This window comes from Notothenia rossii (assembly GCF_949606895.1).
Source record: "Notothenia rossii genome assembly, chromosome: 10".
In the NCBI taxonomy this organism is placed as follows: domain Eukaryota; kingdom Metazoa; phylum Chordata; class Actinopteri; order Perciformes; family Nototheniidae; genus Notothenia; species Notothenia rossii.
The window spans coordinates 41,986,239-42,106,238 of record NC_136908.1 but is presented as its reverse complement, the minus strand read 5'-3'; the positions used below and the strand labels follow the sequence as shown (position 1 = coordinate 42,106,238).

General features: G+C 41.4%; 1 protein-coding gene and 4 long non-coding RNA genes across 12 annotated transcripts; 2 read left to right on the top strand and 3 right to left on the bottom strand.

Annotated features, from left to right (window-relative positions):
* Positions 1-39,469: 39,469 nt before the first annotated feature.
* LOC307022249 lies at positions 39,470-41,910 on the bottom strand. Of its 3 annotated transcripts, none has more exons than XR_013803338.1 (3): positions 41,180-41,910; positions 40,733-40,793; positions 39,470-40,650 (listed from the first exon to the last, which is right to left on the bottom strand). It is a non-coding gene; the product is annotated as an uncharacterized lncRNA (long non-coding RNA). The 3 variants fall into 3 exon arrangements; XR_013803339.1 differs by having other exon boundaries at positions 39,470-40,632; XR_013803337.1 differs by having other exon boundaries at positions 39,470-40,793.
* On the top strand, positions 41,326-80,221 carry LOC307022250. The gene is made up of 5 exons (XR_013803340.1): positions 41,326-41,390; positions 42,128-42,164; positions 42,780-42,839; positions 78,013-78,698; positions 78,867-80,221. It is a non-coding gene; the product is annotated as an uncharacterized lncRNA (long non-coding RNA).
* An 11-nt stretch (positions 80,222-80,232) lies between these two features.
* On the top strand, positions 80,233-85,833 carry LOC307022248 (uncharacterized protein). 5 transcript variants are annotated; one of them, XM_079654947.1, is made up of 14 exons: positions 80,233-80,645; positions 80,833-80,937; positions 81,046-81,278; positions 81,358-81,533; positions 82,123-82,216; positions 82,298-82,533; positions 82,751-82,865; positions 83,267-83,384; positions 83,465-83,556; positions 83,989-84,106; positions 84,204-84,305; positions 84,404-84,577; positions 85,044-85,220; positions 85,446-85,833. In XM_079654947.1, exons 4-14 carry the CDS (start codon positions 81,478-81,480, stop codon positions 85,730-85,732), a joined length of 1,569 nt encoding a protein of 522 aa, XP_079511073.1. In that variant the 5' UTR covers positions 80,233-80,645; positions 80,833-80,937; positions 81,046-81,278; positions 81,358-81,477; the 3' UTR covers positions 85,733-85,833. The 5 variants fall into 5 exon arrangements, with proteins under 5 accessions (XP_079511073.1, XP_079511071.1, XP_079511070.1 ...); XM_079654945.1 differs by having other exon boundaries at positions 80,833-81,278; XM_079654944.1 differs by having other exon boundaries at positions 80,233-80,937.
* A 5,012-nt stretch (positions 85,834-90,845) lies between these two features.
* On the bottom strand, positions 90,846-92,861 carry LOC307022980. Its single transcript, XR_013803539.1, has 4 exons — positions 92,717-92,861; positions 92,388-92,455; positions 91,843-91,886; positions 90,846-90,955 (listed from the first exon to the last, which is right to left on the bottom strand). It is a non-coding gene; the product is annotated as an uncharacterized lncRNA (long non-coding RNA).
* Positions 92,862-93,200: 339 nt separating this feature from the next.
* On the bottom strand, positions 93,201-97,939 carry LOC307022882. 2 transcript variants are annotated; one of them, XR_013803503.1, is made up of 4 exons: positions 97,523-97,939; positions 95,807-96,001; positions 94,283-94,443; positions 93,201-93,875 (listed from the first exon to the last, which is right to left on the bottom strand). It is a non-coding gene; the product is annotated as an uncharacterized lncRNA (long non-coding RNA). The 2 variants fall into 2 exon arrangements; XR_013803504.1 differs by having other exon boundaries at positions 93,209-93,457.
* Positions 97,940-120,000: the final 22,061 nt, after the last annotated feature.

Below are 120,000 nucleotides of genomic sequence, written 5' to 3'. Positions count from 1 at the left end.
TTTGCATGCAATCAGCCCTTCTATCTGAAATTCAAAACTTTCGCCTATTTTAGTATTGTTGTTAGTCCGGCTAGCTCAGTCGGTAGAGCATGAGACTCTTAATCTCAGTGTCGTAGGTTCGAGCCCCACGTTGGGCTGTAGTGTTTTAGGCTGTCTTCATCCTAGATCATTCAGACCTGTTGTTTCGATAACTTGAACCTTTCACCTCCAGGTTTGGTTCATTGAGTAAATGTGAACACGGCAGAACTAGGGCAAAATGAGAAAGCCTAGAGAAGGGTGTTTTGGATTGCCCTTCAATCAAACTCTATGGCCCTTCATTCAACCTCTGTACCCCTTTTTTGCATGCAATAAGCCCTTCTATCTGAAATTCAAAACTTTCGCCTATTTTAGTATTGTTGTTAGTCCGGCTGGCTCAGTCGGTAGAGCATGAGACTCTTAATCTCAGGGTCGTGGGTTCAATCTCCATCTTGGGCTGTAGTGTTTTGGGGTGTCTTAATCCTAGATCATTCAGACCAGTTGTTTCGATACCTTGAACCTTTCACCTCCAGGTTTGGTTCATTGAGTAAATGTGAACACGGCAGAACTAGGGCAAAACGAGAAATCCTAGAGAAGGATTTTTTGGATTGCCCTTCATTCAAACTCTGTACCCCTTTTTTTTCATGCAATCGTCCCTAATATCTGAAATTCCAAACTTTGGCCTATTTTAGCATTGTTGTTAGCCCAGCTAGCTCAGTCGGTAGAGCATGAGACTTTTAATCTCAGGGTCGTGGGTTCGAGCCCAACGTTGGGCTTTACTGTTTTAGGGTGTTTTAAGAGCATGAGACTCTTAATCTCAGGGTCGTGTAATGTAGTGTTTTAGGGTGTCTTAATCCTAGATCGTTCAGAACAGTTGTTTCGATACTTTGAACCTTTCACCTCCAGGTTTGGTTCATAGAGTAAATGTGAACACGGCAGAACTAGTGCAAAACGAGAAAGCCTAGAGAAGGGTGTTTTGGATTGCCCTTCATTCAAACTCTGTACCCCTTTTGTTTCATGAAACTAGCCCTTTTATCTGAAATTCCAAACTTTGGCCTATTTTAGCATTATTGTTAGCTCGGCTAGCTCAGTCGGTAGAGCATGAGACTCTTAATCTCAGGGTTGTGGGTTCGAGCCCCACGTTGGGCTGTAGTGTTTTAGGCTGTCTTCATTCAGACCAGTTGTTTCGATAACTTGAACCTTTCACCTCCAGGTTTGGTTCATTGAGCAAATGTGAACACGGCAGAACTAGGGCAAAACGAGAAATCCTAGAGAAGGGTGTTTTGGATTGCCCTTCAATCAAACTCTATGGCCTTTCATTCAAACTCTGTACCCCTTTTTTGCATGCGATAAGCCCTTCTATCTGAAAATCAAAACTTTCGCCTATTTTAGCATTGTTGTTAGCCCGGCTAGCTCAGTCGGTAGAGCATGAGACTCTTAATCTCAGGGTTGTGGGTTCGAGCCCCACGTTGGGCTGTAGTGTTTTAGGGTGTCTTCATCCTAGATCATTCAGACCAGTTGTTTCGATACCTTGAACCTTTCACCTCCAGGTTTGGTTCATTGAGTAAATGTGAACACAGCAGAACTAGGGCAAAACGAGAAATCCTAGAGAAGGGTGTTTTGGATTGCCCTTCATTCAAACTCTGTACCCCTTTGTTTTTATGCAATCAGCCCTTCTATCTGAAATTCCAAACTTTGCCCTATTTTAGCATTATTGTTAGCCCGGTTAGCTCAGTCAGTAGAGCATGAGACTCTTAATCTCAGGGTTGTGTAGTGTAGTGTTTTAGGGTGTCTTAATCCTAGATCATTCAGAACAGTTGTTTCGATACCTTTAACCTTTAACCTCCATGTTTGGTTCATTGAGTAAATGTGAACACGGCAGAACTAGGGCAAAACGAGAAAGCCTAGAGAAGGGTGTTTTGGATTGCCCTTCATTCAAACTCTGTACCCCTTTTTTTTCATGCAATCGTCCCTAATATCTGAAATTCCAAACTTTGGCCTATTTTAGCATTATTGTTAGCTGGGCTAGCTCAGTCGGTAGAGCATGAGACTCTTAATCTCAGGGTCGTTCAATGTAGTGTTTTAGGGTGTCTTAATCCTAGATCATTCAGACCAGTTGTTTCGATACCTTGAACCTTTCACCTCCAGGTTTGGTTCATTGAGTAAATGTGAACACTGCAGAACTAGGGCAAAACGAGACAGCCTAGAGAAGGGTGTTTTGGATTCCCCTTCATTCAAACTCTGTACCCCTTTTTGTCATGCAATCGTCCCTTCTATCTGAAATTCAAAACTTTGGCATATTTTAGCGTTGTTGTTTGCCCGGCTTACTCAGTCGATAGAGCATGAGCCTCTTAATCTCACGGTCGTGTAGTGTAGTGTTTCAGGGTGCCTTAATCCTAGATCATTCAGAACAGTTGTTTCGATACCTTGAACCTTTCACCTCCAGGTTTGGTTCATTGAGTAAATGTGAACACTGCAGAACTAGGGCAAAACGACAAAGCCTAGAGAAGAGTGTTTTGGATTGCCCTTCAATCAGACTGTAGCGCCCTTCATCCAAACTCTGTTCCCCTTTTTTGCATCCAATCGGCCCTTCTATCTGAAATTCAAAAGTTTGGCCTATTTTAGCATTGTTGTTAGCCCGGCTAGCTCAGTCAGTAGAGCATGAGACTTTTAATCTCAGGGTCGTGGGTTCGAACCCCATGTTGGGCTTTACTGTTTTAGGGTGTTTTAAGAGCATGAAACTCTTAATCTCAGGGTTGTGTAGTGTAGTGTTTTAGGGTGTCTTAATCCTAGATCATTCAGACCAGTTCTTTCGATACCTTGAACCTTTCACCTCCAGGTTTGGTTCATTGAGTAAATGTGAACACGGCAGAACTAGGGCAAAACGAGAAAGCCTAGAGAAGGGTGTTTTGGATTCCCCTTCATTCAAACTCTGTACCCCTTTTTTTTCATGCAATCGTCCCTAATATCTGAAATTCCAAACTTTGGCCTATTTTAGCATTATTGTTAGCTCGGCTAGCTCAGTCGTTAGAGCATGAGACTCTTAATCTCAGGGTCGTGTAGTGTAGTGCTTTAGGGTGTCTTAATCCTAGATCATTCAGACCAGTTCTTTCGATACCTTGAACCTTTCACCTCGAGGTTTGGTTCATAGAGTAAATGTGAACACGGCAGAACTAGGGTAAAACGAGAAAGCCTAGAGAAGGGTTTTTTGGATTGCCCTTCATTCAAACTCTGTACGCCTTTTTTTGCATGCAATCGGCCCTTCTATCTGAAATTCAAAATCTTTGGCCTATTTTAGCATTGTTGTTAGCCCGGCTAGCTCAGTCGGTAGAGCATGAGACTTTTAATCTCAGGGTCGTGGGTTCGAGTCCCACGTTGGGCTTTACTGTTTTAGGGTGTCTTAAGAGCATGAGACTCTTAATATCAGGGTCGTGTAATGTAGTGTTTTAGGGTGTCTTAATCCTAGATCATTCAGAACAGTTGTGTCGATACCTTGAACCTTTCACCTCCAGGTTTGGTTCATTGAATAAATGTGAACACGGCAGAACTAGGGCAAAACGAGAAAGCCTAGAGAAGGGTGTTTTGGATTGCCTTTCATTCAAACTCTGTACCCCTTTGTTTCATGCAATCAGCCCTTCTATCTGCAATTCCAAACTTTGGCCTATTTTAGCATTATTGTTAGCTCGGCTAGCTCAGTCGGTAGAGCATGAGACTCTTAATCTCAGGCGCGTGGGTTCGAGCCCCACGTTGTGCTGTAGTGTTTTAGGGTGTCTTAATCCTAGATCATTCAGACCAGTTGTTTGGATACCTTGAACCTTTCACCTCCAGGTTTGGTTCAATGAGTAAATGTGAACACGGCAGAACGAGGGCAAAACAAGAAAGCCTAGAGAAGGGTCTTTTGGATTCCCCTTCATTCAAACTCTGTACCCCTTTTTTTGCATGCAATCGGCCCTTCTATCTGAAATTAAAAATGTTGGCCTATTTTAGCATTGTTGTTAGCCCGGCTAGCTCAGTCGATAGAGCATGAGGCTCTTAATCTCAGGGTCGTGTAGTGTAATGTTTTAGGGTGTCTTAATCGTAGATCATTCAGAACAGTTGTTTCGATACCTTGAACCTTTCACCTCCAGGTTTGGGTCATTGAGTAAATGTGAACACTGCAGAACTAGGGCAAAACGAGAAAGCCTAGAGAAGAGTGTTTTGGATTGCCCTTCAATCAAACTATAGCGCCCTTCATCCTAACTCTGTTCCCCTTTTTTGCATCCAATCGGCCCTTCTATCTGAAATTCAAACCTTTTGCCTATTTTAGCATTGTTGTTAGCCCGGCTAGCTCAGTTGGTAGAGCATGAGACTTTTTATCACAGGGTCGTGGGTTCGAGCCCCACGTTGGGCTTTACTGTTTTAGGGTGTCTTAAGAGCATGAGACTCTTAATCTCAGGGTCGTGTAATGTAGTGTTTTAGGGTGTCTTAATCCTAGATCATTCAGACCAGTTGGTTCGAAACCTTGAACCTTTCACCTCCAGGTTTGGTTTAATGAGTAAATGTGAACACGGCAGAACGAGGGCAAAACAAGAAAGCCTAGAGAAGGTAGTTTTGCATTGCCCTTAATTCAAACTCTGTAACGCTTTTTTTGTATGCAATCGGCCCTTCAATCTGAAATTGAAAACGTTGGCCTATCTTAGCATTGTTGTTATACTGGCTAGCTCAGTCGATAGAGCATGAGACTCTTAATCTCAGGGTCGTGTAGTGTAGTGTTTTAGGGTGTCTTAATCCTAGATCATTCAGACCAGTTCTTTCGATACCTTGAACCTTTCACCTCCAGGTTTGGTTCATAGAGTAAATGTGAACACGGCAGAACTAGGGCAAAACGAGAAAGCCTAGAGAAGCATTTTTTGGATTGCCCTTCATTCAAACTCTGTACCCCTTTTTTTTCATGCAATCGTCCCTAATATCTGAAATTCCAAACTTTGGCCTATTTTAGCATTGTTGTTAGCCCGGCTAGCTCAGTCGGTAGAGCATGAGACTCTTTATTTTAGGGTCCTGGGTTCGAGCCCCACGTTGGGTTGTAGTGTTTTAGGGTCTCTTAATCCTAGATCATTCAGACCAGTTGTTTCGATACCTTGAACCTTTCACCTCCAGGTTTGGTTCATTGAGTAAATTTGAACATGGCAGAACTAGGGCAAAACGAGAAAGCCTAGAGAAGGGTTTTTTGGATTGCCCTTCATTCAAACTCTGTACCCCTTTTTTTGCATGCAATCGGCCCTTCTATCTGAAATTAAAAACTTTGGCCTATTTTAGCATTGTTGTTAGTCCGGCTAGCTCAGTCGATAGAGCATGAGACTCTTAATCTCAGGGTCGTGTAGTGTAGTGTTTTAGGGTGTCTTAATCCTAGATCATTCAGAACAGTTGTTTCGATACCTTGAACCTTTCACCTCCAGGTTTGGTTCATTGAGTAAATGTGAACACTGCAGAACTAGGGCAAAACGAGAAAGCCTAGAGAAGAGTGTTTTGGATTGCCCTTCAATCAGACTGTAGCGCCCTTCATCCAAACTCTGTTCCCCTTTTTTTGCATCCAATCGGCCCTTCTATCTGAAATTCAAAAATTTGGCCTATTTTAGCATTGTTGTTAGCCCGGCTAGCTCAGTCGGTAGAGCATGAGACTTTTAATCTCAGGGTCGTGGGTTCGAGCCCCACGTTGGGCTTTACTGTTTTAGGGTGTTTTAAGAGCATGAGACTCTTAATCTCAGGGTCGTGTAATGTAGTGTTTTAGGGTGTCTTAATCCTAGATCATTCAGAACAGTTGTTTCGATACTTTGAACCTTTCACCTCCAGGTTTGGTTCATAGAGTAAATGTGAACACGGCAGAACTATTGCAAAACGAGAAAGCCTAGAGAAGGGTGTTTTGGATTGCCCTTCATTCAAACTCTGTACCCCTTTGTTTCATGAAACTAGCCCTTTTATCTGAAATTCCAAACTTTGGCCTATTTTAGCATTATTGTTAGCTCGGCTAGCTCAGTCGTTAGAGCATGAGACTCTTAATCTCAGGGTCGTGTAGTGTAGTGTTTTAGGTTGTCTTAATCCTAGATCATTCAGACCAGTTGTTTCGATACCTTGAACCTTTCACCTCCAGGTTTGGTTCATTGAGTAAATGTGAACACTGCAGAACTAGGGCAAAACGAGACAGCATAGAGAAGGGTGTTTTGGATTCCCCTTCATTCAAACTCTGTACCCCTTTTTTTCATGCAATCATCCCTTCTATCTGAAATTCAAAACTTTGGCATATTTTAGCATTGTTGTTAGCCCGGCTAGCTCAGTCGGTAGAGCATGATACTTTTTATCTCAGGGTCGTGGGTTCGAGCCCCACGTTGGGCTTTACTGTTTTAGGGTGTTTTAAGAGCATGAGACTCTTAATCTCAGGGTCGTGTAATGTAGTGTTTTAGGGTGTCTTAATCCTAGATCATTCAGAACAGTTGTTTCGATACTTTGAACCTTTCACCTCCAGGTTTGGTTCATAGAGTAAATGTGAACACGGCAGAACTAGTGCAAAACGAGAAAGCCTAGAGAAGGGTGTTTTGGATTGCCCTTCATTCAAACTCTGTACCCCTTTGTTTCATGAAACTAGCCCTTTTATCTGAAATTCCAAACTTTGGCCTATTTTAGCATTATTGTTAGCCCGGCTAGCTCAGTCGGTAGAGCATGAGACTTTTAATCTCAGGGTCGTGGGTTCGAGCCCCACGTTGTGCTGTAGTGTTTTAGGGTGTCTTAATCCTAGATCATTCAGACCAGTTGTTTGGATACCTTGAACCTTTCACCTCCAGGTTTGGTTCAATGAGTAAATGTGAACACGGCAGAACGAGGGCAAAACAAGAAAGCCTAGAGAAGGGTCTTTTGGATTCCCCTTCATTCAAACTCTGTACCCCTTTTTTTGTATGCAATCGGCCCTTCAATCTGAAATTGAAAACGTTGGCCTATTTTAGCATTGTTGTTATACCGGCTAGCTCAGTCGATAGAGCATGAGACTCTTAATCTCAGGGTCGTGTAGTGTAGTGTTTTATGGTGTCTTAATCCTAGATCATTCAGACCAGTTGTTTCGATACCTTGAACCTTTCACCTCCAGGTTTGGTTCATTGAATAAATGTGAACACGGCAGAACTAGGGCAAAACGAGAAAGCCTAGAAAAGGGTGTTTTGGATTGCCTTTCATTCAAACTCTGTACCCCTTTGTTTCATGCAATCAGCCCTTCTATCTGAAATTCCAAACTTTGGCCTATTTTAGCATTATTGTTAGCTCGGCTAGCTCAGTCGGTAGAGCATGAGACTCTTAATCTCAGGGTCATGTAGTGGAGTGTTTTAGGGTGTCTTAATCCTAGATCATTCAGACCAGTTGTTTCGATACCTTGAACCTTTCACTTCCAGGTTTGGTTCATTGAGTAAATGTGAACACTGCAGAACTAGGGCAAAACGAGACAGCCTAGAGAAGGGTGTTTTGGATTCCCCTTCATTCAAACTCTGTACCCCTTTGTTTCATGCAATCAGCCCTTCTATCTGAAATTCCAAACTTTGGCCTATTTTAGCATTATTGTTAGCCCGGCTAGCTCAGTCGGTAGAGCATGAGACATTTAATCTCAGGGTCGTGGGTTCGAGCCCCACGTTGTGCTGTAGTGTTTTAGGGTGTCTTAATCCTAGATCATTCAGACCAGTTGTTTGGATACCTTGATCCTTTCACCTCCAGGTTTGGTTCAATGAGTAAATGTGAACACGGCAGAACGAGGGCAAAACAAGAAAGCCTATAGAAGGCTCTTTTGGATTCCCCTTCATTCAAACTCTGTACCCCTTTTTTTGTATGCAATCGGCCCTTCAATCTGAAATTTAAAACGTTGGCCTATTTTAGCATTGTTGTGATACCGGCTAGCTCAGTCGATAGAGCATGAGACTCTTAATCTCAGGGTCGTGTAGTGTAGTGTTTTAGGGTGTCTTAATCCTAGATCATTCAGACCAGTTGTTTCGATACCTTGAACCTTTCACCTCCAGGTTTGGTTCATTGAATAAATGTGAACACGGCAGAACTAGGGCAAAACGAGAAAGCCTAGAAAAGGGTGTTTTGGATTGCCTTTCATTCAAACTCTGTACCCCTTTGTTTCATGCAATCAGCCCTTCTATCTGAAATTCCAAACTTTGGCCTATTTTAGCATTATTGTTAGCTCGGCTAGCTCAGTCGGTAGAGCATGAGACTCTTAATCTCAGGGTCGTGGGTTCGAGCCCCACGTTGTGCTGTAGTGTTTTAGGGTGTCTTAATCCTAGATCATTCAGACAAGTTGTTTGGATACCTTGAACCTTTCACCTCCAGGTTTGGTTCAATGAGTAAATGTGAACACGGCAGAACGAGGGCAAAACAAGAAAGCCTAGAGAAGGGTCTTTTGGATTCCCCTTCATTCAAACTCTGTACCCCTTTTTTTGTATGCAATCGGCCCTTAAATCTGAAATTGAAAACGTTGGCCTATCTTAGCATTGTTGTTAGCCCGGCTAGCTCAGTCGATAGAGCATGAGACTCTTAATCTCAGGGTCGTGTATTGTAGTTTTTTAGGGTGTCTTAATCCTAGATCATTCAGAACAGTTGTTTTGATACCTTGAACCTTTCACCTCAAGGTTTGGTTCATTGAGTAAATGTGAACACGGCAGAACTAGGGCAAAACGAGAGAGCCTAGAGAAGGGTGTTTTGGATTCCCCTTCATTCAAACTCTGTACCCCTTTTTTGCATGCAATCGGCCCTTCTATCTAAAATTAAAAACTTTGGCCTATTTTAGCATTGTTGTTAGCCCGGCTAGCTCAGTCGATAGAGCATGAGACTCTTAATCTCAGGGTCGTGTAGTGTAGTGTTTTAGGGTGTCTTAATCCTAGATCATTCAGAACAGTTGTTTCGATACCTTGAACCTTTCACCTCCAGGTTTGGTTCATTGAGTAAATGTGAACACTGCAGAACTAGGGCAAAACGAGAAAGCCTAGAGAAGAGTGTTTTGGATTGCCCTTCAATCATACTGTAGCGCCCTTAATCCAAACTCTGTTCCCCTTTTTTGCATCCAATCGGCCCTTCTATCTGAAATTCAAAAGTTTGGCCTATTTTAGCATTGTTGTTAGCCCAGCTAGCTCAGTCGGTAGAGCATGAGACTTTTAATCTCAGGGTCGTGGGTTCGAGCCCCACGTTGGGCTTTACTGTTTTAGGGTGTTTTAAGAGCATGAGACTCTTAATCTCAGGGTCGTGTAGTGTAGTGTTTTAGGGTGTCTTAATCCTAGATCATTCAGACCAGTTGTTCCGATACCTTGAACCTTTCACCTCCAGGTTTGGTTCATAGAGTAAATGTGAACACGGCAGAACTAGGGCAAAACGAGAAAGCCTAGAGAAGGGTGTTTTGGATTCCCCTTCATTCAAACTCTGTACCCCTTTTTTTTCATGCAATCGTCCCTAATATCTGAAATTCCAAACTTTGGCCTATTTTAGCATTATTGTTAGCTCGGCTAGCTCAGTCGGTAGAGCATGAGACTCTTAATCTCATGGTCGTGTAATGTAGTTTTTTAGGGTGTCTTAATCCTAGATCATTCAGACCAGTTGTTTCGATACCTTGAACCTTTCACCTCCAGGTTTGGTTCATTGAGTAAATGTGAACACTGCAGAACTAGGGCAAAACGAGACAGCCTAGAGAAGGGTGTTTTGGATTCCCCTTCATTCAAACTCTTTACCCCTTTTTGTCATGCAATCGTCCCTTCTATCTGAAATTCAAAACTTTGGCATATTTTAGCATTGTTGTTAGCCCGGCTAACTCAGTCGATAGAGCATGAGACTCTTAATCTCACGGTCGTGTAGTGTAGTGTTTCAGGGTGCCTTAATCCTAGATCATTCAGAACAGTTGTTTTGATACCTTGAACCTTTCACCTCAAGGTTTGGTTCATTGAGTAAATGTGAACACGGCAGAACAAGGGCAAAACGAGACAGCCTAGAGAAGGGTGTTTTGGATTGCCATTAATTCAAACTCTGTACTGCTTTTTTTGCATGCAATCGGCCCTTCAATCTGAAATTGAAAACTTTGGCCTATCTTAGCATTATTATTATCCCGGCTAGCTCAGTCGATAGAGCATGAGACTCTTAATCTCAGGGTTGTGTAATTTAGTGTTTTAGGGTGTCTTAATCCTAGATCATTCAGAACAGTTGTTTCGATACCTTGAACCTTTAACCTCCAGGTTTGGTTCATTGAATAAATGTGAACACGGCAGAACTAGGGCAACACGAGAAAGCCTGAAGAAGGGTGTTTTGGATTGCCCTTCGTTCAAACTCTGTACCCCTTTGTTTCATGCAATCAGCCCTTCTATCTGAAATTCCAATCTTTGGCCTATTTTAGCATTATTGTTAGCTCGGCTAGCTCAGTCGGTAGAGCATGAGACTCTTAATCTCAGGGTCGTGTAGTGTAGTGCTTTAGGGTGTCTTAATCCTAGATCATTCAGACCAGTTCTTTCGATACCTTGAACCTTTCACCTCCAGGTTTGGTTCATAGAGTAAATGTGAACACGGCAGAACTAGGGCAAAACGAGAAAGCCTAGAGAAGGATTTTTTGGATTGCCCTTCATTCAAACTCTGTACCCCTTTTTTTTCATGCAATCGTCCCTAATATCTGAAATTCCAAACTTTGGCCTATTTTAGCATTGTTGTTAGCCCGGCTAGCTCAGTCGGTAGAGCATGAGACTTTTTAATTTAGGGTCCTGGGTTCGAGCCCCACGTTGGGTTGTAGTGTTTTAGGGTCTCTTAATCCTAGATCATTCAGACCAGTTGTTTCGATACCTTGAACCTTTCACCTCCAGGTTTGGTTCATTGAGTAAATTTGAACATGGCAGAACTAGGGCAAAACGAGAAAGCCTAGAGAAGGGTTTTTTGGATTGCCCTTCATTCATACTCTGTACCCCTTTTTTTGCATGCAATCGGCCCTTCTATCTGAAATTAAAAACTTTGGCCTATTTTAGCATTGTTGTTAGCCCGGCTAGCTCAGTCGAGAGAGCATGAGACTCTTAATCTCAGGGTCGTGTAGTGTAGTGTTTTAGGGTGTCTTAATCCTAGATCATTCAGAACAGTTGTTTCGATACCTTGAACCTTTCACCTCCAGGTTTGGTTCATAGAGTAAATGTGAACACGGCAGAACTAGGGCAAAACGAGAAAGCCTAGAGAAGGGTTTTTTGGATTGCCCTTCATTCAAACTCTGTACCCCTTTTTTTGCATGCAATCGGCCCTTCTATCTGAAATTCAAAATCTTTGGCCTATTTTAGCATTGTTGTTAGCCCGGCTAGCTCAGTCGGTAGAGCATGAGACTTTTAATCTCAGGGTCGTGGGTTCGAGCCCCACGTTGGGCTTTACTGTTTTAGGGTGTCTTAAGAGCATGAGACTCTTAAAGTCCTTATCTTGCGTAATTTACTGTAGCTGAAAGATCATAGAACTGTTTCAAAATGCATTAACTTGTTGGGTCTTATTCCAGTAACACGTGATATAGATCGAATATCGTTTCCTATTTGCTGTAAATCACTTGTTAATATCGGGAAAATGGGTCAAATTCAGAGGTATCCAGAAAAGTCTGGATTCAAACTTGCCGCTGCTTGGTGCTGTGTCGTGACGTCACGTGTGGTTCCGCGAATCCTGGTGAGTTCAGCCCGTCCCAGCATCACACAGTGTAGCATTGCTGGTATAGCCGCATGTCAACTTTGTGTATCAGTGTTTATCTCCGAGTTTGTCTTGTTTTTTCCGGATCATGGTGAAGAGGTGTGTCGTTGGCGGGTGTAGCAACACCAATCGGGATGGTTTTACCGTTCATTTGTTCCCGAAAGAGAAGGTTTTACGGGAGAAATGGGAGCGATTTGTGCGGAACACAAGAAAAAATTGGCAGTGCGCCAGTGAAACCAGCGTTATTTGTGGGGCCCATTTTGTTGTCCCTGATGATTTTGAAGGCTACCAACAATGGAAGATGGGTTTCAAAAAACAGTTGGACATAAGAAAGGGTGCAATTCCATCAATTAGGACAGGTGATTCAACCCCAATGACTTCCTCGCGTTCCGAGGCTGAGCCCCAGGCATCGTCGATATTTCGCGGCCAACGGGAGACAACGCTGTCCGATAGTAAACAGGGTGAAACACAAGTGATGTCAGACTCCTTGGCGGAACCCCTACAAAAGAAACACAGGTCCGATAAAGCTGTGAAAAAACTAACACTGTCCAGGGTGAGTCCAGTCTGTCGCTGTCCAGTTTCTCGCTGGCTGCGCGCATTGGCTGTCGATCCGGACGGCAGCAGGGAGCCAGACAGCGGCAGCCGGGAACCACACGTGGCGTCACGAAATGGCCTGCTTCCAGAAGCAAAGTTTTTTTATTGGACCTAATATTTTTCCTTTTTTTACATATTATTCAGTATGAAATAAAGAAACATACATTGACTATCTGTTGCATACACCCCCCAGAAATCAACTGCCAAAAAAAGTTTTTAATGTAAGATAAGGACTTTAATATCAGGGTCGTGTAATGTAGTGTTTTAGGGTGTCTTAATCCTAGATCATTCAGAACAGTTGTTTCGATACCTTGAACCTTTCACCTCCAGGTTTGGTTCATTGAATAAATGTGAACACGGCAGAACTAGGGCAAAACGAGAAAGCCTAGAGAAGGGTGTTTTGGATTGCCTTTCATTCAAACTCTGTACCCCTTTGTTTCATGCAATCAGCCCTTCTATCTGCAATTCCAAACTTTGGCCTATTTTAGCATTATTGTTAGCTCGGCTAGCTCAGTCGGTAGAGCATGAGACTCTTAATCTCAGGGTCGTGGGTTCGAGCCCCACGTTGTGCTGTAGTGTTTTAGGGTGTCTTAATCCTAGATCATTCAGACCAGTTGTTTGGATACCTTGAACCTTTCACCTCCAGGTTTGGTTCATAGAGTAAATGTGAACACGGCAGAACTAGGGCAAAACGAGAACGCCTAGAGAAGGGTTTTTTGGATTGCCCTTCATTCAAACTCTGTACCCCTTTTTTTGCATGCAATCGGCCCTTCTATCTGAAATTAAAAATGTTGGCCTATTTTAGCATTGTTGTTAGCCCGGCTAGCTCAGTCGATAGAGCATGAGACTCTTAATCTCAGGGTCGTGTAGTGTAGTGTTTTAGGGTGTCTTAATCGTAGATCATTCAGAACAGTTGTTTCGATACCTTGAACCTTTCACCTCCAGGTTTGGGTCATTGAGTAAATGTGAACACTGCAGAACTAGGGCAAAACGAGAAAGCCTAGAGAAGAGTGTTTTGGATTGCCCTTCAATCAAACTATAGCGCCCTTCATCCAAACTCTGTTCCCCTTTTTTGCATCCAATCGGCCCTTCTATCTGAAATTCAAAACTTTGGCCTATTTTAGCATTGTTGTTAGCCCGGCTAGCTCAGTCGGTAGAGCATGAGACTTTTTATCACAGGGTCGTGGGTTCGAGCCCCACGTTGGGCTTTACTGTTTTAGGGTGTCTTAAGAGCATGAGACTCTTAATCTCAGGGTCGTGTAATGTAGTGTTTTAGGGTGTCTTAATCCTAGATCATTCAGACCAGTTGTTTCGAAACCTTGAACCTTTCACCTCCAGGTTTGGTTTAATGAGTAAATGTGAACACGGCAGAACGAGGGCAAAACAAGAAAGCCTAGAGAAGGTAGTTTTGCATTGCCCTTAATTCAAACTCTGTAACGCTTTTTTTGTATGCAATCGGCCCTTCAATCTGAAATTGAAAACGTTGGCCTATCTTAGCATTGTTGTTATACTGGCTAGCTCAGTCGATAGAGCATGAGATTCTTAATCTCAGGGTCGTGTAGTGTAGTGTTTTAGGGTGTCTTAATCCTAGATCATTCAGACCAGTTCTTTCGATACCTTGAACCTTTCACCTCCAGGTTTGGTTCATAGAGTAAATGTGAACACGGCAGAACTAGGGCAAAACGAGAAAGCCTAGAGAAGGATTTTTTGGATTGCCCTTCATTCAAACTCTGTACCCCTTTTTTTTCATGCAATCGTCCCTAATATCTGAAATTCCAAACTTTGGCCTATTTTAGCATTGTTGTTAGCCCGGCTAGCTCAGTCGGTAGAGCATGAGACTCTTTAATTTAGGGTCCTGGGTTCGAGCCCCACGTTGGGTTGTAGTGTTTTAGGGTCTCTTAATCCTAGATCATTCAGACCAGTTGTTTCGATACCTTGAACCTTTCACCTCCAGGTTTGGTTCATTGAGTAAATTTGAACATGGCAGAACTAGGGCAAAACGAGAAAGCCTAGAGAAGGGTTTTTTGGATTGCCCTTCATTCATACTCTGTACCCCTTTTTTTGCATGCAATCGGCCCTTCTATCTGAAATTAAAAACTTTGGCCTATTTTAGCATTGTTGTTAGCCCGGCTAGCTCAGTCGAGAGAGCATGAGACTCTTAATCTCAGGGTCGTGTAGTGTAGTGTTTTAGGGTGTCTTAATCCTAGATCATTCAGAACAGTTGTTTCGATACCTTGAACCTTTCACCTCCAGGTTTGGTTCATAGAGTAAATGTGAACACGGCAGAACTAGGGCAAAACGAGAAAGCCTAGAGAAGGATTTTTTGGATTGCCCTTCATTCAAACTCTGTACCCCTTTTTTTTCATGCAATCGTCCCTAATATCTGAAATTCCAAACTTTGGCCTATTTTAGCATTGTTGTTAGCCCGGCTAGCTCAGTCGGTAGAGCATGAGACTCTTTAATTTAGGGTCCTGGGTTCGAGCCCCACGTTGGGTTGTAGTGTTTTAGGGTCTCTTAATCCTAGATCATTCAGACCAGTTGTTTCGATACCTTGAACCTTTCACCTCCAGGTTTGGTTCATTGAGTAAATTTGAACATGGCAGAACTAGGGCAAAACGAGAAAGCCTAGAGAAGGGTTTTTTGGATTGCCCTTCATTCATACTCTGTACCCCTTTTTTGCATGCAATCGGCCCTTCTATCTGAAATTAAAAACTTTGGCCTATTTTAGCATTGTTGTTAGCCCGGCTAGCTCAGTCGAGAGAGCATGAGACTCTTAATCTCAGGGTCGTGTAGTGTAGTGTTTTAGGGTGTCTTAATCCTAGATCATTCAGAACAGTTGTTTCGATACCTTGAACCTTTCACCTCCAGGTTTGGTTCATTGAGTAAATGTGAACACTGCAGAACTAGGGCAAAACGAGACAGCCTAGAGAAGGGTGTTTTGGATTCCCCTTCATTCAAACTCTTTACCCCTTTTTGTCATGCAATCGTCCCTTCTATCTGAAATTCAAAACTTTGTCATATTTTAGCATTGTTGTTAGCCCGGCTAACTCAGTCGATAGAGCATGAGACTCTTAATCTCACGGTCGTGTAGTGTAGTGTTTCAGGGTGCCTTAATCCTAGATCATTCAGAACAGTTGTTTTGATACCTTGAACCTTTCACCTCAAGGTTTGGTTCATTGAGTAAATGTGAACACGGCAGAACAAGGGCAAAACGAGAGAGCCTAGAGAAGGGTGTTTTGGATTGCCCTTAATTCAAACTCTGTACTGCTTTTTTTGCATGCAATCGGCCCTTCAATCTGAAATTGAAAACTTTGGCCTATCTTAGCATTGTTATTATCCCGGCTAGCTCAGTCGATAGAGCATGAGACTCTTAATCTCAGGGTTGTGTAATTTAGAGTTTTAGGGTGTCTTAATCCTAGATCATTCAGAACAGTTGTTTCGATACCTTGAACCTTTAACCTCCAGGTTTGGTTCATTGAATAAATGTGAACACGGCAGAACTAGGGCAAAACGAGAAAGCCTGAAGAAGGGTGTTTTGGATTGCCCTTCGTTCAAACTCTGTACCCCTTTGTTTCATGCAATCAGCCCTTCTATCTGAAATTCCAATCTTTGGCCTATTTTAGCATTATTGTTAGCTCGGCTAGCTCAGTCGGTAGAGCATGAGACTCTTAATCTCAGGGTCGTGTAGTGTAGTGCTTTAGGGTGTCTTAATCCTAGATCATTCAGACCAGTTCTTTCGATACCTTGAACCTTTCACCTCCAGGTTTGGTTCATAGAGTAAATGTGAACACGGCAGAACTAGGACAAAACGAGAAAGCCTAGAGAAGTTTTTTTTGGATTGCCCTTCATTCAAACTCTGTACCCCTTTTTTTGCATGCAATCGGCCCTTCTATCTGAAATTCAAAATCTTTGGCCTATTTTAGCATTGTTGTTAGCCCGGCTAGCTCAGTCGGTAGAGCATGAGACTTTTAATCTCAGGGTCGTGGGTTCGAGCCCCACGTTGGGCTTTACTGTTTTAGGGTGTTTTAAGAGCATGAGACTCTTAATCTCAGGGTCGTGTAATGTAGTGTTTTAGGGTGTCTTAATCCTAGATCATTCAGAACAGTTGTTTCGATACCTTGAACCTTTCACCTCCAGGTTTGGTTCATTGAATAAATAGGAACACGGCAGAACTAGGGCAAAACGAGAAAGCCTAGAGAAGGGTGTTTTGGATTGCCTTTCATTCAAACTCTGTACCCCTTTGTTTCATGCAATCAGCCCTTCTATCTGAAATTCCAAACTTTGGCCGATGTTAGCATTATTGTTAGCTCGGCTAGCTCAGTCGGTAGAGTATGAGACTCTCAGAGTCGTTGGTTGGAGCCCCACGTTGGGCTGTAGATGTTTTAGGGTGTCTTAATCCTAGATCATTCAGACCAGTTGTTTCGATACCTTGAACCTTTCACCTCTAGGTTTGGTTCATTGAGTAAATGTGAACACGGCAGAACTAGGGCAAAACGAGAAAGCCTAGAGAAGGGTGTTTTGGATTGCCCTTCATTCAAACTCTGTACCCCTTTTGTTGCATGCAATAGGCCCTTCTATCTGAAATTCAACACTTTGGCATATTTTAGCATTGTTGTTAGCCCGGCTAGCTCAGTCGATAGAGCATCAGTCTCTTAATCTCAGGCTCCTGTAGTGTAGTTTTTTAGGGTGTCTTAATCCTAGATCATTCAGAACAGTTGTTTCGATACCTTGAACCTTTCACCTCCAGGTTTGGTTCATTGAGTAAATGTGAACACGGCAGAACTAGGGCAAAACGAGAAAGCCTAGAGAAGGGTGTTTTGGATTGCCCTTCATTCAAACTCTGTACTACTTTTTTCCATGCAATCGGCCCTTCTATCTGAAATTCAAAACTTTGGTCTATTTTAGCATTGTGGTTAGAGCATGAGACTCTTAATCTCAGGGTTGTGGGTTCCAGCCCCACGTTGGGCTGTAGTGTTGTAGTGTGTCTTAATCCTAGATCATTCAGACCAGTTGTTTTGATACCTTGAACCTTTCACCTCCATGTTTGGTTCATTGACTAAATGTGAACACGGCAGAACTAGGGCAAAACGAGAAAGCCGAGAGAAGGGTGTTTTGGATTGCCCTGCAATCAAACTCTCGGGCCCTTCATTCAAACTCTGTACCCCTTTTTTGCATGCAATCAGCCCTTCTATGTGAAATTCAGAATGTAGTCCTATTTTAGCTCAGTCGGTAGAGGATGAGACTCTTAACACTAGAACCGCCAGAGGTCGCTGTATACCTAAAACCGCCAACGGGTCAAGTTTACCCGCTATTGATTTCCAAGGTACAATGTAGGCCTACCATACACAACAGTGAGTTTTGATCATACAGGGATGATATGTATACCAATATAATCTGTGGACTTTCAGCTTTTCATATTATATAGTTTGTTCAGATAGCATGAAGTATAAAATATCGCTACAGTGCTGATTTAAATGCTTGGTGTTAGACTTGTGTTTTGTTTAGGTATATATCTCTATCTCTCTCTCTATCTATCTATAACTATCTATCTGTCTATATTTCTATCTATATATCTATATATATATATCTATCCATCTATCTCCCTCTCTCTCTATCTATAGGAACAGCAGTAGACAAAAGGCGTTGCTATAGCAACACGTCATGTTTATGTTTACGCGCGAAATCAACAGCGCGAGGATCGCTGCATATTCTATGGTAGAAATATTACCCACTCTCGCTAATAAACGCTTGATGTTAGGCTTCTGTTTCGTAAAGGTAAAAATGCTTCATATCTTCTGATAGCCTTCTACTCATAAAAAAACAACAACATGACAATAATATAAATTAATATAATAATGTATTTGTTATATAATTGAACAACAGATAAGACAGAACGTATACAAATAACAAAAAATATCAGAGAAGAAGAACAATAAGAACGAACACATCGATCACAACGCTTCACAAACACTCAAACACAATTGTTGCAAACACTGAGCACCTTGGCTCTGCATTTGCCACACACAGCATCCCCACACTCAAGCCCGCCTTAACCTGCCATCAGGCCCTGGGGCTGATAGTTTTTGTAGGCCCCCTATTTAAACATCAAATCAAAGTCATTTATAGCCTCGGCAGGCTCTGTGATCGCACTTCTCCACTCTGCTCTACACGCGCCTGGTCCTCTCCTCCATATGAGTGACGTATCGGGCCTCCCTCATGTATTTGTCCGGTTGCCGTTGGCTCCCCTCCACGTAGCAAGTCCTCGTCGTCCTCTCCATCTCCTCCAACAGATAATGTCCCTCCTCTCTGTTTTTCCTCTCCCGCTACTCCATCGCTATCAGAACCAGACGGCCTACTTGTCTCCGAGGCCCCGCGGCCGGCACCGCTACCGCTCGGTACAGAACTCATCTGTCCTTCCTCCTCATCCTGGCCTACAGGTTTAAAATAACCTGTAAGCTTCGGCATTTTTTGTAACAGCTGCTTGTCTCGAAACTCCTTTTCCCTCAACAATTTTCTTTTCCGAGCACCACTCAAACTTTTTCTTCACTCAATCACTCGCAATTTGAATAAGTCACATGTGAAACATATTCTCATTCTGACGTGTGTGTGTGTGTGTGTGTGTGTGTGTGTATATACGAGTGTGTGTGTGTTTGTGTATATTTGCGTTTGTGTGTATTGTGTTTGTTTCCCGGGGAAAACACTCACGAGAAACACCGGCTGTTGTTATGCCTGCTGTGACGTCAAGTTACTCCGTTCTCCGCCTGTAATTATGCCGTTACACGCTTCAAAGTTATATTTATCATCTGAATTTGCCGAAACAAGTTTAATATTCTGAAAGCCAAGACTTTGTTTTTTTAAAATCAGATGAAGACAAACTGTAACGTACCTTGCCGTGTTATCTATCATTACTCTACGTCTTACAATAATAATTTCAGTGGAGGGAGGGGGGGCGGCGCTGTGGAACAGCAGAGTGGCGAGGGAGAGCTGTCGTCTTCCCTTTACAAGATTCAAAAATGTATTTATCGTGTGATTTTGGAAATGAAAGTTTCCTATTCTGAAAGCCAAGAATTTGTTTATTTAAAAAAAAAAAAAAAACACCCGAAATAAAAAATAAAAAAATAGAAATTTTTTTTTTCTTTTTTAATTGGCTCATGATAGGCCCCCGATCTCCGTAGGCCCCTGGGCTTCAGCCCAGGTCAGCCCGTGCATTAAGGCGGCCCTGCCCACACTTGACACATTTGCAGAACGTTTTATTCTGCATGCAGTGCGCCTTCACCATGCAGGTCATTCTCCTGCGCTCTTCTGCACCAGCACCGGTGAAGGGCAGGTCCGCAAGTGGTGGCGCTTTTGATGCCATCCATTCAGCGCGCAGCTCGTGAGCCAGCTGGAGCATGAAGTCCCTTCTCGGTATGTTCTCCTGGCTCATGCAGCTCCTCTACAGCACCCAGGCATTGATGGCAGCGAGATCCAGCAAATTATAAAATACAGCAACGGGCCATCTACGCGTGCCACCTGAGGGAAACATAGGATTTAGTCAAAACGATTGACCAATGCAGTGTTTTCTATAGGCCTAAAATAATAATAATAATAATAATAATAATAATAATAATAATAATAATAATAATAATAATAATAATAATAACAATAATAACCTACCTTTCACCAAATATTGGCGAGCCATTTGATCGAGCACGTCAACCCCCACTTTTGAGTGGTTGTAGTATTCCACAGTCTCTGGCTTTTTCTTTCTTTCTGTGGAGATGGCCACATGCTGGTGTTGCGTGCTGAGTATTGTCACGTTTCTCCTCGGCTTGCACTGGTAGACTGAGAGCACCATTTTATCTCCCTTGCACAGAGGGTGGGAGCTCCCGCTTGTTGCGCTTGATGGTTCCCACTAGGCTGGTATTTTTCGCGAGAAGCGCTTTGGCGAGAGGGAGGGAGGTAAAGAAATTGCCTGTGGTTATATTTCTTCCCTTACCAACAAAGGGCTCCACCAGCCTCAGCACCACGTTCTCTCCTAGCCGTTGTGTTGCTGGCCTGCTGGCATCTTTTCCCAGGTAAGGGAAGCCATTCAGCATGTATTTGCTGTCAACGTCAGCTGCCAATCAAAACTTGATGCCAAATTTGTCCGGCTTGTTGGGCATGTACTGTGTGAATGGACATCTTGATTTGGTTGGGAATAGCTGTTCATCCACAGTGATGTCGGACCCTGGCCTGTAGGACGCGATTGAATTTTCGACAAAACGATCCCACACCTTCCTCACGTGCGTAAACTTGTCGGTGGTCAACCGGCACCGGTCTCCTTTTTATCAAAGCGCAGGTAGCGCATGATTTCCCGAAACCTGTTCCTCGACAGTGTTGCGTTGAAGAACGCGTTGCCCCACTGTTCGGACCAGAAACTCTCCATCTCAATGTTCTTCCCACAATATGCACCTCTCACATAGAGAAGCGAAATAAAGGCCTTCAGCTCCATAATAGAGACATCCCAGATGGCTCTGTCTCTCCGCGCTTCAGCAATTGTGCAATCACGGATTTCCTCCAACATTACATTATCACACAGACACATAAATGCTGTGAGTTTGTCAGTAATGTTGTGACGTGCGTGTGGTGTGGGGCCAGCAGACTCCGTGAGGATGTTCTGTATCTGCCGTCTCCCTGCGCCTCCGCAAGGCTCCATGACTGTCCACACTGTGCCATCTTTCCCGATCTCTTGGGCTGGTGACGGCTCAGTGGCACACACTAAATAGGAGGGAGGAAAACACTACTTTAGACTAAAGTATATTTCATAAATGTTTATTTGATAATATTACATCCTCGAAAAGGCAATGAAAAGATCATTTGTAAAAAGAAAAGGCATTATCTATATGCCTTGATATCTTATAGCCTACGATTTGTAGAAAAGTAGGAAATAAAAAACAAGAATCATCATACCTTCTGCATGGGCTGGTACAGTAGGCCCATCTGCAAGCGGGGGATCAGGATGGGACGGCCTCACGTTCCGCGGAGGCTCAGGATCGCTGTCAGATGACCCATCAGAGGCAGAACAAACCCAGGACACATCACTTAGTCCTGATACTTCCCCACCATCAGACTCTGCTTCGCTCAGACGGTTTAGCAACGCTAGTGCCTCCTATACGTTCATGAGTCTCTTTCTTTTGTCCATTTTGGAACCGGCTCTCTCTATCTATCTATCTCTCTCTATCTATCTATCTATCTATCTATCTATTAATCTATATATCTATCTATCTCTCTATCTCTCCATCAATATATCTATCTATCTCTCTCTCAATCTATCTATCTCTCAATCTCTCTCTCTATCTACAGCAGTAGACAAAAGGCGTTGCTATAGCAACACGTCATGTTTATGTTTACGCGCGAAATCAATAGCGCAAGGACGCTGCATTTCTATGAGGTAAATATTACCCGCTGAAGGAAATAGGTATAAATAGCCAATTTTTGGACGATTTTTTCAATCTGACCTCATATTGACAATTTTTAACAACACAGGGTGTTACACAACACACTTTCAGGAAAAGTCACGGACTGGGAGACGTTAATATTTTATTGAAAAAAAGTTACATAACAAGTAGTTCGTACAGAATAGGAAAGACAACAGCATTCACCAAACTCAAGACCCATCCCAGCGAGCTCAAAGATCTAGCCCATTTTGGACTCTCTGCCAGCTTGGAAGTCTTTGCCAGTCGCAAGAGAATTGGCGCTTCTGCTATATGGAAAAAAGGAAATTGGACTGATGTGCACAAACCTGGATGAACTGAGGTTCATAATTGCATCCACAACAGATGCAGCCTCAGAAAATCTGCCGCCAACCGAGAATGCATTTCAACAACATGTACAAAGAGCAATGTTTCAGACAGCGATGGTGTCACAGCCTGAACCCAAACCCTTGTTATGGAGTCCTGTTGGCAAGGGGTGGATTGTCAGAGATGGGGTCATTCAACCAGGGGACACATTGACAGAATGTCAAAATGTTTCCCCTAACGTTTCTGAGGTACCTGACCTTTAACATTATATTCTAGTATCTATATACTTGACCTCTCACTGAATTATTTGATGAATTGTATACTGTACTTTGAATTAAGGTTCCAGTTTCAATAACACCTGTACTATTTACACCTATGTTTTAGAGGCTTGCAATTTAGAACTAATACACTTTATTGTATTGGGTTACCCTTATTCTGACTATTTGGTGATGTAGTTAAGCCACCTGTTATTTCCCTCTCCAAATATAATGACCATCAGAGTGAGCATTCTTAATTTATAGGCTATTATGCCACTTATCCCCCAATCGGAATTTGACTGTATCAGAGAAGAGGTAGGCCTATGTCTAAAGAAATCTCATTTGCAAGAGACCTGTACCAGATATTTCCATACAACTACTGGTTAGTGTTCAATAGCACCCTAGACAATTCAGTAATGGTATATGTTTTAGGGATTTCTGTTTTTCTGATAAATGAGAGAAAAGTGATTGAGTCCTATGTTCCTATCACCAAAAAGTACAATTTCCGTCTAAGCTAAAGCTAAGTTTACAGGACTATAATTCAGTATTTATTTTATTAAATAATTGTCTGACTATTTGGTGATATAGGACAGCCACCTGGTTCATACCTCAGCATATCTGAAGAGGAAAAGAGTTGTCATTCTCAAGTTATGGGCTTTCTTATCACCTTTCCCATATTCGGCCTGGTCTAATTTGGCTCTTTTTCAGTGATTGGGGTAGTTCTAAAGAACAACCCAAAAAACAATTTTCCCCCAAAATAAAATTTGAAAACAATCAATTTCATTAATGGGAGACCCTAAAGATAAGAAAAATCATTGTTGTCATTTGTTCTACCTCGGGTAGGGGTATCTCAAAATCTGAGGGCCCTTCCTGCTGGACTATTAATCCTAGATCCTAGAGAAGGGTGTTTTGGATTGCCCATCATTCAAACTCTGTACCCCTTTGTTTTCATGCAATCGGCCCTGCTATCTGAAATTCAGAACTTTGGCCTATTTTAGCATTGTTGTTAGCCTGGCTAGCTCAGTTGGTAGAGCATGAGACTCTTAATCTCAGGGTCGTGGGTTCGGGCCCCACGTTGGGCTGTAGTGTTTTAGGGTGTCTTAATCCTAGATCATTCAGACCAGTTGTTTCGATACATTGAACCTTTCACCTCCAGGTTTGGTTCATTGAGTAAATGTGAACACGGCAGAACTAGGCATAGGAGCCTGCCTGCAGACCTCCACTCTCAGGACAGTTCCGGTGCAGGCTGCACTCTCAGGACACCTCCACTGTCAGTACAGGAAGTGACGATTCTGACGAACACGTTTTTTTCCCGCCCACCGAAGGACTCGTTTGATGGAATTTTTTTAATCACAATGGAGACTCATCACGGAGGTGATGAGTCCGCCCAACGTGCACTTTGGGTCGGCCTTGGTCAAGCCCTTTTGACCCCCCCAGCCTGGTTCTCGTAAAGGTTTTTCGCTGAAATGACACCATGGAGGAATGTAACGGGAGTTGACAGGGGACTCTGCCCGCCTCACGAGTGCCTATTTTCGGACACTTTTTTTCACTTTCCCCCCTATTTTCCCCGGTTGTATTATTATTATTATTATTTTTAGCTATTTCACCCGGTTTCTACCGGGGACATTGCCCGGTCTCGGGTGTCCCCCCCACGGCCTGTGTCCTCTCTGCCATATAACCCACATTTCCTTATTTATCTTTGAATAATAACATAGAAATAAAGACGATATACTACATATGATACTACATATGATTAACCGACAGCTGTGGGTATTTGATATAACAAGAGGATTTGTCTACTTGTATGATACATATTTTAACTATGTCAGCATGACACCACTTAAGAGGGCAGTAGAAGTTAGTTAAAACCATAATTATTTTTCTTAAAATTATTAGCCTCTTATTTATGTCATAAGCCTGAAAATGTTATGTATAAATATGTTACTTACAGCTCTATAGTCTAATTACTGTTTGCTATTACAATAAACTTTTACTTCACTCCTACATACTTTATTTATCCCTTTACTGCACTATGGGATTAAGAATCCGCATATTAAACAATTTGCTATAAATTACATCCATTGTGTATTAAAATTTCAATTATTTTCATATTTGGTAGTTATTTTTTCTGCTAGATCCCCTTGATGGACTCCTAAATTGCCCTTGTGGTGTGATGCGGGAGACAATAAAAGGCTTATCTTAAAGTAAACCAACATTTCTCTGTGGTGTTCATGGTATAATCAAGGTGAATTATCAAATGCTTCATTGAAAAACAAAACAAAGCAAAACACACAAAAACTGACAAAGTGTTCCAACTTCCTGTTGCCCTTTATTCAAACAACAGAAATGCATTCGCAGAATGCCAGATACCCTCTTTTGTCTCTGATCTCGTTTAAGAAGGTCCACATCTCTTCCATATGTTCAAACGTAAACTTGAATGGCTCCAAGATTGCCTCCATCTCATCCTCGTCACATTCGTCAGGTTTTTCCTCCCAAAGCTTGACAGCCTCCGTTAGTTGTTCTTCCCCCATGCTCACTGCATCGGGCAAATGCACCCTGGTGCACAAATGTTTGTGTGCCACCACCCATTCCGCTGCCTTCTTGCAGTCCTGCACAATCTTAGATGTTGGCTACGGAAAAGAGAGAGAAAATATATCATACCCACTGATACACATTAAGCATTAAGTAGCTTTTTGGCAGACTAACCCAAGGAAAGGGCGTCCTCCTTCGATACGATGCATAGAACTAGTAAACAAGCCTACCGCTTCCATTGTTTTCTCCACATCTTTTCCAACTGAGACATCAGCTGGATGAGGCTGAAGTTCTCCTCTTTCTAAAAAAACAAAAAAACTTTGAATGTTCAAAATACAAGGGACTATTGCCAGGAACCACCATACTTTTAGTAAAGTATGCTATTTTCAACATATTCTTTAGTTTAAGGACTGTTCTCCAAGATCGTCCTAAATACTGATACCACGAGGAAGAATAAATGCAGTAAATATTGACAAAATACATATATTTGTAAAGACAGAGTGGTGAAACAAATAATGAAATTGAAGCTTTAGTGTGAGAGTAGATACAAACACAACTTAAATGAAATAGATTGCAATGCAAATCTGTCCTCAGTGATGTCATCCAACTTCCTCTTCCTCACTCTGAACACTGGAGGCACCTCACCTCGCAGGAGGGCTTTAGATTTCTCCGTCAAGTGGGCAAACATTTTGCCATGACTCAAATAAAAAGGGTTAAACAAAGAAACAAATAAAGGTACTGTAGGTATAACATTGTGTTTTTTAACCATTTCAAAGTTAATCTAACGTCAACATTTTAGTGGTCTCACCTTCCGAGGTCGAAATTCTCCATTAGCATGACATACCACCATTTTCGCAAAGCTGGCATGTCAGTCTAAAAAAGGGAAAAAAATATATTATCACTGTATGTCATTAAATGTCATAATGGGATCTTGAGTTGACTTTAAATGACCAGATCAACCTACAATAGTGAAATCATAGGGTGCATCTAGTATGGTGTAAAGGGCATACTACAGATGTAGCACTCCAGATAGGACTCACATGGATGTGTCCCAGTCAAAAGCCCAGCGGATCCCAGTGGCTGGGGGTGTTGCCAAATTGCTAGAGGGCGTTGCCAAATTTCCCCATTTGTTAAATTACAGGATTTAACCATGAGATGGCGCTTCATTCACACATACACAAAGACAACTGGGTGTTGTAGAACTTATTCTGTTTGCAATGTTTGCAGCTCTGGAGTTGTGTTTGCTGAATACTGTAGCATTTAATCACTTATTTGTTATGGTTTTCACAGGCTACTATAATGAAAAAACATCAATATTTTAGATCAAATAAAGTATATAGTTTGCTTTATGCAGTATATTTTATTTTATTTTATTGTTGGGGTGTTTTTACACAGTACAGTAGATTGAAGTAAATCAATTTATACATTAAGATAAGATAAGATGGACCTTTATTAATCCCCGTGGGGAAATTCAGTAGTTCAAACAGCAACAGGGTAAGAGTGAAAAACAGGATAGCACAGATTCACACAGATTAGTCAAATCAAAAATAAGATGAGCGATAAAAATAATAATTATGAGAAACTATGAAATAAGAAATTAATAAAACTAAAATATAATTATCATATATTATAATGTATTGTATTATTAAGTAATATCATACATTAACCCCATCATAGCAGATGCCACATTGAATGGATGAACACATTTATGCATCAATATTTACAACAGAGTATTTCTAAATACAAGATGTAAAAATACAATATGTATTTAATATGAATAACATAATGATTAATTTCAGATGATAATACTTTTCAGGGTTAGGTCCGGTCTGATAGCGCTTAGCTCTCTGCTGAAGATCACTGCTGCTCTAGACAAAGTCAAAAATCCAACCAAACACGGACAAAGTTTGTTGTCATGCGTAGAAATTGTGAATTACTGAGCTTAGGCAAGTTAATAACGTTTTAATGAAGTTGACTACAGTATATTCATATTTGTCAGTGCTTTCATGTCAATTCGGGGAACATAAACATAAATGATCGTGGTGAAGATGATGATTACATTAGGATTAATAATCGGTAGTGAGAGCTGCTGAATTTCCTCCCGTAGGATGTGATATAAAAACAAATCGATTATTTTTATAGTTGTAAACTCAAGTGGATGAAACTACATTTATTAGTGCTTTCATGTCAATTCAGCGAACATATGATACATTAAATGATCGTGAGGAAGATGATTTAAAAATCGTTTGTTTGAGCTGGTCTGCATTTCCTGATCAGAAAACAAACCGATGCTTTTTGTAGTTGTAGTACACCAACATGGATTAAACGTGTGTTTTTTTTACCACAATGTTGGGGAAATTAATGGATAAAATGCATGGATTATTATTATTATTATTATTATTATTCCCACTCCGGTCGGGACACTAGGTCCACCGTTCCCCCAGCAGCGAGGCTCCCCCCGTTGACAGTTTATGTGGGCTGGGCTGGGTGCAGTGGCGGACTGGCCATCTTGTCTGTCAAAATGCATCTTACATTTCTAACTTGCAATATCATTATTTCCGCTCTCTTCACTCCAGAAGAGCGATCTCCCTGTGTCTCTCTGTGTGCGGGGGGCGGGGCCTAACAGACATGCTGCAGCGAACCGTACCTACAGACTGGGGGTTGGGAGATCACAGGAGGAGGGGGGGGGGGGGGGGAGCTGTGGAATGTGAGCATCCCCCTTGGGAGACTTACTCCACACATTCCGATGGCCAATTAGCTTTAAACAAAGAGTTTGCAACATGGGGGGTGGGGGCTTCTCAAAAGAGAAAATGCAGGTATAATTCACTCTCTCGCCTCGCTGGCATCTCGAGCTGAGCGCTCATTGGTGGTTTGTACCCGCTGCTGATGAAACTCTCCATTGGCTCAGTATATTTTATACTATACTACATGCCAACCCTACTGATTTGGGCGGTAGTCTACCGCTTTTGACATGTTTCTACCACCTACCGACTTAGCTGGCTTTCCCTACCGATTTTCAATCTTCCCAAACTATAACAAACAAAAGTGACACTCCATAGAAACTGGACTCGACTTTTGGTGGACATCGTTTGCAGCGTGATCGCATCATACAAACAGTAGTCCTCTGTGTTTCTGAAAGAAAAACAACGTGCAGACCGGGGGTAACGCTGCGTCAAAGGCAGCGTTACCCCCGACGAGGCATTTGAGTCCTGCAGGATTTCCGTGTTAATATCAGTGTCTCGAAAACAGATGTTGGCGACTGAAAGACATCCAGTGTTTGGTCTTTTCCGGAAGCATCCTAGTGTCTCAACTGAAAGAGGATCACAAACACACACAAAATATAATGCAATTTTGAGATTTGGGGATATTTATCTCCCATTCTTTCACTTTTTCTGACATTTTCAACACCAAACATGTCGTTAATGTGTTTGGTGAACTACAGCAATCTGAAAGCCTGTACATTATTTATATCACACTTTATCAGTATAAAAATGCAGGAAATTACTTTTTTAATGCAGTATTTTCTGATTTATGGCGCAACACAAAGATATTTCGCTCTGTGCAAACATTTAACTCTAATATGTGAAGTATTATTTGAATTATTTGAAGTATTAAAGTAACGTGTTATGGCAGGAAAGTTCAATCTGGTATATTCGTTTTAATGTCACCTTACATATATTCATGTGTGTTAAATTTGAAGGGACAAAGTATATTTTTCCTCCCCAATATATTGAGGTGAAGTCTTTGTGTTTAGAGAGGGATGTGAGCAGGGGACATCCTTATTTGGGGATAGCTCCAAATCTATGGAATGTTTCCCTCATAAAAGAAGAGGGTGCGTTACACATGCTTAGGGCAAATGTATGTGTTTTCATTGCAGTAAATATATGTGCTGCGTGATTACTGTTCAACTATACCTCTGTTTTTATTATTTCATGTGTGGGTACTAAATGGCTACAAACATTGTGGAGAAATTAGCTTAAACATGTTTTATTACTCTATATGAAATGGAAGCAGCTTTTATGACAGGGATGAGAGAGCTGGGGGAGGGGACATTCTTCTTAAGATTTTCAGTATGTCAATTATCAGGGAAATCTACTTGTTTTCAATAGATGTGTGTGGTTAATTACTTTGTATTAATAATAACAGTATGTGTAAAGGAAGCTGGAAATATGCAATGTGAAACCTTTTATTTGAAGTAAAGATGTGAACAATAGCTCAAATGGCTGGAAAGGCTGCAGGACAAATGAGTGTGTTCTCTATATTGGGCCTGTGTGAAGTTTGACTATTTGAAAAGCATCTCTAATACTGCTTAAGAGCATAGGTAATGTGTTCCTCGTTATTATTGATATGAAAGTCATTTACATGTATTACTTATATTTAGCCAAATATAACAACTATATCTTAAAACATACTTTTAACTTGTGTGTGGTAACCTGAGGGGGGGAAGATGGCCACAGAGACAAAGAGCCATAAAGGGGATGTGTGTGTGCTGGCTACAAGATGTGAAATAAGATAAGGAAACTTGTTGTTTAGAGCAGGTTCGTTCCAGACACCAAAAGGTATCTGGTTTTCGTCAAACTGAAAGACTTTTTGTTTCCGGGTTTCTTCTGCTGTGTCGCGCTGATTGGGTACGACAGGCCATGTGTTGGTCTCTCCCAATAAGATGACCTCTGGGGGAAACATCCACACACCTCCTCCTGTGTTTTTAGTATGAAAGCCTGTGTTTTCCTTTGGTTCGCTCTTCTTTTCTTCATGCTGGCCAAGGTTGTAAGACCTCTCCCAGCGAGAGGACCAGAGCAGGGGCACCCGAAGGGGGGCCCCTTTTGAATTGTTTTGTGATGTATTGTATGTTCCACCATTAAAGCAGATTATTGTTTAACCCTTATCCTGGCTGCTTTGACTTTTCCTTCTTTTAAAACCAACTCATAGAGGAACGGCGCGAGGCAGAGATTCTGCCCCAACATATGTCAACAACATGAAACAAGAATATGAACCTGGCTTTATCCAATGTTCACACAAGAGTTCTACATACTGACACATCCTTCATCTACACTGTCTCAACGGAAAAAGGACCAGAAACACATTCAAAATATAATAAAATGTGGAGACTTTGGGATATTTATCTCCCATTCTTTTACTTTGCTGGCATTTTACAGACCAGACATGTCGTTGATTTCACTGTTTACCAAACTACCACTTTTTCAGAAAAATGCATAAAATTATGCAATATATTTTAAATACATGGTTTATATATGTGATTACTGGGGTTCCATTTCTTCTGATTACCTAATTTGGGCGTGCACATTTGCCACGCGCAAACCTACCTCTTTTGGATTTGGAAAGGTTGGCATGTATGCTATACTTGCACTGCTTACCGTTTTCATACTTTATATATCTTAGCATATTCATACACACTGTTAATACTGCTCACAGGCTGCTGTGTATATCTTGTGTATTCATACCCCTCACTGTTTATTCATCATTCAATTCATTCTATATTTTATTCTGTAGATTGTGTACATTACTTTTCACTTTACTGCTTGTTGCACCGTTAGAAGCTAAACTGCATTTCGTTGTCTCAGTACCTGTAATCTGTGGAATAACAATAAAGCAGGCATCTTTATTGTGGCCTCAACAATCAAGTTCTAAGTAGTGTAATATGAAATAAAAACAACTACACTCTTTTGGCAGTGTTGTGGTGCCGAGAGATGGGAGTCTGAGGCGGGGTATCAAAGGTACAAGCTAGACTTTTATTTAGCATCTTGAAATGATTGGCATGATCTGTCTCTGATTGGCTTACCCTGAAATGTTACCCCGCGTTAACCAATCATCACTCCTCTCTGGTCACTTTCACTTTTCCATGGTACTGTGAGAGGACATCGCTGTATTCGCCTGTAAATTACATCCGCAGGGAGATTCGGTTCAGTTCGATCACAGTAACTGTAACGGCGTTACTGAATGGGAATAGTTAACTAGTAACGTTATTAGTTACCGCAAAAGGTAGTTGTGTGCGTTAGTTTGTAACACGTTAGTCCCAACACTGGTAAACACACACCTGATCACCTGAGAGCTGCCGTTTCATTCAGACTGTTTAAAAAAAAACAACGGTCTGATTTTAAGAACTCAATGTGTGATTGTTATAGCAGTAATATTAGGCACTAATAATACAGTAAACTATTAACACTGTACATATTATTGTTTGCCCGTGGGATTAGGATTATCGGTAGTGAGAGCCGTGCTGCATTTTCCTCCGGTCGGATGTGATATAAAAACAAAGCGATTATTTTTGTTGTCGTAAACTCACGTGGATTAAACTACATGTATTAGTGCATTCATTTCAATTCGCAAACATATGATACATTAAATGATCATGAGGATGATGATTGAAAATCGTTTGTTTGAGCCGGGCTGCATTTCCTGATGAAAAAACATAGAGATGGTTTTGTACTTACACCTACGTGAATTAAACAACATTATTTTGTTAAATAAAAACATGGTGATGTTTTGTAAATGATTACATGTCTCTTATTTAGCACAGAATATGATTTTATCCGTGACATATGGATCTTAACAAATATCCGCTATATCAGACACCTGTAGATCTATCAGCTGTTTATTTCACATGAGTTCCAGTGTGGCAGCTTTTCACGGCTCCCCCTGGTGGATCCATGATCCATTGCAGCTGGTTTCATTAAAATTACATTTATTTATCAAGGGGGCGTATCAAGTCCTGCGGGGGGGGGGGGTTTCCTTTTCAGCAGGGGCCCACCCCGTGCAGATCATGGACCCACACAGGTAGGCGTCTGAAATGAAACGCTACATCTGTATGAAAGAAAACATATTATTTAATGTTATTATCTTAAAAACAACAGATAATTAAATTAGACCAATAATGTAGCCTACCATCAACATGAAGATGCCACAGTCATTCTCATACAGTTGCCTGGGGAAACCCTAGCATGTCAGAAAGCATTTAGTTGTTTTGTAATGGTTTGACATTTCTGTTGAATATAGGCTAAATGATACAAATTGTCTACTAATACCTCTATTTCCAAACCAGTGGTCTCTTTCCACGGTCCAGGATGTATTGACTGTGAAAGGTTTCTAGAATGAAAAACACAGCTGTATGAAGATCTAAACAGGTAGCTATCAAAATGATCCATAGTCCTCTTTCATGCACAACACACCCATCAGAGGTGGCAAAAGTACACACTCTTTACTTAAGTAGAAGTACAGACACAACATTTTACTTAAAAAAGTACTGGCTTTGTAATCACACTACAATGTAACTTTAAATGCCTATTTTTTGTGGTTTGCATGTATGGTGCAAGATGTGCACACCAAGGGCTCGTCTTTGTGTGTTATTGTCACATTATCTAATTAAGTACAGTAACACAAGTATTTGTACTTCGTTAGTTCCCACCTCTGCACACTCTCTTGAACATTTCCATGCAGTCAAACCTTCGATTTAAGCAGGCTTCTTATGGTGCAGGTTTATTAATGTAATTGCTGGTTTGAAATAGTGTTATGGTCATCATATTAACTTTAAGATTGAAATACATTGATGTTTGTTTCCCTTGCACCATAAAAAGGCAAAACACAGATCTAAACTTGATCTGGTGAAAAAAAACTAAACCTCTCACAAGGGCATAGGAACATGAACAACAATGAGAACCAAATTGTTGAACAAAAGTGGTTGTTAGTGACCTCAACTGCTCTCTCAATTCCTGATCACCAAATCCAAATTGTGCATGTGCACATTTGGAATCCAGAAAGACTATGTCTCTCTGTGTTGTCTTCAAAACCTACAATTGCAGTTAATCACATTTCAATCAGCATTGCATGACAGCATCACTTCACAACACAACGAAAGACGATCACAGTACAGTGTAATGTAAAATACAATTACTTTTTAAAAGCATTAGATTTATTAGTTCTCCCTTGTAAAAGACATCGTTGATCTCAATGGGATTTTTACCTGGAATAAAGGCTACAAACAAATTAGTAATTTAGAATGTTCCTCGTGAAATCCACGTCACAGTTAGTATCAGTACTTACAGCCAACAGGAATTGCCCAGGTTTCCACACAGGAATACAGATGGCGTCTCTGATGGAAGCATCATAAAAAAGGAAAAGTTTAAAACAAAAGAAACCGAAAAAGGGTTGATTTTGTTAGCCTTAACTGCATGAGTAATTAGCTGTCAACAAAATAACAAACTGTTAACTTACGGTTGATTCCATTTCATTTGTTAAGCCAAGGGTCCAAAAGTCACCACGTGTCAGGCCACTATTTTCTGTTCTGACAATCAACTCTGCCTCTGGCCTTTCGATATCCAAGACTAGGTGAGCTTATATTTTTTAAAGAAATAAAAAATAATCAAAATTATTTAAACATTCATAAATAACAGTATACTTTCCCAAGGCACTTCATGGGTGGCTGGGTTTCAAGATGAGAAACACAAACCTCTCAAGAATATCAGAGCTACATTTTGCCTTCAAGAGACGTACTACGTACCAGCTGCTCTTGGGCAGGATGAGTTTGCAGTTTCCATGATGCTTGGCATGGTCCTACTTTGTCACATTTGGTGATGTCTTCACAATGTGTTCCACATGAGACATCATCTATCAAGGAGAAATAAAGTGAGCAAAAGCATAGCCAAAGCAATGTTATGTTGATTTGACAACCTAATACCTACCTTTGTTTGTATGAAGCCCTTGTTGCTGCACAGAGGTTCCAACTGCTGATAGTTTGAACTGTACAACCTTTTCAGTTTGTGGGTGTCCTGAAGATTTAGGAAATCATGATTATTACTCACAAGCAATATATTTCCAATTACAGCTATAAAACCTATCACTTCTCTTCATATTTACCAAATACTGCTTGTCCAAAGTTGTCCAGAGTGACATCCTGCAAACAATGTGACTTATGCCCTCTCTGCAGCTGCTGTTCCAAAAGTGTTGCGTTTGTGTTGTTGTTTCTGTGATGTATGATGTTTGTCATCAGAAAGATATGTGTTGAAGGTGCCATATTATTAAGGAAGTAGTTGTTTTTGCACATACTTGAAAAAAGCTGCTCTGCAAACTGGCTATTTAACCAACCCTGAAATTCTGGGACTAGGTTGATCCTCCATAGCACTTCCTGTGGAACTTTGGTGTTGCCCTCATGGAATTTATCATACAACACATAGTGGTTTGAGGAACCAGTGAGTGGATGTCCATCCTCATCAGGAGTTTTCAACATCTGAGTTATCCATGGTAGAGAGACCTTTAGTTTGTTGTTCTGAGCAGCTGTGATGTTATCATGGGTTGATGCTGCCAGTCTTCCTTCATGTGGCTTGAAAGGTAGTGATGCTGGGAAACGGAGGTTTGCATTAGTTGCCAAACCTCGAGCAAAATCATAAATACTGGCATTTGGCAGATGTTTCCATGACAAAAGAAGATCTGTAAAATCTCTTGGAGACTCTGCCCTGAGGTTGTACTTTAAACTGTAGACCACACCATGAGGGCACAGAATCACTGACCACCCACCTTTGAAGGGAATGTGAAAAACAAAGTTATATAGTAAATATGCAAATATCAAATCTCTAATTGTTTTTATGAACAATGTGTGACCCTTACCAGACGCTCCCCAGATTTTCTGGAATATCTTGTCATATCCATGTCTTGTCTTCATCTCCTCCCTTAGTCTATTGACAAGATCATCCCTTGATCCCTTTGAATCTAAATTGCAGGCCATGCACAGCTTGCGCACAGTCGAAACCTTTTGAAATACAGACAAGAGAATAGGTAGGACAACATGGCATTACACAACTCAAACAAACATACATAAAACAGTTGTACCTTCTGCTTCCTTAACTCATCCACAAGACGATCCTCTGACACAAATGCTGAGTTCCGCTACAGGGGAGGACTTTGAAGAGGATACTTTTTTGAACTCTGTGTTCAACACTGTGTCGGATTTGCATGTGTTCTTCCCAATCCATGGGCCCCACTGCTCAAAACTAGGATTTACAGCAAAGCTGTTTTTTGGACGACCTGGGTAAAAACAAACAATACATTCATAATATGGTAAGGTGCATGAAAGGGGTATATAAAAAGGGAAATACTAATTAGGACAAATGCAAATGCATGTTAATACTTTGGAAAAAGCCACGAGCAATCATCAAATGATGAACAGAATCCCAGAACTCTTCAATGTTAACTTCACCAATATAGTTCTCAGAGGCCTCTTTCAGATCACTCACTGAAATAAAAAAACAAACATTTACTTAATCTTATATTTGTAACTAACACAAGATGATCATTAACATAAACATGAGACATTGGGACTTACCAGGCAAGTTGAACACTCCTTTTTTGTGCAGGTCCATCACAACTACTGGAGGATAGTAGCCAAAGCAAACACAAGAGTATGAATAATCATTTGTCGTCAATGCCTCAAAGTGCATTTACCCATGGAGGATAGTGTCTCTGGCAGGAAATGTTACTTTCCTCACAACTTCCAGGGAACACCTTGGACACGGAAACATTGTTCTAAAAGAGAGAGGGGCAACATTTGAAAATAAATGTAGTTGTGTATATTTCGGATAAACAAAAAGGTTCTAAGCAACACAGAAAAAAGACAGAAAAAAAATTCCTGACCACAAACACCATTGCCCTTACCTGTAAGCTGGCTCTCAAATAAACGCATAGTTCAAGGTTCAATATGACATGGTCATCAAAGTTGTGAAGACTGTCCTGCCATTCCTGGTATAATATGTTGATACGTCTGATGATAATAAAACACAACTAAATAAGGAACACTGTTTTATTTTTAAACATTTAAAAATGTGATAATATGAGGTGAACCATTAATAACTTACTTTCAATTACACCATTCATGGTGATTATCCTGGCATTTCTGGTGATTCTTGCCGACTTCTCCAGAAGAACAGACCATGGACAGACAGTGCAAAGGGTCTCTGTTGGATGCAACTCTGTGATGTATTCTGTTGATGCCTTTGGTATAACAAGATCATCTGGTAGGTCAGCTGGAAGCTTTTTATTACTAAATATGTACTCCACAAGTCGCTTCAAGTCTTCAGCCAATGGTGGATAGACAGTGTCTTGATGCTGTTGAGGTGCACTTGAGCAGCCAGTCTCTGTTCTAAATATCTCCCGGTTTGTTTGAAATAAATGCTATTTGCATATTTTTTTGTACTCACATGACATTCTTGGTTTGGAACAGGGACAATGGCATGTTTTGGCTGGTAAATTGTATGTCACCATGTCCCAAGGCGACTATATTGTTTCAAAGTCGGCTTGTGGATTGAAAAACAATATTGCCTGTGGGTCTCTTCAAATGCCACTTCGACACAGAGAGGGGTGTGGGCTGTCTGGGCATTTTTTTGCCTTTTCACACAGATTGCCATTTTAGCCTCACCAAAGAATTTCAACTCCACCATTTCAGATAAGATTTCTTCTTTTAGAAATTCTTCGGTAGCTGTTTCACTGCAGTACTCCAGTGACCGGATGTGTTCACAATGGCTAAATATGAATCCACTTCTCAGAGCCATTAAGTGATACTGCCTGCAAACTTCCAACGCGCACTGAATGTTATGAACATGACCCTAGGTTTTTCTTTGGATATGTATTGGCAAAGAAAAGCCGTGACTTGCTTTTTGGACTGCAGATATCCCCAATGTTGCATCTACAAAGACACTCTTTAAATGACTTATTTCCGTTATGTCCTTAGATTTTTTTTGTGTGTTTCCTCTTGATGTGTTTGCCCAGGTTTCTTTGGTAGCAAATTCAGAGTTGATTTAGTTGTTAATTTAGTAAATTGGAGACCAGAAGATGATACTAGTGGGGAGGAAGATCCAGGTTTCGAAGTTTCAATGTCAGCCACTTTTGCAATCAAGCCGGGACACTGTTGTTTTTGGAAGCAGGAGAGAGAGCACAGCTGATGTTTTGTGTTGCGGTGAGGAAGAGGATGGACCAGGGCAATGTTCAGAAGGTGATGTGGATGGCAACTTGTGGCAAGCCTCCAGGTGTACCTCCATATCTCCTCTTCTTACAATGGTTTTTGCACATTGAGGGCAATGGAAGTGAGCCAAGTCTCTGCAGGTTAAATTGCACTTGTAGATTGCCATATCTAAGAGAAAGTCAAGAAAAATAAGTTTGCCAATGACAGACAGGAAACAAGAACAAAAACAAGCACAAACACGTATCAGTATGTGTGTGTTACCTTTAAACATTATGCAATTTTTTGAGTGCACTTCCAAGTGCTTCTCGAGTCGAGATGGTGCGCAGGGTTTGAATTTCGGGCACAAAGGACAGTGGAACAGTTTGCAACATGTTGTGCAGCGTTTCACTGCAGGCTTTGCAGTGCCACAGAGGATTGAAAGATCCATCTACAAAAAACAGGACCAAATGTTACAAAATGTATAGTACGAAAAATTCAATTAAAACAATAATTCATACCATGGGCATTGCAGCCATTATATGAGGGTGGGACAAGTCCCCCCCACTTTTTCAAATGATTAGTTTAGACCCCCCCACTTCTACCATGTGGAAAGTCCGTGAATCGGTCTATCCACTCGCCGCACTTTGTAGAGCGCTGTGTCAGTGCTTCACTATCAAATCCATTCCACTTGCTTATCGAGAGAATGCCCAAGTCAATGAAACTCCGTACCATGTTTTCACTGCTACTTTTGTACTAAGGCAGATTCTCACATAGCGCACATGTTCAAGGAGTATTGTCATAGTTGGACAGCTCAGATATGTTGTATGAAGCAGTGTTGCCAACTTGGCGACTTTGTCGTTAAATGTTGCGGCTTTCCAAACCCTCCGGCTACTTATTTTTGTCAAAAGCCACTAACGACTGATCTAACGACTTGTAATGGTGTTATTAGGGACTTTTCTGGTGTTTGGAGACTCACGTATTGTTCAGCAGTTAACGAGATGCGGGTGCTGCCGTGAGCCCCTCTGCCCCTGCTCTGCCCTCCCATAGTACTCACAGGCGCTATTTGCCTCCCGCAGCAGCTCAGCTGCAGTCAGAGCAGAGAGGAGACAGCCGCACCCTCCCGCGTCGAGACTGTAAATGAATTGCGCATGTGCCAAGCTGTCCTGGTTTTGAGCGGGATTTAAATGTAAAATGTAAATGTTTCTTCACTGTCACACTATAATAAATAACTACCTTTGCTTTGCATTGACTCACACAGCCTCAGTCACTTAATCACTTCGTCCACTGTGTGTGTGCCTCTCTGTGACAAGCTAAACATTCATGTAGGTCATCATGTCACAGTCTAAACTGTAATCACAAAAGTACAGAAAGGAGTGGGAATCAAACCGAGTTTAAAGGATGGTTGAAGCCATTTATTGGAGATGACACACGGGCATACAGCCTTTATTGTAAGGGAGATTTCTACTAAAAACTATTAAAACTACTTTCTATTTTTTCTAATAGAGACATTTCTGATCTACTGTCGTCCGGATTTACTCTGGTTTCAAGCTTTGATCCTCCTTGAAGGGGGTTGAACGTTTTTTTACCGCCATTACATGATATGCAAATTAGGCAATGACGTCATTTAGGGACTTCTGGCGACTTTTCGGACAGCCAATAGCTACTTTCCTTACTATGGAGTTGGCCAGCGCCGTATAGATAGAAGAGTTACGACAGCGGAAGTCCAAAAACGGTTATCGTCACGTGGTTCATGCAGACGAGAATCATTCCTCGGAAGTTCATGGCGGGCAATGTGAATGCATTGATAACAGGAGATAGAACTTCGACTTTTGGTAATTATTAGTGAATAAAGGTTTTGATTTGCAATATTTATACAACAAATCGATATGTGTATGTATTTACATCAATATGTTTTAAAAAATAAAATAGAATTTGCTAATATTAAGTGGTAATATTAGGATTAGTGTGAACAACTAGTTTACATGTTAGGCTAACAGTGCCTTGGTTAAAGAGCCTGTTGCTGTTTATTTATAGCTTTGAATTATTTCAAACCAATATTATCTTCTTAAACTTGTATAGTAGTCAGGAGCATCACTTTCTAATGTTTATTGATATATTTAGAGGGAGGGGATCTAAAGGAATGCTTCAAAATTCAGATTAGATTAATTTCTACCATTTTCTTAAATTCATGGTAGTTTCAGTAATCCCATGGTAATTGAGGACACAAGTTATCGAAATGACTAATGTCATCTTTATGGCTTTCAGAAAGGACAGGAGACCGACAGGTGACTATCAAAGGACTAGCAGCAGCAGCAGCAGCATGATGATGTTAAATGTGTTGTTTTAGGAACATCCATTGCAAATACATGGAATTCAATAAACATTGAATAGCATATCATGCAGTTTGTCTGTGCCTTTTCCTCCGTGTTGTCCTGGTTTGCTGTGCTGCCTCCTAGTCGCCACCATGGTTTGCTGTGCTACCTGGGGATGCTCAAATCGCTCCGAGAAAGGAGTACGAATGTACGGCTTCCCCACTGACCCAGAGCGGAGGAAAAAAATGACTCGCTCAAGTCAGCAGGAGCAATTTCACGACCAACAGCAAAAAAGTATGTGAGGTAATTATATACAAACACTGCATTTGCACTTTTTCACAAAACGAAAACCACACCATTGGGAAAGCTTAGTGTTTTGTTTAATACAAAAAAACAGGGAAAGGCTTGAAAAACACAGAGTTGAGACTCAGGTGGCAGGGTGAGGGTCTCAGTGCAGGTATTCAGGCTCCATTGAATCCCCCTCTGGTTCTTGTGCTGAAAGAGGGAGTAACAGACAGGAGAAAGGGTTATACACACCTATATAGCACACCTATTGGATGGGAAATTGCCTTGGGGAGATAAGGTGTGGTCTTTGTTCCCAACTGAAGTTATGGAACTTTATTATTTGTTAGTTTAACAAAGTATGACAAATGGCATCAGTAACAGATGTGATATTAATTTCTATAAAGTTGTCTCACATTCTTGGTCATATTTTATATACAGTATGTAATGAGTATAACATGTCCAGTAAGTATAAAGTGTTTCCTAATACCGTGTATTCAACCACTATGGAATATGTATGTGGGCAGACAAAACTGAGTTGTTCTGTGTGTGAAGTAACCTCAAGTCACTCCGCAGGCACATTTTGATGCAGACCAGTTTGTCAAGACAAAAAAGGGCAAGACTAGGCTAGAAATAACTAGAAATGACAGAAAAAATAAAAAAAATTAAAAGATGGCCGTTTTGGAAGCAAGAGCCAATCCAAAAAGGTGAAAAGGAACAACAGCAGCCAAGCTACCACATCCAGCAACCCCCAAACAGATCCACAGCTGCAATCATTTCCATTAGTCGTTGCAATGGAAATATTTGGACTAAACATTGCTCTTCCACCTGTCAGCACCCAGCTAACATCACTGCCCCTCCACCCGTAACATCAATGCCCCTCCACCCGTAATATCACTGCCCCTCCACCTGCCAACATCACTGCCCTCCACCTGCCAGCACCCAGCCAGAGGAGCGCAAACAACAAAAACAAGCAAGGTGTCCCGTCATGTACCTGGAAGTTTGGGTTGGCAAAATGGAGTGAGAGAGGGACTTGAAAAACCTTGGTGGCTCTCTACTCATGTTGTTACAGTTGTCTTGGTTGCAGCTCTCAAGTTTTTTTTGTGCCATTTCTACATCTTTAGAAAATATGAAATAAAAAATTGAAGTGAAATCAACCTCTTCTCTGGAGAACAAACTTTGATTTCTCTGTCTTGTGAGTTTGCAGTCTTGCTCCTCCACCTGTAACATCACTGCCCCTCCACCTGCCATACAGTAGGTTACTAAAAAGATGACTTATATAATACAGTGATAGAATACATGTTTAGTATGCTTACTTATATAAAACAGTAGTATTAAACTTACCTTGTGTTTTCACTCTCACTTAAGTCCCTCTCCCTTTGACATCAATCCAAAATCAGCTGAGCTGCAACATAATACAGACAGGTAATAATCAACATAATCGCAAGGACACAATATGGCTCTGCTAAAAACACTCACTCTTACACGCACCAAACTTTATATGTATCTAATATTTAACTCCCTCCACCCCCGCATACAATCCCGTTTATAAGCCCCTCTTCTCTAATTCAACAATGTTGGACAAAATGACATTAAGAGAACGGAATTTACAATTAAAAGGCTGTTCAACGTGTGCTGCTAACTTGATCCGGTAGCTTTATCTGTTATCTGTAAACGTTCCCTAAATCTACTAATTTAGGGATAACCCACTGACATCCTTTAATACACATGTTAATTTGAATCAGATGTACTGATAATATCCGCAATATAAATCTTTAAACTTCTTCTTACCTTTCAAAAGTCCGTCACGAACGGTCTATTATGCTGCAACTCTACTGCGCTGCTAGCCTTGGCGCTAACTTCCGGGGAACGATTGAGAGGCTCCACGATCCGCCATTGCTGTAAAAAAGTGGTCCATTGGAGTGAACGGAGATGACATAACTCTCAGTCTATACGGCGCTGGAGTTGGCAACACTGGTATGAAGTGATGCCGTTAGCGGAGGTAAGGCACACACACCAAGGCCCATTCCAAAACCGCCCCCTACACCCTACCCCTCCGTTTGCGCGTTCACGCGGAGGGTCCGCCATATTGAGGGCTGTTCCAAACCAACAAGTGTGGAGCGTTGTGGAGGGGGAGCGGGCTATCAAGCCCTCAAACAGCGAGTCTGCAGCGGTGCTGACTTGAGACCGGTCTCTACCTGACCGGAGTCACGCTGTGTATGTCCGTCAGGAAGCAAGCTGTTAACAAGTAGTTCCAGTAAAACATCCACTGATAAACTACGATGTTAACAACCTCATGATAACTGATATGTTTTAACTTAGGATCATACCTGTGTTTAGTCTAGAAAAAGGTAAATGTGTGCATTTTATTATAAAGTTCTGTATATTTACAGACTGTTGCAAAAACTAAGAAGCTTATAAACATCAGGTTTAAAACTAAAAGAGCTTTACAAAAAAGTAACACAATGAAATATGTTTGGAGTTTTATTTGAGTTATTAATTTACATTTTTTGTCCAAGAGATGCTGATTTCAAACCGTTGTTACATACAGTTTGCTGCTGTATTTACTCCCGCCATCTGACAGGAGGGAGCCTCGTTGAGCTGCGAGTGTGGCTACTCCGTCACGGAGGGGTAGGGTCGAGGGAGTGGTTTGAGATTGGGCCCAAATGTTCAGGAAATGGTTAATACAGCGAAAATCAAAGCTGACGATCTCTTGGTTTGATATGTTTTCTCCCCCAGACAACATGGACATAAGAACATTTCAAAGAAGAGGAAAGTAAGTAATCAGCTGGTAGCAGTTAATCAGTTAACAGTGTTGGCGGCGGCGGCGTCTCACTTCTGGAGAGGAGTTTCGTCTTTATGTCATGATAGAGAGATACAAATACTGAAAAGTTTAGATAAGAAAAGGCATCAAAATGCCAGGTTATTTATCATGTAAACAGGGAACATGAATAACCCGATCTCTCTGTGCTCATGTAAACACCATGATGTGCATGTAGAGATGCAGTCAGTGTGTTTTACTGGAGCCTCAGTTCGATAAGAGATTATTTTCTGAGTTCTTTAACTTTGGTACTCTCTCTCAAAATGGTAATGTGCATTATGTTTTAATTATACTTCTTATCATTCAGAAGCTTTTTGTGTGTGTTTATGTTTTACTGAGTGCTTATAGGCAATTTCCATCCCAGCATTCAGTTAACTATTTATTTTCTGTCATTAGACTAGCTAATATTCTACCTACTGCTTGGGACTTTGAGTATTCAAAATGTCCAATGTCACAGACTGGGAATTACTTTAGAGTCAGTTACATTCAGTATGACTTGTTTTGATTCAATGTGAAAGAGTATACTGCTCAATAAATAATTATCACTTCACCACCTCTCTTGACATCTAGGCACTTGAGAGTGAGTCAGAGGCAGAACACAGGGACAGTGGAAAGAGGTCCATTGCTGAGGTGAGTGATGAAAGGGAAATTACGGTTTAGACTAATTTGTGATGTGGACTCTCATCCCAGAATTTTAAGGAAATCAGTGGGGGTATTGAACAGGAAACATTTCAGTCAAGGGGCATCATATGACCAATATAGACAGAAGAGCAACATTTATTTGGACATTTAAGTCAATGATACCATTCCAAGGTGAACCTAACATCTGTATGGAGTCGGATCAGTCTCAATATTAATAAATGCTCACAGAAGGATTCACAAATGTATTTTGCGATTTATATATAAATGACTCTCCACAACAATATCTCTCAATGCACTCACAAATATTTATTATTGTATATAAATGTACAAAAAATGGGCATTTAAACTGCTTTTTATTCATTCAAAAACGGCTCTGAATTAATAATCAAATATGTTTCCTTTCTTTACTACTGGATGAAATTACAAAATGTACCCATCATTTTCCTCATGCTAGTATAGCCACATAAAAGTATCAAACCACCTGTTAAAATGCAACAGAATACAGGAAACTATTTTTTTTTTCGTGGGGGGGATCCCCAAACCCCCGGTTAAAAATGTCCCCCCCACATTCAGGATGCTTCCTACGCCCATGATTCATACGGCCAGTCTTTGCACGTTATTTAAGTGTGAGAACAGCTTATTTCACTATACATTACATTCTACAACGATCGGCCAGAAACGATAGAAACACTTTTAATCTGCATTATCTCTTCTTTTAAAAGACACCAGTGTCATTGCCAACAACAACAAATGTATTCCTACCCTTGCTAACCTCTTTACACAAACGTTTAATAAAGCCGAACTGACAAACACTTAGCTAACAACGTAAAAAGACTATATAAATATATATTTTTCACATTACACAGCATTCGATTATTATTGGTTTTAGTAATAATGTAATTAATAACTAGCTGTGAAAGCAGAAATCTATGAAAAATAATTGTAAGCAGAGATTCAAGTTTGCAACTATTGCACAATTTATTAAAGAAATTAGTTCAGTAACAAAAACACATGCTTGTACATCGGCATACACACACACAAACACACACACACACACACACACACACACACACACACACACACACACACAAACACACACAAGGTTACTTAAGGTTTCTCACGCAATGCCACTGCCTCGTAGCAAATAAGACATACCGGCTTGTCTCCATTTATCACAAACTTGTGCTCAGTTTCCCATGTCTCGGTAAATGAGTGCATTAAATTGCCTTCCATCTGCATCGAGTTTTTTTTTATTACCGCTGATGATATTGAGATGCATCAAAGAATAGCGGCATAGGTGGCCTATGATAAGCAAATGATATGCTCTGCAAGTATATATACTGTATATTATATCGATAAATGTTGTTTTGTCTGCGAAACAATACATTTAGACTGCATTCATTGTTTTGGATAGTGAAAACAGATCACGCACCTTACCTTATTGATTTGCAAAAACCATCAGACGAGTCCTTCGGTGGGCGGGGAAAAAAGCGTGTTCGGCAGAATCGTCACTTCCTGTACTGACAGTGGAGGTGTCCTGAGAGTGGAGGTCTGCACCGAAATTGTCCTGAGAGTGGAGGTCTGCAGGCAGACCCCTCTCGAACTAGGGCAAAACGAGAAAGCCTTGAGAAGGGTGTTTTGGATTGCCCTTCATTCAAACTCTGTACCCCTTTTTTTGCATGCAATCGGCCATTCCATCTGAAATTCAAAACTTTGGCCTATTTTAGTATTGGTGTTTGCCCGGCTAGCTCAGTCGGTGGAGAGTGAGACTCTTAATCTCAGGGTCGTGGGTTCGAGCCCCACGTTGGGCTGTTGTGTTTTAGGGTGTCTTAATCCTAGATAATTCAGACCAGTTGTTTCGATATCTTGAACCTTTCACCTCCAGCTTTGGTTCATTGAGTAAATGTGAACACGGCAGGCCTAGGGCAAAACGAGAATGCCTGGAGAAGATTGTTTTGGATTGCCCTTCAATCAAACTCTAGGGCCCTTCATTCAAACTCTGTACGCCTTTTTTTGCATGCAATTGGCACTTCTATTTGAAATTCAAAACTTTGGCCTATTTTAGCATTGTGGTTTGAGCATGAGACTCTTAATCTCAGGGTTGTGGGTTTGAGCCCCACGTTGGGCTGTAGTGTTTTAGGGTGTCTTAATCCTAGATCATTCAGACCAGTTGTTTCAATACCTTGAACCTTTCACCTCCAGGTTTGGTTCATTGAGTAAATGTGAACAGGGCAGAACTAGGGCAAAACGAGAAAGCCTAGAGAAGGGTGTTTTGGATTGCCCTTCATTCAAACTCTGTACCCCTTTTTTGCATGCAATCGGCCCTTCCATCTGAAATTCAAAAGGTTGGCCTATTTTAGCAATGTTGTTAGCCCGGCCAGCTCAGTTGGTAGAGCATGAGAATCTTAATCTCAGGGTCGTGGGTTCGAGCCCCACCTTGGGCTGTAGTGTTTTAGGGTGTCTTAATAACAATAAAGCGTCGAAAAATTGAAATTGGTTCACCCAGGGCGAGGCTCGGCCATTGCGGCCTATGCTGACCGCTGCAAATTCCCCAAATGTGGGAATCTCTACTGCTTAATTTGTGGAAGTGGGGGACTGCGTTCGCGCTCTCCCCTGATTATAGTGTTGAAGAAAAGGTCAAAGACAACCTGGCTACATCTTGCATGTGTGGCAGCTTCTTTGCTCCAGGAAAGACTTTCTGGTGCCAATGTCCTCCCCAGAGCGTGTCCTTCCTTTGGGCTCGAAATATCTCTGTCCCTTGCAGTGAGCCTCCCTCTGCCTGCCACGCTCCAGAGCCAAGGCAAGTTCAATTTGTCACCTTTAGCTTCTTTGGCATTGAGTCCAAAAAAAGATCCGCTGCTGATGTGCTGCAGTTTCTGCCCTCAATTGAAACCATCTGTTTTTGTTTTGAGATGCGTCTGTGTTTGTTTTTCCACAAGGCAGGAGATGGGTGCACCATTCCCAGAGGCGCTGCAATACCGGGTCGATGCGTGGAGTGAACGGGGCAAGCCCCTCTTTCAGCTCCCAGTGCTAAAAATCCATGTAATATATAGTCCCCGTATAGGGGACGTATCAGATATTAAACTGATAAGACTTTGTGCTGCACTTTGTGCCCCCGATTGGAACCTATCTCTTTAGTAATACGCTTGATTTGTGTGGCATGTTATACGTGCTGACTCCGCAGCATTAGAAAACACTAGTTTGATGCTAAACATCAAATCCATTTCAGGGAGGAACACTAGAATGTCTTTAAGGATATAGAGCTTATAATGAAATATCGAAGCGTGGTTGCTTGAAAAACAGTCTTTGTTGGCTGAGCTTTTCGCCTCAACTGCCGTATGGTGGCCTGGCTTTATAATTCAGCATTGGTGGTTCAGTGGTAGAATTCTCACCTGCCACGTGGGATACCCGGGTCCAATTCCCAGCCAATGCAACAGACAGTTCTTTGTTGTCTGAAAATAAAGTATAATGCCTAAATCACTTGGACTCTGCTACAGCAAACACACTCAATCAATCAATCAATGTTTATTTATATAGCCCAATATCACAAATGTTACATTTGTCTCAGTGGACTTCACAGTTTGTACAGAATATCAGTATGACAATACGACACCCTCTGTCCTTAGACCCTCACATCGTACAAGGAAAAACTTTCAGAGAAAACCCACAGTTGAAAGGGAAAAATGGGAGAAACCTCAGGGAGAGCAACAGAGGAGGGATCCCTCTCCCAGGACGGACAGACGTGCAATAGATGCCGTGTGTAAATTGGAAAGATAATACATTTGCAACATAGGTAGTCCAAATGTTTGGAAATGCATGTGTGTATAATAGAAAGATGAATCCATGAGGATATCCATCCAGGACTTATGATCCAGGACCACAGCCACGACTCAAGATCCAGGACTCGCGATCCATGACACAGGACCGCAGGATCATCCATGACTCCGGATCCCGGCGTATATAGACACCAAAAAGAAAGAAATTTGGGGAAGCTGGGTTAATCGGAACATGAGAGTACACAGGTATAGACAGAGCCTATATCAGCAAAACTACAGGCTCAATCTAATCAGACCTAACTATAAGCTTTATCAAAAAGGAAGGTCTTAAGCGCACTCTTAAAAACGGATAGGGTGTCTGCCGCCCGAACACAAACTGGAAGCTGATTCCACAAAAGTGGAGCTTGATAAGAAAAGGCTCTGGCTCCCATTGTACTTTTAGAGACTCTAGGAACAACCAACAACCCTGCATTCTTGGAACGCAATGCCCTAGTAGGACAGTAGGGTATAATGAGTTCTTTAAGGTAAGATGGCGCCTGCCCATTAAGGGCTTTGTAGGCGAAAAGAAGAATTTTAAATTATATCCTGTGTTCTATAGGGAGCCAGTGTAAGGCAGCCAGAACAGGAGTAATGTGGTTCCTTTTCCTAACTCTGGTTAGTACACAAGCTGCAGCATTTTGAATCAACTGAAGCGACTTGACTGACTTCTTGGTACACCCTGATAATAAGGAGTTACAATAATCCAGCCTTGAAGCAACAAATGCATGGACTAGTTTCTCTGCATCGTTTTGAGGCAAGATATGCTTGATTTTTGCAATGTTACGTAGATGGAAGTAGGCGGTCCTTGAAATTGATTTTATGTGGGTGTTAAAGGATAAATCCTGATCAAATATACCACCAAGATTCCTTACAGTCTCACTGGAGGCCAAATTAATGCCATCCATAGTTAGTATATCTTTAGATAATTTGTTTCGTAGATTCTTCGGGCCAAGTACAATAACTTCAGTTTTGGTCGTGTTTAACATCAAAAAATGTAAGGTCATCCACGTTTTTAAGTCCTTGAAGCAGTCTTGAATTTTATTTAGATAATTAATTTCATCAGGCTTGATTGAGAAATATAGTTGAGTATCATCCGCATAACAATGAAAGTTTACAGAATGATTCCTTATAATATTGCCTAACGGAAGCATATATAATGTGAACAAAATAGGTCCAAGCACTGAGCCCTGTGGCACTCCATGGCTAACTTTGGTTTGCATGGAAGATTCATCGTTGACACGTACAAACTGAGAGTGTTCAGATAGATAGGACCTAAACCAGCCTAAAGCAGTTACCTGTATGCCAACTAAGTGCTCTAGTCTTTGCAATAGGATATCATGGTCGATAGTATCAAATGCAGCACTAAGATCGAGCAAGACAAGAATAGAGACAAGTCCCTTGTCTGAGGCTATTAGAATGTCATTTGTGACTTTAACCAGAGCTGTCTCTGTGCTATGTTGTGTTCTAAAGCCAGACTGAACATCTTCAAATAAATCATAGTTTTTTAAGTAATCACACAGCTGTTTTGCGACTGCTTTCTCAAGAATATTTGAGAGGAACGGAAGATTAGAAATAGGTCTATAATTGGCTAAATCCTCTGGATCGAGGTTATGTTTTTTAAGAAGCGGTTTTATCACTGCCACTTTGAATGATTGTGGAACATAGCCTGATAATAAAGACATAATTCATAATATTTAATAAAGAAGTGCTAATTAATGGAAAAACTTATTTTAACAGCTTAGTTGGAATCAGGTCTAAGATGCACGTTGATGGTTTAGAAGAGAGAATCATTGAATTTAATTGTTCAAGGTTTATTGCTGAAAAGCATTCTAGTTTACTATCTAGTGTAATATTAGAACTAGGGCCTGGACTCGATTAAAATAATTAATCTAATTAAGGTTTTGTAATTAATTAATCAAAATTAATCGCATTTTTAATCACATATAAATATTTGACCTGAGAATAGTGAGAAGATGTCAATAAAGTGTGCCGTCACACAGAGGTAATTTGAATTGCTTACCGAGGTCCAATGATCCCCAGTCAGGGCAACACATTCGGCTTTCTCCAATAAATTCTCTTTATCTTCCTTTTCATTGTCATAAAGCTGCTGGATTCTTTTTGTCACTGTCTTTCTGCATGGCAGCTCATATGTTGTGTCAGACGATGCAATCTGTAGTACCTTTTGCAGCCCCTTATCTTCTACCACTCCAAGTGGTCTACAGTCGAGTGCAATCCAGTGAGCTGGTTATTTTTTCAGACGTGGACTTAGTTATCCTGGCCCTGAAAGCAGTCATCTAGTTGAGTGTGGGTCATACTTGTCAACCCTCCCGATTTTCGCGGGAGACTCCCGATTTCATTGCCCTCTCCCGGTTTCCTCCCGGGGTCATATTTCTCCCAATTTCTGACAAAATCAGATTTACACACGACTGTTTCCACTCGGACTTTAATACAGCTACACCATTGTTTGGTTTCCATGGTAACACGTCTCTTTAGTAGCGCGCGCAACTCAAAAGTCTGAGAGGGTGAGGCAGATATTCACAGAAAACAGAACAATAATCGACAACTACTCTACTCTCTGCTCACTCCTTTCCTGTAAAATGCAGGTCCAGTCCACACATATGCTCCATCAAGGACGGTGCTACAGGCCGCAAGGCAGTGCACTTACAACTACAATAAGCATGTTAATGTTAATCTAACAGCTTCGGCGATCCACTAGCACCCCCCCCCCCCCCCCCCAAGGTTGCATTTTGAAATGCTCCCGATTTCTGAGGGCAAGTATGGTGTGGGTCCTTGTACTCGGAGTCGTCCACGCTAGCTTCCACGCTAGCTGCTATATGTTTTGCATTGAGGTGATACTTGAGGCTTGATGTGCTGCGGTGATATGCGAATTCCTTTTTGCATAATTTGCATACAACCGTGCTCTTATCGACATCCGTCCGTTTAATGTCCCATCCACGGGGCCAACCAAAGCGGTCTCATCAGCTTCTTCGTTCATGTTTGACTATTGTTCACTGTGGTTTGTTGTTGTCTGAAGTCATGAACGTTAGTTGGTGCTCCAGTATAATCGGTACGCCTGAAACTCATCCAGTGAGAAACGTTCCGCAGGGCAAAAATAAGTGCGATTAAAATGCGTTAATTTTTTTAACGCGTTAATCAGGGCAGGAATTTCACGAGGCCCACGAGGGCCATGGCCCTCCCACTTTGGCCTTGTGCCCTTAAAAATGATATCTGCCATAAGGCCACAGTGGCCTTGATGCCCTCTCTGACTAAGTTTTGTGGTTTAGCAGTCTGCCTCTTTTCTGACACGGCTTCAACACCAGCATATTTTGAAGGAGGAAAAAAAAATCAGCGGTGCGCTTGATTTGAGCCTGGAATGCACCGCTCGAACGGTCTATGATGACAGTTGACATCAGTCTATGACCTATCTCCGCCCACCCCCTCACGCGTCCGTGTGCGTAGGACGGTCTAGGACCAAGCTAGCTGATTCTCCGCTCAAGAAAAGGCTGAGGTGAGGTAAGGTTTTGTGATGATCCTGTTTGCCGTTAAGTTTTTCATTTGTCCAGCTTTAAGTGTAATTTTATGGATAACATTACTATTTCTTGCTCGTATGGTAATGCATAATATTTTTGAAGTGTTTTTGTTACTACTTGGATAAGTTATCAGGGCTCGTACGGGTGCTTGAAATCCTTGAAAATGCTTGAATCTTTACGAGGTGTTTTCATGACTTGAAAAGTGCTTGAATTTTGGAATGGTGCTTGGATTTGAGATAAAGTGCTTGAAATTGTAAATGCTTTACTTTTACAATAAATTGCTGTCTGACTGAATAGTTCGCTTTTTAGATTAAAAGAAAATAAAGAAGTCGGAGCGCGCTTAGTTGCTTCGCTTCTATATAAAACAGCTCCGCTCCGGCCTTCCCGCGCTATGCGCGCGACCTGCAAGTGTTTTATTTGTGTGACCTGGGCATTCTAATGAGAGAATGACAGTATGCCAGGAGGTTGCTGTTTTAACGAGCGTTGGCTATCCGAAAAGAAATACAAGCTGTGGCTAAAACTAGGATCAACCCAACGATTCGCCTTCTGCACAGTTTGCCACAAAGAATTTCAATTATTCGCGATGGGAGAGTCTGCGCTGACGAGCAATATGAAAGGTAAGCCGTAGTAGAGCATTTTGGATTAGGCTAACGTTGCATGTTACGTTTGTTTAAGCTAGTAACGTTAGCGAACTCGATGTGGATTATTGCTTATGCAGGTGACAATAATAAAAAGGAGCGTACCTATGTCAGTATGTGCGACAGTCGCCATCCTGTGGTTTTCAGAGGATGAAGCACATAAAAGCAATGTATTTCTACTGGTAGTATTTTTCGTGCCTAAACTTGCTCCATCGAAATCAGTCACATTGACCCGAAGACACATTTTGAGTTATACACTGTTGGAAAGAGGATATTCCTAGCTTTCTAACGGAGGAAACATATTTTAGTTTGTATTAATGGTCTGGGGGAAGCTCGCGAGTGTGTGTTTGTGTGTTTGTGTATTTTTGCGTTTGTGTGTATTGTGTTAGTTTCCCGGGGAAAACACTCACGAGAAACACCGGCTGTTGTTATGCCTGCTTTGACGTAAAGTTACTCCGTTCTCCGCTTGTAATTATGCCGTTACAAGCTTCAAAGTTGTATTTATCATCTGAATTTGCCGAAACAAGTTTAATATTCTGAAAGCCAAGACTTTGTTTATTTGAAATCAGATGAAAACAAACTGTAACGGACCCTGCCGTGTTATCTATGATTACTATACGCCAGGGGTCGGCAACCCCTGGCATGCGTGCCAGCATTGGCATAACCAGTGGCACACTAGGAATAAGTGGAATAAGTGTGCAAAATATTTAAATTAATTTTCGGATCCTGAACGCGAGACCGCCGCCAGAGCTCGTCTCCCCGTTACCTGCAGAAGGAAGCCATGCACGCAACGCAGCCCCGCTCTCTTTATCTCCAGTTGACTTTCTGCCGCTTTCCTCTGTGGTGCAGTGCTGATCGTTTTACCATGGAGGAAAGCACTTCACTAATTGCAGTAACCATAAGGAGCTCTACAAATGCCGCAGTTTTTGCGTGGCTGTGTATTTAGTTGAAAGCCCAGTGGCGATCTGCTCATCTCTCATCGAAATAATATGCTACAAGGGCGGACTGGCCATCTGTGTGTTGAACTTTCCTGTCGGCTCCCAGACCGTAGTCGAGGAGGGCAGAAGCAACAAGCTTCAGGTTCAATAACCCACTTTAGCTTAAATGACTGGAGAGAGGCGAGCTCTTCTTGGGAGGACGTTGCATTTATTTAGCTGTTCTTCTGTTTCACAAAATACATCACAGACCTCTGTTTTTCTGCTTTCGCGTTTCACTTCCAGAAACATATACACGTTCCCTCACTGTCGCTCTACCATTTACAAACACACATGCACAAGCCGCACCCCTCTCTCTCTCTCTTAAAGGGACAGCGATCTCATCTCACTCTGCATGACCCTAATATCATAACATTTGTGCTCTGGAGAATCACAGAACGGACGATCGTCCTTATTATTATGCCGTTTAAACCAACTATTTAAATGTGTTTGTTAAATTCGGCATCATGTAAGTTGCGCTGACAGGTCCACACACTGCTTCCCCGCAGCGAGGCTCCCCCGCCCTCCAGCTGATAGTTGACGAGCGTCAAGCTCCTCAACCCCCCCCCCCCCCCCCCCCCCCCCCCGTTGATAATTATCGATCGTTGGCACGCTGATAACATTTTTAAAATGGCACTTCATATCAAAAAGGTTGCCGACCCCTGCTATACGCCATACATTCATAATGTCAGCGGGAGGGAGGGGGGAGCATCGCTACGTAAAAGCATTAGTGGGAGGGAGAGCTGTCATCTTCCCTTTACAAGCTTCAAACATGTATTTATCGGGAGATTTTGGCAATAAAAGTTTCATATTCTGCAAAAAATTCCCTGGAAACCTCCAAAACCCTTACACAGAAAGAGGATCCCTGCACACGCTTTTTTTTATATCAGCTTTGTGTTTCAATGGTTTTGTCCTAACCTTGGAGAGCCGTATGTTTACTGCCACCCAAAAAGGACCTCAAAAATGTTAAAAATGTTAATGAAGAATTTATTGAAAAGTTAGTTGGCTGATTGTTTTATATTGGCTCAGCCAGGTTATATGGGATGCCCAGTCTACTATATATGATATGGGTCACTCATTTTACAATATTAAACTTTGTTTTCTTATCTTTAATTTGTCATCCTTATGTAGAATGCTATTACGAAACACACATTTGGTTGTTTATAGCATAAAGAACATCGGATTTAATGTGAGCTAGGGAAATAATCATTTGAGTATAAATATGTGCATATAAATATGTAATTTACAACAGCTGTACGCTGCTTGAAAAGCTTGAAAATGCACCTTGAGAATGCTTGAAAAGTGCTTGAATTTGACTTTGGAAAAGGTGTAAGAACCCTGAGTTATGTTGCAGTTGTGTTCTTTTTTTATTATTATCTAGTGCTAGGCAGTTAGCGCTGTGTTGTTAGCTGTCAAAGACCTCTGTGCAGACTTATTTGACTACCGGCGATCGCAGACGGAAGTTCAAAGTTTGCTGCTCGTTTATATCGCCCAATTTTCAAAACGCGATCAAAATACCCATTCACATGTCTTGTGGCATGCCTGAACTGTCTACATACGACATTGTGCGTCACCATAGTAGGGAAACTTTCCTCCCATTATGGTCCAGATTCTTGTTGGCGAAGGGAAGAATGTACCCCAATCTGCTGCACCTGATAAAAATAGTCCTAGTTTTTCCTGTCTCTACCTCTCAAGTTGAACGGCAGTTCTCAGTAATGAAGAGAATGCAGGGCGATTGGCGTTTAAGCCTGCACACTTCAACAATTGAAGATCTACTCCTCATCAAATCCCAGGGTTGTGCTCCTGCTGAATATCAAAGTGATGAAGCTGTGGCAAGATGGTGGGCAGCTGGCATCAACAAAAGGAGTCCCAATATTCATCCCTATGGTCAAAGGAACCCCAAAAGTCCAAATCTCCCTGACTCGTCATCATCTCCATCTTCAAGTGACTCAGAATAAGGACGCACCTTGACATAGGCCCACTACCACAGTCTCACAGTGAGCCAAACATGTCTGTGCTATAAGAATCCTTGGTAGTTTTAATAAAGAATTTGTTTAATTGCAATTGAATGCTTAATAAATATATATAAAAGTATTGTAAATGCATATACAATCGTAGTCACTTCATATCGTATGTTAAATCATTGTTTTAATTTATGGCCTTGGTGCCCTGGCTTTTGGCCTTTGTGCCCTTAAAAAATTGACAACTCAAAAGGCCAAGTGGCCTTGCCCCTAAAATGACGAAATTCCAGGCCTGGCGTTAATTAAGATTAATTAATTACACAAACATTAAAGTCCCGGCCCTAATTAGAACGTACATTTCCGGGAGCTGTTGATATCAATATACTGGTCAAAGGCAAGAGGTCATTGATTTTGTTTCTAAGAGTAACAATTTTATCATTAAAAAAGCACATAAAATCATTACTACTGAGTGCTATGGGAATAGAAGGCTCAGTCGAGCTGTGGTTCTCTGTCAGCCTGGCTACAGTGCTGAAAAGAAATCTTGCATTATTCTTATTCTCATCTATTAATGAAGAGTAGTATGCTGCTCTCGCTTTACGCAGTGCTTTCTGATATTCATTGAGAGTAATATGCCAAATTAAACGAGATTCTTCAAGTTTAGTGGAACGCCATATCCTTTCAAGTTGTCTCGACTTTTGCTTTATTTTGCGGGTTTCGGCATTATGCCATGGAGCTAATCTATGTTGTTTTATTTTCTTCTTTTTCAAAGGAGCAACAGAGTCTAATTTTATTCGCAGCGCATCTGTAGCACTATCAACAACATGATCAATTTGGGGTGGTGTATATTTTGTATAAGTTTCCTCCCTTACATGTAGACATGCTATCGAGTTAAGTATTGGTGGAATCTCTTCCTTAAATTTGGCTATAGCACTAACAGATAGGTTTCTGCTGCAGGAGCCTTTGACTAATGCTTTGTAGTCTAGTAACAGTACTTCAAAAGTTACTAAGAAATGGTCGGATAAAGCAGGATTATGCGGTTCGACTAATAGTTGCTCAATTTCAATACCATAAGTCAGAACAAGGTCGAGAGTGTGATTATAGCAGTGGGTTGGTTTATTTACACTCTGACAGAAACCAACAGAATCTAATATAGAGTTAAATGCAACAGTAAGGCTATTTGTATCATCGTCAACATGAATATTAAAGTCACCTACGATAATGACTTTATCTGTTTTAAGTACCAAAGCTGATAAAAACTCAGAGAATTCTGATAAGAATTCTGAATAAGGACCTGGTGCACGGTACACTGTAACAAATGAGATTGGCTGCAAAGTTTTCCAGGTCGGATGCGTAAGACTAAAAACGAGGCTTTCAAAGGAGTTATAATTTAATTTTTGTTTAGTATTGATAAGTAAACAGTCAAAGATTGCTGCAACTCCACCTCCTCGGCCCGTGCCTCGGGCAATATGAGTATTGATATGGCTGAGTGGAGTGGCCTCATTTATGCTGACATATTCTTCATGTCTCAACCAAGTTTCAGTGAGACAGCATATATCCATATTATAATCTGATATTAAATCATTTACCAATATTGCTTTAGATGCTAGAGATTTTATGTTTAAGAGACCACATGTAATCTTCCTGTTTTGTTGCACTGTAGTAGTTGTTACATTTACTTTTATTAGGTTATTATGTATGACACCTCTATTAGGTTGTACCTTAAATTGTCCTTGGGCAGACACACACACCGTTAATATTGGGTATTTTATTGGGTTCGGGATTCCTATGGATGACTGCCTAGGAGAGAGCGCAGAGAAGCGTGTAAGACTGCGACCCTGCCTCCTGGTCTCAACTCCAGTTTGTCATGGATTAAGTCCACAAAGCCCTGAAATGTTTGCCGAAATGAGATTTGCACCTTCCAAAGTAGGATGAATGCCGTCTCTCTTAATCAGATCAGGTTTTCCCCAGAAGGCTGTCCAATTATTTACGAAGTCCACATTGTTTGCTGGGCACCACCAAGACAACCAGCGCTGAAATGATGACATGCGGCTATACATGTCATCATTGATCAGATTGGGGAGGGGACCAGAGAAGATTACGGTGTCCGACATTGTTTTAGCATAACTACACACTGACGCCACATTAAGTTTGGTGCATTCTGATTGGCGTAAACGAACATCATTACCACCGACGTGAATAACAATCCTACTGTATTTACGTTTATTTTTAGCCAGCAGTCTAAGATGCGCCTCAACGTCGCCCGCTCTGGCTCCCAGAATGCATGTGACTGTGGAGGCTTCGGTCTCTAAATTCACGTGTCTCATAATAGAGCTACCAATAACCAGAGTTGGCTTCTCAGCGGGTGCCTCGCTGAGTGGGGAATATCTGTTAGATACGTGAACGGGTTGGTGGGGACCTGCGGGTTTTGCGTTATGCCCCTTCTGAACAGTCACCCAATCTCCTTGCTGCTCGGGAGTTGCCGGGGGACGGCTAAGAGGAGCTACATTTTGCCGGTCCGCACCGGCTAACATGGGCTTTACTGTAGCTGAGTTATTTTCTAAGATGCGGAGCCGGGCTTCTATGGCTATGATTCCCGCCTCCAACCTAACAACTATACTACATTTAACACATGTATCGGTACCAGTAAAGGAGGTAGGGAAGTAACCAAACATGAGACAGTTAGAGCAGGAAATAGCAACTGAGGGTGGGGAAAGAGCCATGGCTAGCTATCAAGCTAAAGTAGCTACCGTTAGCAAACCCGAAAAGAGTGTAGGCAACTGTGGAGTTACAGTCGCTAAGAGAAGGAGAGTTGTGAGTGCTTAAGCTGTAGTAATGTGTGATTACAACGTCAGGCAGTTGCCGTGATCAAGAGTTTTAAAACGATTGATTAAGTTAAGATAATAAGCTATCAGCAACAGAACAGGCACACGGGATACCCGGAGATGACAACAACAACCGGAAGTTACAACATGCTTACCGCAATAGTGGTCCATGTAGAAACAACGGCAAACACACAGGTCTTTGGAGTGTACAAGTAAAGAGAGATGATTTCCCTGCTGACTCCCATTGATTTGAGAATTCAGTGAGATGCTTGACATCAAATCACTGTAAGGGATGACCGGTGGGCTGTATCCCTTCTTAAATGACTTAGAGCATATAGCATATCTGTAGAAAAATCCACCTTGTTGACCGTGCTGTTGACCTCGCCAGCGTAGTGGTAGTTACGATGTCTTGTGAATGTGGGCAGAGGGGTGGTAGAATCTTTGTAAGCCAAGAGGAAAACTAGGTTCCCATTCTCTGCAAATGCAACATATATTCACTGTTGTTTGGAATCTGTACTTGCACACAATTAGAGAGTAAAGATATTGGGTGACGATAGGCATTGAGTCCAAAAAAGACCCCTGCTGCTGTGCTGCAGTTTGTGCCCCCGATCGGACAAAAACACAAAATACTGTATAAAACAAGAGAAGCAACTTCACTTTTAATTAACTGGATGTTCTGAGTACTTCTTCCACCTCTGCTTGATAGGAATCGGGATTTGTGTTGGAAAAATCATTACAAATTGGCAATGAGGAAAGCTTCACGACTTTGCATGTCATCCTTGCGTAGGGGCCATGCTGATCTTCTCTGTATCGTACCAATTGTATTATATGTGCTATCGAAATAACACAATATTGCACTGCATCTGGGGGGTATTCCCAGGTCTCTGAGCAAGGCCAACTTTGTATTATGGTAGCAGAACACATCGAGCTCAAAGGGAGCAAATCACTGGGTTTAAATGTGTCGAAAACTGCAGACAGAAGCTGCACTAGCATGGTTCGTGGCTCTCGCCTTTGGCTTCTTTGGCATTGAGTCCAAAAAAGTGCCCCCGATTGGAACCTATGTCTATTTCAAGCCTTATCTGTCTTTAAGGCTTAGGGTTAAATGTGGTTGATGGGCTGCTTTGGCCGGCTCAGAGGCAGGAACCGCCACGCCGTGTCCTTTGTCGTTGCAAGACTGCCCTGCCTCTGACCCGTCCAACTCATACTTACCTGGCAGGGGAGATACCATGATCACCAAGGTGGTGGTTCTTCTTTGGCTTTGTTGCTGTCGTGAGGTGTATCGGGCGAAATAAAGTTTCCGTTGTAACCTAAGACCAAATGGATTCACCATGGCTTCAAACCAGACCAATCGCCGGAACGCTGTTCGTTTTGACCTTCTGGAAGATCTACAGATGGACCGCTTGCAGTTCAGCCGACAAATCCTGCAGAAAGAGCTGGATTTTGGAACAAACCATCTGGAATAAATCTTTGCTTACCCTGGGAAAAAGATATTTGAAGTCATCTTTACAACCAGCCAACACTTCCAAAACTGCTTGGAGAGGTTTGAAAAGAAGAGAACCTCAGCATCATGCTTTGATAAGATCAGCATGACACCACTTGCAGAAAGGGATCTGAAAACTGTGTATGTAATGATATTTTCAGAAAAAGTCAGGAACCAGGATGTCTGGACGTGGATGACAAGGCACTGTGAGGTACAAAATGTGATTGAGGTAATGGACATTGATGCAATAAAAACCGGGTCTAGACGTTTCCAGGTCCGTCTCCAACGACAGGATGGGGTGCTGAGAAACATTCCAAACTCCATACAGTTGGGAGCCTTCAGGGGTTCTGTGTTCTACCATGGGCAGCCAAAAGAATGCAGGAAGTGTGGCAGTCTAGACCACCTTGCAGCAGACTGTAGCCGGAATATTTGCAGGATCTGCAAAGCAACAGACCACTCATCAGCAAATTGCCCAACCCCTGTCAAGTGCAACCTCTGCTCCTCCGAAAACCACCGCTTCAGAGACTGCCCGCATGCTTACTCCAACCGGGTGAAACTTTCACCTTTTGAAACCCTTGAAATCCGAGATGAGGAACGTGCAACTGATGAACGTGCAACTGATGAACCAGAGCTTAGTCAGGCTTCCGGCTCAGGCACCAACGAAGAACCAACAAACAAAGTCTCTCAGAAGCCAATACAAGAGCCCATTCAGGACCAAGAGAAGGAGACATCAGAAGGTGACTTGATCATCAACTGGAGCGCCGACACAGTGGAAGACATCATAGACACGACCTACATCCCCCTCCCTATGGCCCTTGCTGCAGTCGAGAAGGCAGATCCACTGCCCAACCACCGCCCAGGTACCAGAAACGAGAGGAACCCAGGGACCCTTCAAGACGCAGAGAATACGCTAGAGTCCATAATGGCAAACATCATCACTCCTCCACCCCAGGGGAAGCAAGTATTCAGGGAAGACCCCCCTGATGCAGCACAGGCAAGTGTCCCTTTGGTCCGACTTATCGCCATCACCCAGATAAAAGACACAAGGGATTCACCATCACGGAAACGCCTCCAGGAGTCACCACAATCAGGTGAACCCTCCCCCTCCCACGGGGACTCTCCCTCCCCAACCTCAAATCCCTTACTTGAGCCTGAGGATGTAATTAACGTCTCTTCGGCTACATCTATAAAAAAATATCTATCTGAATAAAGAAAGAGCTATAAAATCCAAGATAAAGAGATCAAAGAAGACGCATCATAGTTGACACTTAGAAAACCATGCCGCCCTGCTTTCTCCCATTTGCTCCTTATGCCCCCCATTTCCATTGCATCTCTCAACACAAGAGGCCTAAATTATCCTGTTAAATGCCAATCAGCCTTCACATTTCTACATTCAGAAAATCATGATATCTACCTACTTCAGGAAGGTAATATAGACTATAGGGACAATAACAAGATGTTTGAGGACAGATGGAGCCATGGACATTCAGTGTGGTCGGGCAATAACACAAATCGGTCTTCAGGGGTTGCAATCTTATTTAAAGGGAACCATTTTGACATCCAGAGGGTACAACGCATATCAGATGGTAGAATTCTCTGTGTTGATGTTGGGTGGGGTGATGCCAATCTGAGAATTATCAATGTGTATTGCCCTGCTGATCTAAAAGAAAGCTTAGAAACACTAAAAGCAATCCAGCAACTCCTTTTATGTGGAAGGCAGATCATATTGGGTGGAGATTTCAATTGCCTGTTTGCAAAGAATGATCGTTTAACAACATCCCTTGTAAAGCTGGACTCCAGCTCAGAAGCCCTAAAAAACCTAATTAATGACTTTAGACTTACAGATACGTATTTGCCAAAAACGCTAACTTGCCAGGCTACACTTGGTCAAATGGTAAAACACACTCAAGAATAGACTTTCTTCTGACCTCAAAGAGATTGCAGGTCATCAACGCATCTGTAAAACCAGTATTCTTCTCTGATCACGCCAAAATTGACTGTTTATTGGAATTTAAAGGAAAGGGTATAAGAGGTAGAGGCTCATGGAAGATGAATACATCCCTTCTGGAAAATCCTAGTATTGTAAGGAGATTTAAGGAAAAAATCTATAGGTGGTCCTCTCTTGAGTTTGTTTTTGACTCTGTGGGGGACTGGTGGGAAGATTTTAAAGGGCATACTAAGAGCTTTTTCATCGAGGAAGGAAAAAAAGAAGCAAAGAAAAAACACTATAAATTCAAAATCCAGCAAGCAAAACTACAACGACTTTACACAATGGCCTATGCAGGTTTAGATGTAGCAGAAGACATAGCGAGGTTTAAGAGAGACATGTCACATCTTACTACAGAGGCAAGTCGCGGATTACTTACACGTAGCAGAGTACATCATATGGAAAATAACGAAAAATGTACAAGATACTTCTTTCGAAAATTAGCCCAGCCGAGAAATGTTATGGACGCAATAAAAGATAAAAATGGGAAAGAGCAGACAGATATAAATAATATACTTGCCAGTGTAGACAGCTTTTACTCAGACCTCTGTAAAAGTGAAGATCTACACAAAGCATCTTTGGCTAATCTTCTATCAAAAGTAAACAAAAAAGTTAATGACCATGAAGCTATGCTGGAAAGTAAATTAACTGTAAATGAATTGACCAGAGCAATTGAGAGCATGAAGAAAAACAAGGCCCCAGGTGCCGATGGGTTAGGGTTAGGGTGTAATCATTTTACATAACCTTTTGGACAGAATTGAAGGCCCCCCTATTTAAAATGTATAATGAGAGCATCCTCACGGGTAAATTACCACCATTCCTGAGAGAAGGCACAATCTCCCTGTTGTTCAAAAAAGGAGACAAAAAGGAAATAAAAAACTGGCGCCCCCTTACACTACTCGGCGTGGACAGAAAGATTTTAGCAAAAGCTTTATTCTTTCGATTACAGGACGTGGTAAAGGAAATTGTAGGAGTCGAGCAGACATGTACAATACCAGGACGATCCATGAACGACAGCCTGGCTTTAATAAGTGACTCCTATTTATATGCTATGGACCATAAGTTGCCACTGTGCATCTCTGGCCTGGATCTAGAAAAAGCCTTTGATAGGATTAACCATCAGTACCTTAAAGAAGTTTTGGTCAGTTTTGGTTTCGGCCCACATTTGAGGGCCTGGACGGATGTACACAGATTGTTCGAGTAGAGTGTCCGTAAATGGTCATAAAACAGCACCCTTTAAGGTTTTATCAGGGGTTAGACAAGGCTGCCCGCTATCTGTGATTTTATTCATTCTTGCTATGGAACCACTAGATTGCGGGATAAGACAGGATCTTTTAATTCATGGCCTCCCCGTCCCGGGTAGCAGTGGGAAAGAAGCAACTGTATCCTTCTACATGGATGACATGAAAATATTAAGCACAGAAAACAATTCAATTGTAAAAGCTCTAGAGTGGTGTGAACTCTTCTCTCTTGCATCAGGCGCTAAGATTAACAGGTCCAAGAGTTAGATACTTTACCTTAACTGGAAAGAGGACAAAGTAGACCTGGGGTTAGTTGGAAAAAAAGAAAGGGTGAAAATTGTAGGTATAGAGATTGGTAGAGGCATGGAAAATGTAAATTGGGATAGCAGACTCCCAGCAATTAAAGGGAAACTCCTTAGGTGGGAAGATAGGGCCCTTACATTTATTGGAAAAATCCTTGTTATTAAGGCGGAGATCCTTGCATCACTGACTCATCTAGCAGCCACCCTGCCTGTACCAAGAGCCTTTCAAACAACCTTGAGAAGATCAATTTTCCAATTTATCTGGGGTTCGCATCAGGAATACTTAAAAAGAGAGATCATGTATAAACCATTGGAAAAGGAGGGAGAGCAGTTCCAGAGCTGGGGGTCAAACTGGAAGCCCTTTTTTTAACACCAATTCTAAATGCTGTGTTATCGGAAAAGAACAATAGCCTCTGGACACACTTTGCAACATTTTGGGTTGGGCGAAAGTTTATTTCTGGTACAGGCAAAAGAGCCCCTCTGAACATCCCCCATGCAGAGACTAGGCCACCATTGTATGGCAGAGCTGTGACCCTCTTTAAGAGAGCCGTCTCAGACAAATCATCTGTAGGCTTTGTGAACAGAAGTTGTGTTGAAAAAAGCCTCTCACCTCTGACCTCAAGCCTAACACCAATAGGGACATTACCGGAAAAAAAATGCCTGCAAGTATGGAAAAATGTAAACTCACCATTCCTTTTTAACGCCCATAAGGATTTGGCATGGAAAACAGCACATAGTTGTCTCCCAACAAAAGCGTTCCTGTACAGGAGAAGATGTTCAGAGGGCAAAATGCCCCATACTAAGTTGTAGTTCTGAGGAAAATGTGGCTCATCTTTTTTGGTATTGTTCATGTGCGAAAAGGGTGTGGGGGACACTAAGGCCATGGTTAACTGCTATTTATAGAGCACCCAATGAGCAAGATGTACTTTATGGTGATTTAAAACCCAAGCATCCTGAAAGACATCAACGATGGTGGGCTGTAATCAATTGCTTGAAAGAAGGAATTTGGAGGTGTAGGAACTTAACCACCTTTAAGAATTGCCAGATGTCCACACAGTCAGTGGTAAAGGTTGGCCTCACAATGGTCCATGACTACATTCTCAGGGACAGAGTGAAGCTTAAGGATGCTGAAATTAAAACCATGTGGAAAATTGATGACATATTTTTAACAAAATAAGTGATGGATGTACTTTAAATGAATTGTTGTCGGGAAAACTGAAGATTATGATGCATTTTAAATGAATTGTTGTTGGGACAAGAACTAAAGATATTGATGCACTGAATCGGTTAATCCATAGGTTGATAATGTTTCTGGGTAATAATTTTTTTAATTTATAATTCCATTTTTATGGAAAAATCGGAGGGTAAAAGTTAGCTGCTAATGGTAGCCACCAGAGTTATCGCAGCTTCCGGTCTTGACTATGCTGCAGTCTCACACACAAACATTACCAAATAAGGAGTATGTGGGAGTTCCCCTCGATTCCATTGGCTCTGTTAGAAAGAGATGTCAATCAGCAAAATCGAACAAGGGGGGCCAGAGATAGGTCAAATCCACCCAAATGACCCCAGGTTTTCTTTGCTAAATCTCTCTAAAAAGGTCAAATTTCACTTGTTTTGCATCAATCTTGATACAGGGTACTTATTATATGTTGTAGTTTGGATTCCTAAAGTTTTTAGTCTACCATCCCATCATTCAAGGGTGGTTTTCACTATAAGTAAAAGATTTTGGACGGACACAATAATTAACATTTTTTTACTGTGTTCAATCTGAATTTACTTTAAAATAAAAACATCTATATTGATTCTGACACTTCTACATCCAACTCACAGGTGTAACCTTGCTTTGAGAAAAAATATTATTAATTTAACCCTTTTAGAAGGGAAGATATGTTTATTTGTTCTGGGAATGTCATTTTCGAGCCTGAGACCTGAAAAACAGGCTCGGGGTTTAACAGGTTATTGCCATTGAAGACCAGTTTAGACCAGACAAAGATGAAGGTAAACCATGTTAGCATTGTGTAGCTACCTAGCGCCACTTGTTTTGATTTACGTTTTTGTTGATAACGTTGCGAGTTTGTGGTGTTGAGGTGCACCGTTAGATTCTGTGTCTTTACGATCATAAACGATGTGTTGGATGTGCAGCTGGGATAAGTAATAAGGGAGCTAGGAGTGATTTTCGGTGCAGTAATAGATTATAATTGTTCGCTCGGGGCTAATCCAGAGGCTCACTGTTAGCATTGTGGGGAGGATAACAGATTATGTTTTTTTAATTTTTAATTTTTTCACAACAGTTGTATTTGGATGGAATGAATACCTATAGTGATAATTCAAAGTAATAAAATGATTTTTACAGTGAAAAAGGTCAAATGGAACTGATGGTTCCCAAATTATCCAGAGGTGAGTCCGCCTGGACTTTATTTTTCTAAACCTCTCTAAAAAGGTCAAATTTCACCTGTTTTGCATCAATCTTGATACAGGGTACTTATTATATGTTATAGTTTGGATTCCTAAAACTTTTAGTCTACTAACCCATCATTCCAGGGTGGTTTTCACTATAAGTAATGTTTTTTTTTTAGGCGGACATTATAATTTACATGTTTTTACTATGTTCCATCTTAATTTACTTTAAAATAAAAACATCTATATTGATTCTGACACTTCTACATCCAACTCACAGATGTAACCTTGCTTTGAGAGAAAACATTATTAATTTACCCCTTTTAGAAGTGAAGATATAGTCTTTGCTGTGTTAGTGGCATTTTGGAGCCTGAAACCTGAAAAACAGGCTCATGGCTTAAGAGGTTAATTTTTGCTCCAGGAGACGGACTCGTTGCGCAGTCACCGCCGGTCTTGGTGCGGCTCTTTTGACCTGGAGTAACGGAGGCGCTGCGTAACTGGGTTAAACATAGCCCTATTTAGGGGCAATGGATGTCCACTCTCGGGAGACGACCGACAGTGGTGCGGTTACCCAAAGTGACAGACCTAATGTTAGCCCTATTTACAGGCAATGGACGTCCACTCTCGGGAGAGAGACCTCCAGCGTGTGTCCCTGCCATGGGGACTCTGTTTATTTCACACTTCCAGGGCAGAGACCGGGGAAATCTCCTCTCTGTGGCCCCTCCAAGAGCCCCAAATGACGGACTAATGACCTCCAGCGTGTGTCCAGCAGCCGCTGATATGGACGGAAATCTGTCCGTTTCGTTAACATTTGAATGGCCAAATGGACGGAAATATGCCCATTTCGCTAAAACGCCGGACTGGAGCCTGTGCAGGACCCCAGTTAGAGCTCCAGACTGTGTGCACTGTATTAGGGAACCATATGAACGGTGTACATGAGTGTTAAAAGTGCATTAAACTGTTTTAATTCAACAGCAGCCGCTGACAATCTCACTGTGTTACTCAGGAAATGAGCCGGATTTGTGGGTAGGCTGACTGTTGAAAGTGCATCAAACTGGTTTTAATTCAACAACAGGCTGCTTCATATCACACTGTTACCCAGGAAATGAGCCAGATTTCTGGGTAGGCTGAGTGTTAAAGGTGCATTAAACTGGTTTTAATTCAACAGAGGACAGGCTGCTTCATATCACACTGTTACCCAGGAAATGAGCCGGATTTGTGGGTAGGCTGAGGCATTAAACTGTTTTAATCCGACAGCCGCTGATGCGCACGGAAATCTGTCCGTTTCGTTAACATTTGAATAGCCAAATGTATGGAAATCCGTCCGTTTCGTTAACATTTGAATGGCCAAATGGACAAGCCTGATTAAAGCATATGCAGGACCCCAGTGAGCTCCAGAATATGTGCATTGTGTTAAGGAACCATATGAATGATAGCATCAATCCTTTAAAAAAATAACGATTAAAAATCATTTTTAGGGGGAAAATGGTGGATCTGTCCATTTCGTTAACAATCTGATAGCCAAATGGACGGAAATCCGTCCGTTTCGTTAACAACCTGATAGCCAAATGGACAAGCAGGTAAAAACGGCCGAGTCGCTGTTCTCAGGGCCTCAGACTCACCCCCCCCACAGAGCCCACCCAGAGGACAGGCTGCGCCACCTCACTTTGTAACCCAGGAAAGGAGCCGGAATCCTGGTAGCTTGAGTGTTAAAAGCTCATTAAACTGTTTTAATCCGACAGCCGCTGATGCGCACGGAAGTCTTTCCGTTTCGTTAACATTCTGATAGTCAAATGGATGGAAGTCCGTCCGTTTCGTTAACATTCTGATAGTCAAATGGATGGAAATCCGTCCGTTTCGTTAACATTCTGATAGCCAAATGGACAAGCAGGTAAGAACGGCAGAGTCGCTGCTCTCAGGGCCCCAGGCTCACAGGCACACACACATGCAGAGGTCCAGGAGCAGGAATCCTGGGTACGTGAGTGTTAAAAGTGCATTAAACTGTTTTAATCCGACAGCCGCAGGTGCTGACGGAAAGCAGGCGGAAACAAATGGATTATTTTACCCAGGAATAAGTGTTTGCAAGGCGGGGAAAGTGTTCCTGCTACCCCTCCATCATGGTAATAATGATTAGAAATGATTTCCAGGGCAGAAAGAGGTTTTAAAAGTGGAAAAACTATTTTAAACCGTTTGAAATGACTCCCAGGGTGCTGATGGAAAGCAGGCGGAACAAATTGATTATTTTACCCAGGAATAAGTGTTTGCAAGGCGGGGAAAGTGTTCCTGCAGCCCCTCCATAACGGTAATAATGATTAGAAATTATTTCCAGGGCAGAAAGTGGTTTTTAAATGTGGAAAAAACTATTTTAAACTGTTTAAAAAGCACAAAGTGATTTGAGTGCAGTTCTCATGTATCCCCACAGGAGGGCGCATCATCCCAGGGAGCACAGTGCATTAACAGGAAAAAATACAACAAAAACATGGCAAAGCACCTCTCTGTGGCTGCTCACAGACCCCCTAACACGGGCAAACAGGTTTTTTCACACCTCCAGGACACAGACCGGGAAAAGCACTTCGTTTTGGCAACTCACAGAGCCCCAAAGGACGGCCTAATGACCTCCAGCATCTCTCCCTCACATGGAGCTCAGGTTATTTCATACCTCCAGGAGAGGGACCGGGAAAACCACCTCTTTGTAGCCCCTCACAGAGCCCCAAAGGACGGACTATGGAACTCCGGCAACAGTGGCACTTCCATAACCTCGTGCACCGTGAGTCCCCGGGCGCCCGGACTTAAGCACTCCCCCACGGACTAAACCCAGATGTTCACACCCTACAGAACCTCATGCCCCTGGTAACCCTAAAGGGGGTGGAATTTGCGGTGCTTTACCGTCCGCACATCGGCATCCATATTCTGCCTTATTCATGGCAACCCCCCCCCCCCCTTTGTGGAGGATATTCTCATGCTCCTGGTAACCCTTTAAATAGTCTGATACTCGGGGAAAGTGTTTTTAAACGTCTAGAAGAGAGTTGTAGCCTGTCATTTTGCACGATATAATTTAACTGCACAGAATATGTGCATTTCCAGGAGAGGTTACATGTTAAATTATATTGTGCAAAATGACAGGCTATAACCCAGGAATAAGTGTTTGAAAGGCGGAGAAAAGTTGTTTAAAATAGTCTGATACCTCCAGGGCACATCACCGCATTTTACAAGCCAGGGAAGGTGTCTGAATCATGGGTAAACATTGTTTAAATAGTCTGATACCTGGCACTGTATTTGCCCCTGGGAACCTTCAAGGTTATACTAATGTTTTATTATTTATTTAATTATCACACGATTTTTACAATAACAGTATACAAAATATACATAATAAACATAATAAAAACATGATTAGCAGGGGCCTGGGGGGCGTATTAGCCGTCTAACTTGTACGGTGCACCGGGGAAAAAAGGTTGAGTCCACGGCCCCTGTCCCCTCATCCGGAGTATCAACCGGCCCTGAAGAAGAGGTATCGCTGCTCTCCGCCCCTGAGCCCTCTTCGGAGGTAGCTGACGGTGGTAGACCTCCTTCTGATGATGCTGCTGCTGCTGCCGCCCTGAACATGGAGCGGATCTTCAATCCCTCCTTTATTCCAGGCGTATTCGCGTAGAACCGGTCTGCAGTGCTTACGTCGTGACACATAAACCTAGCGAGAATCGACCTGCTTTCTGGATCTTGGTGATGCTTGATATTGTCAGCCAGGGCAGTGCGCAAGATGGTGAAGGTGACGGCTGTTTCTAGCCCAGCATCAGCCCAAGCCCTCTTCAAGTGAGGGTTCAGGTTCTTGGAGGCGTGCTTCCCCGTTGTGAAAAGGAAGAATTCACTCTGAGGACCCGACAAGCCCTCTTTTATCCCCATCCACCGCATGACCCAGCTAAAATCCTTTACTGTAAGCACCAGCTGTGCTTCGCCAAATGTCTTGGCAGTCTTGTGATCCTGCACGTGGATGATGTAGCCCTCAGCAGTGCCCCTTGTGTCCGCCTCAAAGACCTCCGTGTTGGTCATGTTTGCGTACACACCCGGACGGTGGCCATACAGGAGGCTCCAATGGAGGGTTAGATAGCCATATAGCAGGTACTGGGTGATTGAGGTCTGATTGCTAGCCATCAGGTCAAGGAGATCAGGGATGCGCTTCTCAGCGCAATGAACTCTGTATGTCTGAATGTACGTCTCCATGCTTTTAGGCAATGTGATTTCACGCATGGTTTTCCCCCGTCCCTTCCCAGTGGACCAGTGATTTGGGGGAGAGGGCCAGTCCTTAGCCAGATTAGCTTTCAGCTTATTGGAGACAGACGCACGGGTCTACTGGCATATAGGGGTCTCACTACCGGAGACTTCTGCGGACCGCATAACAGTCTTCACCGGGGTCTTGAGAGGGGTATTGCTGCCGGAGGCTTCTGGGGACCGCATCACAGACTTGGCCGGGGTCTTGAGAGGGGTCTCACTACCGGAGGCTTCTGCGGACCGCATGACAGTCTTCACCGGGGTCTTGAGAGGGGTATTGCTGCCGGAGGCTTCTGGGGACCGCATCAACGACTTGGCCGGGGTCTTGATAGGGGTCTCACTACCGGTGAGACCTCCTCCAAACCCACAACCTGCTCGCTTGACCCTCTACCCACCCCTCTTCTGAAGTCCTGCCTCCCCGTCCTCTGCCCCTACCTTGTCAACCTTTTCAACTCCTCCCTGTCCCAAGGAACCTTTCCCTCTGCCTTCAAAACTGCTGCTGTCACTCCCATCCTCAAGAAACCCGGTCTGGATCCCTCCTCCCTCAGTAATTACCGCCCCATCTCCAACCTCCCCTTTCTCAAAAACAATAGAACGCATCATCTCCAAACTCCACCGCCATCTCCAAACAAGTGACCTTTTTGAACCCCTTCAGTCTGGTTTTCGTTCTCACCACAGCACAGAAACGGCACTCATCAAAGTCCTCAATTCCCTCCTCACCTCTGCTGACACCGGTTCCCTCAACATCCTCATCCTCCTTGACCTGAGTGCAGCCTTCGATACCGTGAGCCACACCATCCTGCTTACCCGACTCCGGGATATCGGTATCGAAGGTACTGCACTCAGGTGGCTCCAGTCCTACCTCTCCGACAGATCCCACTTCATCTCCCTCAACAATCACTCCTCTACCACAGCTTCAGTCACCCAAAGTGTTCCCCAAGGTTCAGTACTCGGCCCCCTCCTCTTCATCATCTACATCCTCCCCCTTGGTCAGATTCTCCGCCATCACAACCTGGACTTTCACTGCTATGCTGACGACACACAGATCTACCTCAGCACCAAATCCCCCCACAACCCCCCTCTCACACACATCGAATCCTGTCTGACTGCAATAAAATCCTGGATGCAACACAACTTCCTCAAACTCAACAGCAATACAACTGAACTCCTCCTCATCAGCTCCAAATCCACCCTCAGCAAAACCCCCAACCTGACACTCACCATCAATGGCACCCCTGTTTCCCCCTCCACCCAGGTACGCAACCTTGGCATGATATTCGACCCCACCCTCTCCCTCGACCCCCACATCCGCCAAGTTGTAAAAACCTCATTTTTCCACCTCCGCAATATTGCCAAACTCCGTCCCTCTCTCACCCGCCCCGCAGCTGAGCGGCTCATCCACGCCTTCATCTCCTCCCGCCTTGACTATTGCAACTCACTCCTCTTCGGCATCAGCACAACATCCCTCAACAGACTCCAGCGTGTCCAGAACGCAGCCGCCAGACTCCCCAGCCACACCAAATCATGGCATCACATCACCCCGGTCCTCAAAGAACTCCACTGGCTTCCCGTCTCACACCGCATTCACTACAAACTCCTGGTCCTCACCTATAAAGCCCTCCACCATATGCCCCCCCCCTACCTCACTGACCTTCTCATCCTCTACCAACCACCCCGGTCCCTCAGATCCACCTCAGCCGGTTTGCTCTCAATCCCCAAGGCCAAACTCCGGAGCTTCGGGGACAGAGCCTTCTCTGTGGCAGCTCCGAAGCTCTGGAACTCCCTCCCCCAAGACCTCCGTGAGTCTGATTCCCTCACCCTGTTCCAGTCCCATCTCAAAACCCACCTCTTCAACTCTGCTTATCCTTAAACCCGCCCCTCCCCCCTCTGAACCAACATCCTCCTGACTGCTTTTCTGTTTTCGTTTTGTTTTTATTTTTGTTTGTGTTTTTGTTCTTGTTTTGTTTGTCGACCTTACTCGTAATGTAAAGCGTCTTTGGGTCTAGAAAAGCGCTATATAAATCCCATTTATTATTATTATTATTAAGAGGCAGAACCTCTATGTTTTACACTAAGTGACAACCCTTCTTAACATTCTTCCAATCTCTCGCATTTTTGGCTACTGATTGATGGACACCCCCCCCCCCCTCCTCTTTATTATGTATTTATGTTAATTTGTTGTCTTTGTATTGTTTTAGTATTATTATTTTGATTTCATTATTATTATTGCTATTATTATCTGTTTAGTTATGTTAGTCGGTACACTACTCCCTTATATTTTGGCTATCTGGTCTGTTTGAGTTATGAAGTTGGCTTAAATACTGTATGCCTTCAAGAGGAAATTAACCATGTATGGCTTGTCAATTGATGCACAATAGTAGTGACTAAATGGTTACTAGTAACTTTGAACTGTGGTCCCTGTCAATGTACCAAATGTCTTTTATGTGTGTCTTTAATACAAATATATTTTAACATTTTTTTTTAAAAAGGAAATGTTAAATTGCTTAACTATTTAGTGCCAAAGTGGACACTATATTGTGTCGCAAGAAGCTTTTGCAAACATTGTTGCAATACAGAGGCTTCACAACTTTTTGGTTTCAATGAACTCCTTTGGGTATCTGGAACCTTTATGACTTATTCAAGTAGGCCAAAGAGAGAGCATATCTGTGCTACAATGAGGCACTGCTGCGATTTGAGCCCAGGATCTCCTGTTTACTACACAGGCACTTTAACTAGACCCTCCAGAAAAACGTGGGCTAAAATCCTTGATTATGCGGGCTAAAATCCTTGATTATGCGATTAAGCATGCGGGGTTTTTATGTGATTTTATGCGGTGAAATTGCGGGAAGTTGCGAAATATGCGGAAAGTTGCGAAAAATAATAGATTTTTTTTTAAATATTGGGCTGTCTTATTTATTCTCTCTCACACACAACCTGCCACTACGTTAAACCCCTTTCCTATTCAATTAAACACATTCAATGTTTATTTATTGTAAAGCAATTGGGCTATTTTAATTAGGGGTGCACCGAATGGGTAATTCTTGGCCGAAACCGATACCGAAAATAGGAAACGGTTGGCCGAATGCCGAATGCCGAAATGCCGAAAATGATTAATAGAAATATATATATATAAAATGTATACATTTTTTACCAATGTTGTTCAGCTACCTGATTATGAAAAAATAAATGATTATGGCAAAACTTAACTTAAATAATAATCACTATTATGGGTTCATAAAACATTTATTCAGCACTTTTGAATGCATACAGTACATTAATTCCAAGTCAAGTGCATTTTCTTTTCTCTGTAGGATAACTACAACAAAGTGCATTCAGAACAAAGCCAAGGTGCTTTAAAACTACATAAACATCTAGGCCAGTAGGCCTACAACAAAATAGTGTAAATAAAGACTGTAACAGCCAGGCCTTCAACAACAACAAATGCACCTATAAATGCATGCATACAAATGTGCAAACTGGATAAATCATCATGAATGTAACTATTTACAAATGAAATTACAATTGAATTTCAAGAATCTGTAAATAAGTAGTAAACATTGTATAGATACATAAAGTGAAAACTGGATACAAAATCCACAATCAATTACAAATTAAATTACAATTTCAAGAATCTGCAAATAAGGTGGTCTGTCCTCATGAGCAATGTAAACAACATTGTATCATTTAGATACCGAAAGTACAATATATTGAACACTGTGCTGCTGTTATTTCCCCCTAATGATAACCTGAGATGGTGAATTATAACTCACAATGAAAATTGTTCAGGAAAGTGGGTATAGAGTAGGCATGTAGAACTAGATAAGCTTATGATAAGCCAGCCTTGTCTACTTATTAAGGAAAAGTGGGAGGTTCTCTTTAATGAACAGTAGCTTCTCTGCTTTATCAGCCATAAGTCTGCTCCTCTTCTCATCAAGCACATGAGAGGCAGCGCTGAACAGTCTCTCGCTGTCAGTGCTTGTGATTTGATCTTACTCCGCCTATTTGTCCGGGTGTTTTGATTTCAAGTGGTTGAGTAATCCCGAAGTGGTGAAAGTCTTTGCAGTTACACCCCCTCGAGAAATGTCAGCTGAACACGTTTTACAAATCGCAATCCGCGCCTATTTCTCTGATATTTTTAAATATCTCCAAGCCGCAGACATGTTGGCTGTGAGCCAGCCGCAAGCATGGTCGAAAGCCGAAAGGGCCTTTTTAACCATTTTCGGCATTTTGGTTTGGTTTGAACACCAATGCATCGACATGTGAGGGAAGGAGGCATGACCGCTTTCGGGTGACAGTGTTGCCTGCCAGGGAAAAAACCCTCTCACTCGGGGTGCTTGTGGCTGGAATAGCCAGGTAGCTTCTCGAAAGCGGGGGAAGCGGTGCACGTTTTCTGCCCACCACTCCAGTAGATTATCCATTGTGGGGATATGCGGTGTCCGCTGGCAGTAATCACGTAGCTCATCATCCGCATCACTGTTGACCCGTGTTTTCTTGCTGTTCGTTTGCCTCTGTTCAGTGCTGACGCCGGTCCGTTGCTCACTGGTGCTAGCATTACTGCTAGTGCTAGCTGTCGGCAGCGGGTGTCTCATCTTCAGATGGATGCGCATAGCAGATGCATTTGTATTGTACTTCAGTACAGCTGTACACAACTGACACTTCACTGTGGAGTTGGTTACATCTTCGTTGAAGTACTGCCATACATAAGAATGTCGGACGTGTTTTGGAGCATTTTGCAGCACCTCGTTTACCTCCATTTTTTTCACGACTAGTCGACTAGGGCCTACAGCGCCGACTAGTGGTAAAGCTAGTCGACTAGTCGATTAGTTGGTGAAACCCCTAACACACACACACACACACACACACACACACACACACACACAAACACACACACACACACACACACACACACACACACACTTATCCGCCTCATTCTTTTTTAATTTACTCGTTCGTTATCTGACCAGCTTCATTCTTGTAGGCTACTCACTTCGTTTCTTGTAGCCCTCGAAAGGGTTTTGGAGGTTGATGCCTCGGTGAACGTGAGTTGTTTGGCTTTCTTGTCTGCAGCAGCAGAAAGCATTTTCAAATGTTTGAATGAATCAAAGTGGGTCGTCACCGCCGATTTTCTCTAAGACTTATGCTCCAACACACAGTTGCATGGGGTGCAGAATAGTTTCCCTCCACTTTCGTGAAAGACATCGGGGTACTGCTTTGCCCGGTTTTTAGCAGAAATGTTCGTTGTGTGAGTTCCACACGTTCACTCTACGGTGTTGTTTACCTTCTGTGATGCGCGATCTGATGACGTCGCGTCATCATCATCACTACTTCACGTCAAGACTAGTTAACTTTTTTTTTTCTCAACTTTGTGTGGAAAAATGCGGGGATTATGCGGCCTTTTGATAAATATGCAGCCTTTTAAAAATCTGCGCCATTTTGCTGATTATGCGGTAAATTCTGCGATCGCAGAATCGCGTTTTTCTTGAGGGTCTATTTAACCAACTAAGCCACAGCACCCTCTTAAATATTCCTTCTTTTGAATCAAAGTAGGGGGATATTCCAGTTTGTTTTACCTGTGGAAGGAGGTAAAACTTGATTGATGTGTTTTTAGCTATATGGGCACACATGAGAAACTTTTAATGTTTTTAAATTTTTTCCGGAAACGCTGCAAGCGGGATTCGAACCCGTGAATTAGGGAACTGCATCAGTCTCCACAACCAACAACATTTACCTCCTTCAATTATGTTTATATTTTAAGTCACATATCGTGTTTTTATTTCTTTCAAGTGTCAAGTTAAATACCGTGTAAATAATAACATGTGACCAGTTGAAGAATGCATTTCATCTTGTTTCATCTACTTTCCACTATTATATTAAGTAAATATTCAAAAGCGTTTATCTCCCTAGGTCATTTCCCATACATTTGGCGTTCTGTCACAGTTTTATGTTTTTTTTCAATATAATCCCTTGTTAAACAGCACTTTGTTTTATATTTCCTTTGTTAAAAGTGCTATATAAATAGTATATTATTATGACTCAATGACACGTTTACTTAAGTGTAAATGTGATGTACTTGTACATAACTTAAGTCGATAACACTTTATTTTGATAGTCCATAGTTAACACTCTATAAGTCATCAGTTGACATTTAGTAGCATGTCAACAGTGCATCAGTTGACATTCAACAGCACCGTTCAAACCGACAAGTAACTAAGCATTAGTTGATGATCAACAGATAAGCAACTAAAGTTCAGTTGACTATTACATTAAGTATTAGTTGATGATCAACAGATAAGCAACTAAAGTTTAGTTGAATATTACATTAAGCATTAGTTGACGATCAACAGATAAGCAACTTTAGAGTTTAGTTGACTATCTGTTGATCATCAACTAATCTAGAGTTGACTACTAGTATACTTTTAGTAGGTTCTCCACTAAGCGTTTGTAGGCATGTGTTAGGACTATCCAATTAAAGTGAAAAACAGTTGATAACAGTAGAAAGTCTATAACCTATCAACATAACACATACATTCATCCACTATATGCAACAGATATGGGAATAAAGCTAAATGTTTTGCACAACTGATCACGAACACTGGATAACTGAAGTCAATACCAGGCTATAAAGCACAGTAGAACAAACACTATACACAGCATATCAGAGAAAGAAAGCTTTTTTATTTTAATAATATACTACAAGTAAAAACTGAACAGTTGTGAACCACATTCAATCCTACGAAAGGACATCTAAACATAATTATTAAAAGGTCGCTGTTACGGCTGCTGCCTTCCTGGTCATCTGAGTGTTTTCAGCTGTGTGTGTTCTATGTAAATGAGCTGTGCGGTTGCCCTCCCGGCATTGGCTGCCATCTCCTGGTACGCCCCTGAAGATTGCGATTGGAGCACACCGGGCCCGACGCACTCCAATCGCAGCGCACAGCCGGCGCACACCAGTTGGAGATGACTACAAAGCTTGGGGACAATCATCATTCTGGAGGCTCTGTATGTGGACAGATGCCTCTCGCTACTTGCTCTTTGTTCTGAGGTTAAACTTGTGTGATTAGTCGTGTCTAGAGTAGTTTAGTTAGAGTGTAGAGTAGCTTAGTTAGTGTTTAGAGTAGTTTAGGATTCTGTGACGGTTGCCTTTAGTTTAGCTGTGTTTTTGTATAGATTCTTTGTGTTAGTTGTACCACTTTTAAAGTGAGGTTTTGTTTCGTTCTTTATTTAGTATATTACTATTTATTTTCCCTATATGTCTTTAGACTCACCTTTTAGAGTCCTCCCTTAGTTTGGTTGCCCATTTAAACTTGCGCCTTTGTGGCCTCATTTTGTTTGTTATTTAAACCGGTGTTTTTGGCTCTTTTGTTTGTTTCAGGCTGTTTGCCTGCCATTTTGTTTACCTGTTGTGCATTAAAACCACTTATAATTATACCAATACCAATCTGGTTGTGTTGCTTCCCTTTGATTCCCCTAGCTCAGAAGGGAACGTAAAACATGGGGGCTCGTCCGGGATATTAACTACTTTCCTGGGGTTATAAGTGGTTGTGTACAGCTAAAAACGATTTGGTAAGGTTGTGTGCAGTTTTAGCTGAGTATGGCAACTTTTGATTTGGAGTCGTTTTTGGTCTGTCCTTCTCATGAGCAGTTAGTTCAGTGTCGTAGAGACGACTTATATGAGATAGCGCAACATTTTGGTCTCCCAGTGGCAAAACAATTATTAAAAAAAGAGTTGAAGGCTCTGGTGGTGGATGAGTTGGTGGAAAGGGGTTTTCTGGTGCTGCCTGCACAAGCTGAGCTCACTGTGCCAAATGACCGTGCTAAAGGAGAGAGTAGTGACAGCGAGGGGAGCGAGCAGTGTAAAGCACCGTCTGCGCCGCCTCGCTATAGTCCACCGTCTCCTGGTAGTCCAGATTCCCGGGAAGGGAATAAACTTAAAGCCCGCCTCGCCCGACTTCAGTTGGAAGCTAAAGACAGGCAACTTCAGTTAGAGGCAAAAGACAGGCAGTATCAGTTTCAGTTGGAGGTAAAGAAAATTGAAGCCGATAAGGAAATAAAAAAAATCGAAGCAGATAAGGAAGTCCGGATACGGCAGATGGAGCTAGACTCCCAACTGCGCGCATCCGGTGCTTTTGATTCTGCTGGAAGAAACTTACCATCTCCACCTCCTCCACCTGCCTTTGACGTGAGTAACAACATTTCGCTAGTGCCAACATTCTGTGAGACTGAGGTGGATACCTATTTTGGTGCCTTTGAGCACATTGCTACAGCGTTGCGGTGGCCGGTTGAAGTTTGGGCTCTGATGGTTAATGTGCAAATTACATGGAAAAGCTCGGGAAGCAGTTGTGGCTCTCACGTTAGAGGACAGCCTGCAGTATGACTCAGTAAAAGGTGCCATCCTCAGAGTGTATGAGTTAGTTCCTGAAGCTTACCGGCAAAAGTTTAGACACTATAGGAAGAGTCCTGATCAAACGCACGTAGAGTTCGCTAGGAAAAAGGGAATGTGTTTTGCTAAGTGGATTGCTTCATGTAATGCTACGGATTATTCTTCTTTGAGAGAATTGATCATGTTGGAGGAGTTTAAGAAGTGTTTGCCTGATCGCATTGCTGAGTATGTGAACAAACAAAGGGTAAACTCTCTCTCTGCTGCCGCTGTGTTAGCTGATGAGTATGTGCTGACGCATAAAACTGTGTTTCCCCCTGTCTCTACGGAGAGATCCCGCCGTGTGTCAGCCGACCAAACGACCAAATAGGTCGATTGTTTAAGCAGTGTTGATCACGATATTACGACCCATAGCCACGTAGCTTTCCCCCTATTCATTTCTAGCAGCAGTTTATTCCGACCTTTTGTCACGTTTTGTCACGATCGTAATCCCGTGAACTTTAACCTTGCGCATCAATAAAAGTGCGACGAGCCAAGAAGATGAAGATGAAGAAGAAGAAGAATTGTTTAAGAGCGTCAGAGCTTTAGAAGTGGTAAATCTGATTTCTGTATTTCATTTGATTTGTTTACGCTTTGAATTAATTCTGTCGTTTTTTTACTAATCATGTTTAACCACGATATTTAAGTTTTACGTTTTAGGGCTGGCCCGTGGCATAGGCAGTATAGGCGAATGCTTTTTGTTAGCAATAGCATGGCTGTAAAGCTTAGCGCTTAGCTTAGCGCTTAGCTTATATGCGCTAACGGATATGTATTGCAATATAAGAAGGTTCGTCTACAACAAGTTGGAGGGAGAGTTTTCTCCTTCGCACAAAAGGAGCTAAAATCTTGCCTAAAAACAAAACCCTTGGTAGCACGTGACATAACACATAACAATGGCAAAAGTATGTATATTCAGCTAACCAGACCAGGACATGATATGACCGTAAACAATGCGAAAGGAAATGGCATTTTAATAATAATAATAATAATAGTTGACATTTACATGGCGCTTTTCATAATGCACACACTTTTTTTTTCTTCTAAATGTCACCTAACATGTTGCATTAATGATAGTTAGGGTAAGTTCAACACTTGAATATCATCAGGTCATAGTTGTTTTACTACTTTAAACATTTGCTAATTCAACTTAAGTTTTGTGAAAGCATCACATCTAGTTAAAAAGAGAAATATATTTCCCTGTAATTACTGATTTACCTGGGACTTGATTGATTTTGGTGCCTGTAGTTTTATTTTGGCAAATGCTTATTTATGAAGCAACAATTAAATTACATGGTAGCACAGCTAATCTGAGTTCATCTGTTTGTTTTTTTTCAGGTCATCTATCAATTCAAGTATTTGAAGTAGCCTATTATCATAAAAAAATCAACGGTTCTTTTCAGAGCCATATTCCTCTTCCTACTCTTTCACCCCTCTCGTTTTCTTGTCTTTTGTTTTGTTTTTCTCCCTCCCTGTATGTCAGTTCATCCTTTGTTTATTGTTGCCCTTTTTATCCTCACTTAAAAATGGCATCCAAGCAACTGAATGAATGGCTAGAGATAGGGAATGCCCTCGCAGATGAGTTGGCAAATAAGGCAAGTACAACATTATCCAAATATGTATTATAACATTTACTCAAATGATAAAAGACACACACATTACAAAGAGGTGTGTGCAACAATTAAGGGAAATATATAATCTATTTTATATATTTATATATTAAGATACCCAAGAAACCGAAGATACAGAAGATACCAAAGAAAATAACGCAAGGATCAAATGTTTCCTGGAGGAAGAGGGACCTGGATGGGAACATTATAGCCCAACATTGGAATATGAATCGATCTGGTCTGTAAAATATAATCTAGTTCTAGTGTTTCATTAAGTTTTAATGTTGTTGGTCGGTCCTCAATAATGTTTCCCATATCATCGTACTTTGTTTTATGCAGTTAAACCTTCCAGCTCTCAGGAGTCCCCAGAGGTCGAGGAGACACATGAGATTCCTCTACAGGTCCCAAGTCTTGGTATTCACAATGAATTCTTAAATTATCCTTCAACTTGAAATGTAGGTAATTGTTTGTAGTATGTAATAGCTTTGTTCATGATACATTGTAAAGTGAAAAGCCATGTATGGAATATCTTTTTTTAATTAAACTAAATTCCATGATTTGTTTTATATTTTGTTATTTTAGATCAACATCTTCAGACACTGAGAAACCTGTTGGGTTCTCTCACTGTCCCTGCATCATCAGAAGAAACACCCACTGCATCAACATTAGGGATGCACCGAATATTCGGCCGCCGAAAATTATCGGCCGAAAATGGTTAAAAAGGCCCTTTCGACCGAAAGGGTTTTAGCACCGAAAAAATATCACCGAATGTCAGGGAACAGGGTTACGTTGGCAAGCTAACGTGTTTTTGTGATGACGTAATCAAAATGCGGCGACAAGCACGGCGCATGCTCGCGGCTGGCTCACAGCCAACATGTCTGGCGCTTGGAGATATTTCAAAATATCAGAGAAAGAGGCGCGGATTGCGATTTGTAAAACGTGTTCAGCTGACATTTCTCGAGGGGGTGTAACTGCAAAGACTTTCACCACTTCGGGATTACTCCACCACTTGAAATCAAAACACCCGGACAAATATGCTGAGTAAGATCAAATCACAAGCACTGACAGCGAGAGACGGTTCAGCGCTGCCTCTCATGTGCTTGATGAGAAGAGGAACAGACTTATGGCTGATAAATCAGAGAAGCTACTGTTCATTAAAAAGAACCTCCCACTTTTCCTTAATAAGTAGACATGGCTGGGTTATCATAAGCTTATCTAGTTCTACATGTCTACTCTATACCCACTTTCCTGAACAATTTTCATTGTGAGTTATAATTCACCATCTCAGGTTATCATTAGGGGGAGATGACAGCAGCACAGTGTTAAATATATTGTACTTTCGGTATCTAAATGATACAATGTTGTTTACATTGCTCATGAGGACAGACCACCTTATTTGCAGATTCTTGAAATTGTAATTTCATTTGTAATTGATTGTGGATTTTGTATCCAGTTTTCACTTTATGTATCTTTATACAATGTTTACTACTTTGCTTATGAGGACAGACAGCCTTATTTACAGATTCTTGAAATTGAATTGTAATTTCATTTGTAAATAGTGTGGATTTATCCAGTTTGCACATTTGTATGCATGCACATAGGTGCATTTGTTGTTGTTGAAGGCCTGGCTGTTACAGTCTTTATTTACACTATTTTGTTGTAGGCCTACTGGCCTAGATGTTTATGCAGTTTTAAAGCACCTTGGCTTTGTTCTGAATGCACTTTGTTGTAGTTATCCTACAGAGAAAAGAACATGCACTTGACTTGGAATTTGTGTACTGTATGCATTCAAAAGTGCTGAATAAATGTTTTATGGACCCATAATAGTGATTATTATTTAAGTTAAGTTTTGCCATAATCATGTCTTTTTCCATAATCAGGTAGCTGAACAATATTGGTAAAAAATGTATAAATTATATATATATATATATATATATATATATATATATATATATATTTCTATTAATCATTTTCGGCCTTTCGGCATTCGGTTTTCGGCCAACTGTTTCCTATTTTCGGTATCGGTTTCGGCCAAGAATTTCCCATTCGGTGCACCCCTAATCAACATGGACCCAAAGACAGTTGAAACGTGAACAAAAATTTAGAGCTGCAATGCCATAGCTCCTTAATTTGAAATTGGCTGCAGAGATTGTCACTACACGTTCCTGTCTCCAATGCAAAACTGCTGATGCTGTGTTCCGGTGCTTGGACTGTGTTCCACCAGGAACTCCCTTTCTATTATCCCTGGTAAACATGTCTTCCATGACAGGGAAGCCATGTTTGATGGGTTTTACAGACCTATTCCTCCCACATCCTTAGTGGTTGTGGACAAAAGTGGCCAATATGGACTCTGTGAACAAGGTGGGTTCAAATAATGTATTACATATTCCCTTACCATGGTTTCCTAATGTGCACTACATATACAGCGGCATCATTTTCACCATGTCGGAAGTTTGCTTTAACTGTTAAAATGTCTCAATTTGTATTGACTACATGTCCTAACATTTCCTAACATGCATATGAATCTCTGAAATTGTATTTGCTGCAGTGTGTCTGCTTCCAATTCCTCCACCATCCCAAATCTGCTTCTGTGGTCCAAGCCAAGATTTCACCATCATCCCAGGAAAGCAGACCGTGTTGGTGACTATCAATGGTTTGTTGCCACCAGAAGACGATCAAGCAGAAATACAGGATTACTATTATACTTTTGTCCTACATTGCATAGATAGCTGTCAAATTGCACATTTATATTTTTTCTCAGGTCCATACAACGTTCGTCTGCCTTCTGTGTGCTGTCCAATTTGTTCCGCCAAATGGTCCCCGAGCATAGGTGACTTGCTGGGATACAAATACTGGCCAGCAACCGACAGCTGCAAAATTATTTTTAAGTTTGATGTGTTCACATCATTCGAGCAAATGAAATTGGCCAGCCCAGCATTATCCCAGCAAGTATTTATAAAAATGCTTGAACATCGATAGTTTTCCACAGGAAGGGTAAGAATAAAATGTGGTTTTCAAGATTTTTGAATACCAAACTTTTAATTCACCAAATGAATACCATTCTTGTTTCCAGACAGGCAGAATCTGTAGTGATACCTTCCACAGAGTCTTTCGGGAGTTTGCCTTCTGTAATTACAGACAAGAAGATCTGTGCCTGGTGGAGCCCTTTAAATGCCCAGCATGCACACCTGACATGCTGGCTATTGCTGTAGATGGCAATAGAAAGCATCGCTTCAAGAAGTCCAGAGGGTCAGTGAAATCATATTCTCATTTTAGTTGTTGTTTTATTGACTAAGCTGAATGTCTTTGCTGAAATGTTTAACTTTCCCCAACTCTGCAATTTCTTTTTCCAAAGTTTGTAGACCATCAGAAAACAATAATTGGTTTGAAATTACACATAATTATATAAATCCAATTCATAAACATTATTGTATATGACGCCTGTAAAGTTAACTCAACTTTAAAATGTTAAATGGTTGACGTTAGTTGGATATGTTGGAGCTAAGAACCAGTTTTGGATATAATCACTTCATGAAAAATGTATTAAATTGCCCAGGAACCTTTTTCTATGCCTTCCTCTGCCCTATTCCATGCCCATCAATATAAAGGATGTACTTTTATTTTTACCTTTTTACAAGAAGTCAGTAAACTTTTCACTAATGTTAAATAATGGTGGCAAAAGACTTTACACAGAATTACAGATCAAATTCACAAAGACCTTTTCCACATTTATGAAAATGTTATGGCAAAAGCAAATTGGCCACATTAAATAGAGGACACAATCAAACTTATGTATGTATGATAATGTTGCTTACAATGTCTTTCTCGAATTTCGCAGGACAGATGAACCGTCTCTATTTGATGGACTGTTCATTGCCCAGGACAGTAAAGTGTCTGCCTTTGTCGACAAAATCAGGAGCCAGATGACGATTGTAAGAATCTATTCAATCCCCTAACCCTTTATTTATTTTTCTTAGCACAGGGTTAAATGTAACAGATTGTGTCTATTTCAGAAAAGTGGTCGTGATGTTTGTGGACCGGCAACATTCACAGCTTGCAGAGAAACCTCACACAAGTCCAGGGCCAAGGTGGACGAGGAAGGACTGCAAATAGCTGTGTGCAGACATGGCATCTTACTACAAGGCCTAAATCACTACCGTGGTGAAATATATGCCTACCCAATGTTCCTGCAGAAGGAGCTGGCTGAAGTTGCGAATGCAACATTCTTTTGTATGGATGTTGCCTGCAGGTAGTTATAACTATTGCAAAATTGGAAGTGTTTGTGGGAAACGTGTTATCTATTTAATTCTTGCACATCCAGTAGATGTAAAGCAAAAAAAACATTCATTTGGATAAATGCTGATGTTGGTTACAAGGATTGTACTGGTAATTTTAAGGACCTGGTTTATCTTTTTACTATTATGCCATCATGCAACTGGAAAAGCTAATTGATTTTGTCATTACAGGTACTGGCCTTATTTGGAGAAGATGGCAGCAAAGTTGCCTGAGCTCCAACCACTTACAGAGATGAAACCTTTTCTCTCTGTAATGCACGCCAAGGCCCACACAGGCAAATGCGAGGTACAGTATGCAAATTAAACATTTGTGTCACTAGATTCAAATGTTTTAGAAATTGTAGTGCACATAAGAATATCATGTAGTATATTCTATTCAAGCCTGTGGAATAATTGTAATAGTTACAAATGTTGACAAAATTGTTACAAAACAGACTGTCACAAGGATAGGCTTCCAAAACCCATTATGTTTATTTTAGTAAATATATCCGCACTGTAGAAATAATGAATGAATAGAGCTTCAAATAACTGCAGTTGTGACATTGTAGTTCAAAGCATAATTCAATATCAGAACATTTTAACTTTCTGAAATTGCTCCTGACACTGATGATAACTAAAGATGTACAGTACAAGAAATTATAATATTGAACTAAATAGCTAGATCTCATTGTTTATGATTCTGAGCAGGTGAAGTGGGGTGGCAGAAGCCAGGAAGGTGCTGGAAATACTGTCGGCGAGGAAGTGGAACAGGTTAACAGCTTCCTCTCAAGGGCAGCTCTGACAACAAAATACATGACCAAATCAGGTTGGTAGAGGAAAACAAATAGTTTTAAGTAGTGCCACATTGTAAAGCTCATATGAATTTTCATGTTTTTGTGTTTACAGCTAGAGCAGATATGATAACCGTGCTGGCTATGCAATGGAACCACAGGAAGGTGGAGAATCTCCACAAGACACTCTCAAAGAGATTTGTCAAAGTAAGACGTCCATGCTGCATTTCAAAATGTATATTAAGACTATCCGAGTTTGTTGTTGTAGTAATTTAACACCATCCTTAGCTACATGTTGTTGAATTGAATGTATTCTGCAATAATTTCATTATGATGGTGCTGCCATGGCACACTGTTCTGCCAAGAGAGTCTCTGTTCTGTTTGTTTTTAATAAAGCACTATAGGTTGATTCATCTGAATTTCTGGATAATAATAATAATAATAATAATAATGTTAATCCTGCTTGATCTTGAAAAAAAAGGGACACTAAGGTGATACTTGCCAACCTTGAAGAGAAGGTGTTTAGCATTTCATGTTGTTGTCTGGTCAGTTAATGTGCATAAAGGAATTCAGTAAAAAACAACCTTCTCAACCAACTGGAACGCATATTCACTTTTTCCTTTGAAACATTCTAACCAGACTACACAGAGAGCACAAACTGAAGTGGACAATCTTGAGAGTCTCAAGCAAGAGCTGAACATCTCCCTGGAGGACACGGAGCAGTGGGTGTTGGAGGTCAAGCAATGGGCAGCCACTGGTATGTTATATGATCACTGTGGTATAGATTTGGTTCCATATTTCCAAACATTTGGCTTCATGTTTTATGATTACACCTTGTTGTTTCTGTTTTCAAGAGAAACATGGAGCCCAGAGTAGCCAAGAGGAGCTCCAGAGAGAAATAGATGAAATTATTTATTCCCTCCGAAGAAAGAAACACGACCTCTATCGACAAAATGGTATTTATTATTACGTTATCTAGAAACAATATTTGTTTCTTGTTGTTGTTGTTTGTATTATTAATATTAGTTTATTTGTATTTTGTTTTACTTTACAGACAGCAACCAAACAAGGCAACGCAAACGGAGAAGACTGACAGAGCTCAAGAAGAAACTCAGAGAGAGGATACTGCAGTACAACACCATTGATGCCTGTTCAGAGAAAATTGACACAGAAGCAGCATGCGGTCTGTCTGAGGATGTCATTCTGCCCTGGGAGGCGCAAGGAGATGGTAAGAAACAACTTGTTTTTGTTTGCCCTAGATATTCCATAAATTCAGTTGAAGTACTAGAATACAATCACCAATGTAACACAGAGCTATCAACATAGGTGTCACAAATCATCATGATCACAACAAATCATTTTAAAATAATTATATTGAAAGGTCTGTATGATGTTGCCCTATCAAGTCTTAATAGTCTAGTCTCACTGGGACAGGCATATCTATGGAAACAGTAAAACCCTTCCTGACCACCCTGAACTGCATACTAATGTTGAATCTCAAGACATACTGAATGTAATTCTGCCAACATAGACAGAATTGAAAAAATTCAGCAAGCGGCGAGGTTGAATTTTTTTTTTACCAGATTTTAAGGTTTTGGTCAATTTAATTAAAAAAGATTGAATACAAACTGATATTATTTGTTTTATTAGCCTTACCATTGTGGTTGTTATATTTTGTGTTTTTTCCATTATAGTGGTGAACCTGCGCACAAAGAGGCGACTTTTTGACCAGGTTATGCTGGTCAGGCGTATGGAAGAGGAGAAAGTCATCATTGTGAAGGAGATGACCCAGCATTGTCAAAATCTGAGGCAGGCACTGGACAAACTGGACCGCCTCCTTCATCAGACAAAAGACGACATCAGGAACCAAAGTATGTTCCACAAATACCGATTTATAATATTTGCCACTGCCCCCCTCCCAGTGTCAAATGTCTATCACTGAATAGCATCTGTAATGATTGCATTTTTTCTGAATCACAAATCTTTTTAGCTAATATACAGCCTCGGAGTTAAACATTCAAATTGCTTATATGGAACCAACATCAATCAATTAAAAGTTGCCTTACATAGACTGTCATTTTGTCTTTTTATTTTAGTTTCTCCAAGCGATATAACAGAAGAGGGATACAGGGGACTGCACTGCTGTATTTTACACCATCAATATCTTCTGGAGCAGAAACTGAGCAGAGTCACCAGCACCTACAGCTGTATTGGCTCGGACTCGTCTTTTCTCATGATGGAGGAAGACATTGAAGACGGTAATGAGGACGACGAACAGGACGGTGATGAGGACGGTGATGAGGACAACGAACAAGACGGTGATGAGGACGGTGATGAGGACAACGAACAAGACGGTGATGAGGACGGTGATGAGGAAAACTAACAGGACGGTGATAAGGACAACAAACAGGACAACGAACAGGACTTAACAAGTCTATTGTGTTGTATGCATGTCAACGTATTAAAACGAGTATTACGATTGAATGGCTTGTTTATTACCTTTTTTTTTATATGATCCTGCTTTGCATTTACTATGTCTGGTATCCAAGTAAATGCCATTAGCAGTTATCAGTCACCTTCAGATCCGAGTTACCTCGAGGGCCAGAGGTTCCCCACCCCTGGTATAAGGTTTTGGTGATCACCCTTATTATCATGTCATTTAATCATGATCTGTTTAATTAGCCAATGCTTACATCCAAAGAATGTGTCTAGACTTTACTCCTACAGACACACACTAACAATACAAATTGAGCTAAGTAATACACTCACGAGCCACTTAATTAGGTACACCTTGCTAGGATGGGTTGGACCCCCATCTGCTTTCAGAACTGCGTTAAGTCTTCATGGCATAGATTAAACAAGGTACTGGAAGCATTCCTCAGAGATTTCACTCAATATTGACCTGATCGCATCACAGTTTCTGCAGATTTGTCGGCTGCACATCCATGACGCAAATCTCTCGTTCACCATATCCCAATGGTGCACTGTAGGATTTGGATCTGATGACTGTGGACTGTGACATTTGAGTAAAATTCATTGTCATGTTCAAGAAACCAGTTGGACAATATTTGAGCTTTGTGACACGGTGAGTTATCCTGCTGGAAGTAGCCATCAGAAGATTGGTACACTGTTGTCATAAAGGCATGGACATGGTCAGCACAACCCGGTATCACGGCAAGACGTGAACATGTGACGATTTACCATGATGGGAGACGTGAAGCTGTCACGATTTCGTCCCTTCAAACGTGACATTTACACAGTATTGTTAACGTGGCCCAACCAGTGGAGATATACCCGGAAATGCCAAGCAAATGCTACCCCGACGGTCGGTTGTTATTATTATCAATATTAATATAATAATGATTTCATTTGTAATAGTCACACTCAATTTCGCTAATTTTCTGTTGCCCCAGCTGGTCGGCACCTCTTTTAGCAGATACAAAGGCTATATTCATTTATTAAATCGATGTGTGTGGATGTGGAATTAACGGACGTGACGTTGCACGATTGCGTTACCAGGCAACAGCTTCGGTTCATGTTAATTTATAAACTCTTCAACTCGAACCGTAGTTATATTTTAAAACATTTTAGAAAGCCTCATGAAATATTTTAATGTACATTTTAAATTAAATGTGAAGGAATGTGTGTATAACAAAATACATCCGTCAAAAACAATACCGGAAACAGACGTAGGCAAGATCCTCGGTTATGGCTAGAAAGGATCCTTCTATTGTAAATATGACGTCACGTTCTCGTTGTAACTCTCGTTGTAATCGGAGCGGCTCGGAAACACATCTACAGCAGTAACATGATGCAACATACACATTAATGCAGCAGCAATATTAATAGAGAAACATCAGACATAATAGTAAAACACTGCAAGGGAACATTTTATTGCACCAGGAGCTATCTTGGGACTTTTACTGCGACAACGTTGACTTGCCTGTGAATAAAAAATAAACCAGTGTTGGTGATCTACAGTGTTGTCATTCTTCTTTGAACACCAGCAAGACCGCTTTTCAACGATCACACTCCCTGTCATTGACATAATTAATAGATAATTTAGCTTCTCACCATCATTTGCTGTGGCCAACTGATGTTAACGATCCTAACTGAAAGGCTGCCTGCCAAACGTAAACATTCAGCCACGTGACATTCAGCCGAACTCTCGCGAGAGTTTTACACAAGACGGATCCTTTCTAGCCATAACCAAGATCCTCAGCTCGGTGATTCATGGTTTAGCCGCAATGCACGTTGGGAAATGGTGTTTATGCGATGTGAAATCCGAAAACATTTTTAAAAAAAAAAATAATACTTTATTCCGAGTTTGCTTGCTTTTCTCTTTGGAGCTAATCACATAACGGCATTGTAATACATGGTTCGGCTGCATTACATATTACATATCTGCCGTAGTTATCTATCTATAGAGCCCTGATGAGAAGACTTCTATACAAACAGGAAGAACTGCCGCCAAAACTGAAAACGTGACGTGGATCACAAATATATCAGCCATTTAACAACATCTTAGATTTATTTTCACACAATATGTCTCCTTGCAATATCAACAGTAATTCGGCTGACTTTTATATTGGATCCAATTGGTAGATAGGCAGTATTTACACCATAACGGCGCACAGCTGATAAACGGGCACCTAGTGGTTAAAGCATGTTATTGAATTTTATTATTATTATTAACTAACAGAATAAGAGACCTGACAGGTGATGGTCAGACGTTGACCTGGCTGCACAGTCACAGAAGCTGGCTGTGTCAACTGTTCACACTTCACACCTGTACAAATACAAAAAAAAGTTATATGACAGATTATCCTGTTAAACAGCAGTATAATAAGTGTTGACTCACTTCCAGCTGCCAGCAGCAGCAGCAGCAGCAGAGAGAACATGATGATGATGACTCTCATTTCATTTAATTTCAAACCTTTATTTATACAGGTGTATCCCATTGAGATCATTGATTTCTTTTTCAAGGGAGACCTGCTCAAGTAGGTTCCACACGAAACATAAAAACATAAACAGAACAACAAAAGGACATCATACAGCACCATTTACATAACTATCCACATAAACAGGTACCAATAGCTTCCGATTGAGTAGCATCCAACCGAGCTTTAAAAACATTTAGTGGCACCAGATTGCTCAGTTTCCATTTAATTTGCAGACTATTCCAAGACAGAGGAGCTGCGCATCTAAAAGCTGTCTTCCCTAAGACAGTCCTAGCAGTTGGCACATTTAATAAAACCACAGCATTCGATCTCAGGCAGTAGCCACTTACAATTTTCCGTGAGATCAGGGAGCAGATATAAGATGGAAGTTTCCCTAACATGGCTTTGTATATAAAAATGTACCAGTGACTGAGCCTCCGTACAGTTAGTGAAAGCAAACCAGCCCTTGCATACAGGGTACAGTGATGGGTTAATGCTTTACAGTTTGTCACAAATCTCAGTGCACTGTGATACGCAGCATCTAACTTGACCAGGCAATTGGCAGGTGCATTCATATAGATCAAATCACCATAGTCCAGCACAGGTCAAAAGGTCACAGTGACTAGCCTTTTCCTGGCCTCAAGCAGAGAAACAGGACTTGTTCCTGTAGAAGAAACCTAGCCTAACCCTCAGCTTTTTAAGCAGGTTATTGACATGAAGTTTAGAAATGTGAGACAATCATCAAGCCAGATACCAAGGACTCTGAGAAGACGTGAGCTCCTGATCCCCTTTAATCTCCACTGACAGTCTCTTGTGAAGGCCTTATAACTGTATCACAATGGATATTACTGAGTTTGCATAGAACCAAACGTGTTCACGTGTGAATGTGAACATTAATAGAATATCACCTCCCATCTTCAGAGCAATCTGACTATTATAACATTAGCGTTAAGAAAGCTTAATTAAATATCTGCCTCAACATAAGTAACTGGATCAAAGTCACAGTACAGTCCGCGGCATCACATCATAATGTATCATATATCTCCTTATCTGAGTCAGCTGAGCCGTATCTGGCCGTGCAACACTTACAGTGTCACATACTGTATGCAGAAGTATTATTTTAAGCAACACATTACGAAACACTCGAGTCAAATGTAATTAAAGTCAGATCGTGTCTTAGACGGGGCATATCATAAACCTGTTAATGTACGCATTCAAACACTTTTTCTTTTACCAGCTGTGTTCACCTTGCAGGTGCAGCTATGTGGCTTTTATCCTGGATAAAGTGTTTGAGTCATGGATGTTTAAAGTCTTCATATTTGTCTAATTATATAGTTGACTTTTCATTCAGGAAGTATACGCGCTGCGCTGTCAGTACGCTTCTCCATGTTTGTGATTGGTCGAATGCTCCAAATACTACCCCTTTTATGTGAACGCGCACCTAACTAGATAGGCACGGCTGGCTTGAGCGATCCACTTGATAACCCGTGTCGTAGTGCCGTTTAGCGGGAGGGCGTATGTTTTGGATTAGGCCAACCGGCTAACTCAAACATATCCAGGTTAGGTTGAACCAGTTTCGTGGTATACCCCCCAGGTCTTGTCCTGACTGAGCACAGGCACCTGTAGCCTTGGCTACTGTGCTCTCAGTGTTTTGTCTCCCTGTTCCTGCCTATTGGCGTCAGCTGATAGAGGTGTTGGTTTTATCTTGTTATGCACAATGTTGATTCTTCTCTCAGAACTAGCTAAATATGGGTCTGGGGTAGAGATCTTCAGAATTGGTTTGGCATCTTTTGTGTCAATTCGTGGCACACAACATGTCTTGTGAATAAACCATCAGTTTGCCATCAAAGTTCCTGCTCTCCTCGTGTCTCTCTGACTCCTGTTTCCATTGCTTCAGAAGTTTCCATCGCATATGAAAGATTTTCACATGTTTGTAAATTATTTTGGTTTCAGTGTGTGTGTTTCACATGGGTGAACAGTATATTTATATGTTATGGAATGAAATACAATGTCAGATTAGGGGAAAGTTAGGGGAGTGCATGTTAATGTGTCTGGAGGTGGCGTGTTCCAAAAGTGTTTGGGTTTGTCTGCCGTGTGTGGGCTGCGGTCCATTTCAAATTGCCGCCTGTACAATGTATGCACCAGTCTGTGATATGCCGATGTGCAGGCCCGCCCCTCCATACACGCCGATCACACAGACTGCGTCTGCCTCTCGCCCTCATCTTGTGGAGGGAGCCTCATCTGATGCGCAAATGCGGCGCAATTGAGCGCGCCACAGTTTCTGCTGCGAGGCTCCACCAGCTGTAATCGGCTTGGTGTGTCCAGGGTTTACACACCACCCCCCCGTCGACGCTCGCGAGGGCCTCATCACATCACAGCCCTGCCGATGTGATATAATGTATAGGACCTTTTTCCTCATGGGTGTCATTCACAACAGACCAATCATGACAGTTTTAGAGAATGAGTTTGTATGGATACACTTAAAACATATTTGTATTTGTCTTGGCTTCAGCTCACTGATAACATAAGAACACAAATAGGCACAACACTTACATAGATGTTTTTTTATATGTATTTTATTACTCCAAAATAGAAAAAAAAAAGTCAGCCATATTTAACTGGAAAAGTTTTCCTTTGGCTCCCAGGAATTTTTCCACTTCGCCCCACTGTAAAACAGAAACAATCAATCAATCAATCAATCAATCAATGTTTATTTATATAGCCCAATATCACAAATGTTACATTTGTCTCAATGGACTTCACAGTTTGTACAGAATATCAGTATGACAATACTGACACAGCAAAAAGTATTACTTTTTGGAATATGTAGTTCTACAGTATGTTGACAATGCTATTTCAAATGAGAAGATATACTAAGTCACTCAAAAATATCATGATGAAAGTGCAGTATAATGTATATATTTATATATAACACGTACATCATATATAATACAAGGTACTTTTTTTATTTCAAAGTCAATGTTTCATTTGACCAATTCTTTGAATTTGCTGTCTTATCAATGCCCAAACATACAGCACTAAACTTAGACAACTGCCTGCAAGACTGCACACAGAAATAATACTACTTATTACTACTAACTATACTTATAGTATAATTGTTAAGAACAAATGTAACAAGTCAGTAATTACAAAAGAGATCAAATACCATCCAGCCTCACATATCAATCATTTAACCTTTAGTGATATTGATCAATGATAAACTCTATTGTATATTTTAATTTCTATTTCAATGTAGGCTACTTCCCTGCTTATGTGTTACAATCAGACAGCGTTTCTAGGGCGCGATGTCTGAATGACGAAGGGCAGAGAACTTGGATGTCTTACTTTATGGCGCAAACGTCTGATAGAGCCATTGATGACATGGCTCCCCACCCCCATGTGATCAACTAAATTCAATTTACTGCTGAGGAACCCAAAATGTTTAAGTTAGTGATCTCAGGGTTGATGAAGTTGGTTGGTAAGACTACTTTGTGGCCCCTGTTCTGCCAGACCCATCAGCTACACTGAAGGAAACTTCAGATTAGATACATACCATCCAGAGCAAGACTGCCACTGCACCAACACCTCGGTATGGCCCTGAGTAAAGAAACACAGATTTTAGGTAAACTTCATTTTTTTCAAATGTCATACATGTAAATACAAAAAGTCCAGTGAAATCAAATGATAATTTGAAATAATAGTAGGTACGATTAACTCAAACATATGAAGGACTGTAACATAGTCAATAGCATTTTCCCCATCAGTTTAATATTTTGGAATACTATTATTATTTAAAAAAATATTTGTACTGCCAAGAATAGGAATTCACCTACAAAGGATTACAAGAAAAAATGTAATATATAAATAAATGGCTGGACATGATGCATTAATGCGACATGAAGCATTACACAAGTACCTCAACCTTAAATTAATAATAAATTATTGTTACTGTAATTTCAATATTTACATTAGCAGTCATGCTTAAGACTGAAACACTCCTTTTAAACAAAGTATACGAAAATCCAATAAGATAAGACTTGGTTCCACGGAAACATTATTGTCATTGTTTATTTATTTAAAAATATTTTCTAAACAAACCTCCCTGATTCGTTCCCTCAGTAGTTTTTTGTAGGGGAAAGTGTCTGACCCTTGATGAATGGGACATTCTGCAAGGAATTAAAAGATGGTAATAAGTTGAAGTTCAGCAATAACCTCCTAAACATTGCCTAACATCACATTGTGCTCAATTAAACTGTTCAAAATGGCACTGAGACTTTTGATACTGCAAAGTCTTAAACAAAACAAAAGGTGGTGTATTCTAATTGTACCGATGATTGTTTTCTCTCTCTTTAACTAATTCAATGTGCAAAATCAAACACAGTTTCAGTCGATGTAAATAAGATAATTACTAATTAACCCGCACATACCATTAATTGCCACTTTATTCCTCGTTGGTCTTCTTTTCTGTGAGGAAGACACTGAGGAGAGAGCAGGAGTCAGCCCGGAGGAGAGAGCAGGAGTCAGCCCGGAGGAGAGAGCAGGAGTCAGCCCGGAGGAGAGAGCAGGAGTCAGCCCGGAGGAGAGAGCAGGAGTCAGCCCGGAGGAGAGAGCAGGAGTCAGGCCGGAGGAGAGAGCAGGAGTCAGCCCGGAGGAGAGAGCAGGAGTCAGGCCGGAGGAGAGAGCAGGAGTCAGCCCGGAGGAGAGAGCAGGAGTCAGGCCGGAGGAGAGAGCAGGAGTCAGCCCGGAGGAGAGAGCAGGAGTCAGGCCGGAGGAGAGAGCAGGAGTCAGGCCGGAGGAGAGAGCAGGAGTCAGGCCGGAGGAGAGAGCAGGAGTCAGCCCGGAGGAGAGAGCAGGAGTCAGGCCGGAGGAGAGAGCAGGAGTCAGGCCGGAGGAGAGAGCAGGAGTCAGCCCGGAGGAGAGAGCAGGAGTCAGCCCGGAGGAGAGAGCAGGAGTCAGCCCGGAGGAGAGAGCAGGAGTCAGCCCGGAGGAGAGAGCAGGAGTCAGCCCGGAGGAGAGAGCAGGAGTCAGGCCGGAGGACACAGGAGTGAGGAAGAGAGTGAACTCAGTGTCAGTCTCGGTGGTAAGAGGTACAGACAAGTCTGATCCTGGGTCTGCGGCCATTTCTGCCTGTGTGGTACAAGGGCCCTGAGGTTCAACTGCCAAAGTCACTATTGAGAAGAAAAAAAAGTAGACGCATGGTGAGTAAATGACCAAGTATAATCCGCCATATACATTTATAATCTGAGTAATTACAGCTAAAAATGAAACAGCGGAACATCAGTGATTCTGTGTTACAATGGCGTTTGTTAGCAACCAGGAAATGACACCACTAAGGACAAACAGATGAGAATGCTGCGTGGGGTCTGGGTGCCGTGTTGGCGGGACGTTGGGGGGCTCGCTGCTCCGCCCTTTGAGGCTCGAGGAGCAGACAGTGTGAGCTGGATTACTGGTGTTGTTTCCTGGTTGCTGTGTGGGGTCTGCGAGACAGCGAGGAACTCAGCCTGAGCGCACACACACACACACACACTCACAGCCAGGCTGTGAGTGTGTGTGCGTGTGTGCGTGAGGAGATCCGCGGAGCCTCGGCTGAGAAAAGATAAGGCTGAGTGAGTGTGTGTGTGTGAGCCGGTACGTCACTATGCCCGTTACGTCACTATACTCAGGAAGAAAAAAATTGAAAAAGAGCAGCATAGACAGGTATTTTCTGTGTTAGAGTTTTACTCGCTACAGGGTGTACTTTGAGGGTTTGTGACTCTGCAGACCGTTTACATGCAGGAAAAGCTTCATAACACACAAGGGGACGGGTAATAACCAGAAAAGCATGACATGGGCCCTTTAACTGACAAAACAAGACATAACGACATATTTGTACTACTTGGTAAACAGTGATTCACATTTTTTTACATTTAAAACCAGATAACTGAGCAACTAATTTACAAAACATGTTAACAGATCAATTGCTGAAATATAGCATGCAGATTTGTATACTTTACCATTAATTAGGCTTTCGTAAATCCTCTTTATGGTAACAAGTGCATTGTTACCATCTTCTGTCTCGATTTGCCATGGACAGATGCAATCGGCAAAAACCATTTGTGCCTCTCTTGGCAAGAAGGAGGATGGGACGCCGATCTAACATTTTCCATTTGTGAAGCTGGAACACAATGGACACAAAAAAACAAGAAATATTATGTACACAACAGTTCTAAACATTTTCACACACCTAAAGCCATTATAACTCCATTTATTTTGCATAAGTGAAAAATGCACTGATGTGATACGTGTGCACATTGAGGAAGGCACCCCACAATTAACCAGGTGTGATTTTAGATCCCTTTTAGGGGAGCCCCTAAAAAAGAACTGTAAAAAAAAAAGAAGTTTATCGAGCTCGGGTTCACTTTGAGTTTTTTTTACATGGGCATAGTTATTTTTATATGGGTTAGGGATGCCAGCGATTATTCTATTTTTCGAATATTCGTTACAGTCTCCATAATCGAAAATTATTTTTAAAATTCGATTTTATTTATATATATTTTTATTATTATTTATGTATTTCTTTTTTTTCCTGGCTTAGTTTCAATTCGGCGGCGAATAATCAATTAATATTCGCCAGGGCTGTCCGATTTTGATCATGGTCAGTTTCTGGCATGCCTAATATTTGTCCATTTAACTCTCACATTCAGATATCTGGATAAGCTACATTTAGCTTTGAAACATGTCAGCAAGCTATAACCTATATCATTTCAGGTTCAAAGTTCTGCATTAACAGCACTTCACATGTAAAGCTGGTGTTACAGGGGAATTTTTAAATGACTGTTCGAACACGGCTCAAAGTCAGAGACTCTGGTAAGCTTAATGAAAGTGCTTTTAAGGGCCTCTTTATTAATACTAACTCTTTCCAGGTCTTGATTGTCTTTCAAGCACTATATTAATATGGGCTGGTTTTGATTCTGTGACATTCTTGGTTTTACCATTTATTCAAAAATGTATATGATATTTCATTTATTTTACTTTTGGAAACCATAGTCACATAATTATGTGTTTTCCATACTATGAAGTTCCAAAATAAAATATAAAACACCAAAATGCAGGTTTTTTTGTAAGATATAATTAGAAAAACATGTACATTGAAGCTCTGATTCTAGGAATTACCACTGGCCTGAACTATGTTACTTCTGGTTAAGAAATAATGTTTTACTAAAACTGGGTGCTTGCAAGTACAAACACTATCTAACATCAGTTCGAAAAAATGTGTTATGCCTTTACAGCTTTAAATACAACGGTGACAACAATTTTGCTTAACACATTACATGAAGTGCAGTAATCGTGCACTAGTCTGTACTTCTCACATAAACTTACTTAAGAAATTAGGATTATTTTTAAAAAGTAAATGAGGGCGACTGTTGGAAAGTATAAATCAATTCAGTAATTTAACAATTTGTATAAAAAGATTAAGATCAGGGATTATTTACACACTTTTTTATGATAACTGACATCTGCAAGAGAAAAAAGCTTACCAGTAAATGTGTCGAGTCATACACTTTGTTGACACTGTGGTTTTTCTGTTGCGTGGCCTTCCACTCCTGTGCAACCTTTTCTTTTTGCTTGGAGAGTTTCTCTTTGTAGGGTTGGATGGCACCACATTGTTTGCATTTTTTACTTGCTACTCCTATGCTTTGCCTGCATGTCTGGCACACTTTTTGAGTAGGCATCTGTAACAGAAACACAGATAATGTCAGGGAATACCAAAAATAAGAATACTATACTACAAATGTTTACAGGATTCATGTATTTTATTATATCGTGAAAAATCTTGTTAAAACAATGAACTCATGTTTTTTTATCTTTTAGATAGGATGAACAAAAATCACAAGAGTAAGGAAAACAATGTTATACAGAGTCAGTCACATGTTTAAAGTGACTGTTATGGACAACCCTAATCTGTAAATATCTGGTTGATCCAAAAGTTGATGCTCCATCATCACAGAAAATAATACTAAAATCATCATTAGCAGGGGTGTATTGCTAATTCTATAAGTTCTGCATGTGTGCACGCGCAGTTGTGGCTTGTTTTGAAGCTTATGTAACTACTGTCAATTAACACTCCAGCCAGAATCAACAAAGAATGGTCATTTATTAAGTCTGCATTATTGAATAAATGTGTGATTCTTACAGTAAATGCTGCACACAGCTGCGTGATAGTTAAGTGATCAGTGAAGGACCTTTATAAACTAACTCCCTCCTGCTGAGGTACAAAGGTTACTATATAAAAAGTGTGCACATGTATTTAGTATCCTATCCATGTGAATATGTTTTAAGTGGGGGTGGACCTCATGTCCTCTAGGGGGGTCCGGAGGCCCCCGTGAAGTTAAATGCATCAATCTTGTGCACTTGAGGGCAAAATTAACTAAATCTATGGATACATCTGTCAACACCCATATGAAACTTAACTGTATACATTTCAATAATAAAAAAAATGATAAGAATAATACTTTTTTTAAATGTATCTTTGTGCATATTTAACTATTTACTGTTTTGTTTTTTAATGCATTTGTTGTATGTCCAATAGTATGAATTGTAATGATTTCATCGATGTTTTAGATTCATTCGATTTTTTTTAGGGTGCTGTGTGACGTTGAACCTGCGACCTGCAACCTGTGACCTATGAACCTGTATTTGTATACTACCAAAGGAGCTATTGAACCTAAGAATTTGAATTTCCGACTCCTATTGTGGAACATTACAATAATATAAAAGTGTGCCTTGGAAATATGTATTTCCATATATGGTGACCAAACTGTTTCAGACCCACTGAGATAACTTAGACTAAAGTTAACTGTGTAAACATTACATTAGGTACATTAGCCTCTTAGCCTATCCGTTATCATAGCTAGCTAGCACCAGATGCTAACAACCATCCCCGTTTTAGGTGCCGGAGCGGTGTTCCGGCAGTATTACACCCCTGGTCACTCTTCACTTAATAGATAAATAGTATTTAATATAGTTATAAAGAATGTGACGTTTGATAACATTTGGATCAACCGCATGAACCGATGGATCACATAACTTCCATGCTCACGTTAACGTTAGCTGATTCTACTTTTGGCTAATTTAGCTTTGCTATCATTATTCCTAGGTAAACATAGTAATCTTAGTCACTGTACTAGACGACAAAATAAAACAACATAATACATATCCCAAAATGAATATACTTTTGATATCTGACTACTCACGTTTATTAGCTTGTCTGGGAAATAAATGGATGTTGTCTGATGCAGTGACGAGTCCAAAACCCCGGTGAGTTAGCATTTGACCACTTCCGGTTCCCTCGCGTCAGAACCAATGAGATTTCTCCATAGGATTTGGGAAAATAGCTCGAAATAAGGTCTGTGGTCGACACAAATTTAAGAGGCGGATCACGTTTTGTTCTACGACAGAAAGCCGTGATTTTTGAAGAGTGTACGTGTCTGAAAAACGATGGTTGTTAACAGAAGTTGTCGAGGACGTTGTACGTCATTACGCCGCCTCCCGTTGATTTAAAACGCGCCCGTGGGTCGTAAAGGTATACAGGCTGACGCACCCGTTGATTGAAAACGCTGCTCTGGGTCGTATTAATGGGTCGGAAAACGAGGAAAACAATCGACCTATTTGGTCGTATTAGTTGGAGGACTTGTTGATATTTAAAACAAGTAATCTGACTACAGTTAATGAATATATTTTTGGAACACTTAAAGGAATTATTACAAAATGTAATCTTCATTATTACTAAAGCTGAAACCTAAATAAATCATCACGGAACATTTTTCTGTCCTTATTACCTAATTGTTTCAATAAAAACTAAAAAGCATTGTGAAAACTCCCATTTTTGAGAACATCTCAACCCTTTTATTCCATCTAAGCATGAATGTTTATGACAAACTCGTCCTATTAATCCCAAACTGTATTTAATGGTATCTATTGTGAACTTTTCTTAATATTAATTATAAATGCAACGTATGTTCTCTTTAGAACAAAGACAGGATAGTTGCAGCTGAAACTGGTTAATAGCAATTTTCTGTTAACCTAGATAAGCCTGTTGTTCTTATATCTAGTAAATATATTCTTATTTTATGTTACTCACAAAACAATATGACCTTTTCCCGAATATTAGTTAACTTTATATAACATTTACCCTCTCTCTACTCTTTCAAACCATCTGACTTTTCTCTCTCTCTTCCTCTCTGCGCCCTGCAGCTGCCGGCCCAAGCTTCTCTCATCAAAACCTCTTTTGTTCTCCAACTGTGTGAGGTGGCTTTTAGCCTCATGCAGCACCTCTGTCATGCTTAAACATTAACAGATTCCCTCTGACAAACTTACAAAAACCTTCTTTTTACTTTCTACTCCTTCATCATAAACTTAAAAACACCATTGTGGTGAATCGTTTACGTTTTCAGTTTCCTATCTACTTTAAACAAACATCAACTAGAGAGTAACTGTATATGATAACAACTCCTAAATAACCTTACAATATATATTTCTTCCAATGAGTTCGTTATTTCATGTCTAACAAATTCTCCTCTTTCCATGTCGTATTCTAGATGGAAAAATCCACCTATTATATTTAATTTGAATAAAACCTTACCCTTAATGTACTTCGTATACTCAGTAAATCTCTTTTTACTTTCCCCTAAGGTTACTGTATGTAATATAATTTTTCCTTGAAGTATAATTAAGTACAATCCTTAGTTAATGAGAAATACCATAAAATTCACAAAGCAATGCAACGGTATCAACTAGACTATGTTTAAATAGCAGCAAATCATTGTTTCTTATTTATTTCAATATATCTACCACTTCAAATCACACATTGATCTGTTATTTTTAAATGTATTTCCTTCCAACTTCAGGCATTAGAGAAAAAAGCAAGCAGACACACTCCGGGCTGCTGCTGCTGCTCTCGAGAAGAAAAAGGGTGGGGGGGGGTCTCACAGACAAATACTGACACCCCCCTCTCTCCCCCGCTGCAGCTCTCAGCCTTTTTAGAAGAAGGGGGGCTTCCTTCAACAATTAACACTTCTGCTATCCTGCTATTCAATTTTTCTGCTTGAACCCACTGTTCTCGTAAGCTCTTAACTCACGCTCCTCTCGTTCAAATTCTCCCTTCATTATGACTTCGTATCTATTCATCTGACTTACTGTCTTTGTTACCAGTAAATATTCACAGAAAAAATTCCCCGTACAGTCTATTCAGCTTTTATTGTCCGATGTTTATTCCAACAAGTTTAGCGAGCCTCTCAGCGCGCTTCAACACCGTCTTTCAACGATGTGACGCTGACATGGAGTCGTAACCCAGGCTTACAGAACTCTTTATCGTGACGTTTGGCTTTATAGATTCAACCCCCACAGAACAAAGGATTAATGAGGTCCGGTCACTTCAAAATTGCTTTTTGAAGGTTGCGTTACTCTCCTTTGGATTTACTTATAACTCAACTTCGATTCCTATGAACCTAAGAATTGTTATTCTGATTTGTTCCGGAGAGCGTCTGAAAACAGCCACTGAACATCCCCCAACGGGTCTTCAGCCATCTCTTTTCTGAAAAAAGTACGGGGCCTTTCACCTTCGTCTTACATACCTCGTTGATTCACTTTTATGTTATATAACTTTCCTACCTATCTAAAATATGTATTTGTATATTCCACCGCGACAACTATGACACCGGAATATGTCTCTGACAACTCTAAAATTTAGTTTAGCCAATTACAAACCTTCGATAGAAACAGGCTCGTCTGCTCACCTTTCAATTGTCGGATCCTCGTTTTAGTTGTCAGAGATTATTCTAGGCCTCTTCTCCGGACCATTCGTCCGCTGGCTGCTGATTTTCCTTCTCATGACGTCATCACGTCGGGGAAACACCATTTGTTGGGGCAGAATCTCTGCTCCGCGCCGTTCCTATATGAGCGGGTTCTCAAAAGAAGGAAAAATTCAAAGCAGCCAGGATAAGGGTTAAACAATAATCTGCTTTAATGGCGGAAACATACAAATACTTCACCTAATCACGAAGCACTCTGCATAGTACTCCGGGCTCAGGTTCTACCACCGTGTGAGACACGTCTCAGGAACGGCAAGTCAAAAACAAGAGCACCGATCTTCAAAATGATCACAACATTTATACACAGAGTTCACTTCTGAGCGAGCTAGACAGTGAGTTGGCAGTGTTCCATTGGTCGGTTTCCCTTGTGGGCGGGATCCCAGGTAGTAAGTCAGTTTGTTGATTCCATGTTGCTTCTGTGTGCGTGTGTGTGTGTGTGTTTTCTGTCCCTCTGCCCTCAGGCAGATCCCCCAAGCAATGATTTGGAGTCATGACAGAGGACTCTTTGACAGGACACATACTCATTCCCCCTAAACATCTTAAACACACACAAACATCGTATCATGTATCTTATCACACAACAGTCACCTGTTTTTCTTTATGAAAGCCATATTTGTAAATATCCAAACGCCATCGTCCCATGACAGTCACCGAATCAGTCAACCACCATAAGTTAATTGTTCTTGTGGCTTAATGGTTTCCCTTAACTTCCCTTCACCCCAAAGTCAGCTTACTAGGAATGAATACATTTGATTGATAAGCTCAAAAGGACCTTTATCTCATGTACTGCTGGGTGAACCAAGTCTCAAGGCCTGCAGGATGTGTAGGAGATAAACATTAATTCTACAAGACTTTAACTGCCTTATATCTGAAAATGTATCCGGGAATTCCCCTGTTGACTGCAAGGACTATTGATAATTAACAGAAAGACCCTAGGGGCCTCTTCTTGGTATCTGCTAGGCAGAAGTCACTCAATGCAGAAATCACAAGTTTAACACACATTCTATATAAGGTGACATTAAAATGAATATACCAGATTGAACTTTCCTGCCATAACACGTTACTTTAATACTTCAAATAATTCAAATAATACTTCAATGCCCAGACTTGGAGTGATTTTCACCTCGTTTTATACTTTTTCGCCTCAATCTGAAAGAAACAGGTGAAATTTGCTAACGTGACGGCCATCTTTGTGATGTTGACGCGTATTGTGCGAGACCAGAGACCTGTAGTTCACTGAGCGGTTTCACACAAAAAAATGTGTAACTTCACAGTTTTACGACACATTTTTATTTTTTTGACTTGCAAAATGTTCTTTTAATTTGACAAACATCATATGTGTCATTCGTGGCACAATTCAAACGGGATCGAAAGATGACTTTTCTCTCTCCATTGACGTCAATGTATAATTTTCCGCTTCTGGGGTCCCATGGGTCGGAAGTAGATGGGCGGGACTTCGCCTCTCTATAGGCCTACGTCTGTTTCCGCTTATTTTTATTTGGAAATTCAGTTCCTGAAGGACGGCAAAAAAGCCCGAGATTATAGAATTAACAAATAAATAAAAACAAGGATAATTGTGTGTTATTGTTGACTAAATAACAAAGTGTTATTTTGAAAAGAATAACAAATTAGAAGGAAAAATGAGTCCCATTTATTTTCCTCACAGACAGCAACAAAAGTCCGAAATGATACGATTTTAATCAAAAGCAGTAATCGTGGCTTGATATTGAGTAAGAACATGTTTTTATGAACCACACAGCTTCCGGTCTTCCTATAACACGTAATGCCGTGAGACTACCAACAGAAATACATTGCTTTTAAAATCGTGCTGTGCAACACGAAAAAAAAGGGGAAAGACTACCAATAGAAATACATTGCTTTTAAAATCGTGCTGTGCAACACGAAAAAAAGGGGGAAATCGTGTTGGTGAACACGAATCAATAGATAAAAAATTGTGTTGGTGAACACTCTTCCGCAGCGCCGCTCCCCCTCCCTCCCGCTGAAATTATGAATGTAAGGCATAGTAATCATAGATAACACGGCAGGGTCCGTTACAGTTTGTTTTCTTCTGATTTCAAATAAACAAAGTCTTGGCTTTCAGAATATTAAACTTGTTTCGGCAAATTCAGATGAATACAGGTTTGAAGCTTGTAACGGCATAATTACAAGCGGAGAACGGAGTAACTTAACGTCACAACAGGCATAACAACAGCCGGTGTTTCCCGTGAGTGCAGTAATCCAAACGAAAATATCTTCCCTCCGTAGTATTTTGATAATTTGCTCCGCTAATAATCAATCAGATCGATGGATTCCAGAGAAGAGAAAACTTTAAAGGCCTTTTTCTCAAAATAATGACTCTGTAACAGTCATTATATAATTTGACATATTTTGCTTAATATTTGGAGTACAAAAACAATCCTGATATCATTTGAAAGCTAGGAATCAAAATGTGTCTTCGGGTCAATGCGACTGATTTCGATGTAGCAGGTCACTTAGCATAGGTAAAATAAAGCAGGCAGACATAACAGGAAGAATATGTAGGCTACATTTTAACCCAATCAAATAGGATATTGTCACACCATTCAAATGTATCCATGTAAATTACATCCAATAAAAAAGCTTAGATTTGTTGATTTGTTTATTTGTTACGTTGTTTACTTTATTTGTTACGTTGTTCTGTGTGTGTCAGCCGTTAACCTAGAGATAGAAAGAATACACTTGCAAACATGTCAGAAGAACCAGCGCAGAAGAAAACTAAATACAGTCAATCTAAACTTAAATTTAACAACTGGAGGGTCACATCCCTGACATCTACATCTCCGGAGCCTGGACCTTCTTCAGACAGCGAAGCCAGATGAACCCAAAAGCAGCAGCTCTGCTGCGGCCGCAGAAACTGTCAAAACCGCCGCCGCCCCCACCGCCGCCGTTGTTGAACCGAAACAGGCTGGTTCCGACTGCATGGAGGTGAGCTGTACAGCTAACTATCGGAAAAAAGGAGACTGCTAGTAGATTATTTGGGCAAAGAGAAGGTACTTCAACGCAGAATGGTACAAAAACAGAGAGTTGTTAATTATTTGCAAAACCACTAAACGATAGTAATTGCGATGTTAACAACCTCATGATAACCTCATATTTTTTTAACTTAGGATCATACCTGAAAGGTAAATGTGTGCATTTTATTATAAAGTTGTGTATATTTACAGACTGTTGCAAACACTAAGAAGCTTATAAACATCAGGTTTAAAACTAAAAGAGCTTTACAAAAAAGTAACACAATTAAAGATGTTTGGATTTGCATTTTTTGTCAAAGAGATGCTGATTTGAAACCGTTGTTAGGCCGTTACGGCATTTCCTGTTTCTGCCGGAGAGAGGGGAGTTTGTCCCAAAGCTTGCCGCTGTATTTACTCCCTCCATCTGACAGGAGGGAGCCTCATGTGTCACTCCACGCAGTTCACTTCGTCACGGAGGGGGAGTGTGTAGGTGTAGGGCGTGGTTTGGGATTGGGCCATACACACGCACTTTTTTTGGCCCCCCCACTTCTAAAATGAATCCGGCGCACCTGATTGAAACAGGATTGGTAATACTACTGCTGAAGCATAGTGTGGCCCTGCAGTTGCTCCATGACCTCCAAGAGACTAATCCCATTATTGGAATGGCTACATCATTAGTGCGAATGCTGTTTACAGCATTCCACTATAGTTCTTTAAATCTTTAATCCCCTTAAACTTATTTCAGCCAATACTTTGGCTCTCCATAACTTCATCTTATTTTCAACTACAGAAACCATTCAAATATTAAACTATTCAGCCTGTTCAGGAATCGATGGGAAACCTTCAACATTTTAAAAATATGTTATACTTTTTGAAATATTCAGCTTTTTAAACTCTTTTTTTAACATGGAAGTCAATGGGAGATGCCTTCAAATCCACTTTTCCTACACTTTGCGCCAAATGCTTCTCCTTCCACATAATTTCAGCCAGACACTTCATTCCAACTTTCAAATGATCACAATACCTTCAGCTATGTATAAAACATTTTTGATATCTTTTACACTTTTTGAGATATTGAACCTAGTTTGGAGCTTGGTGGAGAGGCCTTTTTCAGATTTTAACATTAGAGTGGATGGGAGCAGATCGTTAAGTCTAGAGTGCTTTGATCTCAAAACAGAGTGCAGGAGTGCTTGAAATTCTCCCCAAAAATGTTTTAAACTTGCCATAATTCCCAAACCCTACACTCCTCAGACATATTTTTTCATGAAAAACGTAGGAAAACCTCTCCTAGGTTGGAAAAAATTTTTTTTAAAGAAAAAACATTAAACAAAATGCCTCTTGAGGGCATGAAGAGACAAAAAGTCAAGCTAGCTCGCAATTGATTCCCATGGTAAAAACATCCGGATCTTTCTTCAGAACAGAGAGAAGTACACTTTAGACAAACTGCTCCCATCTCCACATTTTACGCACAAAACCCAATAAAAAAACATTTATCAGTTCATTGGGGTTACCTGATGCTCACTGTCTGGTAATTTGTTGATAGGAGCCATAGTTTTTGAACAGGTGGCAACATTGTCAGATATAATACCCAATGCATTCTTAATGGGACTCAGTGCTGCAGTTGGTAAATCGTCATAACTCGTCACCATGGTAACCTTTGATCTCTGGGTTTACACACACAGGTGTTTGTAAACATTCATTCACTACTACTTACATTTAATATCTTTATTTAACTCCTTCAGCCTAATTTCAGCTGCAGGAGCCATTCACATATCAAACTATTCAGCCTCTTCAGCACATGATGGGAAGCTTTCAAATTGTTCAAAATATGTTATACTTTTTAAAATAATCAGCTTTTTAAAGTCTTTTTTTTTTTAACATGGAAGCCATTGCAATGCATTTGAGCTGTAACAATTAAACACACACACACACACACACACACACACACACACACACACACACACACACACACACACACACACACACACACACACACACACACACACACACACACACACACACACACACACACACACACACACACACACACACACATTCCCTATTGGGCTAGGGGTACCAAAGGGAACAACACGACCAGAGTGGAATTGGTAATAATTATAAGTGGCTTTATTACAGCAGGAGAGAACTTCAAAAGGAAGTTTATAAGGAAACAAACCCTCCCGTTACACGGGGTACACAATAGGAATGAGGAAAGCTGCACACACACAGCTGTAGCTGGTCTACAGGTGCTAATCACCTGGGTCTAAGCTAATACGTTTACACAGATAACAGCTGATCAACAGGTGCTAATCACCTGGGTCTAAGCTAACACGTTTTGCACAGATAACAGCTGATCAACAGGTGCTAATCACCTGGGTCTAAGTGTTAAATATGTTCTTTATTCTCACGTCCAGGAGAGAAGCTTTAAAATGAGACTAAATGGAGTCTCTGAAAAGATTCAAATGGGATACTTTAATTAAAAAAGACGCGGTAGTGTTACAGACAGAATATTGTTCCGGCAGAAAACAGCTGTGATCTGGCTCTCCTGAGCAAGAAGAGAAGAGAATGGATCTCTCCTCCGGCGCTGTTATATATCCTCTGCTGGCTCCTCCCCGCCAGCCGGCTCACCTCGTCTCCAATGTCCGTTATTGCATTTAAACAGAGGATAGGTTATTTTCACATTCAATATATGCTTAACACGCCGTTTCTCCTCATATTCTCTTTCATCACTTTTCATTTAACACATTCTAAACGCTGTAATCAATACTCTAAACAATACTTCTCGGCTCGTTTGGTTTCCGGTCATTCCGGATGTTGTCACATGCTACTCTCGTCTGTAAACAAGAATGTATTCAAATAAACTGTACTTTCATTTAATATTCAACATGGTAGTATCTCGACATCTATCGTTGTAGTGTTAAATCAGTAGGTTTCGGTTTTCACCACACCACGTCTTTTCGCTTCTCAATTCACCTCTTTAGGAATTCGTATATTAGCCACATGCTAAATGCTAACCGTAGATGAAGGATTTTCAGAATAAAAGCTTAACTGCTTGTGCACAAGAATTTCTGGTTTTTCAGTATAAAAGAGCGTTTAAACTGACGGTATGTTTAAGCTACATTATACCATCAAAACATTGATTTTAATTTCTAACAGTCCCTCCTTACACACCTAAAAGGTGTGTATAATACTGAAATCAATGAGTTCTTCATCTGAACTTTGCATATTACATATCTCATATTAACAAACATACAATCAAATGGAATGGTTTTACAGCCGGCTTTACAAAAATACAAAATAAATTATTGTCTGTGTTCAAACATAAAAGTTTTCCCTTGTGCATAACTTCTAGTGTTTACATTCAATATCATTCTTCAAAATAGCAGCAATGGCTTGGTATCAGAACATTTTTTCGTCCCTCCTTTCACAGAAACCGTTCTCATACCACGGTCAGTGTTAAGGCACTTGTTTTTACAAAGTGAAAAGAAACAAACCATTTTAAAATAGCAATGATTTTTACAACATGAGATCCACCATATTAGAATAGTATAAAGTAATAAAGAATAAAATAAAATATCTTGGATTGGCAAAGTAAATTGAAAAATAAAAATAAACTATCTTGGAATAGTGTAAAGTAAATTTAAATGGATTCTCATCTCCGAACATCCATATCATTTAAACTAACTCATCATTGTCATCCACATCTGTATACGGGGTGGGTCGTCTTGTTCTGCTAGCATTTGTAACTGTCTCCTCCTGAGAAATTTACCCTCCCTCCTTTCATACCATTTAAGGTATGAAAGTAATATGTTCTCTAGAAGGGGCCGTTGTACGTTCTACTCTGGGGTACGGCATTCTAGACAGTCATTTCTGGGAGAAGATTTTGGTGAGTTACAACAGTTGTAGAGTTTCATCACTTAAAAGTTCCTACTCAGTACCTTTGGGTGGTCTGTTCTAATGCAGTGATAAAGTCCCTGAAATGGTGTGAAAACTTGTGGAATATCAATAACTCATTATACTAATTTATTTTCAATTCTGGTCTACTTAAATAGCTATGCTAACCCCTTTTACAGTGTGTGGAACCTTGGGTGCCCGAGCATGTGATAATTACTCCCTCCTTTAACAAGGATTTTAAAAACAGAAGTCATTTCATTCATGGTTTGTAGTTTAATTCAGGAATTTACATTAATGGCAGATATGTTTCTCCTTTAAATAACATCTCTAAATGTCAGGTCATCTGGTGAATGGATGACCTTTAGGAGCTGGTGGCGCTTGTCTTTTAAAACTCATACTCTGGTGCCGTGCGCTCCCTCTGAAGCTGCAAGTAAGATTTAAAACATCTGCAGGGTGGGTTGAGCGACCCCTTCTCCCTAAACGATGTTTGTTGTAACAAATATGCACCATCACAATGAGTGCTCCAAGGCCCTGCATGTATTGCTCCCAACTACATTAGTTTTAAAAAAAATAAACTTTGCTTTCGCTCTTTGCCCAGTGTCATTTTAAAACTCTACATCTTGGACGAAAAACAAATGTTATTTCCACCTTAATCTTCCCTCCTGAGGTAATAACCATGCTACAATGGAGAAATCAATACTCTAGATTGGAATACTATCTTTGGCTTGGTACTAGCTCTACCTTTAACATTTTCCATACAAATAAAGATTTGTCTGCTTTTATAGAGTGGTTACTAAAACCATCCCTTTAAACTGTAGGTCTATACTGTAACAAATTAAATCTTCCCCAAATTCACACATGAATAAAAAACTCTTAAAGAATAATTTGTTCATATGATGAAAAGATTGAATAATATGTTCTACCCTCAGTGTGTTTTTAGGGTTATTTAATAGTTTCCTCTTTTTTCTTTATAAATTCACCAATTGATTAATTCATGGCTAATACATCTTTTTCTTTACGTATTTCTCGTTGGTGAATAAGTGTGTTTATGTGTAAACTCACAAACTCCCGTTTTCCTTCTCTCCCCCTCTGGTTGTCAAGCCACGACCCCCTCACGTTCTGCCGGACCATGCCAACTCCTCCGTTCTTTCCTCTCCTCCGTCCACCTTCTCCTCAGTCCATCTGCTCTTGGATCCTTCCGCTGTAACTCTTTTCAGTGTCCCATCTGCTTTGCTTTTCATCTCCTCCTTTACAGTCTCTACTGGTTGGTTGGAGGGCGTATTCCGCTCTCATGTCCCACACTCTGCTCTTGTGCCCAAATCTTGTGGCTCAGCTTGGAACTTCATGTCCTGTGGGGGACCGATGAGAGTGTGCCTTTTTATGTCACCTGGTTTTGGTTCTTGGTGCCTCAGGTGGAGATAGTTCTGGATGCAGCGTTGGAGTTGTTGGTTCAGCTCTGGTTCTCTGTCTGTTCGATGGAGGAGGAGGAGTCTTCCGTGGTGAGGTCTTTTGTCTGCTTTGACGATGGGGTCGTAGCGTTCTGACAGGTGGAGAGAGAGAGAGAGAGAGATCTCGGGACGCATTATCTATAGTTAATTCTAACACACTGAGGTAAAATAAATCCAACCTTTTCCACTCTATTTTCCTAATCTTACTATCCATCTTAGTTGTTAAATGTCATCTAAACACAATTCATGTCTACTAATAATTTTACCATATCCCTAAACATTGCCTTCACCCACTGTAACATGTTTATTCCAATTAACTCTTTCAGGAAACCATTGTCTTCTATAAATTCAAATACCTACATGTTTCAAGCACCACATATTTCACACACTATAAAAGAACGTCTCCATATTTTCTCCATCACTTTAAATCTCACTGATTTAGAACCGTAGTAACTTTTGTGACTGGACATATCTGCAATGTCGCCACTATCTGCTGGGGAATCTTGTTCATAGAGTTTGTACGTACAAAGCTGTACTTGTGGGTTAGTAGCCTGTGTCTAACAATCATTTTCAATAATTGTGCTCAGGTCACCGGTCGGTTGTTCATAGCTTAACAGGGGGTGTTTCTGGTACGGACTAAAACATGGATCCAGTGTATTTAGAGATTCCCCTAATCTGTAAATCCCCATCACTTACATATCCCAATCACTTAAACCCATCTCATCATTTGATACAAGAACTGCATATAAGGGGGTGAATCATCTTGATTATAACCGCCTCTTGTTTGGGACCGAGTATTTCTAACTCCTCCTCTTGTTGCTCAGCTGATCTTTTGGCTCTGGGGATAAGTGAAAGTCTCTGAAACCCAGCTGGAGTCTTGTTAGTGATGTGGGCATTCTATGAGTGAACTAATGGATCCATGTCTTACATAATATTGTACTCCCCTTCCAACCAGAAAGGTGCCAAGTGTAATGAGCACAATCAACAATGCTATTCTGACTCTTATCCCTAGGGGACCCCACAATTGGTTTGGCTTTGTTCTTGTCATCATCTCTATTTTATCCCTGGTTGTGTCCGTTACAGAATTTAAATAATGAGTACAAAAACAACATAACAAATTGGACTCTTTTTACAGATGTAAAACAAAAAATAGGTTTTCACATTAATGTACAATCTATAAAAATCTATAGACAATTTGTCTTTTGAGCTGTTTCTATCTTTATCTTATTTCTATTTATTGTTTTGTTCCAGCTCTGCCAAATCAGTCCTAACTCCCAATAATGTTCTGGAAGTTGCCAGTGAAGGGTGACAATGTGTGAGGTGGTGTCAATTTGCTCCTTTTTCTTTACCTTTAAACCGGAGCGCGTTTGAAGTTCGTTACAACTTTTCACGCTTCCGTCCACCGGGGATCAGCCCACTGTCTTTTGTGAACTTTCACCCTCACCCAATCACCTGGCCGAACAGGAGTCTCTTCTGATGTCTCGTCTGGTATCTCTGTAGTTTTCCTAGCCTGCTGTGTAGACAAAACTTGCATAATATTACTCAGAGTTCTGACATATTCATCCACTTCTATATGTCTAATATCTAAAACTGGACCACTCCCTCCTTGGAGAAGGCCCGAGCTTCGGCATACGTCTTGTTGACTACATGTTATTATTTATTAACTACAACGTCACTGAAATCAACATATCTGTATAATCATGACACTCCCTCCTTTGAGCATAAAATGCTCAATTAATATTGCAATGATTACCCTATTCTGAACAGGACATGTAAAACCCATAACGTTGCATTAAATAAATATAACTTCTCCGTGTACCCACAAGGGGTACAAAAATATTGTATGATTTATGGTTTTCTGATGGTATAAATGCATATTCACTAAAAAAATCAGCAATTAGCACTTCTAATAGTTTACTTGTTTCAATAATGGCTTTTGTCATGGTATTATGCATCATCGTTGCTGCGAAAAACAATACCCCTGGTGTCGCTAATGCGTCTCAATAATTCTAGGATTAGAGGATTGGTTGACACTGCTGAACTAACATATGATAAAATAATATTTCTCCAAACTGGAGGGAAAATATGAACTATTCTCTCAGAGAGTGACCTGCATAAAGGGCTGGTGCCCCTCACTCAAATGAGATATTGCCTTACGCACAACACTATAAATCAGTAAAGTTACTCAAGAATAAATAAAGACTGATTCTTGAAACTGTTGTAAAAACCCTACAACTTCTTCATCCAAGCCCTTAATCAGTGTTATGTTATTTAATCTGCAGCTCACGCCTTAAAACAGATACTTCAGACCGATTATAAAATTGTGTTTATGAGAAAAATGTAATCTGACTCCATAAATCAAATAATTGTTTGATTAAAAACTGCACTTCTGGCTAACAATAAATGAAGTTCCCCTTTAAACACAGCCCCGGTCTTCTGACGGGGTCCATCTATGTACTGGCTGGAAAATGTTGGGCCAGTCTCCGTCGCTCCGTCACTGTTCTCCCGCTAACAGTCACTCTCTAGTTCAGCTGGGTTCTTGTTGACTTCTTCACTGGTTTGAGACAAGCGACCCTATCGGACACCTCCCTTTGTAGCCAGACTTCACCACAGCAGAATCGAGTTTCTGTTTTCAGGTCTGGACAGCTTCACGTCAGGTGTATCGCCGCCCCTTGCATATTTTGGGTGGAAGCCCGTCTTCTTGACCTCACTAGTTGTGTGGACACAATAGTTTTCTGTGTGGGGGAACAACATCACTCGTAATGTATTTTCCTTCTCATAATTACAAAAATAGTCTGCTAAATGTTCTACTCTGCTACTTCTAATCTGTGGATGCTCTGTGTAAATGCAATATTCTACTCACTATCTTTTAAATAACATTCAACCTCTCCCTCCTGTGGTGACATATGTGGCTCTATGTAGCTGGATTTCCAAATACTCTAGTGCTGAAGATGCATCACCTGATGGTCTGGTCCTCTAAGCTTCCTCATTGTTGTGGTTGATACCAGGCTGTCTGCGGCATTTGGTTCATGTTTGGAAATCCTGTACGTCTTTGACATCTCTGGGTTGCTTGGTATTTCATATCATGGTAAATTAGATGTTGTCTCCATTCTTCAATGGGTATAGCGTCTAATGCCACCACATCTCCCAGGCTTGCCTGCACTGATTGGGGAAGGGCGTTAATGACCGCGTTCTTCCACAGCATTACGACAGACGGTGAAACGTCATGTTGTTCTCCAGTGGAGTCCTCCCACACTCCTTCACATCTCTTCAGGAAGGCATACATGTCTTCCCCCGGTTCTTTTCTCAGGCTGTTGAGGGCATGTATACTCCGTGTTGTTGGGTAGATGTGACGAATAGCAGCCCAATAATTCGACCTGATGTAGTTGAATGGAGTGTCATCTGGGTCATTTGTGCAATTGGCCTCGGAATTTATTGCTCTCACTTCAAGTCGTCTTTCAATCCGTCCGAGCAGGGCCCTCATGTCTCCCAAGCACAGGTGGTCCTGGGCTGTGTATCTCTTCAGATCATTCACCCACTTCTGACCTCCTTTCGTGAGTGGAGGTAGCTTTGACACTAATGCTTCCATGTCCCTGTGAGTCCATGATTTGTATTGAAATCCTCCTCTTCCAGCCGCTATCAATGACGTGGAGGTATATGCACCGGTTCTTCGTTCTTCTTGTTCTCTCCGTTGTCTATCTGCCATCATGTCCTGGAACCTTACATCTTCTTGTCGTCTTTCCGCCAGAAGTTGTTGGTTTTTATCTTCCTCCCTTTGTTTTTCTGCAACAATGTCATTATGGGCTTCAACTGACTTTCGTCTCTCTTCAATAATGTCATTATGGGCTTCAACTGCCTTTCGTCTCTCTTCCATTCCTCTGTTGAGTTCCTTTTCCATTATTCTGCCTAGTTCTTCCACATGTAAGCTGTTTGTCAATCCTTGGCTGGCATCTTCCAGATGGAATACCAGACTTGCAACCATAGCTTTTCTTTTTTCAGCTCTGTTCATAGCAATGTTTACAGGTCCATACCAAGAGGGTTGTCCAGCTTTGATCCATGCGTTTTCCTGTTGTAGATATTCAGCATTCTCATGTTCAACTACAGCTTTTCTATGGGCTTCCGTTGGTCCAGGTTGATCATCTGCTGGAATCAATCCTCTCGTTTGCCACTGTTCTAACAGTTTCTCCATTTGGTTCCATGTCCTCTGTCTTTTACTTGAAACTGTTAAAGCATCGGATCTGATTTTTACCCTTTCCTTGATATCTGCAGTTGAGCCTGGCCCTGCGTCTAGTCTCAACTTAGTTTGTTTTGGTGACATGTTCTCTAATTATTTATGAACTTATCAAAGATGAAGCACTAATCTTCTGACTAGCACCTTCGTTGCTGTTCGTCCGAACAGCAAAAGAACTGCTCAAAGTTTTATTATTTTTATAGATTTTTTTTTTTTTTAAGTTTAAGGTAAAATATTAGTAAAGTTAATATATAAAAAATATGCAAAATTAAAATATGAAATGTTAAAATAAAGTTGTACCGTGTATGGTTTTGACTTTGAAATATGAATTCGGTTCAAATTCACAATGTTATGGTGTTTCCGCTATTTGGGTAATAATTCTGTACTACCACCAGAGTGCGCTATTTTAAATTCCAGCTTAATCCACTAGGGAATAGCTGTTGCAAAACTGACTCGTTTTTAACAAGGAGAAACTTAGTTTCCTCAAAAATATCTTTAAAATAGGAAGAACATTACACTATGGTTAAACAACACAGCACATAACCGCCAAAACACATTTGCAAACAAGAATATTCACAAAACCGCCAATACACATTTACCAGCAGAAGTACTTCCAATAGTTCTAACTCTAACAAGAAGTATGATGTTCTTTAGAAGATGGAATGCCTAGCCTCAGTGTGTTAAAGCAAACAGAGTACTTCAATTAGCATTTCATGAAATGGCGACTGCCGTGTGGCTCACTGTGAACATGAGGTCAAGACAAGATGGCAACTGGTTTTCCAACCTTTGACCTGAAGAACAAAGGGATTTGAGAAAACACCTGGAGTTGAAATTGGTGAGGTGATATTTTGTCTAGTAAATTCAACACACAACACTGTAGTTTAAAATAACATTTCTATTTAGTTTACAATGATAAATGGGCCTCATACCCTTACGTCATAGCCCTCTACCCATGTACGTAAATGTTTTGACTTTAAGAGCCAGTATGGTCATCTCTTCTGTTTAAACACGCTATTTATGGGACAAATAGGACGCTATCCAAACACAATCAGAAGAATATCGTCTATCTAACGCACGAATGTCGCACTTCCTGCCGTAATCCACAACGCAATGTCTTTTTGAAAAACAGAAATAAAGTAACCACTGAAAGCTTCAAACTCCTCAGGCCTTTTCCTTGAAAAAGGACTTTTTTAAAACAGCCTCACACTGTTGTTACACAAAACACTCACTCCAATAACCTTAGCTTCAAACTTTGGCTGTGTCTTTGCCTCAAGCAGTCCCGACTGCTTAATGGCCTAAAACCATTCACGTAAAACGTAAAACGCAACAAAAGACACATATAGTGATTGGCCTCTAGCCGACATGTAATAACAGACAAACGAATAGCATGCAGGGTTAAATAGAAAAAAAAGAAATTGAACTCACCCTGCCTGTAACAAAGCAACGCCACGTGGTAGGATACCAATGTTTATCAATTTAGGCTTGTTTTAACTTAAATTGCACAGCTATTTTCAGGATCCGCTGGCCGCCGTCAAACACACAGAACTAACATTGTCCTACATTAACTATTGAAGAATTCGATATAACAGGTTTCTCCTTACCTAGTTGATTTGAGCTCTCTGTGTGTTGAACGGATGCCAGCGGGTCCAGCGAGCAGCCTGCTGTAGTCTCTCCCGGTTTTGCGAGATCCCGGCTAGCTCGCCAATTGTTAAATATGTTCTTTATTCTCGCGTCCAGGAGAGAAGCTTTAAAATGAGACTAAATGGAGTCTCTGAAAAGATTCAAATGGGATACTTTAATTAAAAAAGACGCGGTAGTGTTACAGACAGAATATTGTTCCGGCAGAAAACAGCTGTGATCTGGCTCTCCTGAGCAAGAAGAGAAGAGAATGGATCTCTCCTCCGGCGCTGTTATATATCCTCTGCTGGCTCCTCCCCGCCAGCCGGCTCACCTCGTCTCCAATGTCCGTTATTACATTTAAACAGAGGATAGGTTCTTTTCACATTCAATATATGCTTAACACGCCGTTTCTCCTCATATTCTCTTTCATCACTTTTCATTTAACACATTCTAAACGCTGTAATCAATACTCTAAACAATACTTCTCGGCTCGTTTGGTTTCCGGTCATTCCGGATGTTGTCACATGCTACTCTCGTCTGTAAACAATAATGTATTCAAATAAACTGTACTTTCATTTAATATTCAACATGGTAGTATCTCGACATCTATCGTTGTAGTGTTAAATCAGTAGGTTTCGGTTTTCACCACACCACGTCATTTCGCTTCTCAATTCACCTCTTTAGGAATTCGTATATTAGCCACATGCTAAATGCTAACCGTAGATGAAGGATTTTCAGAATAAAAGCTTAACTGCTTGTGCACAAGAATTTCTGGTTTTTCAGTATAAAAGAGCGTTTAAACTGACGGTATGTTTAAGCTACATTATACCATCAAAACATTGATTTTAATTTCTAACATAAGCTAACACGTTTTGCACAGATAACAACAGCTGATCAACGGGTGCTAATCACCTGGCTCTAAGCTAACAATCCTAAACAACGTTACACAATAAGAGAGGCACAACACACTACTTGCACTCTGCTAAGTATCTACGGATTACGAGGGAGCTAACAGTATAAACACACACGAGTAAAGTATCATGAGGCTAGAGGCGTCTGTCTCCCAACACAGAGCCTCCAGAATGATCTCCGTTCCCAGCCTTTGTACTCCTCCCCCGGGAGATGTGCCGGAAAGGGCGGGGATTGGATGACGTCTCATCCAATCACCTCTTCGGATGCAGCGAGGGCGGGACGTCGGAGGAACTGCGCCGCTCATGTGTACACACACACACACACACACACACACACACACACACACACACACAAACAGGTTTAACAGCCTTAACAGCCCCAGGAAGGCAGCGGCTGTAACACCCCCTCCCTTAAGACAAACCCCCACAGGGTTTTTGATGAACCATAACACACAGCAACTTAACGAACACAGAAACACATTACTACAGTCTGGACAAAGCATCTGCAAACACGTTCTCTGAACCCTTTTTGTGTCGGATCTGCAGGTTGTAGTCTTGGACGATCAGAGCCCACCGCATGAGACGCTGGTTGTGGTTGTACATGCGGGACAAAAAGACAATGGGATTATGATCGGTAAATACTGCAACTGGCAAGGAACTGGATCCGACATAAACTTCAAAGTGCTGGAGAGCTAACAACAAACCAAGGATCTCTTTTTCAATGGTAGAGTACCGGACCTGATGTTTGTTGAACTTACGGGAGAAGTAGCAGACAGGATGATCAACTCCATCCGCATCCTCCTGCTGTAAAACAGCACCGGCCCCCACTGCACTGGCATCCACCTCTAGTGTAAAGGGCTTAGCAAGATCGGGAGCAGCGAGCACAGGAGCGTTTTTACGCACTCAAATGCATATTGGCACTCAGGGGTCCAAACGTAGTCCACCTTGGGACTTATCAAATTAGTTAGCGGTTGGGCTACAGTGGAAAAGTTGCGGCAGAAACTGCGGTAGTAGCCTGCCATGCCGAGAAAACGGCGGAGGTCACTCCTGGTGCCGGGCACCGCACATTCAGTCACCGCAGCAACCTTAGCTTCCACTGGTCTAACTTGGCCTTGCCCAACCTGCTTCCCTAAGTAGGTGACAGTAGCGTTCCCAAACTCACATTTGGCCGGATTCAAGGTAAGAGATGCTTGTGCGAGGCGGGTGAACACCTGACCCAATATCTGCCTGTGCATCTCCCAGGTGGGGGTGTACACAATGAGATCATCTAAATACGCATTACAGTTACTTATTCCTGATAATACAGTATTCACCAGTCTCTGAAACGTGGCAGGAGCGTTACACATACCGAAAGCCATGACTGTGTACTGTAGGAAACAGTCAGGCGTAGCGAAGGCGGAGATTTTCGAAGCACGGTCTGTTAAAGGTACCTGCCAGTAACCTTTAAGCAAATCCAATTTACTGACGTATTTGGCGGAACCTAAATTGTCGATGCAGTCCTCCATTCTCTGCAATGGATAGCCATCGGACACCGTAACAGCGTTCACTTTACGGTAGTCCGTGATAAAGCACGGAGAACTGTCAGATTTAGCCTCTACTAGGCACGGGGAGCACCATGGGCTAGAGCTCTGTGTAGCTAAGCCATTAGATACCAGATATTCAGCCTCCTGTTTTATAAGGGCGCGCTTGGTCGGATTTGCACGGTACGGGTGCTGCTTAATTGGCCTCGCGCCTTTTACATCGATGTCATGCGTTATCACATTAGTTTTTGTCGGGACATCCTGAAAAAGGCACGGGAATTGAGCCACTAACTGGGTTATGTCATGCTGCTGCTCCGCCTGCAGATGACTTAACGTAGTGGGCAGCGTATCATCTCCGAGTTACATAACCGGGCACCCGGCTGGTGATGGGAACGCATCACCAAACCGTCATCAGATGGGCCGGAACTATCTGTAACAATTAATGCGGAAGCAGCTACTCTTTGATTAACCAAACCCCCAGGCTGGCTGTCAGCATCGGTGCGCGAATGATAACGCTTTAACATGTTAACATGGCAAACGCGCGTTTTACGTCTTCTCTCCGGAGTGCAAATAACATAATCGGTGTCACTAAGACAGTCACGGATTTCGTACGGCCCGAGGAATTTAGCGGAGAGCGCAACGCCAGGGATAGGCAATAATGCAAGAACCTTGTCACCTATCTCAAAGTGCCTAGGAACAGCGGCACGGTCATAATTATGCTTCATGACAGCCTGTGAAGCGGAGAGCGACTCTCTAGCGAGTGAATTTGCCCGGTGCAGGTGCTCACGAAACTGACTAACGTAATCCAATACGTTTTTCTCTGGAGGAGTATCAGCCGAGAGAAACTCATCATGTAAGATTTTAAGGGGGCCGCGGGGCGTATGGCCGAAAACGAGCTCCGCAGGGCTGAATCCTAATGATTCCTGAACAGCTTCAAGAGCTGCGAACAAAACGAAGGGAATTCCCTCATCCCAGTTTTTTTCCGTTTCCATACAGTACTTCCGCAGCATGCTTTTTAGGGCCTGAGACCACCGTTCCAACGCACCCTGCGACTCTGGGTGATACGCGCTGGAAATAACATTTTTCACTTGAAGTGTTTGGAGGACCTGTTTGAACAACTTGGATTTAAAATGTGTCCCTTGGTCACTCTGAATTACACGCGGTATTCCAAATGTGGAAAATAACTTTGTCAACGCCTTAACTATAGCGGCGGAAGTAATACTACGCAGCGGAATAGCTTCAGGGAAATGAGTAGACGTACACATAATGGTGAGCAAATACTGTTGACCCGTTTTTGTACGCGGTAAAGGGCCAACACAATCTATCAACACCCTATCAAAGGGCTCACCTATAGCCGGTATGGGATGTAACGGATCTTGCGGAAAGTTTTGGTTAGGCTTACCGACAACCTGGCACACATGACAGCAGCGGCAAAAGCTAGAGACATCCTTCTTTAAACCTGGCCAAAAGAAATGTTTGAGAACGATCTGATAAGTTGTAGTCATGCCCAAGTGTCCCGACCATTGACTCTCATGCGCTACAGATAGTACATGTTGACGGTATGGCGCAGGCACAACTACCTGATGCGCTACACTCCAGTCAGCCTCAGCAGTAGCAGTGAGGGACCATTGGCGCACTAATATCTCCTTATCCAGCACATAAGCTACCTTCTCACCCCTTGCTTTGTTATTACTCACCACCTGCTCGAAACACTTCGCAAGCGTCGGATCAGCCCTCTGCGCAGCGAGTAAACGCTCTCGGGTTACCGGGAGTGTCGAACCGTCAACAACTGGGCTGGCAGGTTGCGCTGGCGCAGCGGCCAAGGCAGGGTAAGGGGAAACCACAACTTCTGATTTTTTCTCCGGCAACTTGTCCTCTGTAAACAGTGTCCCAAACATAGTATCATTTAAAGACACATCTGAGTCACTCTTACGCGCCTGCGCACGGGTGACAGCACAAATGGGGAAAATGTGGGCATTTGTTACCTCAGGCAGTACAGCCTGCGGAGAATCCAATATTTCAAGCGCAGGAGTTACCTTACCTCCTGCAATGTCATTTCCCATTAGGAAAACTATACCACGTATGGGTAATGCTGGGCACACAGCAACAGGGAAAAATCCAGTAATGACCTTAGATTGTACATGTACATTGTGTACGGGCCGGGGCACATAACGCATTTCAATGCCACATAATATTGATCCATACCCACACGCTGATTGGTCGGAGAATGGCAGGGCAGATGCAACAATCACTGACTGGGAACCTCCAGTGTCTCGTAGGATGCGGATGGGTCTCTGATCATCCGACTCACCTGTTAACGATATCAATCCCTCAAACACAAAAGGCTTAAAGCAGGGATCTATTTCTTCATCATGGTCGGAGGAAGGAATATTGGGTGACTCCACATTAATTAAACCAATGCCTTTCGGCCGGGTCAGGCTTGGTGGCTGCTCCTTACGTTTAAGAATCATGCAGTTAGCAATAACATGTCCAGACTGATGACAATAGTGGCACTCTCTCTCCTCTTTATTTACAGTGAAAGCTTTCGCTGGCTGACCAACAGGTACACCGGGCATACGGCGAGGTCTCTCGGCAACAACCGGAGAGAACAACGATTTATGCATCAGCACATATTCGTCAGCCAGTACAGCAGCTGCGGAGAGAGACTGTACTTTCTGCTCGGTTATATATCCCACAATGCGGTCAGGCAACCCCCTTTTAAATTCTTCCATGAGAATTAATTCTTTCAAAGCAGAGTACTCGGCGGCATTACACGAGTCAATCCACTTTGTAAATAACATCCCTTTCTCCCTGGCAAACTCAACATGGATTTGATTATAACCCTATCTATGGTTCCTGAACTTCTGCCGGTAGGCTTCGGGAACTAGCTCGTACACCCTAAGTATGGCACGCTTCACCAGGTCGTAACTTAAGCTGTCCTCTAACGAAAGTGCAGAAACTGCCTCTTGAGCTCTCCCGTGAAGCTTACACGCAGTGGTGTAGTCTACGTGATACGCAGGTATACGCCGTATACCCACTAGAAAATGCCAGTGATTTCCGTATGCCCTCTTAAAAATGAGCGATGATACGTAACAACATCATTTTGTGACTTCGCTTTCACGCTTTCGCCCCCTTCTGTGTTCATACTTTTGGACGTCTGGGGCTTCCGTCGCCTTTGGCCTGTTGCTAAGCAACAGCAACACACTTTGTTCGGCTCTGACAAACCCCACGTTTCTCTAACGTTATCA

Coding starts and splice junctions, on each gene's coding strand:
- LOC307022248 (XM_079654947.1), top strand. CDS start 81,478: ATGCTGGCTATTGCTGTAGATGGCAATAGAAAGCATCGCTTCAAGAAG. Junction 81,534..82,122: donor CGCTTCAAGAAGTCCAGAGG/GTCAGTGAAATC, acceptor CGAATTTCGCAG/GACAGATGAACCGTCTCTAT. Junction 82,866..83,266: donor CCCACACAGGCAAATGCGAG/GTACAGTATGCA, acceptor GATTCTGAGCAG/GTGAAGTGGGGTGGCAGAAG.